The 128,773-nt window shown below is 42.8% G+C and overlaps 1 protein-coding gene across 1 annotated transcript; it reads right to left on the reverse strand.

The window, feature by feature from the left end:
• Nucleotides 1-56,541: 56,541 nt before the first annotated feature.
• WNT7A (Wnt family member 7A) lies at nt 56,542-117,961 on the reverse strand. Its single transcript, XM_075005075.1, has 4 exons — nt 117,891-117,961; nt 116,319-116,545; nt 87,602-87,873; nt 56,542-57,021 (listed from the first exon to the last, which is right to left on the reverse strand). The coding sequence occupies exons 1-4, from the start codon at nt 117,959-117,961 to the stop codon at nt 56,542-56,544; spliced, it is 1,050 nt and encodes a 349-aa protein (XP_074861176.1).
• Nucleotides 117,962-128,773: the final 10,812 nt, after the last annotated feature.

Consider the following 128,773-nt stretch of genomic DNA (forward strand, 5'->3'; position numbering starts at 1 on the left):
ATAAACTGAGTATTTACAGAAAACTTCATATACAAAAAATTGCATGTAATTTAGAGAAATGTGTTCCTGTGTATGTCTTTATTTCAGTTGTGTTGCTTTTTCTCTGAAAATGGACTGTTTTCTCCTTGTGGCTTTAGATATTTTAACTTTCTTTAAATGAAAGAAAACAAGGTACTGCTTAGATTTAATACCTAAATCTTGTACATGGCTTCGCTTTAACATACAAATATATATATATATATATATATATATATATATATAGGTATATAGATACACATGCTGTTTTTCAAAGATAGTGATACTTTATTCTAAACTGTGTATAAGAAACAATGGGCTTGTCTACACTTGCCACCAGCTTCGTAGAGGACATGCTAATCAGGGTGGTGGAAGATTACTAATGAAGTGCTGTGGTAAATATGCAGCACTTCATTAGGCTAATTCTCCCCGGCGGCATCTTCGAAGTGTCAAACTTCAAAGTGCCGGTATGCGTGTAGCCATGGGCACTTGGAAGTGCCCGCGCTACTTTGAAGTGCCTGCAGCAACAAGCATGCTGGCACTTTGAAGTTTGACACTTCGAAGTTGCTGCTGGGGAGAATTAGCCTAACAAAGTGCTGTGTATTCACCGCAGCACTTCATTAATAATCTCCCGTCACCCTGATTAACATGCCCCCTACAAAACTGGGGGCAAATGTAGACCCAGCCAATGTAAAGTAGTGAAAGAGATGCTGTATAACAGGGACTGAAAAACCCACTCACCTGTCAGTGGGATTTAGGAAGTTTTCTCACACATGTGGGAGACTCATATATTTAGTCCTCAGATTAGTGGTTGAAATCCTCCTTTGGTCTTGTGAACCGTGGGCTCTAGAACAGAGCCCCAGAAATGTCAGCAGGGAAAATGGGAAGAGAACTTCTTTTAATTCCTGATGGCAATGGGGAAGGCAGTGCACACAGGCGGGCAGTTCATTTCTGAAATATGTTGGCTTTGCTGAGGTTATGGACAAGTAACAGCTACTACTTGGCTAAGACACAGAGCAATGTTAATATTAGAAACCAGAAATGGGGGGATATAGCAGTAGTGGATCTTGAGTTACTTATGCAAAGTGACCATTGGCCTAGGTGTTGTGGCATTAGAATTGTGCATTGGCTGATGCTTTGAGGCTTTCTGGGAATTTCTTGGGCATACTGGCCAGTACTGGAAATTCAGGTACAACCATTCTGTGTTCCTTATGAATGGTAATTGAGCTGAGGAGGTGAGAGAGATGCTTTGGGTATGAACTGGGCTTTCATTCAAAGTAATTATCTTCCAATCACCACACATCTGGGGACTCTAAAGCCTCTGCACTCGCTAGGATCATTATACTTTAACCTGAATTTCGATCTTGAATATTCATATTGGAACCAAAGAGAAGTTCTGTCATCTTAGGAAACTTTCTTTCTGTAACTCTCCTTTCTTCCCATTATCTCTTTCCCTCATGCACTTTTACTTCCATGAAGTAGGGCTTTAAATAAATAACCCTGCTACTGGCCTGAAGTCACCAGGGTAATGTGAGCCCAGAGTTTGAACTCAGGCTCAGGTATAATCCTCTGTCCCTCCCACCTATACACAAATCGTGCTAACCCTAGGCTTTGACCCAGGGGCCCACCTCCCCCTGTGGCAGGAGGGTCAGGATAAAGGGTTCAAGCATTATTGCTTTGAAGTATAGATACAAGGTCCAGCAACACTGGACTTGTGCTCTTGGGCTGTGTCTACACTTGCATTCCTTTTTTGAAAGAGGTATGCAAATGAGGGAAATAAAAATGCAAATGAGGTGCAGATTTGGATATCTGGCACCTCATTTGCATATTCTTATTTCTAAAGGATTCGTTCGAAGATGGGGTTTGCTTTTGAAAGAGCAGTGTCTACGCTGGTTTTGTTCTTTTGAAAGAAGCTCATTCGGAATAAGAATATGCAAATGAGGTGTCAGATATGCAAATCCACACCTAATTTCCATTTTCTATTCCCTTCATTTGCATGCCTCTTTCAAAAGAGGAATGCATGTGTAGACACAGCCTTGGAGTCCACAAAAAGCCTTCCAGAATCTCCAGGGATGACTTCCATTGTCCTCTGAATAGTCAGATTTGATGGACAGTCAAATTTTCTCACACTGCACTGGAAAGAAAGGACTGAAATGGCCACATTTTTGGGAAGGAGCTAGGAAGTCTGAGATATGGGTGATTAAATTTGTTTCTGTGTGGAGACACTGGGCCCGAGTTCAACAATGCTTAACAAAGGATTACCAATTAATCTAGATATCAGCCTTTATGTTAACAAACTGAGAGTCTGCAGACTCTTATTTCTTTCAGACATCTCTGTACTGCAATGTAAGCCCTTGCAGGGCCCCAGAGCTTGTACTCTACCCAAGCCCAAATGCCCACACTGCACTTCTACAGCACTGAAACTTGAGCCTGCTGACGTGGGCTAGTCACAGAAGTTTAACTGAAGTTTAGACATCTTAAAAGATGGACAAACCCTGAAGGCCTCACTTTCAAATCTTGTATTAAAGGAAAGAGTCCATTATGGTGTCCTCCCTTTGTTGTATTGCAATGACTTGCAAGTGAAATTTGCTTACTCAGCAATAAAACTATTGTCTGGAAGTTATTTAGCCCTGCAAGCTCATCCTGAGATCAGAGAGGTAAATTGTTTCTGATTGCTCCTTTCTTGTAAACTACTACCTAAAAGATTCTTCAGTGAAGGTTCAGACCTCAGTTACACAAATCCATTTTCTTCTGTGATCCAAAATAGATGTTGGCATAGACAGTACGCTTATTCAGTTTGCAGATGATACAAAGCTCGGAGGGTTGCAACGACTTTGGAGATAGGGTCAAAATTCAAAACAAGCTGGGCAAATTGGAGAAATCCTCTGAAGTAAACAGGATGAAGTTTAATAAAGACAAATGCAAAGTGCTCCACTTAGGAAGGAGCAATCAGTTTCACACATACAGAATGGGAAGCAACTGTCTAGGAAGGAGTATGGCAGAAAGGGACTGAGGGGTTATAGTGGACCACAAGTTAAATATGAGTCAACAGTGTGATGCTGTTTCAAAAAAAGCAAACATGATTCTGGGATGCATTAACAGGTGTGTTGTGAACAAGACACGAGAAGTCATTGTTCTGCTCTACTCTGCACTGTTTAGGCCTCAGTGGGAGTATTGTGTCCAGTTCTGGGCGCTGCATTTCAAGAAAGATGTGGAGAAATTGGAAAGGGTCCAGAAAAGAGCAACAAGAATGATCAAAGGTCTAGAGAACATGACCTATGAAGAAAGGCTGAAAGAATTGGGCTTGTTTAGTTTGGAAAAACGAAGATTAAAGGGGGACATGACAGCTGTTTTCAAGTATCTAAAAGGGTTTCATAAGGAGGAGGGAGAAAACTTGTTCTTCTTGGCCTCCGAGGATAGAACAAGAAGCAATGGGCTTAAACTGCAGCAAGGGAGGTTTAGGTTGGACACTAGGAAAAAGTTCCTAATTGTCAGGGTGGTCAAACACTGGAATAAATTGCCTAGAGAGGTTGTGGAATCTCCATCTCTGGAGATATTTAAGAACAGGCTAGATAAATGTCTATCAGGGATGGTCTAGACAGTACTTGGTCCTGCCATGAGGGCAGGGGGCTGGACTCGATGACCTCTCAAGGTCCCTTCCAGTCCTAGCATTCTATGATTCTATGATTCTAAAACAGGGACAGCCAAAGTTAGAATCGTAGAATCCTAAGGCCGGAAGAGACCTCAGGGGGTCATCAAATCCAGCCCTCTGCCCAAACCCCAACTAAATCATCCCAACCAGGACTTTGTAAAGCTGGGACTTAAAATTCTAGGGATGGAGATTCCAACACCTCTCTAGGTAATGCATTCCAGTGCTTCACCACCCTCGTGGTGAAATAGTTTTTCCTAATAACCAACTTCCCCCTGTAACGTGAGACCATTGCTCTTTGTTCTGTCATATGTCACCACTGAGAACAGCCCCTCTCCCCTCCTCTTTAGAACCCCCCTTCAGGAAGTTGAAGGCTGCTATCAAACCACCACTCACTCTTCTCTTTGGCGAACTAAATAAGCCCAAATCCCTCAGTCTCTCCTCATAGCTCATGTGCTCCAGCCACCTAATCATTTTCATTGCCCTCCCCTGCACCCTCTCCAATGCTTCCACATCCTTTCTATGCTGGGGGTGGGGGCCACAACTGGACACAATACTCCAGATGTGGCCTCACCAGTGCAAATAAAGAAAATAATAACTTCTCTAGATCTGCCAGAACTGCTCCTCCTAATTCACCCCAATATGCCATTAGCCTTCTTGGCTACAAGGGCACACGGTTGACTCATATCCAGCCTCTCATCCACTGTAATCCCCTGATCCTTTTCTTCTGCATTGCTACTTAGCTAGTCAGTCCCCAGCCTGTAATAATTTAACTAGTAATTACCTAGTTAGTTGATCCTATGTGAACTAGAATAAAATCCAGGTCTTGTTCTCATAGCTCTGCTAGCTTTAAGGAGCAAAATGCTTTATTTATTTACTTACTTACTTCTTTATTTTCCAGTAAAACAAGCTGATACAACTTGTTGAGTCATACTGATCAGTTGAGTCATACTGATTTATTCTCTAAGGGCATTTCTACACATGCCACTTTCTCCAAAAATTTTTGGGAAGAAGGGGCCTCCGGAAGGAGGACCTCCTTCCTGAAGACCTCCTGGGGGCCTCACTTGTACACGTTGATTTGGAGTCAGGAATAGTGTCTTCCAGACTCCAAATCATGTGACCTTATGCTAATGAGCCACAGGGAATTTGCATCCATGCCTCATTAACATATTTCGCGCCATTTATTGGCATGTGTAGAAACAGCTTAAGGCTGCATCTATATTATGGCGATCTTTTAAAAGAAGTTCTTCTGGAAGATCTCTTCCAAGAAAAATTTATTTTGAAAGAGTGCATCCACACACAAAAAAGCACATCAAAAGAGTGATCAGCTCTTTCAATAGAGGGTATCCACACAGCCCTTTCAAAAGAATGTGCTGGAAAATGTGGCACCATGAGGACCACTCTTTCGAAAAAAGGGCCTGTGGAGCATCTACACATGCTTTCATTGAAAGAAGCTTTCAAAAGGAGGTGCTCTTCCTGATCTGGGAGCAGGAGAAGACTTCTGGAAGAAGAGCCATGTTCTTTCGATTTTGATTTTGAATCGAAATAGCATATTTTGTTTGTGCACGCACCATGCATTCTTTAAAAAAATGGCCTGATTTTCTGAAAGAATTTGCTAGTGTGGTCTAAGAGGCATCTAAGAACCTGTCGGGTGTGAGAGTTATTGAGTGAAGCCCTGTAGCAGAGGAAAAGGGGGCAAGAGAGGAAAAGCAGAGAAATGTAGAGGACGTAATGATTATTAAAAATATAAGTGTAGCAACTCTAAAAGTTTTCTGTACATTAGTTAATTGCACATCTTAGAACGTGTTATTGGTTACTATTTTCTATTGCTGAAACTATCAGGCTGACTATAAATTGAACCCCGCAATGACTTTTGAAAAAATTATTTCTCTCTTGAGGATACATGTGGCAAATAAAAGGGGATCAGAATATCTTTCTGCAAACACATTTGATTACTCTTTTTTTAAAGGTGTAAGGGTGGAAATGAGGAGATGAAGCACAGGTAAATTTAATCATGTATGTGACTTTGGCCTTGGTATGTGTTTTACAGCAATGTATCTACCAGTGCCCATAAAGGAGGATTTGAATGCATATGTCAGTGGATGTAACAGGTTTTATTTTCATAAACTTCCTATCATTATTCTGATATACTGTATGAAAGAGAACCACTTTTCTGGTCATAGTCATAAGTGAAATCTATGGTTCCAGGAGAAAAGCTGACACCACTGAATTAGAAACTGTCAAATTTAGAATATGGACACTGGGAAGGGGAGGGAGGTGGCTGTTCTAGTGGTTTCAACTTCCACAACAGCCTTTGCTAAAACCGTGGGGGTGAATCTGGTTATGGAGTTCAGTCACTATTGCATCTTACATGTCGTTCAAAAATTTTCTCATGCCTTAGCTTGCTCTCACTTGCCACTTCACTTGATCCTCGGTGCAGCATCATGCTCTCACAAACAGTCACTGACCAAATCTTGTCTGAACTAAGCACTGCTCCATCTCTGGTCTCTGCATAACTGAATTCTAGCTCATTGGCTACCCATTTGTCTCCTTCAACTCTGCTATCTTCCCAGCATCCCACCACCTAGTCTTCCTGTGGCCTCCAGTTAATGTTCACAACTTCTTCTCCCTGCACCTTCTCTCTTCCCTTTCTTCTGTTGGCTTTCTCCACCCTTCACTGCTCTGTCCCTCTCTCCCACTGCAGTCTCAACTCACCAACAGCCGGGCTGGCAGGCTCCCTCCTTTCCATGCTGCCTCTGGCTGGGCTGGCACCCTGGGAAAGCTCAAGACCATAAAGCCTAGAGTCCAGAGCACTGACCATAAAGCCTAGAGTCCAGAGCACTGACCAGGAAAGGACAAGCCCTGGGGTGGCAGGAGTGGGAGAGTGATTTCCAGCCTGTTCACACCCTGACCCTGCAAGGTCCACAGCAGTCCCTTGGACAGAGATTAACACTCTCTCCTGCACCGAAGCTGGGTCCTGCCCCAGGGAGCACAGAGCTGCTCCATCCCCTATGTGCCTTCCTTTGCTGAGCCACCTCTCTGCCAGGTTCCCTGAACCCCCTGCAGTCAGGTTCCTTGGGCCCTGAGCTTCACCCCTGACAGCTTAACCCCTTCCAGTCTGTGCTATAGCCAGGGAGGGGGCAAGCTGCTTCCATCCACAGGAGAGTGGAGAGGGGGGCAAGTTCTGCAAAGACACAAACCAGATCAGTCTCCCCTGTCCCCTGCAGCTGGAAGTAGTTCCTATCCCTTCTCTCCTGCACAGCACCGAGGGGCTGCTGCTAACCACCGTCCGGTGTGAGCCCTGGCTGAAATCTGGGGAGGGGGACATGTGACCCTCCATGCTCTCCCCACATGCCTTCCCTGTATATTGCCTTTGGAAGAATCTGCACCAAGTACTGGGAGAGGCAGGTCCATACCAGGGGCCAGCTAGGCATGGAGGACAGAGAGCACCGCACAGTAAGGGTAGGGCCAGGTCAGTAGGTCATCCACCCTGTATGGGACAGGCGTAGAGGACTATTTGTGTGCGCACCAGCTCCCCTAGGCAAACATTAAAGATAAAAACGTAAATTAAAAGACTCCAACTACGCAGTGTTCTTTTTTAACAGAGGCACAAGCAACTTGATGTTACTTGAACATTCCTACTGCATAGTTCTCATTGACTGTCATTGCATTTACTTGAATATGGTTAATTTTACTGTGTCCCATATTCAGCATAGAGAAATGTGGTCACCCTACTCATGCTTAGCCACTCAAGTACGAACTCATCCAGCCCATGGGTGTGTACTCAGGTGGCTAGCTCAAGCGTCCGCCATGGCCACGCTGCTAGCACACATACATCTCCCCAAGCTGGGAAATATGTCTCTCAGCAGCTATGTCTATGTATCATTAGTCACAAGAAATGCAGATCAGCCTGGGCTGGGCTATTTCAACCCCACACAGAGCCAGCCACTGTTAACAAGCTGCTCTGAATTTGCTACTCTCACACTCACTGTCAGGTAAGGAAAGAACAATTAAAAGGGGACGTAGCTGACTTCTACAGAGGAGAATGGACCAGCGCAGAAATTCTGCAAAGAGTGCTGATTGCCAGGGCCCCCAGAGGGGAATGAAGGCCTGGCACAGGGCTATTCCAGTTTTTTTCAGGAGACTTTATCTTTGCCTACTATAAAGAGACTAGGGAGTAGTCTTGCTGCCTAGGAGAGGCCTGAGGGATCTAACTAGGTTGTTGCAAGGAACCCTGTCCCAGATTTATGAGGGAATAGCACCTTCATAAACTCAGTGGACCTTTACACCCTATTTCATCTGCCCTGTAGTTTGTCTTGGACCCTGAAGGGTCATGCAGCACTGTATTGTCTATATATGAAGTTTTACCACAGTTTTGAAAATGATTCTATCTGCTTACTATTTAATAATGTATTACTGATTAGTGTACTAGTAAAATCAGTCAGGAAAACCTTTCACTACACAGTCCAAGTGACGTACTTATGTCATATGCTAAATGCAGGTTTTTTCAGTTCTGTAGTTCATTTCGTGTGATTGTTATTAAATACCTTAACAAACCTAGCACAGTTCAGGTTTAGGAATGTGTTGGTCTCTGAAGTTCTATAATGTTTTCTCTGAAACTGTTAACAAATAAATGCAACAAACATGCAACGTGAGCCTTCATTTGTCTTTACTCATTCTCCAAAAGTAGTCCTTTTGAAGTAAATTCAAGTAATCTGGTAAGAGACTTTCAGTGTATAACTGTTCATGTATATTTGAGAAGTAGTTTAATGGTTTCAAAAACCCAATTGTACTTGTGTGACTTTGTGATTTGGTGTGTTTTTCAAAGATATGAAAGTGTTAATTTCAGTCATGTGATGCAATAGAGATCAAATATCTTTGTTTGTGTGCTTGTATTGAATTTCATGGTAGCAGTTCAAGTCAATTGAGTATTAAGAGGATTTGGATTGATCGGTGTTGGTTCTAAACATGTAAAGTAGTTTTCCATTTGAAGGTCATGTCCTGTGGTAGATGGGTTCTTTTGTTTGATAACAGTACAATGAGAATTAGTTGATGAAAAGTGTTTGTCTGTGATTAGTTTTCCCAGCAAAATTTAAGGATAGTTTTCAGAGATGGATATTTATTTTCCAATATGCAACTTATAAATGAATGGCAATTGGTTCTTATGAGCAACTTCATATCAGCATTTCTCCTTAATAGAGCACCAGGATTTGAGAAACTTGGGTTTGATTATTTATTCTGCTACTTCCTTACTGTGTGACTTTGCACAAGTCATTTCAATCTTTTCTTGCCTCATTGTCCACACCTGTATAATGTGTATTTGCAAAATACTTAGAGATGTGAGAAGTGTTGTGTATGTGCTATGTAGCAATAATATTTTGGCAAGGGCAAGAAGCAAAGTGCCATTGTATCCTTAATTTTCATTCTGAGCAGACAGGACTCTGAGTTTTTAAATCTTATCTAAAATGCAATGTAGACTGCTTAAACCACCTTCTAATATATAAGCCAGATCCTGAGTCCTTACTCAATTTTTAATCTGTCCTTATTTAAGAAATCTCTTGTTGATATCAGTGGAAACTTAACCAATTTAAGGACTTTAGCATTTGGCCTAATGGGATATAAGCATTAAATTTATATTGTCCCCTGACAAGTGAAACTAGTACTGTATTAAGCTGTCACAGCTCTGATTTACATTTAAAAAAAAAAGCCACCTTCTGAAATCTCAAAGTAAAGCAGTAAATTACAGCAATTTTACCCAGGGAACGGCTTTTATACCTTCACTACATGTTTGTGTGGTAGCTGCATGGTGTAACCAGAGATTAATATTCTGGAAAACCACAATTTATGATAGCTGCGATCGCACAAGTATCAGCTGACGATACTGTGTCACACTTTATTTCAAAGAAGTAGCGGTAACAATGGCTTATAGTAATAACAGTAATGCTCCTTCCCCTCAGGGAAAAGTAGAGAATGTTATCTTGCCACATGATCTCATTTCTTTTAAGCTTTGCACTAACTGCTGACATATCACATAAATGCCTCCTTTATTACCTGCCAGTGATTGTCTTCTGTATTGAGAATAGCCTCCGGAACCTACGTCCACATGCCAGCAAAGCGCTTCACTTACTCCATGTGAATTTCTCTCTGTCTAGTGTTCCATGAGGCCCCTTTATACACCTGACCATTCTGACTAAGTCAGGTAGCCTAAATTACATTGCCTGTGAAAGGCCTTTGTTCAGTTGCCTTAGTAGGCTTGGGACTGGGAGTTGGCACGGGTTTGGGTTATGTTTCTATATTTGCCAAGTAAGTAATTTGCCATTTTAGTTAGTTTTTCCTTGTGTCCAACTAGTAATGTAGCTTGGCTGCATATCTCTGAAAGGATTTTGGTTCTTATCTGCAAATGCTTTTAAACAAAAGCCACATTCAATTCCCACATTGAACTTATCAGCCCACTGGCAGACAAAATGATGCACAGTTATTTCAGATTATTCCCCAGTCCCAATTCAACTGCAGTCATGTTGGTATTTTTATTAGTTTCAGACCAGTTGGTGATGATTATTATTTATTCTGGTCCAGAGCTATACATTCTGTTTCACACAGCTGTCGTATTCACACGATAAAGCAAATAAAAGTTCAGCTTTTGCTCAGCTGTGCTGTGGTGTTACGCTTTAGCACATGCTTAACTTTATGCCTGAGTCGTACCATTGTTTGTAGGATCAGGGCCGTCTTTTAAATTCTGCTATTTTCCATTTGTCATGAAAAGGTATGGCTCAGCCTAATGCTAAATCAGTCAGATTTAAATATGCCTTTGATTTTTACCACATAATCTACATATATAATCATACATGGGAGATTACATGACCACACTAGCACATATACATTTGATGTTAACATCTTTATTTATAGACTGCATATTATTTAGCCTATGAATTATGTGTGCAAAGACTTATTATCTCTTTTTTTTTTAAATGTCCAAATAGACACTTTCACTCAGAAGTCTATGCTGTCAGGAAATCTTTTAAACTGAAACAGAAATGATAGCATTAGAAAAGAAAACTATAAAAGAAATACATCATTTCTCTGCATGTGCTTTTCAAGTTTGACATCTGATTTAGCCAATCTTACATGTACTAGAATTGCAGAATTAATCATACTGGATCATCCCATTGATCCATCAATCTGGTGTCACAGAATCACTGAAATGTAGGGCGGGAAGGCTGTGTCTACCCGGGAGCCCACCGTCAAAAGGGCAAGACCAAAATCCAGGAATCAACATCCCGGCGTTTGAAAGCATATGACCAAACGGCAAAGACAGATCACAGGTCTGACCCCCTCTTTCAACAATCCATCTCATTTCTTCAAAAGGCAGTGTCCACACGTGCATGAGTGCTCTTTCGAAAGAAGGGAGGTGGAGATGCCACGGACAGGGTCACATGGCTTCCAGGGCCTGCAGCCAGCTGCCTCCTTAAAGGGCCACCCTCCAAATCCCCCATCCTGCACGAGCCAAGGCCTGCTGAGCTGCCAGCACCATAGCTGACAACACTCTCCTCACTCCAGCTTGGGCACCACCATGGAGGACTCCCCTTTTGAAAGAGTGGGCTGTGGAGCATCTACACATGCCTTCTTCCGACGTAGTTTGTTGATGGGGGCCATTCTTCCTGCTACAGGATCGGGGTCCGGCTTTCGATGTCTGAGCCACATTCCTCTGATTTCCAATCGAAAGAGCACATGGCACGTGTAGACTCCCTCATTCTTTCGAAAGAGAGCCTGTCTTTTCAAAATAAAGCGCACATGTAGACACACCCAAAGCATCCTCAGTAAGTCCTCTAGAATTGGGTGTTACAGACTACACCTGATAACTGGCTTTCTTACCAGTCCTTAAAAACCCCTAATGACAGATTCCACAACCTTCCTGCGTAAGTTGTTCCAGTGCTTAACAACACTGAGTCAGGTAGTTTTTACTAATGTATAACTGACATCCGCCTTGTTGCAATTCAAGCTGGTAACTTCTTATCCTGCCCTCAGTGGTTAAAGAAAAGAAAGTAAAACAATCTCTTACCCTTCTGTTGTCTTGTCCCCCGCTCCCCCCACCTCTCTTCTCATCTCCAGAATAAACAAACCATACTTTTTTGGTCTTTCCTCAGAGATCATGTTTCTCGACCTTTAGTCATTTTTGTTGATCTCCTCTGGCCTTTCCTCAGTTAGTGCACATCTTTGCCAAAGTGTGGTGCCCAAAACTGAACACGGTACTCCAACTGAGGCCTTATCAGTACTAAGCAGCGTACATTCCAGCAGCAGTGCTGACAGCCTCCGTGGGCCCCCGGGCAAAGTGGCATGGGGGCTCGCTCCCTGAAGGGGCAGGGCCTGAGGCAGAAGGGACAGGGCTGAAGTAGCTGCACTCAGTGCCAACTGGAGCATGTACTGCCCCCGCTCCCCTCCTGCCCCCCGCCCCCACACACACACCATTCAGAGATGTGAGGAGCATAGGGACTTAAAAGGCCTGGGGCTGCCACCACGGCCATAGTAGCAGGAGCAGTAGCCAGGAGCCCCAGGAAACTTTAAATCACTGGGCCCCAGGGCAATTGCCTCCTTTTCCCTCCCACCCCACCATTGGTGGGCCTGCATCCCAGAAGGCTATTCACTTTTTTGCATAAGTATTACATTGTTGACGCATATTTAGCCTGTGATGCACTATAACACCCAGATCTTTTCTTGCATTACATCCTAAGCAGCCATTTCCCGTTTTGTATTTGTGCAGTTGGCTATTCCTTACTTTGCATTTTTCGTCATGAATTGCATTCTGTTTATTTCAGACCATTTCTCCAGTTTGTCAATATTATTTTGAATTTGAATCCTTTCCCCCGCAGAGCTTGCAACATTGCCCAGCTTGATATTGTCTGCAAATGTAGTAAATGTATTCTCTATGGCAAAATATATCGTTTATGAAGATAGTGAATAGAACCAGATGCAGTACGGGGCCTGACTCAATGTGCCTTTCCAGCTTGACTGGAAACTACTCTCTGAGTATGTTTTTCCAACCAGCTGAGCAGCTCCCTTATAGTTGGTTCATCTAGGCCAGGGGTCTGCTGCATGCAGCTCCAGAGCCACCTGCAGCTCTATAAGGACTTCTGTGTGGATCCTGATACTATAATTGCAAAGTTAAAAAAAACCCCTTCTGATTATTTTTGATAAATGGTGAATGTCTAAAAGTCTAAAAATTATCTCAAACCATTGGATAACCCCCCTAGCGTCCTCCGGAGAGTGAGAAGGTTCAGGTGTGAAAGTCAGGAAGACAGTGGTACAAACACACACGGAAAGTGTGAGGAAATAGAATATTTGAAAAGTTTGTGAACATCCTGCATCTCATTACAAATCATTGTGTGTGCACTGATCTTAAAATAGGGATTACAAAGAGTATAGTTTGACATTATTTATTAAGGACTGTGTCATATTGAAATACTTTGCAGCTCTTGAATTATTGAGTTTTTTTACTGAATTGGAGAAAATGGCTCTTCTTGGTATTTTGGTGGCTGACACCTGATCAAAGCTATATTTCCCTAGTTTGTTTAGGAGGATTTAGTGTCACACAATGTCAAAAGTCTTATTAAAACTGATATACTTCATCTACTGCTTTCCCCCAACCACAAAGTGGTTACCCTGTCAAAGAAAGATATTGTTTGTGGCAAATCCATGTTAACTATTACTCATAATCTTATTATCATCTAAGTGCTTATAAATTGATTATTTATTTGCTCCATGGTATTTCTATGTATTGACGTTAAGATGATTAGTCTATAATTTTCTGTGTTTTTCTTATTCCCTTTTCACTCATGCAAATGCCTACTGTTTCAGCTCTGCATAAGTGTAGAAATACAAGGAGATAATGGCCCTCGATAGACTATGTTACTGACAGCTCATTATACATTACCTCACCTGCTCCTGATTCTGCCTGGCCTCCTTGGAATTCTCCCTGTACTGTGGAGAGGGGACCGTAGGAGTGGGATATTCTACTTCTATGCTATCTGATAATGGCAATTTGAAGTCCCATTCTTACTTGAGTATTTGACTGAAAGATTCTTTCTTGAAGATTCCTACTTTGGGAACAACCCACAGTCCTTTTCCTGGGCAAAATTCCCAACTGAAAACAATGGCAATTTAGTCACCAGCCCAAGTTTTCTCAGGATTGTCCCTTTTCTTTGAGTAGCAGTCACAGGAAATTGGTAACAGTTTTCAGTACATGCTGAAAGTGGTCCAGTTTCATGGGCTCAGGATCATCTGGGGTGTCCGCCTCCGCCTCTCCAGGAATTTGAGAAACAAGCAAAGGGTTTGTTTGAGTTGAGCTGAAAACTGATTATCCTTTCCAAGGCCTATTGATGATTGTCCACAATCCTCCTTGGCATCGGTAGATCAGGTCTTTCAAGCCAACCCTGCTGTTTGTAATTGTGTGTGTTTGCATATGTAAATGTCTTGGCACCCTTCTAAAGATTTGCTGATGTCAGTGAGCCTTGAAAGCATTTAATTGGGTATATGAACTGTGCTTGCATTAGACTTTTTTCATGGAACATCCAGCCATAACTTTTGCCTTAGATGCAATCATCAGTGTAGCACGGTGGGCACGCTAGTGTAGATCCAACCATCATTTTTTGATCACTGGGGCTATGTCTTGACTAGATTTTGTTGACAAAACCTGCAGAGCATCCAGATTCCCAAGGGCATTTATCAACAGTAAGTCCACAGAATGTAACATTTTTGTCAACAGTTGTACCCCACTCACCATGACAAAGAACGCCTCTGTCGACAGAGGTCTGTCACAAAAAAAAAGAAAATCTGGTCTGGATGTTCCAGGGGCCCCTCTGTCAACAGAAAGAATCTCTGGGACACCAGGCAGCCCTGTCTGCTGTGCTTCTGACTGGCTGTTTTGCCAATAGAGTGACTGGACAGGACAGCTGCTCTCTGTCGACAGAGCAGATCGCTTTTCAATTTCCTTTGCTGCCTGGACGCTGTCTATCGACAGAAGTTTTGTTGCAAAATATCTTCTGACAAAAACTACTCTCAACAAATCACTTGAATCTAGATATAGTCTGTGTCATCAAGGCTTGCTCGGACCAAGGCTAATCACAATTATTATTTTATAGTCGGGAGGTCGTCCAGTGTACACAAGGCTTACAGGTTCTTGAGTAGCACTGCCGCTGCTGAAAAGCAGCCTGCGTACCAAAGAGCAAGTAAGGATTGACTGGTTCCTTTGAGGACATGTGCATGAAAAACTAGGACATCCAGGTGAGTTCCTCCTTGCAGCTAGGTAGAATCTGTGCTGTGGGGACCCAGACCCCAGTTTCTGCTTCCTACTCACTGCATCCTCTTGCCTGAAGGCAGGATATTGTAGCTCAGTATTAGAGTCAATTTGTTCTCTTCCATGCATGGGATGGGAATACATGCACCAAACTTTGACCAGAGGTTTTGTTCCTTTAATGCTCTGGCTGGCACTGCAGCTATGTGGTACCATGAAAATACATCTAAATGAATACTTTACTCTGACTACAGCAGGATTAAAATAAACAATAAATGAAGCTATGTATTTTCTCCCTGACTCCTCTGTCCTCTAAGAACCCTAGAGATGGTCTGATGCCCTTCCAGTTCTGTCTGTCACTCCCTCCACCATACTTCAGCTGTGCCAGATGCAACTTCTTCCAGAGATCTTCAATATAGCTCTTGGCATGGCTGGAAGGGAAGATATGGGGTGGCATGTTGGATCCCTGGAAATCCATGAAAGTATTGCCATTGGCTTTCATGACAGTTGAGACAGGCCTTATCAGTTCCCCCTAAGGAACTAAGTATGACATCTGTCATACCCATGTGATCCAAGAGTAATGCACCAGATCCCACACTCTGGCCTGGTAGAGCTTTGCATCACTAGCAGAACAGCACAAACATTTTTTGACTCCCGAAAAGTCCCTTCTTTGCATTCTGATTTAGAATTGACCCATTTACAAGGTGTATATGGAACAAGTCTGCTTGTGAAGCTTGAGCACATTAGCCGTTGGTTACCCTTCAGTTATGGAACCGTAAAGTGTTTGCTATTGGAACTCACTGTAACGAACCATGCAACTAAGCCACACGAGTTAACAACCCAATAGTGTGTGGCTATAGTACAAGTTCTGCAATGTTAGGGCAGTAAATATGGTGACCTTAGAACGGGGTATTACTTTTAGGAAATTAAATTCACTTCACAGTGCACTCTTTTATAGTAACAGCTTTTTGCTTTCAAAATTGGGACCCAGGATGCACTTCTGTGCTGCAGTCCTGACTCCATAAATATCTTCTTTAGTTCCATTGCCACTGCTCAAGCTGTCTAAACAATGGCTGTGAAGAATGGTAACGGCTTACATGGAATAGCCCTGGGAAAGTATAATAATGTGAACTTTGAATGGGAATAAGGGAAATTACCTTATTTTCTTTTCTTCAGAAATATGAACTTATTTCTCTCATGTGTTTGCTTTAGTTTGCTGATTTGCCAGGTGCAAAGAACTGCTAGGCCAGGATGCACCCAAGACATTTGTCTGGATGCTTTTCTTTCTCTTTACATTGCTCTTCAAATCCTGTTGCATAAATTAGCGCGTCATCTTCCCACGCCTGGCACTGTATGATTAGTGTTTAAACTTTTTTTTTTATTTTCTTAAAAAACATTTGTATTGACTCAATAGTGTTCGCTTTTGGGAAAGGAAAGGAGCAAAAGCATGGTGAAATTTATCAATGAATATACAAGCTGACACAAATATTGCACCTAAAGAATACTTTTGGTTACCTCATAAGCACAATGGTTAAGATGAGATGGGTCAGGTGCTTACATTCCTATGTATTGGATTCCCACAGCTTGAAGTTTTACACTGATCAGGTGTGAAAAAATTCAGTAAGATAATTTACTTTCATTTGAATGTGAACGGAATCAGATCATCTGCCTGGTGAAAGCAAGGAACCAAGTCAGGATTCCTGATTTCTGTTCCTGATTCTGACTTCTTAGAACGTGATGTGACCTTGGGCAAGATATTGAACTGCTCTGTGCTCAGTTTTTGTGTCTGTAGAACATTTTTAATAGCTACCTTGAGGTTCAATTATTTTTTACAAACATTTTATGCAGTTCTCTGACATGGTTCCCTGCACCATGTCAAAATGGTGACATAATCATTGTCAAATGCACGCCTTAAATCACTCTTGCTTTCACACAAAGTTCAGAGCCTCTATTCCTGGGCACCCCAATGGTATGTTTGTCTGCAGTGGTGGATGAAGAGCTAGACGATTAGAATGTCTGCCTTTTTTGCTTTGAGAAAGAATTTTTATTCAGCTATTCGCTAAAGCTGGTGGACAGATGGCTTCAAAAATGCCTTTAACTAATACTTCTTGCAAGCCCTATGTTCCCTTTGCTGTTAAGCCTTTCAGTCACTATGCAGTCTTGAGAAATGGTGGAACTCATGTCTTTTTACCACTCCTTCTCCCCCACTTCGTATTTTCAGTTCCTGCTAAGTTTGAGCTAAATCCATTCATCCATTTCTGAGTTATTGACAGCTGGTCGGAGGGCTCTTTTCTCCATTTTAAGTAAATTTTAAGACCCTTTTTATCCCAGATACAACTTAGAACCCACATTAATTGCTCAGAGTGGCTAGTTCCCAGTGAGAATTAGGCCCTTTAATTGTTCTAAAAATATTAAAAATAATCAATACCTTAGTGATTAGCATTTTTAAGAAAACTAGGGTTTGTCAATGCAGGGCAGTAACATTTGCTAACACTGGGAGCTATGAAACCATGGAATATCACTGCTTGTTAGCATTGTGAAAACGTCTACCATGGACCGATTTGTAAATGCACTATCAGAAAAAATTAAAGCACACAATGAAATCTTTGGCTTAAGTGATGAGCCCAAAGTGGGAGGGGAACTGCATATTCAACTGGAAATGAACTTGGGTGTTCTGACTACTCAGTCTGTGGTTTAGACACAAGACCTCCCTGCTCCTTTTGCTGTGACTTAAGTACGCAGTGAATGAATTCTCATCTCAGACACTTTCCTCAAGAGTAGTAGTTGTAGTAGAAGCTCTGGTAAATCTTAGAATGATTAAACAAAACAGCAGTCCAGTAGCACTTGAAAAACTAAAAAAAAATAAAAAATAATAAAAACATTATTTTGTTAGTCTTTCAAGTGCTGCTGGACTGCTTTTTTTGTTTTGATAGAACAGAGACTAACATGGCTATCTTTCTGTTACTATTTAAAATGACTAAGTCTGCCTTATTTATACACATGTGGTATAAAATGTAAGACCATTGTCATTCTCCATGGAAGATATTCACGTATGCTGACAGGTGACTATAAAAGTAGCTGGAATGAAAATGAAAGGTGAAGTTCATTAAAGCTGAATTAAGGTAATATTTTGCAGATCATAAAATTAAAGGGAAAGGAAACAGAGCATTTATGTTATGAGGGATTATAAAATAATGACATACTAAGCTCAGGAAAATTAACAAAAACTACCCATGTGTATAAACTAAGCAGCTGGGTATTTTCATTATAGTATCCAAGTAATGCGCTAGATATGATAAACTGAGAGAAACTTAATATAATCCAGGGACTGGGGAGGGGAAGCATGCAGGGGAAGAGGCAGGGTGGCTGGGGAATCCCACACCCAGGCTACATCTACACATGCACGCTACATCGAAATAGCCTATTTCGATGAATAACGTCTACACGTCCTCCAGGGCTGGCAATGTCGACGTTGAACGTCGACGTTGGGCAGCACCACATCGAAATAGGCGCAGCGAGGGAACGTCTACATGCCAAAGTAGCACACATCGAAATAAGGGTGCCAGGAACAGCTGCAGACAGGGTCACAGGGCGGACTAGCGCTTCCGGGGCAACAGCTAGCCGCTCCCTTAAAGGGCCACTCCCAGATACACGCAGCCTGTACAGTACGCGGTCTGCAGAGCCATAGGCACACAGACCCCGGGCAACGCAGTCATGGACCCCAAGCAGCAGCAGCAGCAGCAGCAGCAGCAGCAGCCATAGGTCCACCCAGCCGCCCCTGTAGGAGCAGTGCCCGCCCTGCTCCATGCCATGCAGGAGGCAGCTGAGCACCTCCTTGCCACAGAGGAGGAGCTGCCCACAGGGGAGGAGGACGCAACCCCCAACCCTGCAGCACCCCGTCCCCCCCGCCTCACACGCCACCGGCTGTGGAGCTACCCCACCAGCACCGACTGGTGGGAGCGGCTGGTGCTCGGAGCGTGGGACTACAACTGCTGGCTCCAGAACTTTTTGATGAGCCAGCAGACATTTCTGGAGCTATGCCAGTGGCTCACCCCCGCACTGAGGCACCAGGACACCGCCATGCGGCGTGCCCTCAGCGTCGAGAAATGGGTCGGCATCGCTGTCTGGAAGCTGGCCACTCCAGACACCTACCGATCCGTGGGCCAGCAGTTTGGCGTCGGCAAGGCCACGGTCGGGGCTGTCCTCATGGAGGTAAGAGGACCCACGGCGGGAGAGGGAGGCAGCCCTGGCAGGGGAGGGGGGCCCTGGCAGGGGAGGGGATGGGAGGGGACAGGAGGGGAGTGGAGGGGAGGGGAGGGGGGCCCAGGCAGGGGAGGGACACACACACCCTGCACACCCCTCATTAGTGCTCTCCCATGTGCTTCCCCTGCAGGTCGTCCGCGCCATCAACACCCTGCTCCTCCACAAGCTCATGTGGCTTTGGGACCCGGATGCCGCCATCGTGGGCTTTGCCACCCTGGGTTTCCCCAATTGCTTCGGGGCTCTGGATGGGACCCACATCCCCATCCCCGCCCCGGAGCACACTGGAGGACGCTATTTAAACAGGAAGGGCTACCACTCAGTGGTCCTCCAGGCCTTGGTGGACAGCCGGGGCCATTTCTTGGACATTTATGTGGGCTGGCCTGGCAGCACCCACTACGCCCAGGTATTCCGGAACTTGGGCCTGTGCCGCCAGCTGGAGGCGGGGACCTACATCCCCCAGCGGGAGATCCCTGGGGGGGGACACCACCATGCCCCTCTGCGTCATCGCAGATGCGGCATACCCCCTCCGGCCCTGGCTCATACACCCTTACACGGGCCATCTGTCAGCCAGCCAGGAGCGCTTCAACCTGCGCCTGAACCATGCGCGCCAGGTGGTAGAACACACATTTGGGCGCCTCAAAGGGCGCTGGAGGTGTCTCCTCACCCGCCTTGATGCGGGCCCCACCAACATCCCCCAGCTCGTGGGCGTGTGCAGCGCCCTACACAACCTCGTGGAGAGCAAGGGGGGAGGCCTTCTTTCAGGGCTGGGCTGTGGAGGCTGGCAGGGCTGATGTGCAGCCACCCGCTGCCCCCAGTCGCCAGGTGGACCCCAAAGGGACCCGGGTCCAGGAGGTACCCTGCGGGCCCAGTTCGACGAGGCCGTGGGGTGAACGCTGGCAGGCCCCCCCACTGCACCCCACCATCCTCCACAACACTCCCTACCCCTACGCCCACACCACAGAGCACCCAAGAGCACACCCCCCCACTTTCCTTGTAAATAAAAGCAGACATTTGTTCATCAAATCAAATATCTGTAGAACTCTTATTATTATTATCAAGACTAACTATTTACAGGCAAAATCAAACTTATATATATATATGTATTATAAATTAGGGTAAGATGAAAGGGGAAGACAAGGAAGGGGAGAACTATGTACATGGGGGGGCAAGGATCAGCATAGCAACAGGGGTCTAATATGAAAACTATTTACAAAATAACATTAAACTGGGGGGAATATATAGAAAGGGGGAGGGGGGGGCACGTCCTGGGCCCCACACCCCCTAATGTCCAGCGCTGGGGGTGGGCGGCCGCGACACACGCCTCGGCCTCAGCCCTGGCCGGGGCTGGCTGGGGGCTGGGCAGACCGGGAGATATGGCCGGCGGGTGTCAGCTGGCCCCAGGTCCCCCTTGGCGGAAGGGCCCTCGGTGGCGGGTGGCAGTGCGACGGCGGACGGTGCAGCGAGTGGCACAGTGGGTGGAGCAGGCAGGGCGGGCGCAGCAGCGGCTGGCGCGGCATGGGGGGCCAGGTAGTCGGCGATACGGTCGAAGTTCCGCATGAAGGCCCCCCATGCCTCCTGGCGCCAGGCCAGCACCCGCTTCTGCAGCTGGAGGCAGCGCTCCTCCACCCGCAGCTGCTGCTCGGTGACCTCCAGCTGCCGACGGTGGATGGCCAGCAGCTGGGGGTCCGTCGCCGTCGGGTGGTGGTGCTGGCTCTGCCATCTTCCCCTCCGTGGGGCTGGTCGGTCCTCCGCCAAGGGGCTGGCCTGGAGTGATGGCCCCGGTGGGCTGTCCGGGACCACCGACGCCTCGCCGGTGCTCTCCAGTCCTTCCGATGGTGCAGCTGCGGAACACAGGAGGAGGGGAAGAAGAGTGGAGACAGCTGTTAGTGTGGGCCCCGAGCCGTGGCCCTTGTCCCCCCACCCCTCTGCTGCTGGTTCCCCATCCCCGTCCCCGGGAGATGCTGCTGCTGCTGATGATGGGTGTCCCACCCCCTCCCCCCAGGGGACCCTAGAGGTTCCGCTCCCCCCAGCCCCAGGGATGGGGCATGGCACTGTCGTGCTGGGGGGCAGGGGCTGATGCACTCTTCTGAGGGACATGCCACTGCTGTCCTTGGGGCCATGGTCATCTGGGCATGTGGAGGGCCCTGGTCATATCTATTACCCCGCCCCTCAACCCCAGGGGTGTGCAACGGCAGGGGGTACATACCTGATGGTCCGCTCCCATGGTTGGGGGACACCTGGTGGGCGGACGCCCGGCTGGAGCTCTGCAATGGGATGGCGATCCGCAGGCCGGCGTCGCTGGAGGAGGACTCCCCCTCCTCCTCCTCCTCCTCCGGTGCCCCGGGGGTGGGCTCCTGGGGGGGCCCCCGGAGTGCGGGGCTTGCCTCCGGGGTGGACTCCACCTCCGGGGCCTGCTGGGGCTCGTCGGCCGAGGTATCAAGCGTGGCTGGAGGGGAGGAGGTGTGCCGGGGGCCCAGGATGTCCCTGAGCTCCCTGTAAAAGGGGCAAGTGACGGGGGGCAGCCCCAGATCGGCTGGCTGTGTCCCGGGCCTGGGCGTAAGCCTGCCGCAGCTCCTTCACTTTACTCCGGACATGATCCCGAGTGTGGGCAGGGTGACCCCGGGCGGCCAGGCCCTCGGCCAGCCGAGCGAACACATCCACGTTCCACCTCTTGCTCCCCATTACCTGGAGCACCTCCTCCTCACTCCAGAGCCCCAGCAGGTCCCGAAGCTCGGCCTCCATCCAGGAGGGGTCCCGCTGCTGCTTCCCCGCCTGGCTGCTGGGCTGGGAGCCCTGGCTCCCCTTGGTGGGGGTTCCCCTGGGAGTGCTTGGGGGGCTGGGGAGCGGCCATCGTGGCGGGTGGGGATGTGTGGGCGCGGAGGAGCGTGCAGGCTAGCCACGTGGCAATGCTGCTGCCTGCACGCTCTCTCAGCTTCCTGCACAGGAAGGCAGGGGGAGGGGAGCTTTAAGGGGCCGCTGCACGCGGCCACCATCGAGCTCAGGGGCTGGGCAGAGCCTCTCTCAGCCCCTCAGCTGATGGCCGCCATGGAGGACCCCGCTATTTCGATGTTGTGGGACGCGCAATGACTACACGTTCCCTACTTCGACGTTGAAGTATTCCCATCCCCTCATGGGGTTAGCGACTTCGACGTCTTGCCACCTAATGTCGATGTTAACTTCGAAATAGTGCCCAACACGTGTAGCCGTGACGGGCGCTATTTCGAAGTTGGCGCCGCTACTTCGAAGTAGCCGGCACGTGTAGACGTGGCCCCAGAGTGCAGCCCCACAGCTGGCAGCAGGGTCCAGGAGCACAGCCTGGCTGCTGCGGTGCTCAGTACACTCCCATCGGGCTGCACTCCTACCCCCCAGCTGCACAGCTCCTCAGCCACCCTGCCTCTTCCCCAAGCACCCCCTCCTCCATCCCCACTCGGCCAATGCCAGCCCCTCCACTGCTGCTGAAGCAGAGCCCAACAGCCAGTGGCAGGGAAGGGGCTGGCATTGACCTACCCTGGTCCAGCAAATTTCCAGTTTCTGGACCAGTCAGGTGCAGGGTGCCAGACCAGGGAAGTACAACTTGTCCTAAAAATCTCAGAGGCAACTCCAGGATCTCGCCCTTTGCTGTAAGACTCTCTGCAAACAAACTAAGGGCCAATTTGGAGGCAGCAGCTCCAGATGTAGTGGAACTCCCAAGAATGTACAGGTAGAATGATTTACTCTTCCCTGGTGGGGAAGAGAGGGGGAGGAGGGTCAGGAAGCCCCACAGGGATGATAAGTTTTAAGACACTTAAGCAGTTCCACTAGCAGTATTACTACCCCATCCAACATTGCAGCAGCAACTGCTGGAGATCCAGGCCCCTTTAAACCACCAAGCCCCAGTACAACTGCCCTCTTTGCTCCCCTCTGTCCTCCACCCTGCCACCAGTGGGCCTGTCTTAGACCTATTAGTCTTCTCTTTATAGCCCTATTGATTTCAGTGAGGTTCTGTGTGGATATAGGGTGTATCTGGAAAGATCAGTTTGTAGTAGTGGAGCCTCAGATTTTACATTCTTTGGGCCAGGGACCATGTCTTTGCAGCATTCTGTAATTTGCCTAGCATACTTTAGCTGCTATATAAGAGTCCAAGGAGGAAGGTAGAGTTGCATACCATCTCACTGCTGTTCAGCACTGGTCAAGTTGTTTGTTTTTCTTAATATATAGAACTGGCACTACTTAGGTGAGTTTAGTTTAGCTTTTGTTTCTCTTTCATTTCAAGCCTAGATTTGCATTTAAAATGGAAATTTTCCCTCTTTCTATCAAAGGTATTTTGGTCTCTTCTGTCTTCTTTTCGACAGTTGTTGTCACTGACGTAAACTGTTGTATCCAGAACTGCAGACAGGACCATCATTAGCCTGAGGCTTTCAGGAAGTTTGAATCTGAATCTGAACTTTGCTTCTCAACTCTGTTTATACATTGAGGTTGATATATAGCATCATCATTTCAACTGATCCTCTAAATTTGTGTTTGCAGTTTTAAATGGTTAACATTTATGTGAGTAAATAGGGCTTTTTTAATGCATGTGCAAATGATAGGTAGGAAGTACATGGTTGCTTTTGAAGGTTGGCCCAAAAGATACAACTATGATATTTGTCATGTTTGAAATGTAATGTTTAAATACTAACTAAACTACATATGTGTCTCAGAAAACAAGCCAACATTGCTGCCAAATGAAAAGGCATCACATGGTACATAATGAAAACAAATGAAACAGATAATTAACCACTGTAATTTGGATTTACTGTTTCTGTGGCAAATGTTTTATTTTGTACAAGTTGAATCTCTCTCATCTGGCACCTTGGGACCTGATTGATGGCAGACAAGAGAATTTACTAAACCACAGAAGGTCACAGCATTGTCAATACTTCCAGTGCTTACTGGCCTCTTAGGAGATATTTAGGGGTAGATCACAGCTAAACGATAGCACCGAACACTGAGAGCCAGGACTGGTAGCTGGAAACAAATTTTGTGGGACTGTAAGAAACATGGCCACACCCACAATACATGGTTGTCCAGCTAACTAAAATCATGTCAGTTACGTAGTTAGCTGAAGAGAGAGTGCTCGATTAGAACGCTTTAACCTGTACATATTTTGCTTTGAAATAACTAGCTGCTGCAATCACCCTGCAATGTCTGCAAGCTTGGAATTTACCATTTCCATCAATGGCAAATATTGCTGCTTCTGCAATCCTTACAGAGTTGGGGCAAACTTCCACTTCATTGTATATAAGAAAAAAGCAATGTTTTAATGGTTTTGGAGCACCTGCATGTTTTGTAATTCATCTGCTATAACCTGTTCTTGAGTCAAGGGGAAAGGAGACCATAAAGGGTTTGGGTTTTTGGGTTTTTTTTTTAAAGGTGATCCATACACAACTCACATCTGAAAATAGCTGAACAGGGAATGAAGTGCTCTTCATGCCTTCACTTAAAAAGGAAACAGTCACACGGCCTTAAAAGGTTAAGAACAGCTCATTTAATTGCAATGTATTTATCTTCCTGCTCAGATCACCTCTGAAGCATTTAATATTCACAGCGATTACTTTCAAAAGCAACCTTTCCAAAACTGACTTCACTCCTATTTTTCGGGTAAATTTGCAGCTCTTCTCACTGATCACCATCAGCACCCACGGGGTTGGTATGTATGAATCAATCTGCAGAGTGTCTCTCTTCCAGCAAAAGAAGACAATAATGCTCTTTTCATGTTTTAGTAATTAAATCTTTAAGGCATGATAGTCCGGATCTTGAGGTTTTGGTGATTATCAGTCTCTCTAACCCTGCTACTCTTATTTCAGACCGATTCATTTAGCGTGTGCGTACTTGTCTAGCCAAGAACTCATCATATCTTTCACATTTCCAAATTAATTTTTCTTATCAAGAAGAATTCTTGCAGGAGAATTCTTGCTGTTGTAAAACTTGCAAAAGAGTTGCCATTATAACTCTACTGTAATATTTGAAGGATTTGCCTTTGGGATTGAAAATATCCTTAAATGCTAATTTTATCCATTTGTCCTTTCAGGTGTTCTGGAGTTGTCAATTGTTTTATTTTACAGAATCCATGAGGAAGGGGACTCTGTTGTGCTGGGCGCGCTACTCACTACCCAGATACAATGTCAGCTGAGGAAAGATTAAAAATTCACGGTCCTCAGTCCTACCATATGTAGTGTGCAAGCAAACTGTCACACCTATGCAGCACTTCTTGGGCTTTATGGAGATTTGTAATTAATAGAAGGTACCAGAGGAACTATTGGCTATTAACTTCAGTGGAAGCAGAGTGAAGCCCCATGTAGGGAAAAACTATGAGGAATGTTCTTCCCTGTTTTTTTTAAAATGGCAATTTAAAAAAAAAATGCAGCTCCATGCAAAGTGGCAACAAATGAGTTTCCTGTGGCCTTTGTGTTAAAATAGAGTTTGCCACAATCATCTAGTGCTGTGTAGTATGTAATAGTCATTATTTATAGAATTATCTGATTCTAAAAGATACATACAGGGTTTAAAACCTTTGTTACACAATTGGCCAAAAATATAGCATCTGAACTAAACTGCAAAATGGACAGATTATATTACTTGACTCATCATCATCTATTTCTGGGATTTTTTCCAATTTAGATTATAATCTTTCACTCACCATTCATAACTACACATGTGAGTGCTACCATGACAACCATGATTTGGTGATTCTGACTGTAGTGATACAGGGTTGAATATGAACCAGACTATCAGAAACTGGAGGTCATGTAGTTATGGTAAATTATGATTATGCCACATTGTCAGAGGAGAGGTAACTTTGCACAGATTCAGCATCCTGGATTGGACCCATGCCCTTCATGTCATGCAGTTATGGCAAGTCTTAACAGGTTTTTCCAACATCAAAGTTGAGTCAGAACTTATGACAAGAGCTGATATTAAAAAAGCATGTCCCACTGATTTCTAGGAACAAATTAATGCCAGAAGAATTGAGTTAAGGAAATTTGTGCTCAATACCTCCACTCAGAAAACTGTAGAGCCCTTCCATATAAAAGTGACTTTCTAGTATATCTTTAAAGAGATCCCTTCCACCCAACAAGTACTAGAAAGTATTGTTTTGTGATGACACAAATCCAGTTGTAGCATACATTTCACTACGCTTCTAGGAGACATATTCATGATGTCACATTATAAGATATGGTCAGCCTACAATGAGCTCCCAAGATGACTGTAGATAGTAAAAAATATTTGTGGTAGGCTATTGGATGCTTTGTTTGTAGACTAACTGCCCTCCAGTTTGGTAAGTGGAGAAATCTGTTTGGATCTATATTATTTTGTTCTCTCCAGGTCAGTGTGACTCTTCCCAGCATGGTAGGCAAAATGCCAAGCAAACATAAGCAAGCTATGATCACGCATTTTTTTATGATATCAACAATTTATCCATCTTTGACATTTTCAAGACTTCTTTTCTTAGGGAAAGTGATTGAAACAGTGATGTTGGAGCAACAGATTTCTTAGATCATTGTATATTTGTTTTCAGCTCTGGGTATGAAACAAATACTATATTACCTACAGTGATTTAATTCCTTTTAGCAATGGATAAGGATAATGTTCCTGCACTAACTTTATTAGATCTTTGTTTCATTAAGTACTTTATTGGAATGGGATATCATTGCTAAAAAATTGCTCATTCCAGGGTTTTTATATGTGGGGACTGCAGAATTTTGTTTCATCATCCATCCGGTCCAATGTCTAGTTAAAAGTGAGATGTTCAGGGCTGCAGAGCAATTAATATGCTGGTGATACTGGGCTTTTATCCATCAAACCCAGGTTCTGCTGTCTCATTATGTCCTCAATTTCTGACCAACAAAGGAATTGGGATATTGTTTGCCTTAACCCAATAAGGTGGAAGGTGAGACTAAATTGTGGGGGGAAGCAGTTGTTTTAAAGAGGAAACGCCATGTAATGCTTGTCCAAGTTTTGCTGAAAAGTTTTGAAATCTCAGGTTCTTGATGGATCTGTCACTGTTCCTAGGGTCTCAGGTAGCAATGATACCCTTTAATGCCGTTTTCGTCTGCAAGTAATCCAAACGCTACAATGTTTCCTTCCTAATGCACACCTTGGTGACAGTGTCCTCATATCTCTGTTACTTCCAGAAGAGAGGATTGGAATGTATTCTGTTTAGAGCTACCCCTGAAGCCAACTCAGAAGCCGTGAATATGTAACTTTTCTAAAAATTATTTCCTAGCTTTCCATGGCTGGTTTCAGTCTCTATTGGTGTTCCCTTAGAGACCGCCTCACTGCATACTCCAACATGGCAGTCAAGGTCAGCTGGGATGCTTTCTGTATTGTTCCCAGGACTAGAGTTTCCAGGGGTGACATCATAGGTTTCTCAGTGTGAGGTGCTGAACTTTGAAACCTGAATGCGTGTAAACTGGGTTTGGCAATCTCCAAAGTGTAATGTAGGGACTTTGGTATAGTTAGATTTTTTTGTCTAATTTCCCCCTTCATACTGACAATAAAAGGGCAATCGAGCTGCAGTGGTTGCTTAGTTGCAGGATTCTGACTGTCTTTCATTTGTAAAGATCAGAATCTTGGCCCCAGTCCTACAAACCCTGAAGTCAAATTGCCTTTACTCACTCTGCTGGTCCCACTGAAGTCAATGCGTGAGGAATGGTTTGCCACATTAGACCTTTGCAGCTACTCAGTCTGTTTCTTTTCCACCACATCTACCTTTAAACATCCATTTCTGGACAGGACATAATACACGTATAAGGCAGCTTCTTTCATACAGCTTCTCTCTTCCATTCAGCTCACTCTTTCCTCCTTGTTCCCCTAAGACATATAGCCTCCCAGTTACTGAGCTGCTTGGCTAATTAGCCCAGCAGTCACTACCCATGGGCCAATTCCCCTGCAGAAACAGGTTAGTTTACTTCACTCAAGCTTGTTGTCCTCAGTTTCGCAGTCATTTCAGCAACCAGGGTACTCCAGCTATAAGAGACCTATATGTTTTCTATTCTGTGCACAGCATCAGACGATTCATAAGGCACAGAAAATATTAGTTGCTCTACAGAGGGAGCCTAACAATAATCTGAAAACATGCCAACATGTGCATAGCCCCTGGAAATGTCTGTGCCTCAGGGTGCTGAAGGTGGTCTCTGAGTATCTGCAATGAGTCAAATTGCTAAAGCTGAACAAATACATGAAGCTCAGTGCTTGAAAACTCAGCTCAGGAAAAGAGAGATTACTGGCTAGATTTAATGGAAGAAACTCTGAGGTGCTTTTGTAACATAATCCTTTATCAATGATAGAACCTGAGTAAAAGAAAACTACTGCAAGCCACCAAAGGTAACCAATATGCCACTTCCATATAAATGTAGTTTGTGTCATTTTGTAACTGAATAATGTCATGGAATCTGTGACTTGCATTGTGAGTCTCCAGTGCCAGCAAATTAGCATCAGAAACCCTGGCTTGGCATACAGAGTAGAGCTATAACTAGAATCCTGGAAAACAGCTCAACAGAGCTGCAGATTTAAGCAAACAAACCCTTTCAAGCTTGTGATCTTACTGTCCTTTATTACAGCAGCCTAGTTCCTTGTCACAAGCCTTAATGTTATTAGAAGCAGACACCTCAATCCTAAAAACTACCACCAAAACAGGTGATGCCCAACCAGCTGATAGGAAACTGCACCTACACAAAACTCCAGATAGCAACAGAGCTGCTGAAAAGGATTCATGATGGTGTCCTTGTGTAACACCAGCAGAGCCCAATCTGCAGGAAGAATCCAGCCTGGCCACCTCTGGAGCTTAGAACATGAATCTCTACTGCCTGAAGTAAACATCAGGTGGCTGTTGACTAAGGCTGTAGCGCAGATTCATTTTTCCCTCTGTAACGGCTCTTAGTGCTACTAGGTGGGACAGCACCATGCCCAGAAACCATGTGAGTTACAATTGCATTTTGACTGTCACTTGCGTTTAGGGGAAGGGCGAGGTTTCTCGTCCTTGTTATGGAGACTGAAGGACAAACAGAGAAGCAGCACATGGACAGCAGCAGCTGTGAGTCCTTTTCCCACTAGTCTTGGAGAGAGCAACCGAGGGGGCTGGGCAGGACTAAACAAAAAGTGTTTGCCTGAGAGAGAGAGAGAGAGAGAGAGAGAAACTGAATGAAATAGGAAGGAGAAAAAAAATGGAGTTTGAGCTCCAAAATATTGAGCCAGCCACCCACCATCCTCAAGTAACTGGTTCGTATAATAAAGTACGGTTGGTGAACCTAAAGCATGCTCCTATAGGAGGGTTTTTCCACCTTTTTGGAGAAATAAATTTGCCCTAATTAATTGATTCTAACCCGTAAAATCTTTTTCACCTTGTCAAATGCCCTTCCCAGGTGGTCCAGTCTTGATAACTCATGTATGGAGCTCTGGAAGCAGAGGTTTGCATGCTGGTTACTTACAATTCTTCTGTGCATCAGTTTACCGCCCCCTGCACCATCTAGGTGGAGCCTATGGGATGAAGCCATTGTCCCATTTTCTGTCTACCCCTTTTTGGTGCAGGGAAGGAGTTGTCATCAGAGCGCAATGCACTGGGGTTTTGCTTAGCCCTGATTTGGAGGAAGAAGGGCCTCCTTTTATATTTCTATGCATACACAAATCGTACCCCTGAGGAGGTGAAGTCTGGCCCTCTGGTAACTTGTTTTTTCATTTGAATAACTTAAAAAAAACTATTTCTATTTTCCTGCCTATTTTCCCCAAGATCAACTAACTCTTTAAAAAAATAAAAATAAAACAAGCAAACGCTCAAGGTGTTTGATCTTCAGATCTGACTCAGAAGAGAAAAAAAATTTAAAAAAGGATCAGATCTCGGTGTCATAATTAAATGAACCACTGTATACTTAACAGGAAACAAGTTCGAGCTACCTTAACACAAAATTCTATTGAGTATTGACGTGCAGAGCAGTTTCCTTTGGTGACAGTGGAACTGATACAAGCAGGACCTGTCAGAGTAATGCAAATAAAAAGTGGATTTCCATAATCTCATGTTGAAATAAAAAGGATTGCTCTAAATGAGATTCAGCACAGTTTCATGAAACTTGTGAACCCAGCCAAAAAAATATCTATTATATTTATACAAAAGTAGGATAACATGAAGTGGAGAAAATTTTTAACTTAAGATCATAGAATTAAGTCAGATGACCCAATGACTTATGACCTATTTAACTTGTGTATTCAACATGCAGATTCAGAATTATTTTTAGTTGTGGGAAAGGGGTAAATTTTGTGTTTTGTTAGTAATCCCAAATGGTCACTTTGCCCATTTTGCAGTTACTTTTGGACTCTCGGGAAATGTTTCTTTTATTCAGCTAAGAATCGGGAGCACTGAAGCTCACAGCACAAGTTTGTTTTCTTTACATTTCCATTACTACTATGTAGTGTGTTCTAGGGGTGAAATTCATCCTTATGCTGGGGGGTGCTACCGCAAGTTCTATATTCTTGAACACCTCATGCTGGAGTACTATGGCATCGAGAGGTGAGTCCACAGGGTGTTGGATTGAGGAAGCCCTCCATGGAATTATCTCAATGGGTTGTGCCAAATAATATGGAATAAGATGCCGTGGACCAACAGCATCTAGGAGAAGGGAAACTCTGATTCAAAACCAGGTTGGACAGAACTCACTAAGCCTTTTTAGGCACATCGTTCTAGGGGAGAAAAACTCTGATCTTAAACCTGCACTTTCTCTCCCTCCAGTTCTTGTGCCTGTGCACAATGGTCGGTGTGAGAAGAGAGAGAGGGGTTGGAACTCCCAAGCCAGCCTCACTGAAATCCATTCGTATCTGAAAGTACCTTTCTTGATGCTAAAGATTTACCTCTTGATTAAAGTCCTACAGGGATGGGCACGTGACATCAGATGCAGGTGGAACATACCGTTCGAAGCATTTAGCTACAAACCTGCATTTAGGCAGCTCCCATATCCTGCCTAGATGACAAAGCAGCCCTGTTTAGGGACAGCGCTGCCTTCTTCAAGAGGGGGAAAGAAAATAATCTCTAAACACAGCTCGTTACAATTGGTTCCTGTCAGTTAACTGTGACCAACTGGATACCCAATTTTGAGATCGCAAGTGAAAATCAATGACTAAACACACTCCTTGACATTGATGATCACCATGAATGTAGGACAGCAATCATTGGTAGAGAACTTGCACATTACAACAGGGATTTTGCAGCCTTAAGTGAAACACATATTTCTGGTACCAGCCAGTTCACAGGGGTTGGAGCAGGCTATTCATATTGTTGTGTGGGCTAACCTGAGGGTCAGCCAAGGCATGTGGGAGTTGGCTTCACCATCAGGACACCACTAGTCCCCCAGGTTAAATCCCAACCACATGCCATCTGTTTTTGCCCCATGACCACAAAGCTTAGACCAAGAGAGAGATAATGCCTTGTACTTGTTAGTGCATCACCCACTTTGCCTTCTGCAGATGATGAAAAGGAAACTTTCTATGTTAGCCTGAATTCAGTGATCTCTTCAGTACTTTTTAAATCCATAAGAGCATAAGAATGGCCATACTGGGTCAGACCAAAGGTCCATCCAGCCCAGTATCCCGTCTGCCGACAGTGGCCAATGCCAGGTGCCCCAGAGAAGGAGAACAGAAGACAATGATCAAGTGATTTATCTCCTGCCATCCATCTCCTGCCCTTGTACTGAAGGCTAGGGCACCATACTTTACCCCTGGCTAATAGCCATTTATGGACCTAACCTGCAAAAATTTATCGAGCTCTTTTTTAAACCCTAATAGAGTCCTGGCCTTCACAGCCTCCTCCGGCAAGGAGTTCCACAGGTTGACTGTGTGCTGTGTGAAGAAAAATTTCCTTTTATTAGTTTTGAACCTACTACCCATCAATTTCATTTGGTGTCCCCTAGTTCTTGTATTATGGGAAAAGGTAAATAATTTTTCTATGTTCACTTTCTCCACACCATTCATGATTTTATATACCTCTATCATATCGCCCCTCAATCGCCTCTTTTCCAGACTGAAAAGTCCCAGTCTCTCTAGCCTCTCCCCATATGGGACCCGTTCCAAACCCCTAATCATCTTAGTCGCCCTTTTCTGAACCTTTTCTAATGCCAATATATCTTTTTTGAGGTGAGGAGACCACATCTGCACGCAGTACTCAAGATGTGGGCGTACCATAGTTTTATATAGGGGAAGTATGATATCTTTTGTCTTATTATCTATCCCTTTTTTAATAATTCCTAACATCCTATTTGCTTTACTAACTACCGCTGCACACTGCGTGGATGTCTTCAGAGAACTATCCACTATAACTCCAAGATCCCTTTCCTGATCTGTCGTAGCTAAATTTGACCCATCATGTTGTACGTGTAATTTGGGTTATTTTTTCCAATGTGCATTACCTTACACTTATCCACATTAAATTTCATTTGCCATTTTGCTGCCCAATCACTCAGTTTGCTGAGATCTTTTTGTAGTTCTTCACAATCCCTTTTGGTTTTGACTGTCCTGAACAACTTGGTGTCATCTGCAAACTTTGCCACCTCACTGCTTACCTCATTTTCTAGATCATTGATGAACAAGTTGAACAGGATCGGTCCCAGGACTGACCCCTGGGGAACACCACTAGTTACCCCCCTCCATTGTGAAAATTTACCATTTATTCCCACCCTTTGTTTTCTGTCTTTTAACCAATTCCCGATCCATGAAAGGATCTTTCCTCCTATCCCATGACCGCCTAATGTACATAAAAGCCTTTGGTGTGGGACAGTGTCAAAGGCTTTCTGGAAATCTAGGTATATTATGTCCACTGGGTGCCCCTTGTCCGCATGTTTATTAACCCCTTCAAAGAATTCTAATAGATTAGTTAGACACGACTTCCCTCTGCAGAAACCATGCTGACTTTTGCCCAACAATTTGTGCTCTTCTACGTGCCTTGCAATTTTATTCTTTACTATTGTTTCTACTAATTTGCCTGGTACTGATGTTAGACTTATCGGTCTATAATTGCCAGGGTCTCCTCTAGAGCCTTTTTTAAATATTGGCGTTATATTGGCCGTTTTCCAATCATTGGGTACCGAAGCAGATTTAAAGGATAGGTTACAAACCACTGTTAAAAGCTCCGCAATTTCACATTTGAGTTCTTTCAGAACCCTTGGGTGAATACCGTCTGGTCCTGGAGACTTGTTACTATTCAGCTTATCAATTAACTCCAAAACCTCCTCTAATGTCACTTCAATCTGGGAGAGTTCCTCAGATTTGTCACCTAAAAAGGCTGGCTCAGATTTAGGAACCTCTGTAACATCCTCAGCCGTGAAGACTGAAGCAAAGAAATCATTTAATCGCTCCACAATGGCACTGTCTTCCTTGATCGCTCCTTTTATATCTTTATCATCCAAGGGCCCCACTGCTTTTTTAGCGGGCTTCCTGCTTCTAATGTATTTAAAAAACATTTTACTGTCATTTTTTTAATTTTTGGCTAGCTGTTCCTCAAAATCTTTTTTGGCTTTTCTTACTACATTATGACACTTAGTTTGGGAGTGTTTGTGTTCCTTTCTATTTTCCTCACTAGGATTAGACTTCCACTTTTTAAAAGCTGCCCTTTTCTCTCTCACTGCCTTTTTAACATGGCTGTTAAGCCATGGTGGTTCTTTGTTAGGTCTCTTACTGTGTTTTTTTATTTGGGGTATACATTTAAGTTGGGCCTCTATTATGGTGTCTTTAAACAGTTTCCATGCAGCTTCCAGGGATTTTAGTTTAGTTACTCTACCTTTTAGTTTCTGTTTAACTAGCTTCCTCATTTTAGTGTAATTCCCCTTTTTGAAATTAAATGCCAGAGCGTTTGACCGCTGCGGTGTTCTTCCCAACACAGGAATATTAGAAGTTATTATATTGTGGTCACTATTTCCAAGCGGTCCAGTAACAGTTACCTCTTGGTCCAGATCCTGCGTTCCAGTCAGGACTAGATCGAGAATTGACTCTCCCCTTGTGGGTTCCTGTACTAGCTGCTCCAAGAAGCAGTCATTTAAGGCTTCAACAAATTTAATCTCTGAATCCCGTCCTGAGGTGACATGTACCCAATCAATATGGGGATAATTGAAATCTCCTATTATTACTGTGTTTTTTATTTTGATAGCCTCTCTAATCTCCCTTAACATTTCAGCATCACTATCACTGTCCTGGTTAGGTGGTCGGTAATATATTCCTAATGCCATATTCATATTAGAGGAATGAATTGTTATCCATAATGATTCTATGGAACATTTTGATTCCTTTAGGATTTTTGCTTCATTTGATTCTATATTATCCTTCAAATATAGTACCACTCCGCCACCCGCACGACCTGTTCTGTCTTTCCGATATAATTTATATCCCGGTATGATAGTGTCCCACTGATTGTCCTCATTCCGCCATGTTTCTGTGATATCTATTATGTCAACTTCCTCCTTTGATATGAGGTACTCCAGTTCACCCATCTTATTAGACAGACTCCTAGCATTTGTGTAAAAGCACTTTAAAAAACTACCACTATTTATATGTCCGTCTTTCACAGACGCCTTGGATTTTTTTATATGCGATTGTTTCACATCTGATCTTGCCCATATATTATTTCCCACGTTCCCTATCTGACTAACTTCTAGGGAATCCCTATCTATGGAGCCTCGTGTAAGAGAAGTCTCCCTCCAATCCAGGTGCTCCCCCGCACCAATCGGCTTTCCCCCACCTCTTAGTTTAAAAACTGCTCTATGACCTTTTTAATGTTTAATGCCAGCAGTCTGGATCCACCTTGATTTAGGTGGAGCCCATCATTCCTGTATAGGCGCCCCCTACCCCAAAAGTGTCCCCAGTTCCTAATAAATCTAAACCCCTCTTCCCTACACCATCGTCTCATCCATGCATTGAGACTCTGAAGTTCTGCCTGTCTATCTGGCCCTGCGCATGGAACTGGAAGCATTTCAGAGAATGCCACCATAGACGTTCTGGATGTCAGTCTTTTTCCTAGTAACCTAAATTTGGCCTCCAGAACATCTCTTCTACCCTTCCCTATGTCATTGGTACCGACATGTACCACGACCACCGGCTCCTCCCCAGCACTGCCCATAAGTCTGTCTAGATGCCTCGAGAGACCCGCAACCTTCGCACCAGGCAGGCAAGTCACCATACGGTTCTCCTGGTCATCACAAACCCAACTATCTATATTTCTAATGATCGAATCCCCCACTGCTAAAACCTGCTTCTTCCTAATAGCTGGCGCTCCCTCCCCCGGAGAAGTATCCTCGGCACGAGAGGATACCATAGCACCCTCTGGAAGGAGGGTCCCAACTATGGGATGGTTTCCCTCTGCTCCCATTGACTGCTCTCCTTCCCTGAGACTTTCATCCTCCGTAACAGCATCAGGACTGTCAGATTGGAGGTGAGACAGCCCTACTATGTCCCAGAAAGTCTCATCAACAAACACCTCTGCCTTCCTTAGCTCCTCCAGTTCAGCCACCCTGGCCTCCAAAGCACGCACTCGGTCTCTGAGGGCCAGGAGCTCCTTGCATCGAGCGCACACATACGCCACCCACCCACAGGGTAGGTAGTCATACATATTGCACTCGACACAATAAACAGGATAGCCCCCACTCTGCCGCTGGGCTTCTGCCTCCATTTCCTACTCTAATTATATATGAGGGTTTAATTAAATGTTTCAGATAGAGGTTGTTATGAATTATTTAAGTTTAAAGGCAATAGAAGTCACTGGCTCCCTCCAGGCTCCCCCTCTAAACTCCCCTCTCAAAACTCCCTCCTGTTAGCACTCACCCTGTTCGCAAGCACCCGGTTGCAAAGCTCCCGGGTCGCTTACTAGAGGGGTTTAAGTGCTCGGCCTCCCTGATAGCTCCTCCCTCTGCCTACAGCTCAGCCAATCAGCACACGGTGTTTTGATTCAAACCTAATCAAGACTCACAGCTTCCAACTGCCTGCCTGAGCACACGGCCTTTCAAACAAACACTCAGCTCAGCACTCCAAACTCCAAACAAACAAACAAACACAAGCCCAGAACCCCCAAACACAAGCAGCCACTTACCCCAAGGTGCTTTAGTTTGCTCCTTCCTTCTTCTCCTCCAGGAGAGCCTCTCAAAACTCCCTCCTGTTCGCAAGCACCCGGTCGCAAAGCTACCAAGCTATATATACTCGGCAATCTTAAAACTAAGGTTGGTCAGGACTGTGCCCCATGGCCAAAGGTGCTTGAACCTCGCAGTGTTGGAAGTGAGAACTCAAATGCCAACCTTCTTCTTCAAACTTGTGTACACCATGAGCTTGCTATTGCACGCACATTCTTCCAACAGGGGAACAAATGCAAAACAACTTGGATGCACCCTCAGTCTAAGCACTGGCATATGATAGACTATTCATCTCAAGTTAAGTTGACTCATGCAACACAAGGCACTGGCTCCTGCTCTGACCACTACATGGTACGCAATGTTGTCTCCTTGAACCTTTGTCCACCAAAGTATCATCATTCTGCTGTATGCCCAAAAGAGCTCGGTGTAAGTAAACTTGAAATACCTGAGACAAAAGCATTGTTTCAACATAGTCCTTGGTCACCAGCAATGAAGGTACAGAGTGGCCCTCCACTATTGAAGATAATTGGATTAACATAAGAAAACACAACCTACAGAACTGCTGTTGAATCCTTGGGTTCCAAAAACATAAGTGCAAGGACTAGTTTGATGACAAGAACAAAGAGGCCCAAGCTCTTCTTGATAAGATGCGTATGACTCACCTGGCCTGGATCAATGGCAATATCAAATGGTACAAAGTATGTGTCCTTGCTCCTCTCCTGTTCAGCATCTACTTTCCAACTATGCTGCTAGTTTTTTTCAAGAACTGCATGTCAGGCATACCGATTCAGTTCCAAACAGATGGTAGTATTTTCAATTTCTGGAGACTTCAGGCTCACACCAGAGTGTTTACTACAACTATCCGTGACCTGCTGTTTGCTGATAACTGTGCATTGTTGGCTCATTCAGTCAAGGATCTTCAGGAGCTTTTTGATTGCTTTGTTACTTCTGCTTACCGTTTTGGACTCACAGTGAGCCTCAACAAGATAGAGGATATACTGCAGCCTGTTTGGAAAGAGCCCAGCACTCCAGTGCTGCTGGCACTGTCCTAAAAGCTGTTGACAAGTTCTGCTGCCCTGGAAGTGTACTGTCCTCTAGCATAAATGTGGATGAGGATGTTTTCAGATGATGTGCTGCCTTCAGAAGATTGATCAAATGCCTAAGGAATGGCCATGGTGTTAAACGCTGTACTAATGTAGCAGTTTACCAGACAGTTGTCCTGAATATCCTGCTATATGGCTCAGAGTCATAGAGAATATATTGCCACCATGTTTTGAAACTTGATCAGTTCCATATGCATTGCCTGAGGAAGATTGCCCATGTGAATTGGTGGGACAGAATTTCTAACACAGAGGTTCTTAAGTTGTGTGGTGTCATGGGCACAGAAGTAATGCTAATGAACAAACAGTTTCATTTTATGAGTATGAATGATACATGATACCAAAGATGGTCTTCTGTGGCCAGCTTGCTCATGGAAAGTGCTCTATTGGTGGTCAGTATAAGTGCTATAAAGACATCCTAAAGGCCAATGTGAAGTGAAGCGGCACATTCACATGGAGGTGGCAAGGGATTAATCCCCTCTCCCATACTGCAGGAGCAGGCAGAGCCTGGGCTGCTCCACATGTCTGGGGCTGGGCTTCATAGTCCCAGGCTGCTGCTGCCTCTATGTAAAGTGGGAACCAGGGCTCAGGCAACATTTTCAAACAACTCACTCAGATGCTCTGTATTTATTTACCACTCTCATCATCAAAATATGGCTTCAGTGTGAGTAGATTGTCACATTTGTCTTGTGCTCATATGACTCAAAAAGGTGGTTTTTACCCTAAGCAAACTACAACTCGAATGTAGTGATCCTACTCTCATAAAAGACAAATGTGACTTGTGTCATTGATTTTAATTAGAGCAGGGTCTGCTCCCCTAGATTATCTTCTATATGCTGCACAGCTAATGTCTCTGGTGTGCCAAGGACATGTTATTTTGAAATCAGTTAAAACGTGTGCCATTGTAATCCATTCATCTTCTGGATGTAGTGTCCTGTCCTAGCTAGTGGCACTGAGATCTCTTGTGGAGAGAACAATGACCCTTTTCTACAGCCTTAGCTAACAGGCAACTGGCTTTTAGCACCTGCTGTCAAAGCTCCTGTATTTAGCATCAGTGGTCCCAGGTTTGATTTCACCGGTCGCCGTTACACCGCACTGCATGGTTTGTGAATAGATGGATTTAAAATTTACACTGGACATACTACTTTGTGTTTTGTCAATCTGTTGGATCAACCACTGAATGGCCTTTTGACTTTACACTATCTATTTGAAAACATGTATCTTCGTTGTGTACTTCCTCTACATTGTAAATAATGTGATTCATGAAGTCCCGCTTGCTCATGGCAATTTATTGGGGTTATCAATATCACTAATCTTATCAAATATCTTATCAAACAGTACAACATGAAGATTCATCTTGGGGGAGATTTGCAGCCTAGAGTCATTTTACATGAATACAGTGATATCTTTAATGTGAGTTTCATTCCATGATGTTTCATTTTATGTTTATGTTTACTGTGTGTGTTGCATGTTCTCCCCATAACTTTAGATGGAACAATGTGTGTGGGGGCGGGGGGTGAGGGCGATTTGATAGAACACAAGTTGTGGTTCTGGAAGGTGATTTTCGCCTTCTTTTGACAGACAAAGGGTAACACTCATGAATATGCTTATTAGATTCATCTGGTCAAGATGTGGTGCACAGGACTACCTTTATGAACTTTACAATCATATTCTAGAGGTTATTAACAGCTGAAATAGAAACATCAGAAGGACAGATGGGGTAATGATGGCCACGGTAAGGTTCCTTGGGGGCTTTGGTGATCCTAAGGAAAGTTCTCTGGGAGGTACAGATGAGCTTTAAAAAGGTCACCAGGCTGCTGATTCAACTTTTCTGTCCCAAAAGATCCATCAAGCTAAACAGTCACATCTGCAGAGACCCTGTGCAACACTGATAGTTTCCCAGGTACTGGACACACCAACCATGTCTCTAAGGTGCTGCATACTTTGCCCTTTCCTGTATCCTCCAAGCCGTAATAACCTCCTTTGCAAGGGTGGACCCCAAATTGATAGAGAACTAATGGATGCATCAAGGTGTTTGTTGGTGCATTTGGGCTAGGTAGACACCCCCAAAGCAGTGTAGAAGACTCACAATATGCAGATAAGATGAGCTGTATGATAAACACACTAGAATAGCCCAGCATGCAACCTGCATCATTTGAGATGTGCATGAGACAAATTTGTACTGGGAGGTCCAGGCAACCTCCTCTACGACACTTTTGGAGAAATTGCTCCAATGTCCCTCTCCTCAGTGGCCCGAATTTAACAAGGACCTCTGAGTAGCACTCAATATTTTGTCTCTAGCGCACAATTTTGCCCTTTGCCACAAGCCAAATTCCTATTAGTTTAGCATCCTATTACTTCTATACATTGGACTCAGTTTGGGGGAGAGGGAGGTGCATAAATAATATTTTACCCGAGGCAAAAAAATACCTGCTTAAATTACTCTTGGCTCTGGCATTATGCCTGTTCAAGTGAACTGTGTTGGAGTGTGAACCTCACCTTCTGTTTTTGTATGAAGTGTGATGAGCTAATATTTTGTCTGAGTTACTAATAAAAGTGTCAAGTGTCTAGTTTCTGATACAACCCTCATGGGGTTCTGCTTCTCACCAAACTCCATGAAGAGCTCTTACTTATCAATTCCAACTTTCTGCCTCAATTTTCTCTTATGGAAACATCATACTATTCCACCCCTTCAAAACTGGCATGTAGACTAAATTCATAATATTTGAGATCTCATTTTTTCACATTGCCATAAGTTGTATCAAGCTCCACTGTCTCCAGTCCTTAGAGAGATTTAATTTTCACAGTGGCTAAGCAGTGGCTAAGCAGTTCATTTTATATTATGAACCTCATGGGCAAACCACAGCTTCTAGGCTCACAGTGATGAAGGATTTTAATGGGTCAATGGCAGGGAACTGTGAGCCAAAGCTAAAGAAATTGGTGGAGTTTGTTCACTAGAACCAGAAGTTTGGGAATATGTACATTGAAGCTGCAATTTAAACTCAGAAAAAGGATTGCGGACAGGTGATGCAAGGGTGACGTTGGCTCAGGGAAGTAATTACATAGGCAGAAAAAGTACATGTAAGTGCTCCATAATTTACTGAAGTGGTTCACTTGACTGATGTATTTTCTTGACCCAGTAGGGTATAGTAATAGTCACTGAGTTACAGCATAGTTCCAGTATAAAGAGCCATCATCACTGTCCACCATAAATTATTAACTACTGTCTCATTCCAGGTGTACACAGGTGCTGTATTAAAAAAGGTGATAAAATTTATGTTTGTAAACACAACTCTGTCAAACTAATCCCATTTCTGGCAAATTAAGATGTTATGCATGTCTCTTCAGTAAGGGCATACGCATATTTACAGGAAATAATACCCCAAGTATATAATTAGGTTTAAAAAGGCAAACTCTAAGATCACAGAGTCGTGTTTTGTTTTTTTTAAAATCAGTAGCCATGAAACAAATCGCTTTGCTGGCTGAAATCTTTACCCTTAGCTCACACAGATCAGAGACGACACAGGGGAACTTAGGTTGGAGGAGAGTGGGCAGATACTGATAGAGCATGGTGCCCATTGACACAAATCCATCATGCAAAAAGGCTCAGCGCCCGAGCAAGCTCTGCCACTTTCTCCTCTTTCCTTTAACTCTGGGGCACTGTCAGAGGTTATTGGCTTCATACAGATGTTCTTTTGACTACCAGATTACATATTATGTACATTTGGAAGACAGAGATTTCGCTTTGTAGCCACAATGACAAGGAGCACCACCTTTCTCCTGCTTACTGTACTGGTGATACACAAAGCCCTTTTGACTTAGCCTCACAGTTTAATAAGGTGCATAGAGCAAAAGCCTCTGTCTACATGAATGTTTTTTTTCTGGCAAAACAGGGGTTTTGTTGGAAAAACGTGCAGAGCATCTACACACCAAATATACTTTGTCAACAGTTTGTCAACAAAATCCGGCGCATCCCCCCACAGCATTTGACCTCTGCCCATCCACACGTCATGCCTCTCTCAACAGTGTTCTGTTGACAGCTCTTTTGCCAACAGACAGGGCTTCCAGTTCACGGGGCAGCCCTGTTGACAGAACTTCTGGTCAGCTATTCTGTCGAGAGAGGGCCAGGCGGTCTGGCTGCCCTCTGTTGACAGAGTGGAGCACTCTTTCAATCTGCTTTTATGTGTAGGCGCAATCTGTCCACAGAAGTTTTGCCAGGAAATCCCTTCCAATGGCTATGTATGTCAACAGATGCTTTTTGTGTAGACGTAGGCTGAGGGATCTGCAACTCAGGAAAATGAAGCACTGATAGGATGTTGGGCCAAATTGTGTTCCCACTTATTCTGGATTTCCACCTATGCAATTTAATTAAATAAATGCTTATCCCAGATTCACACTAGTGTAATTGAGATCAGCATTTAGCACACTGCTTAATTACCTAAAATATCTTTCAATATTCCTGAATTTTGACTAGCATTATTGTTTCATTACCAAGCCTTGACTGAGCTGAAACTGTCCATGGTGGTTTTTTTAATTGCCCAAATGAAAACTACATTGACAGCAAAGTAATCTGTTGAACCCAGAAATCTTTAGGTAGTAGTTTAAGGGTGTAACTTGGTAAGTTGCCCATTCTGCTTGTCTTACACTTACACATTCACTTGTATTTGCGATCTGACAGGGTGGTATGGTGTTCTGTACACCAAACTTCAAAAAAGAATTCACATGGAATCAAAATGGGAAATATTTTGAGTTTTCTTGCAATCATATAGAGCAGAAGAAAAAAAATTCCACCAGTACTTCTGAAACTTGAGCAAGCTTCAGGAAGGAAAAATATTTTCCAAATGTTTCTTCCTTCCATTAAATTTTAAGGAACAGAATGTATACTGTACAGTTACATGGCTAACACTGATACTGGAAAGCATCCAAAAAGCCAAGAAGGCCCTTCCTTCCCTTTATGATGCAGTTGAGCAGCCTAAAGCTTTGTGGGCTACAACCTGATTTTCCACCCAAGCAAGGGGGAGAGTCAATCCTCTAACCACCCAGTATGTGATTCATTTTATCGCACAGAGCTTCCTGATTGCTTCTATTCAGACAGTGGTCAAGAACTGGCATAATTTCCTTTGACCCCACAAAACATTTCTTAGTTATCTTTTTACAAATATACGCAATGGGTCAGTGACAAGGATAATAGTCACATACTTTGTCTATTTCTACCTCAGAGATGGTGGCCTGAAGCTCTGGATTGAAATACCTCAGCAAGATGGGTATCCCAATACTGGGGAAGATGGGCATATATGGAGAGACATCCAAAAGAGGCCAGGGACAGGTATAAAAAACAACAGCAAAAGCCAGGTAAAAGGGATTCATGACAAAAGGAGGTTTAGTCAACAGAGGCACAGCCACGTGGCCTCTGCAGCACCGGCACCCCCTTCTGCCGGGGCTGAACATTCGTGTGGCTATGCTAATGAGCTTCATGAGTATGCAAATAGGCAGTCATTTGCAATCTCGAGAAGTTCACTTTGCATAGCTCTGCCGACAGCAGGGCTCAGCAGAGCTCCGTGTAGACCCCGCTTAGATGTACGGGTATGTTTGCTCATTGTCCAGACGGTGAATGATCTTGTTTCCTATTGGATCATTCTCCCACCCCTCTAGCATCACTACTGCCACATTGGACATATCAGTCTAGTATAAATACCACTATGCCTCTTGAAGCACCATAGCAGCATTCTCTGTCTGGGACAAGTAGGCACAGATGCCTATGAATACTTATCTGTAATTGGTCCTTTGTGGGAACTGGTGTACAGGAGGACAAGGTCCCCTTACCTCCCAGGAGAGCTGGTAACAAGAAACTTTATTTGGCATCTAAATCAGACTTCCTACATAGTTCAGCATCCCCTGAAAAAAAGAAAGAAAGAAAGAAAGAAAGAAAGAAAGAAAGAAAGAAAGAAAGGCCTTCTTAGCAAAGGGTTAGTGATACAATTTAAACAGGAAAATGGAGGGCAATGTACACACCTAAATGCTGCAGCCATGAAGCTGTTCAGTGGAAAAATGCATTCTGTTTAAATCTCATTATTTATTTTCTCTATTCTTCTGACCTAATGGCTTACTAATGAATTCTGGGACTGGGGTGTGGAATCATGGTGATATCCGGGGTTAAACCCCCGCTCTACTTTTTGAATGTAAATTCTTTTTGACATTCTTACTCATTGCAGAGCGTTGACTTTTTTCCAACAACAAAACCGAGTGCTGTTTGGTTTTGCATAGTTAACATTTTGCTAATGGGTAGCCAAGATTCTCTCAGCAGCTCAACAACATTTTCTAAAGCACACTGGCGTTGTTGTAGCAACTGGTGGCTGATCTGTGAATAAAGCAGATGTCATTGTAGCAGGATAAAGAGAGAATAATCTATTACCCAGCTACTACCACTCTTTCTGCCCAAACAAGTCATCAAAATGACAACTTTGGTGCCGTAGTCATCAATTAAAGTCATTGTATCACCTTTACTCATCTAGTTATTAAATAAACTGATGTTATAAGTGCTTAGCCCTCTGCCACTGGCTTTCTCCTGGAGGAAGTGAAGATCTGCTAAGGCACTGACTGTTTGCCAGCTTCCTTTTAGGCTGTGATTGATTTTGTACTTTCATACAAACTGGTCTGGCCTAAATAAACACAATATATGTTCTGAGAAGCTTTTCCTCTTTAGTGTTTAATTTGAATTGAGTTCATTAGAGATGCAATTAGAGATGGGCAAGTGTTGAAATAATCTGACGGTTGCCCAAACAATACAAAGAGAGAGAGGGGGCCAGATAAATTGCCTTTGCAACTTTTCAGAAAGACGCCAACCCATTTTTGTACTTATTCTCCAAGTCTCCTCATGCATATTTAGTGTGAGCACAGCTCGTCATCTAGATTGAATCACCACTCATCTCCCTCTTCAGGTGCAGGCCAGCCAGACTGTGCAGACGTTAAGTACAGAAGTGATAGAATTTATCACTTCCATTTCCAAATTCTTTCTGACTGTTCTTCATAAAGCATCATGCTACTTCTTATGAGGTCGATAAGTAGTAATGTTCTCTTTCTATATATGGAGAACTTGAGCCACTCTCTGTTTTGGTTTGACTCGTACAAGGTCATTTACCACCAATACTGGGAGTAAAACCCAGGTCTTCTGGCTTCTAGGCCTATTCATTATCATCTTCTTTTTTCTAAAGTGAATATTAAACTTTAATTTAGAGGTGAAATTGTTAGACAAAACCTGAGCCCAGAATTCTGTAAGTTCAACTTCAACATCACTAGTAATTAAGCAATGTAAAGGGTGAGTTTGTTAATTATTTGTTGTGATTCAAGAACTGGTGACTTCTTTGTTGCAGACAAAAGACGCAATTGCTACCCTCAGGCTAAGTCTCCACTGCAACTTTCCTGAGCTGCAACTTTCTGGCTCGGAGTGCAAAACACCAGACATTCTGAGCACAGCAATTCACAGCACTCTAAAGCACCAATGTAAATGGGCCTCAGCACTGTTAGCTAGTCCCCTTGCAGAGGTAGTTTTCACAGAACACTGAACCAACTCTCCCAGCACTCTATCCATGGCAGTACTGTTAACAGCACAGACATTGCCCAGTGTGGAACCTGTTCAATGGGGTCCACTGATGACGAAGCAGGTCAAAACCGGGCGAGCAGATTGTGGAGTCAATGGTGAAGCACTGATTAGGTATTATAATAGGGATCCATTGTTCTTGTCTCTGGCATGGGGGAATAAGACTATAAAGGGTGACATGCTGGCAAATCTGCAGCTGGTGGTTTAAAAAGGTCTTCATGCAACTTGGGTTGCAACTTACTTTCTCCAGTAACTTGCCAGTGGCAGCCGCTCATTAGATTGAACAAGGTGGATAGAGAGCTGGGTAGAAGGTCGAACCTAACAGGTAGTGATCAATGGTTCAAGGTCTGATTGACGGTCAGTTTCAAGTAGAGTGCCCTAAGGATTGATTCTAGGGCTGCTGTTGTTCAACATCTTAATTAATGACCTGGATGAGGGGATGGATGATACCCTCAGAAAATTGGCAGATGACACTAAATGAGGGGGCCAGGTAGATACATTTGGAGGTTAGGGATAGGGTCCAGGGTGACCTAAAATTGGAGGGACAGGGCAGAGTCCTGCACTTGGGACAAAAGAATCCCAAGCATTGTTACAGGCTGAGGACCGACTGGCTAAGTAGCAGTGCAACATAAAAGAACCTGTGGATTACAGTGGATGAGAGGCTGGATATGAGTCAATAGTGTACCCTTGTAGCCAAGAAGGCCAATGGCTTACTGGGGTGTATTAGGAGGAGCACTTCCAGCAGATCTAGAGAAGTTATTATTCCCCACTACTTGGCACTGGTAAGGTCACAGCTCGAGTATTGTGTCCAGTTCTGGGCACCCCCCGTCCCAGTATAGAAAGGATGTGGGTGCATTGGAGAGGGTCCAATGAGAGGCAATGAAAATTATTAGGGGGCTGGAGCACATGACGTATGGGGGAGAGGCTGAGGGATTTGGGCTTATTTAGTTTGCAGAAGAGAATAATGAAGGGGGATTTAATAGCAGCCTTCAGCTTCCTGAAGCGGAGCTCTAAAGAGGGTGGAGAGAGCCTGTTCTCAGTGCTGACAGATGGCAGTACAAGGAACAGTGGTCTAAAGTTACTGGGGAAGAGTTGTAGATTGGCTATTAGGAAAAACTCTTTCACCAGGAGGGTGGTGAAGCACTGGAATGCGTTACCTAAAGAGGTGAAGGAATCTCATCCATAGAGGTTTTTAAGTTCCACTTTGACAAAGTCCTATCTGGATGATTTAGTTGGGGTTGATCCTGCTTTAGGCAGAGGGCTAGACTTGATGACCTCCTGAGGTCCCTTCCAGCCCTAGAATTCTAGGATTCTAGATATGCAATTATATTGCTCCTCCTCCTGTCATATTTAATTAAACATGTTCGTTCAGTCAATTAATGGATGCTACAATATATCTGGAAAAAATCAAAAATCCCTGGCCAAATGTGCTTTCCAATAGCTTAATCCAGCACTTCAACTTCCCTGGCTTTTCTGCTGACCTGCTTCCCAAACCTCATCAACCCCAAACAGGTCTGGCTGCTTTTCTGCAAAGTCTTGATACCATTATTTTAAAAACAGAGGCAACATGTGGGGGCATACAGTGGAGTCATGCACACCCCAGCGTTGACCCCCCCCCCATACTCACCATCAGCAGTGTACCACTTCTGGTGAGAGCAGGGACAATTCTGCCTCTCCACTGGAGCAGGCAGCCCATGAGCTTCCTGGCTCTTGTGGTTTTCAGGCTCTGGATAGAGAGAAAACTGTTGCCGCAATCCCTGGAAATGGTGCAGCACTTCCAGAGGAAGATGCGGGTGGGAGCAGAGGAGGGGTGGGGAGCATGTGGGGTGTAGGTGGAGCAGTGCCTGGAAGGGCAGGGGCATGGGTGGGGAATGGACAGGGTGGGGAGAGGCATAGTCAGAGCAGGGGCAGGGAGAAAGCAAGTCAGGAGCACGTGGCTGGTGTGCCACCCCTCTCCCCCCACTGTTGCCCTCTGCCCCAGAATTCCTATGCCAGTTGCCTGTGTTTAAAAACCTCCATGTGCTAACATTGAAACTAAACTAAAGGACTTGAAAATTTAAAGTTACATCACTGGCAAACTCCAGAAAATGCCCCAGGAGATTTTGAGGCTACAAGGAGCAATGGCCATTTACAAAATCTAAGTCCAGCGTAATCAGTTTTCACTGCAACACTTTAGACTGTGTGTGGTTGTGGTGAACTCAAAAGTAGCCGAATGAGAATAAGGAAGCATGCATGAAGAAAGAAGTGCAACCAGTATGAATAAATATTTTCAACAGCTCTTCTTAGGCGCCATCCACTGCCTTTTGTTCTTTGTCATTCCTATGTACGTGCCCACCAACGGGGGAAGACAGTGCATGTGCAAAGGGGGCGGTTGCCTCTGGGCCCTGCATTTCAAAGGGGCCCAGAGCTCTGGCCACCACTGCTGCTGCTATTTTGGCATCTAGCTGCTACAATAATTGGCAAACCATCCGTGATTAAAGGCAGCTAATTTCCCTCCCATTGCATGAGGAAAATAAATACTAGCAAACCTGTGGAGCAGGCAGCATCTCCATTCTGCAAACTGGCACATTGGCTCAAAGTAAAAATGAAAATGTGACAATGAAGGATTTTCATAAGAGGCTTTTGTACATAACGCATTGATCCCAAATCACACTTGTACGTATCTCTTTTTAGAACATAAGTCCCGTAACTAGGGCTACGTCTAGACTCCAGGCTTCTGTCAGCAAAACAGAGTGCCCAGACTGCAGATCTCTCAGAAGTGATCTGCCAGTTGGGAGTGTTATGTCAACATGCCTGTACACCTCATTCCACAAGGAAGAATGGATGTCTCGGCAGAGGGTGGGGTTTCCTGTCATTTGGCCCCCTGTGCACAATTTGCATATCTTTTGCCGACAGTTCTCAGCAATCTAGACACAGCCTTAGAGTACCATGCTGCACAGAAAAAGTGTGACCTCTCTTATAAGATACTCATGAGTATTTTGCAGATCCCACGTCCAGTATGGTTATTTTTAAATGTTTAACTTGTATGGATAGTTAGGGAGCTCACGCTCTTACATACACCCCTGCATTCAATATTTTGTCCAAGATCACATCCAGGAATATGTAGGAAACACCTGTTGTGTTCATGTAGCTCCAAAGACATGATCAGAAGTAGCCTAAATGGTTTAAAAATAACTCTGGAGTGGTAAAAGAATTGCAAAGTTGAGTGGTTCTGGCATCTTTATTGCAAAGTAACACAAGGAAATCCATTTGGACCTCTTTGTTGCTTAACTTGCAATATATAATTAACATTTGTTCCCTGGGTTAGAATTCTCTGAATTTTTGTTCAGTGTTAGAAAATATGCCTTTAAGGAGAACCCTCACATGCTCTGAAGTAATGTTTTCCTGGAGGAAAATATCCCTTGTTAACCAGTTGGGAAGCATTATACAATTAAAGATAATTGGCAGTTTTTCAAAGAAACATTATTAAGGGTGCAAGAGCAAACTATTCCACTGTATAGAAAAGATAGAAAGTGTGGCAAGGAAGCACCCTGACTTAGCCACAATCTTGAAAAACTGAAAAATCAAACAAGAGTCCTACAAAAAGTGATAAAGAGGTAGGGGGAGAGATAGCTTCGTTTTTAGAGCATTGGCCTAGTAAACCCACAATTACAAGCTCAATCCTTGAAGGGGCCCTTCAAATGTCTAGGGCAGGTTAGCTTAAAAAAATCTCTCAGGGATGACAGTAGGTCCTGCTGTGAATACAGGGGACTGGACTCAGTGACCTCTTAAGGTCCCTTCTGGCTCTATGAGATATGTGTGTATAAAATACAAAGGCTGAATATTAACTAATAACAGTATGTAGGGGCAAAATTAGCAAGGTGAAGGCACAAAACAAGCTCAAACTAGCTAGGGACATAAAAGGTAACAAGAAAACATTCTACAAATATATTCAAAACAAGAGGAAAACCAAGGACAGGGTACAACTGTTACTGAATTAAGAGGGAAAAATAATAACAGAAAATGTGGAAATGGCAGAGGTTCTTAATGACTTCTTTATTTTGGTTTCAGCAAAAAAGTTGGTGGTGACTGGATGTCTAGCATAGTAAATTCTGGAGAAAATGAGGTGGGTTCAGTAGTTAAAATAGGAAAATAGCAAGTTAAAAATTACTGTCTCCAAATCTGGATGTCTCCAGACTATCTGAGCCTGATGAAATGCATTGCAGAATACTGAAGAAGCTGACTGGGGAGATATCTGAGCCATTAGCTAACATCTTTGAAAAGTCATGGAAGACAGGAGAGATTCCAGAAACCTGGAAAAGGGCAAATGTATTGCCCATTTATAAAAAGGAAAATAAGAACAACCCAGGAAACTACAGACCAGTCAGCTTATCTTCTGTGCCAGGAAAGATAATGAAGCAAATAAAAAAAGAGTCCATTTACAAACATCTGGAAGATAATAAGGTGATAAGTAAGAGTCTGCATGGATTTGTAAAAAGCAAATCATCTGAACCCAACTTGATACCTTTCTTTGATAGGATAATAAGCCTTGTGGAAAGAGGGGAGACATATATGTGATATAACTAGACTTTAGTAAACCATCTGATACAGTCTCACCTGACTTTCTTATAAATAAACTAGGGAAATGCAACCTAGATGGGGCTACCATATGGTGGCTGCATACCTGGTTGGAATATAATTCCCAGACAGTAATTATCAGTGGTTCATAGTCATACTGGAAGGGCATAACAAGTGGGCCTCTACAGAGATCAGTTTTGGGATCAGTTCTGTTCAATATCATCATCAATGATTGAGGTCAGCAACCTTTCCAAGACTGAGTGCCAAAATTTGACCTTTGGACCTCTATGTACAGTGCAAGTGCTGGTGATACTTTTTAAACTCACTAACAGTCCTACTTGCAACAGCTTCATTAATAAATAAAGATGCAGAGCTTTACCATTTTGGTGACGGATGGTGATATTAGCCAGTCTTTGGTTAATCCGCAGATGGCATGGTTTTGGGCAAGCTCCTGGCTGCAATGGGGAGGAGGGGCAAGGCTGAGCTCACACCTCATGCAATGATGAAAGTCAGCTCATGTGCCACTCTTGGCACTCATGCCAGGTGTTATTGGCTCCTGATTTAGATAATGGCATAGAAAGAACACATATAAAGTTTGAAGGTGATACCAAGATGGGAGGGATAGCAAGTACTTTTGAGCATAGGATTATAATGTAAAATTATCTGGACAAACTGGAGAAATGGTCTGAGGTAAATAGGGTGAATTTCATTACAGACAAATGCAAAGTACTCCGCTTGGGAAGCAACAATCAGTTTCACCATGCAAAATGGAATAATGATTGTCTAGGAAGGAGTACTGCAGCAAAGGATTGAATCAACAGTGTGACATTGTTGCAAAAAGAGCAAATATCAATCTGGGATGTATGAATAGGAATATTGCAAGGAAGACACAAAAAGTAATTCTTCCACTCTACTCAGCACTGATCAGGCCTCAGCTGGAGTATCATGTCCAGTTATGGGCACCACATTTCAGGGAAAATGTGGACTAATTGGAAAAGATCCAAAGAAGAGCAGCAAAAATGATTAAAGATGTAGAAAACATGACCTACAAAGGAAGAGTTGAAAGAACTGAATTTGTTTAGTCTGGTGAGGAAAAGACTAAGAGGGGACATGATAACATCTTTCAAGTACCTGAAAGGTTTTTACAAGGAAGATGGAGAAAAAAATCTTCTCTTTAATCATCGATGATAGGACAAGTAGCAATGGGCTTGAATTGTAGCAAGGGAGGTTTAGGTTGGACATTAGGAGAAAACTATTACATAATTGAGTGATTAAGCACTGGGATAAATTGCCTAGAGATGTTGTGGAATCTCCGTCACTGGATATTTTTAAGAGCAGTTTAGACAAGCATCTGTCAGGGATGGTCTAGATCAGTAGGCGGTCCACAAGGGTATTGCAGGAGGTCTATGAAAAAAATAAAAGATAAATAAAAATGATCCTAGACATTAAGTTTTAACTAAATTGCAAAGTTAAAAACAATTATTATTTTTAAATTAAATATATTCCAATAATGTTATTAAGTGCTGTCTGAAAATCTATGTTGTGGTTTCCTTTTTCATTTAATCAGGTGTATATAGAGGCTAGAATTGGCTTTGATGGGGTCCATGAATAGTTTGGGGATGGTGATTGGTGGTCTGCAGAAGTGAAAAGGTTGGGAACCACTGGTCTAGATGGTGATTGGTCCTGCCATGAGTGCAGGGGTCTACACCGGGTGACCTCTAAAGGTTCCTTCCAGTTCTAATATTCTGTAATTCTATGATATTCTGAATGTTGCACAAAACATTAGTTTACGTTGTGTGGTTAAGAATTTAGGAGAATTCTATAGGCCATTGGTGAGATGTCATGATGTGTAATAAAACCCACTGTGTTAAATACTGCAAGCTACATTGTAGTTCTGCACTACATGTAATTTCATGTGCTGGAAAATTTGTGCCTGGCAGCAGGAGCACCTGGCTAAACTTGCTTTCCAAATTCCGCCAGATTCACAGGCATACATTCTGCCAATTAAAACAAAAAGCAGTCAAGTATCACTTTAAAAACTAACAAAATAATTTATTAGGTGAGCTTTCATGGGACAGACCCATTTATTCAGACCATAGCCAGACCAGAACAGACTCAATATTTAAGGCACAGAGGACCAAAAACAGTAATCAAGGTGGAAAAATCAGAAAAAAATGATCAAGGTGAGCAAATCAGAGAGTAAAGGGGTAGAAAGGGGGGGAGGTCAAGAATTAGATTAAGCAAAGTATATAAACAAGCCCCTATAGTGACTCAGAAAATTCCTGAGTTCCTGAAATTTTCTGAGTTACTATAGGGACTCATTTGCATACTTGTCTTAATCTAATTCTTGACCTCCCCACCCCACCCCTCTACTCTGATTTGCTCACCTTGATCATTTTTTTCTGATTTATCCACCTTGATTACTGTTTTTGGATCTCTGTGCCTTAAATATTGAGTCTGTTCTGGTATGGCTCTGATCTGAAGTGGGTCTGTCCCATGAAAGCTCACCGAATAAATTATTTTCTTAGTCTTTAAAGTGCTACTTGACTGCTTTTTTGTTTTGACAGTATATAGACTAGCACGGCTCCCTCTCTGTTACTATTCTGCCAATCAGTCCTAGCAACAATAGATTTTTGGGGACTTGTGTACTACTCATTGTATCTGGAACACAGTTGTAGTATGGTGACACAACAGCACACCACTTGGATGTCCATTGTGGTCTTTCCTAATGTATATTATTTAAATTTCCAAATGTTATCTAGCGTTTTCATACTGAATTTTCATTCGGGTATATATAACACAGCTGAAGCCTGCCTCATTTCTAAATTCAGCCATACAATTTGGCTTTTAAAACTGAGGCGTTTTTTAGTAGTTTTATAGTCTCTGAAATACACTATTAAATCCTATACTCGTGAGATGGTTTATACATTTTTTTTTCCTTTTCTCAACTAACTGTGCAACCTCAGAGTAACCTTGCCATTTACGAAATGAGCCAATTAACTTTACATTTTCAGGGGGGTTTCAGTTTAATTATCACTGTTGAAAGATACGTCTCCATTAGTTTTGTGCAAACATAGCAAAGAAAACTTTAGGTCATTGATGGATTCTTTTTTTATGCAAGTACTTTTCCAAGTATGAAAGCTAACTGTGATCAAGATAGTTGTCGACTTAAGAAAAAAAAAAGGCCATGAAGTGAAATAGATTAATGGAAATCCTTTTTAATTTTCTTTAGGATCTCACTTGGAATTTATTTTCAGTTTTACAGAATGGGATTTCAAAGTGAAAAGAAGAATATGAGTCAAATAATGTTTTTTAAAATGTCCAAACTCATAATGATGTTTGTTCAAATGTTTTTTTTTAACTTTCCTCCTATTTTTACACTATTGAATTGTTTGCTTTCTAAACATTAATCAGGTTATTTACATGAACATCAACCCAGCACTCCACTCATTTAGTGGAAATGGAAAAATGAATTTTCTATTGAAGGCTCTAGTCCTCTGCAGTTGTATGCATTTCCTTCCCATTGTATGGTTCTTTACCAAGTACAAACAGAGCTCTTCTATTCCTGGAGGACAAAGAACAAACTGTTTGGGGGAAAAATATCTACAAAATCGTAAATCTTTCTCCTATTTATTCTTCATGCCATTCAGTCACATTTAGAGAATGGCTAATTAACTCTAGACTCATGGCTGACTCAGATGGGCCAACTTTCTCTTATCTGGTAAGACGTAGCCAAACTTGCAGACACTGTCTAGCAGGCTGTAGTTCTACATTCTCTCGTTCCTGTATGTGTGGAGCTATTTGTCAAATGTATTACTCCTAACTTGATATTCAATTTCAAAACAGATGAAAAACACCCTTCCTAATATTTGGACCAACAGAAACACTACAAATATAGGGCAGTATTATTATTATGTTATTTTTGTTTGTAAGTGTTCAACTAATTTCCCAGCTGAGATTGTTTCCTCTGCAAAACATTTATGAATTGGTAAGCTCATCAGTCTGCAATAAAAATAAACAGATTTTCTTTGTATATCCAGTTCTTTATTTTTCTGATCCAAACTATTTAAAGAAATGCCTTTTTAAGAGTTAATGTGCTAGTTGTACACTGTGTCACCAATGTATTGAAATACAGAGAAAGCAGCAGTTTTACAGGATATTTCCCTGTGTTTAAAAACTTACTGCAAAAATAACTTTGTTAAATTACTATAATCAGTGAAGTGCAGCAAACCATTGACTGTGTTGACTTTGTAAGTACTAGCGAAAGCTAATATATAAATTGCCCCATGATTAACTATATCGGAGATCTGCATTATTAAACCTTATTGTGTAATTGTAATTAATCTCCACATTTTATGTGTATTCCTGAGTTTCATGTTGCATTTTTAACATTTAATACACAAAATTTAGAATCCTGATAAAATGTAGCCTCCATTATAAAAAATACTGTGTTAATCTTATCCAGCTTCTACTTTGATATCTCATACATTGAGGTCTGAGTTGCTGTAAGATGAAAGGTGGCAAAACTACAAGGAAACACTATGTCCTTAATTTTGAGTGTAAATTGTAAGGAGCAGGTATTGAGTGTTTTAATGGAATGTGTAAATGTAAACAATATGCTACATACAGGGCAATTATGAAATTACATTATTTTACCAAAATGGCAAAAAATTATCTTGTATTATTTCCATTATTTTTTTTCTTAAGTGGTCATAACCTTGCAATTCTAGTATAGGCAGAACTACAAAAATGAATGGATCAACTCCATTACTAATTTGCATATTGTCTATTTGTTCTAATACCTACTAATATCAATGGGAGTAATTGGAGAGAACACCCTCCTAAACAACTTGTTTGTCAGTTGTCTTGACATTTTTGAGGGTGAGTGATCTCACATTTCTCGACTGTTCCAAAAACTGAAACATGTGATGTCAATAAGACCCCAGTCCTGTGTTCCTCACTCAGGCAAAACCACCCCTGAAAGTAGAACGGTGAGGTCAGGCTCTAAATGATTCAGGCAGGAAAAGCAAGCAAAAAGATTCCAGCCAGGAGGGGGAATATCTATTTACTCACCCACTTCACTTCTAGTTTCCCAGAAGAGACAGGAAATGTCTAAAAGCACAAGGAGGACTTCATGGGACTTTGGAGAAATAGATTGTTTAATGGTTGCCTAAATGTGGTTCAAGTTTTTCAACTCAGAACTTTTTGTTGGGAAAGGCAAATGCCAAAACCAGTCGCACAAAATCTGTAAGCTTTGTATCTTATCTAAGAGAATCAGGTGATGTGTGGCATGCTAGTTTCTACAGTCATAGTCTATACTCTTCCACTGATAAAATCAAATTTGACAGTAACACAATATAGAGGTTTAACTGACAGCACACACAGCACATTTGCTAGTCATAACACCACAGTTTTATTGACTGACCCATGTGGGAAGCTAATTCAGATTTTTTTCTGAATGGAAGAAATGAACATCCAGTTAATACCAATCATGAATTCAAGCCACGTGACAAAATTAATGCTACATACCCTGTTCTTGTTTTGTATATTCTGCAAATTGAACTGCAGGAAAAGAGCCAGTTTGTACACACATCCGGAAAGAAAGTTCATTCTGCATTTTGACACCAGTTGCAGCTAAATGTATCCTGCTTGCTGCCGTTGTGTCCACAAAATGATCAACTTTTATCTGTTAAATAGCCTAAGAGTTACAAATTGTATGTCTGTTTTGAGGAAAAAGTACAGGTTATAGAATTATACAAGCAGACATAGTATAAATAAAATATTCATATAAAAATAGTCTCTTACAAAATATACTCTTATCCTATGGTTCATTTTCCAAAATGTGGAAGTTTGTCTGGAGTTTCATATTTATTTTGATGTATTCCAAACTGGATTTTCATAATGCTCCTCTTTAACTGTAAAAAAAAAAGTGTATTGTAAAAAGATAATAATCACTACCAGTTTGATTTTCCAGACAACTAGCAGCAAACAGAAAAAATATAAAAGATGCCTGTTTTTGTACTTAAACATCTACTACTGCAGAAAATATCCTGCAAATCCAACTAGTAGAAATATTTGAGTAAAGAATAATATATACAGCTTCAGTTTCTTCCTGGCCATATCTACAAAATAATTATTCCACAAAGAAAGCAACCTATCTACTTTAATTGCAGAATAGTTCCAAAAATGTAGGTAGAGGGTTTTTTTCATTTAAATAAATTAATATTAGTTTTATCTGAATAAATTGTTAAATATTGCTATTATTATGCCCAGATGTCCCAAATCCCTGTGCTAAAATCTGCAGCACAAAATTAAAAAAAAAAAAAAAAAAAAAGCAGATAAACCAGTGTCTATGGAAAACTTCAACAGTTCTACTTGCTGTAGCAAATTGTATGAAATGGAAAGACAGGAAAGACCAGCAGAAGCTTTTCACAAGTGTAGAAACCTAAATCTGCATAATCCACACTTAAGTAGAAATTCACACTGGGGCATTGTCACCCTATCCTGTGCAAAGACCATTTTAAAGTTTTGTTTTGTTTCCCTCGCCCAGTCCACCCCTTTTGCACAGTAGCTTGTGTGTTTAACCATCTTTCCAAACCAAAGAGTCAGTTGCCAAGCTCTGAGATTTCTTCACTTGACTGGTGTTCTTTTCATAAGGCAGTCAATGCATTAAGCTTTGGGGACACAGATTAGTTTAGATGATTTTTGCTCTGTTTTGTGTGTCAGGCAGCTTGTTTGTTTTTGTTGTTGTTGTTTGCTTTTTGTTTTTTGGATAATGTATACAAGTCTCTCTAATGTGTATCCACATAAGTATGGAAACAGGACAGGAAAGGACAGATTTATTTGTTAGCTTTTCTTTCGGAAGAATGCAGGTCTTTGCTACAGTCTTTTGTAGGTATGTTGAGCTCATGTGCAAATGTATTCATTCCTCTGGCTTTACAGTCACCCTCCTCAGCACACTTTCATTTACAGGTGTACACTTCTGTTCTTTCACTGCACGTATTACACTTTACGTAGCAGCACCAGTGAAATTTACAGTTGCACTGCCACACACGTGAGTACTGGTGAGTATTGTAACCTCGTCCACAGCACATCAGGTCACAGCCATTGGACTGCTGGGCTGTTTTGTTGCACATCCTGCCCTGTGTTCCCACGCTGCCAGTGACAGGATCTTCTTCACAGTAGTTTGGCGATTTTTCTATGTACACTAAATCCGTATCCATGGGTTTGCGGTACGATAGTGGCTTCTTGATTTTAAGGAAGGTCGGACGCTTGTTGCGACTTGCCCTCACTGGTTCAACCTGAACTGCTTCATTGTATTTGTCCTTAAGGATGTAGCCCAGCTCCCGGAATTTAGGAAGGGTTGTCCAGCATGTCTTAGTCGTACAGGATCCTGAAACTCCATGGCACTTGCACTCTAATTTCATGTTTTCCTCAAGAATCTAGATTTAAAAGAACATAGAATGTGTTAAAACATTAAGACTCCATCAAAGGCCCAATGATCTGATGTAATGAAAAGCATTGTTCTCAGCTGTTCTCTTTATCGTAATGCCTATTACTAAGTCCAGGGCACAATTCCTGCTCACCCAGGCAGCAGATCTCACTTGCTAGCTATGTAATTGTCACAGGCATCAGACTCCTATTGATGTCAGCTGAGTTCTTCCTCAAGCACAGGCACAACCAACTCCTTCCCCATCCATGCTGCTCTGAGAGGAAAACTTTATCTGATGTCAAATAAAAACAAACATCATGTGTTTGCCAACCAACAGTGGGCTTCACACTGCTTACTTTTTATACCACGCCCGGTATGAGGTGTCTCTATTACAATTTTGGGACATGCCAGCAAGATGGAAGAGAAGCATATACACTGCTAACCTGTCACTTTGACATGAACTCTCATGTGTAACACAGTCTGAAAATGCAATGATTTTTGCTACAAATTCTGCAAGCCAAATTGGGAAAATAAATTCTATTCCAGGAGTTAGATCTGAAAATGCCATGAGAAAAAGCTACAGAAAAGCACCGTAGGAAAACTTTCACCTGTTTTGCCTATAGTGATGTATACGTGAACACACACACACATAAATACAGCAAATTAATGCTGCAGCTAAGAAATCTGTTACGTTACTTTCCTGTTTGAGTTTTATTATGTGGCTGGTGCTCAGACGTCTGCTCTCCATGCAGTGAAGACCAGACCTCTTACTCTGTAAAATTAACAACCTTCATTGTAGTACAGCCATAGATTTCTCTAGAAATTTAAACCAGGGTATGAAAGAGAACGTAAAATTCTTTCATATTTTAATTTTTTATCATCAATTACCAACTTCTTTCCATTATCTCTTCTGGTAACATATTGTTTCTCTAAGGTACCACCATTAAAGCAGTTCTTGTTCAACCTGGTCTGTATCTCTTCTTCCCAGGCCACTCCCGTCTCTCTTCTCCTTTTCTTTCTTTCTTTTTTTTTTTCTGTAAAATCTCTTTTCTGTATCTTGTCATCTTCCTTTTTCTTTCAGAGACAGGAAGCCCCATAGATTCCTCATCCCACTGTTACATCTTTACAGCAAAAGATCTGGGGGATGCATTACTCCAGTACCAGTCTTCTGGTTTCCAACTGCTGGCCAAAGACAAACTGACTTCTTTACTACTAGCTCGGGTGACTGTCCACCCTGTTTTTGCTTGGGACAGTCCCATATTTCAGGCACCAGGAAGACCTGACTTATTTTGACAAAAGGGCTAATTGTGCCATATTCACACACCCTGCTGAGCTGCCCTTCCCCCAAGTCAGCACAGCCAGAGCTGCAGGTACCAGGTGCTGGCTGGAGAGCACGTGCAGCACATACTGACTGGCCAGGTGTGCAGGCAGCTGCAGGAGTGGGAACCTGGGGCTCTGTTATATGGTAAGGCATTTATGTTGGGGCGAGGGAGGTCGTGTGTGTCCCCTACTCACTCCTTGTTTAAAATTTTAAGGAGACCTGGTGCTCCTCTTTGAGGCAGCTGCCTCTGCAACCAGGGAAACCCCTTTGGAGAGATAGCCCCATCCCCGCTGCTCTGCAGGGCAACCGCCCATGGAGCTGGGGAACCCCCGTGAGGCAGACGCTTTCTGAAGCCAGGGAGCCCTCCCCCAGGGCAGGGCAGGGCAGCAGCCCCATTCCCAGATTCCCACAGCACGTAAATGGTTACAGTTGGTAAATGTTGACTTTGTAATGTCATATACGCCTCATCGAAAGACAAGAAGAAAACTCTTGCACTAGAAGCTACGAGCACAAAGAATTCTCCATTATAAACTTCTGGCTGACTTCCATTCAGTTAAAATATATATTTCTAATTTTTTTACGTATTAGTTATAAAAATGTAGTATGCCTTTTCAATAAGTGCTCACTAAACAACGTTATTCTGAAAGTTTGTATTGCATAAGTCTGCCTGATTTCCATTGAACTCGCTGTAGTCTAAGCAATTTTACAAGGTGTGCTGTATTTGGCATAGGGAAATAGGGTCACCCTACTGCTAGCTGCAAGAGCCCTGTAGTTGAGTTTACATACCACATAGAGAAAACTCGTGAGTTTCACATATTTCATTCTGCACTGCTACATCAGATTATGATTTGTGAGACAACAAAATAATGCTATAGGCTAGATTTGCCTGTGTCTGAAACTGGCAATGTCTTTAGGAGTGGAGGCTCTAGCCACAGAGGGATTGCCAATGGTGCAAGAGGCCTATATCATTCTCTCTCAAGGGTTTGCAACAGGTCAGCATGACCCCAAAAGTGAGCAGCCTGCCAGGAATGGGCATTGCCAAAGCGAACTGGAAACTTGAAACATTTCTCAAGCTGCCTTTGGCCAATGCACCTCTCATGGATTCCCAAAATCATAGAATCATAGAACAAGAGAGCTGGAAGAGACCTAAAAAAGCCATCGAGTCCAGCCCCCTGCTCTAAGCAGAACCAAACCCATCAGATCAGCCCTGCCCGGGCTTTGTTGAGGTGAGACTTAAACACCTGCAGGGATGGAGACCCTACTACTTCCCTGGGCAGACCATTCCACTGCTTTGCCGCCCTCCTAGTGAAAAAGTTTTTCCTAATGTTCAACCTGGGCCTTTCCAACCGCAACTTGAGACCATTGTTCAGTGTTCTGCCATCCGTGACCACTGTGAACAGCCTCTCTCCAGCCTCTTTGCAACCTCCCTTCAGTAAGCTGAAGGCTGTTATCAAGTCCCCCCTTAGTCTTCTCTTCTGCAAACTAAACAGTCCCAATTCCCTCAACCTTTCTTCATAGATCATATGCTCCAGCCCGCTAATTATTTTGGTCAGCCTCCGCTGGACCCTCTCCAGTGTATCCACATCCTTCCAATAATTGGGGGCCCAGAACTGGACACAGTACTCCAGATGCGGCCTCACCAAAGCCGAATAAAGAGGAATAATCACTTCTCTGGATCTACTGGCAACGCTCCTCTTGAGGCAACCTAATATGCCAATATCTTTCTTGTTTACAACGGCACACTGTTGACTCATGTCCAGCTTCTCATCCATTACAACTCCCAGGTCCTTTTCTGCAAAACTACTACCAAGCCAGTCGGACCCCAGCCTGTAACAATGCTTGGGATTCTTCTGGCCCAAGTGCAGGACTCTGCACTTGTCCTTATTGAACCTCATCAGATTTCTTGCAACCCAGTCTTCCAATTTGTCTAAGTCAGCCTGGACCCTGTCCTTACCCTCCAGAGTATCTACCTCTCCCCCTAGCTTAGTGTCATCCTAGCTTAGTGTCATCAGTTTAAAGTTCCCCTCCCCTGTGGAACCTTCACAGAAGGATAACAGTGCAAACACTCTATTTTCTTAGGGGTACAGTGACCAGTTTGTCACAAGAAGTTGCAGACTGCACAGATGGGGACAAATCCAACTCTATATATTCAAAGAAATGGAGAGCTGCATACTTAAGACAGTTTTAAATTGCAACACAAAGTTGGGCTTCTTAACTTGTGTTCTATGTGCTAACTAAACTGTGGTGGGGATTAGCTGGTGCTGACAGATCAATAGTTGTGCAAATTGGTGTTACTGAAGATGAAAACAGTAAGCACTGCAATTATAGGTGTTACACATATTATTCCTATATTCTGTAGCTTAATAGGCCATACTGTAACTGCTATTGCTTAGCCTTCTGAGGAAAGTTGGAACACTATTGTATTGTGTGTCTGTCAAAAAATAAAAAGTTACTAGGGTTTTCGGGTTTTGTTTGAATTTTCAAAACAATGAAGAGCTGGAATTAGAAAATATTAGCTATGGTGATCTCACTTTTGTTCCAGGTGTAGAACTGTCTTGGAAGTTACTGAGTGTGTAGTAGTGCCAGGACTGAAGTGTCTAAAGAGTATAAATATGAACAGAAAATACCAATAGTTTTCGGGTATAATAGGTTGCATCTTGAAAATGTGTGTATTTAGCAGTATGTTGTATGGATGTGAAACATGGGTGATAATGAAAGATTCGAAAAGAAGAATATTGGTGTTCAAAAGGAGTTGTTACAGAAAGATTCTGAGAATAGGATGGATGCAGAAGGTTACCAATGAGGAATTATATAGAACGATACAGCCGAAAGAGAACCTGCTGCAGAAGGTTATAAAACAGAAACTACAACTATTTGGGCATATTTGCAGAATGAACGATGAACGAAAAATCACGACCCTGGTATCTGGCATAATGGATTGTTCGAATAGGTGAGGCAGACCCCAGGAAGAATGGATAGATGATATAGTAGATTGGTTCGGAGCTAGTCTACATAACCTAAGCCACTTCGTACTGGACAGAGAATGATGGAAAGGAATAGTGAGAAAGGCATCAGACACCAACGGGCGCTGAGCCCACAGTTATTCATGATGATGATGATGATGCATCTGGGAGTTCCCATCCAGATCTACATCTAATGGCTTGCTATGATCTATCTAATGTATGGACCAAAATCCAGATCTGGTAATGTTTAAATTCAGATCCACATCTGAACAGCTTTGCAACTCCACTTCAATTTAGATTTACATGATGGATTATTTTGGTTATTTGAGATACTTCCTCACTCATTCATAATAGTGGCACAACAAGGAGAGAGACAGAGACATAAAAGGAAACACAGTTCAGCAACTTGAAAGTAACATTGATTCTGTCAACCTCGTGTTTTGAGCTGATTTGCGAAATCTTTCTGATATTAACAACTTCTCTTGTTCAAGGGGCTGGTTTTGTAATCTGGTGTAAAGTAGCAAGAAAAATAATAAAACCCAACAGCCATGTACTAATTCTCACATCAAGATAGTGCAGATTGTCTTGAAATGTTAATAATAAATATGTATTCCCAAGGTTCTTTCTTCTCTAAATGTAACTTTCATTTCAGATAGCCTAGGTTCACTTTCAGTATATTTCATTAACATCCTGTTTGCAGACAGTGATCACTGAGGGAATAAACAGTTCAGCTGGAAAGAGCTGAGTAAGCTGATGCAATGGATCAACAATTGAAAGACTCCATGCCATGTGTTGACCTTGTTCTGTGTGAAGTATCTTGATGCCAACTGGAACTAGCTTAGGAAGTTTTCTGGTCTCAGGACTAGATTCCAATAGTTGGGACACCTTCATCTAAACATGATACTTTTGAATAATAGCAAATGAATAATAGCAAATGAACCTGATCATGGGTTCTTTGTTAGAAGAACAAAGAATTATTTTATATTGTGCCATGCTTGATGGTGCCCCTTTAGTTTTTAATGTAATAACTAACTGAACTGCTAACTGGCTTTTTTGTTTGTTTGTTTGTTTGTTTATGTATCACCCATCTGGGACAAGTTTAGGTTGGGGTAAATTTGGCGCAGTGACTTGAAATGCAAGTGTACCTTCCATCCCACTCTGCCTTCCCTCCTAATTAGAAAAAAAACTAGGGATGTGAAAGTAAAGATCTGCTTGTTTGAAGGTTTAGCTAGTGAGTTGTATGTCACATTAGACTAGGTACCAGTAAAGATCACAGTTTGATTTGCTCTAAAAGACTGTAATCTGGAGGATACATAATTGCAACCTTGTGGCCTCTGTTTCTTCACCAACTTATCATACCCAACATTATGAGCCACAGAAGGCAAAGTTGTTGGGACTGTAATAATTGCTGACTTTCTCTGGAAGTGGCATGCTAGTAAATGGCCCAAAATATGCTAATGAGGCACAGATGTAAATTTCCAGTGCCTCATTAGCATAAGGTCACATGATTTGGAGTCCATAAGAAGCTCTTCTGGACTCCAAAACAGTTTGTAGAAGCTCGGCCCCTGGGGGGTTTTCCAGAAGGAAGTCGTCCGTCCAGAGGCCCCTTCTTCCTGAAAATTTTTGGGAAGAAGGGGCCTCTGGAAGGATGACTTTCTTCCGGGAGACCCCCCCAAGGGGCTGAGCTTCTACACACTGTTTTGGAGTCCAGAAGACCTTCTTCTGGACTCCAAACCATGTGACCCTATGCTAATGAGGCACCAGGAATTTATGTCCATGCCTCATTTGCATATTTTGAGCCATTTATTAGCATGCCGCTTTCGGGTTTTCCACTAACCCCACACACACAATTTCGTATAGTAAACTGTCAATACTTGTTGATCATTCTCATGCACCCTGTAAACCTCTCCCTTCCTGGGAAATACTTTACAATGAGAGTGTGGAAAGAAAAACCTGCACAAGTGTTCTGTGGTGATATTAGTGGCAGTTATCCCATGCTTTGAGAATCATATGAGGAGCTTAAACAATGGATAAAGAAAAAAGGAGAGAAATAAACAAGATGAGAACTAATTTTATGTTTAAATCTTATACCGTATTTTGACAAATCAGATATTGCAGCATTTTTGTTACCAAGGTAAGTCAGAATTCCATACTTGCATAGTTTACTTCTCACAATTTCACTTGCTTAAGCCATTGATACACTGTTCTGGAATAATTTTACTGGGTCAAACCCTATCTTTCATGGACAACACAAGATCCTGACTTCGAGGTGAAACCAATGCACGGAGACTCTGACATCACAAACTAGGACACAAGACACAAGTCACACCAAAACTAAGTGAAACAGTTTGTAGGATTCATGGTCATTACACCTTCTGAGAAGCCTTCACCAAAAGTGTTTCTGCAAAATGCGTTGCTCTGAGGGCTCCTAAATATAACCCTTCCTCTTTTCTCCTAAATGTAGCCTCTGAGATTGAGGGTACTTCTTCACTTTTCTAGGGAGATCGTGAAGGAGAAAAACAACCACAGCACAAAATCCTTAAAAAAAACATCAAGACACATACTTACAAGAATGTATCTTGGGAAAGACACATTTTCTTTACAGGAAGACACAGGCCCAGTGCACTGACCTTTAAGGCTATGTCTACACTTCAGCTGGAGTTATAATTCCCAGGTTGAGAAGGCATACCTGTACTAGCTCTGCTCAAGAATGCACTAAAAAAGAGTATAGCTATGGTATAATTATGGTATAATTCCCAGGTATGAGAAGGCATGAGTCATGGGAGGGTCAGCATATCATGCAGGTACATAGAGTAGATAGCCCTTCTTGCTCATGTGGGCTACGTCTACACGTGCCCCAAACTTCGAAATGGCCATGCAAATGGCCATTTCGAAGTTTACTAATGAAGCGCTGAAATGCATATTCAGCGCTTCATTAGCATGCGGGCGGCAGCGGCGCTTCGAAATTGACGCGCCTTGCCACCACGCGGCACGTCCAGACGGGGCTCCTTTTCGAAAGGACGCCACCTTCTTCGAAGTCCCCTTATTCCCATGAGCTCATGGGAATAAGGGGACTTCGAAGTAGGTGGGGCCCTTTCGAAAAGGAGCCCCGTCTGGACGCGACGCGCGGCGGCAAGGCGCGTCAATTTCGAAGCGCCGCTGCCGCCCGCATGCTAATGAAGCGCTGAATATGCATTTCAGCGCTTCATTAGTAAACTTCAAAATGGCCATTTGCATGGCCATTTCGAAGTTTGGGGCACGTGTAGACACAGCTGTGAAGACAGCTTTGACCACACTTAACTCAATCAGAGCAGATATGTCTTCACAAGTTTGGAATCAACTCCAAGCACAGACTCACCCTTTGTTATAGACTGATGCCCTAAAGCTAGGTCACAATTTGATCAATTACTGCATAAATTAAATAAAAATCAAATTATTTGTACTAAAACTGGCAACCAGCTCAAAGCAATTTTATTACAAGAAATAGACCTGACTTTGAAAACAGCACTGCATATCTGCAGAACTAGTGAAAACTGTACATCACTCATAAGTTAGCAAACAGCAAAAGAACTAAAATGCATCCAATTTAAAATGACTGCTACAGCTAGAGGTAAAGGTTAACAATGGCAGAGACCAGTGTTGTCTACCATAAATATGGAGGCAATCACCAGATGGTGGAAAAAGCACAAGAGGGCTACGTCTACACTAGCCCCAAACTTTGAAATGGCCACGCAAATGGCCATTTAGAAGTTTACTAATGAAGCGCTGAAATGCATATTCAGTGCCTCATTAGCATGCGGGCGGCCGCGGCGCTTTGAAATTGACGCGGCTTGTCCCGACGGGACTCCTTTTCGAAAGGACCCCGCCTACTTCGAAGTCCCCTTATTCCTATGAGCAGATGGGAATAAGGGGACTTCGAAGTAGGCAAGCTCCTTTCAAAAAGGAGCCCCATCGGGATGAGCCGCGTGGCGGCGAGCCGCATCAATTTTGAAGTGCGGCGGCCGCCCACATGCTAATGAGGAGCTGAATATGCATTTCAGCGCTTCATTAGTAAACTTTGAAATGGCCATTTGTGTGGTCATTTCGAAGTTTGGAGCTAGTGTAGACACGGCTGGGGTGTGTTGACTTCCATGGAATTGTAGGTGCTGGAAGGCACCTTACAAGGTCATCTTGTCCATTGTCTTATGCAATATAACAAGACATCCCTTACAGATGTTCTATAAAACCTATGATGTTGGTGATTCCATTAATTCTCTAGGTAACTTGTTCCACTGCTCAACTTCTCTTCCAGTTAAAAAGGTTTCTTTACATCTCGCTTGTTGCAGATTAAGCCAATTACTACCTGTCTTATGCTTCATGAACATGGAGAACTATTGATCACCATCTCCTTTATAACAGCCTGTTATAGATTTGAAGACAGTTAGGTCCCTGCCACTCATTCTTATCTCTTCAGAGTAAAAAATGCCAAGTTCTTTCAACCCCCCTGAAAGGTCAGATTTTGCTAAACCTCCAATCATTTTTATTACTCTCCTCTCGATTTTCTAATTTGTTTGCATCTCTCTTAAAGTGTGGTGCCCCAAACTAAGTACAATACCCCAGCTATAGCCTCACCAGGGCTAAGTAGAGTGCAACAATTCTCATCTCCTTCTTATATATGACAGTCCTGTTAATGTGCCCCAAATAATTTTTTCACAGTTGCATCGCGTTGTTGGTTCATATTCAACATGCAGAAGTCTACTGCTTAAACAGTAAGATGGAATCAATTTGAGGATAAAATAAGACAGAAACAGTTCTTTGAGTCTCTAAATAAATTTACAAATCTATTTGCTACAGAAGGCTGGGTTTGTGACATTGGAACCTGGTGCATTGTAACCACAGAATACATACACACAAAATTAGTGACCACCCAATGTTAAAATAAAGCTTGGTTCACATAGCTAGTATAAAATGAGCCCAGGGGGCAAAGATATGCTGGAATGTCTACATAAGGACAGATTTCACTCAGTGTGAAATAATGTAAGGGAAAGACAGGTGTGTTTGGGTTGAAGAGTGTACATGCCTATAATCAAACAGGAATATAACTTGCCTGAACAGGAGACAAAGCAGTATTCTGAGAGGTTGAACAGAGTGGGTTGCATTACAGATAAAATAATTACATCTATATAAATATATGGTGCACATATTTTGGTGTCACGAATGATAAAGTCCTGATAAACTGATAACTCATAAAGCAATGGAAGAGAGTGTTAAATCTGAGCTTAACCAGATGGCAAAATAAGATCATGTCTCTGCTTTAAAATGCAAGATTTTTATTCAGGTTGGGATGTATGCTAAGAATTTTGGCACGTCCAGCTTCAGCCCAAAAGTACAAAACTGTGTACCTTCAATTCTCCCTGTGGTAGATATGTCTGAGCATCATCTCTTTGGGATGGCTTTGAACAGGAAGTTTATCAAAATATTGCACCCCAGACTTTTGAGGAGCTGGAAGTAATACTTGAGGAGCCGTGAATCTGAGGTAAAAACAGTGGCAATACCATATGAGATTACATAATGTTTGATAACCTGCCAAAGATAATGTCCCTTAAATAAAATAGGAAGAATTACAAGATCATGCTGAATGAGATGAATTACGTAGGACATGTACTCAATGTCAGAGGAGTTTGACCATAACCAAGATGGTAGAGGCATTTGTATAAAATGAACCACAGACAGAGAAAGAATAACACACTTGGGAGGTGGGAGACTGAAGTCCAGTCCCTCTGCTCTGATGACATTTTCACTTAACTAAAGTGGAACCCCTTCAACAGAAAAGACTGAGGAAACCCTATAACTGAATATCCTGTCACTCAGTGGTTAAGGTACTCTCCTTAGAGGTGTGGGTATGCCTGCTCAAACCGTTTCTCTCCATCGGCCTGAGGGAGAAATTGGACCTACTCTTCTATATGCCAAGTGAGTGAAAGCTCTAACCAGTCGGTAAAAGTTACAAGGAGGGGCACCACCACCAGCTCCTCCAGCCACAGTCTGAATGGGGAATGAGCCACTGGGTGGCCTCTGAACATGCCAACAGAAGTGTGCAACAGACGTGTGATAGGCTCTCCTTCACCTAGCTTTTGTCAGTTGGAGGATTACACCGTGCTTAGGCATGAGATGGGCATCTGAGGCAGCAGTATACGTGCCCAGAGGCAGAAACTTAGTCACCTAGAGAACTCTGGCCCTGAAAATTTACGCACTGAATGAGTGAAGGGGGCTTACAGGATTAGCAGGCAGCCAAGTAGGTTTTGTGGATCACACTAGCAACTAACTCTGGGACTTACATTTCCAAATACTTTTGTGGCAATGAAACTATTGTGTATTCTGTATGAAGGCCATCCTGATAACAGTACTATACAGCATGAAGTCAGCAATGCTAAGATTAGTATACAAGACCCCTTCCATTGGGAAATGTTTTAAGAGAGCCTGAGATGTCTATTTCTGGCCAGGCGTGAATGCTGCTAACAAAGAAAAGTGTGAAATCTGCATGAAACAACTTGAAAGAGCACTGGAACTATACAATTACTTTGCTTCAAGGTGAGCAAATATCTAATCAAATTGACCAGGAAAAATTATCTCTGACCAGCGGACTGCTACTAAATCTCTTTTTTTTTAAGGGAGCTGTTGCAAAACAGAGGGTAGTAAAGCAATAACATTAGAAAGTGTCTGGCAAAGTGCCATCCATCTATAACAAGGCATGTAGCATCAGTTCTCCCTCCCCCAACCCCTCAGAGCCAATCTTATGCTAGGAACAGAAGACATCTAAATATTTAAAATATAGTTGCAAACAAAATATCACTTCATTTATAAGTAGGGTTTTTCATTTGATTTCTTGGTTCTTGAGGACACTCAGAATACTGTGGTAGAAGAAACATATACCTGGCACTGACCATGCAAGAGGTGCTTTCAAAGGTACAGTATTTTCTCCTTTGGGACATAACACAAGAATGATACCCGGTAAATAATCCTCCCTTGTTAATAAATTGTCTGTTTCTGAAAGGCAGATGGATTTCTTCCTGATTCTAGCTGATGACCACTATATAAGCCTGAACATGAATACTGATGGCCCTTGTAATTTTTTTATGGATTATATGGCTCATATGATGACTTTGATTCTTGGTCTCCATGCTGAGTTCCAGAATTTTCTTATGCATTGTTGACTTGGGCTTTAAAAAACAAAACCCACACCCCCATCTTACATTTGTTACCCTAGGATATCAACAAAAACAAGGAGAAGTCCTGTGGCACCTGATATACTAACAGATTTTTTGGCACTTAAGCTTTCATGGGCAAAGACCCGCTTTGTCAGAGCAAAGATGAGAGGAATGAGGTGAAACAGTTTATTTTTAAAGAAAATCCTACATATTATTTCCCCATGATGATGATAAATGCCACACAATTATTCTGTAAATGACTTTTTACCTCTGATGCCAAAAAAACATGTCTACACAGCAGCCTTATATCAAAATAAGCTATTCTGATGCAGCTATTCCGGAAAAGCTTATTTTGAAATAATGCTTCTACACACAGAAGCTGTGTCTACACTCACCCGCCCCCCTTCCAGAAGGGTCATGGCAATGAGCTGAGTAGAAGATGCTAATGAGGCATGAATTAAAATATCTCACATCTCATTAGCACACCCCTGTGAGATCTCGCTTCCAGAAGATCCTCTTCTGGAAGCAGAGATGCCATGTATACAGAGGTCCTCCCAAAGGAAATCCCCCTTCTGGATGACCCTCCTTCCACAAAGGAGATATTTTAATCTGGAGCTCATTAGCATCTTCCACTCCACTCATTACCATGCCCCTTCTGGCAGTGGGTGCCCAGTGTAGACATGGTCAAAATGCATTTCAAAATACCCATCAGCTATTTCGAAAAAGAGCATCTATACACAGTAGAGCCTATTTTGAAATGGAGCCATTGGACACACTGAGGCCCCATTTTTGACCTTTTAAAGATGGTCTTCGGGAAGATCTTTCAAAAAAGAACACATCCGCATATAAAAAAGTGGATGGAAAAAGCAATCTTCTCTTTTGATAGAGAGCATCCACACAGCACCTGCTTTTTCAAAAGAATGGGCCAAGGATAGAAAAATCCAGCACCATGAGGACAGCTCTTTTGAAAAAAGGTCCCATGGAGCATCTATGCATGCTCTCTTTCGAAAGGAGGCACACTTCCTGATCCAGGAGCAGAAGAGGGCTTCCAGAAGAAGAGCAGCAGTCTTTCAATTTTAGATTGAAAGAGCACATTTTGTATGTGGATGCTCCATGTGTTATTTTGAAAAAGGACTGGATTTTCTGAAATCTGGATTTTCTTGCTAGTGTAGGTACAGCCTATGGCTTATTTCAAAATCGGCTCTATTCCCTGTCTACACAGCCCCTGTTTCAAAATAGCTATTTTGAAATAGGTTCTATTCCTTGGCTGCACCTACACTAGTCCCCTTCTTCGAAGCGGGCAAAGTGGTCAACCAGAGTGGAGAGTACTAATGAAGTGCTGCGATGAATATGTAGAACATTATTCGGCTAATTCTCCCTGTGGCAGCTTTGAAGTTGCAAACTTTGAAGCTGCCAGCATGCCATGTAGCCGCTGGCACTTCAAAGTACCCATGCGACTTTGAAGTGCCCTTATTCATGGCAGCACTTCATTAGTATTTTCTGCTCTGGCTGATTACCATGCCCCCTTCTTTGAAGGGGGCTAGCATAGACACAGCCCTTATGGAATGAGGTTCACCTATTTCTAAATAAGTCAACCACTATTTCAAAATTATTTCAAAATAGCAGTTGCATTCTGTAGATGCTAGCAAAGTTATTTCAAAATACAGGCTGTTATTTTGAAATAACTTTGCTGTGTAAGCATATCCAAAGAGAAAAGGAGCATAGACTTTGGTGGACTCATTTATATGAGTTATTGTTTTAAAGAGTAGTTTTGAAAAAAAGAATAGAACTCTGAAGAAATAACATCATTTGGAGAATATGGACAGCAAGTGACACCAATTCTCCCATTCTTCTTGAATATGTGCATGGAATGCCCTCCCTGACTTACTCTGCAAGACACGACCTTCTACTCCTTCAAATCATAGGAACTATCCTACATGATCTGACAAGGTATCTATTTAGTTCAGTGTATTGCCAGTGATCATAGCTAACACCAGCAGCTTCAGAGGAAAAACCCCTGTACTAGCTAGTTGTATAATTATTCCCCTCAAAGGCATGTTTCCTTCTCGCTCTGCTCAGCTATGAAAAGTAATTATTAAAATGGCCTGACTGGATTCTGTGTGTATGTTTCAAAAAATCTGTACCAAACTGGCTCAGTCCTTTATTTTTGTTTTCCCTGACAACCTTACAAACATAATTTTGAGCCCAAAGGTCAAATTAAATGCCTAAACTCTCCAGTGTCTTCATCAAGATGCTGCTTGGCTTGTTATGCACACAGTTACTTATATCTCAGCAACCCTGGTGGTTGATAACTGAGCAAATATGATACAGGATATGAGGCACAATAAACATAGAATGCACCATATTTGAAGCCCTTTTCAGAGTAGAACTATCTATTAAAATCCTTACTTTCCCTTCCCTCCTTTCTCCCAGTTCTACCATGTTTTATAACACTGCAGTCTCCAGGATAGCTTCCTTTTATATTTCATCTGAACAGACATCCTCCCCACCCCACCCCTGGTTAAAGACTGAAATGTAACTTGAAAGTAGCAAATTCAGTTTGTTTAGGGCCTGTGATTTTGAATAATTTTAGTCAGCTAGCTCAAGGTTGTATTTCAAACATATTCCTGAGGTGTATGGTCAGTGACTAAGCTTAAACCATCCTGTCTTCTATCAGTTGGCACTGGATTCACAACAAAAGTATTTCATGAGTATGCACTCAAGATTTTTTTACCCACACAGCTTCATGAATTCCTGTATCAGGAAATGCATTATCTGCATTACTTTACTGGCAATAAAGAGTTTAAATATATAGTTGCACTTACAAGTAGTTTCAGAAAAGGAAATTTGAATTTTGTTTATATCACACCACTGGCTACTGTTGTTCTTGGTGAATATCAAAAATCAGCTACCCACAAGGCTGGCAATAGTTTAAATGGTGGAATCTGCAGACTGCAACTGCTAATCCAAATATTTTCGCAGAGAAAATGGATTTGTGGTTGAAAACATAACTGTCATTGCTGCTAAACTGCAGCCATTTGTTTTTTAAAAATTACCTTAGGGAGACCTGTTATCACCTAGATTAGGTTAGATCAGTACAGTATCAAATAAGTGTCATCATGTAGATAATATAAAAAAGTAACTAAAAAGTAATCTAATTTTTGGAAAAAACATCTAATTAATTATTTCATCTGATTTATGTTCTGTGTTGGAAAGAAACAATTTTTAATAGCCATGGGCTAAAAGTGCTGTTGACAAGCAGTCACTGGAAGGTAATCCAACCACAGAATGATTCAGCATAGAGTTATATGTACACGTTGACCCTCTCTCATCCAGCAGTCTCGGGACCTGACCAGTGCTGGAGGAGAGAATTTGCCAGACTACAGGAGGCCAATATTTTCTAGCACATTACCAACACTTCCACTGCTTATTGGGCTCTTAGAAGACATTTGGGGTAAATTACAGCTAAATAACACCACAGAACACTGAAAGCCAGAACTGGTGGTTGGAAAGAAACTTTATGGGACCACAGGAAACTTGGCCACACCCATGATAAATGGGCATCCTGCTAACTAAAATCATTCTGGATTACGGATGTTGCCAGACAAGAGAGTTCCAGATTAGAAAGGCTCAAACTGTGTCATGAGACATAATCAGAAGCATGATGTCCTGGGTAAAGTGGGACAATGATTCTAGGGAAGGTTTTTTGGGAATTGTTGCTTGCTCTCAGCTAAACAAAGTTATGATGCTTTGTGAAGATGACAGATTGAAATAGCTGAAGAAAAATGGCCCTGTTGCCCTAAAATACTGGTTTCTTCCTGAAGCAATATAGGAAAAAGACCTGTAATAATGAAATGGTGTGTGCTTGGGGCACTGAGTGAATATTATTTCATGCAGTCCATCTCCCGGTTGATATGATTGTCCCCTCCTGTGTATTACCCTCAACTCCAAAGAGATAATATGTCAAATATTTATGCTCAAAATGAAGGAAAAGATGATGATGATGTAAGGGTGTGGCAAAGAAAAGGGCAGATTAGGTGAACTCCAATAACTTGAAGGCAAGTTTTGTTAATTTGCAAGAAGGAAGATGGTAATGATTTTCTGGAATTAGAGCTGGTATCATCATAACCACTTAGTACCACTTGCTCTATCTTCCTTGGTACATGTTCACAGAGAGACCATCTATAAAATAACTGACTGGTGTTGTACTTTGCAATATGTTAGAAAAGCAAACACATGGTCATGATTAAATAAAGTCACTTTCTTAGCACACTTCAACCTCAACGCTGCAGTCCATGCACACACAGGCAACTATCCAATGCCCCAAAAAGAGAATTCTTTGTGAAAAACAAGTCAATCTAATTCCCCACATAGGTTTGATTTACTCTTTAGCCTACATTTTGTTTCCAAACTTTCTTTTTTCTATTAGTAGTGTGTGAAGTTTTCATTATGAGACAAGACTCATGACCCTGTACACTCACCAGCTTGAGATCTTGATACAAATTTGGCTTAAAAATAGTTCTCATGACCCCTTTAACATCTTTAAGTATTCTAGTGTGGTCTTCATGCAATTCTTCCAACAATGTGACTTGCAAGTATTTCATTATCATCACCAATAATACAGGTTCAATCTTTTTTGAGTTCACCTTTCCACACTGTTTGCTCACCATGCAAAACATTCACATGAAATAAGCAGTTTTAATTAATTTAATTTAAGAGCTGGCCCTTTGTCACTGCTACTTTCTTCTTGCCGAAATAGAAACTTCTTCCAAAAAATTCTAACCATTGGACTTGACTGTAAAGGATTGCTACCTCTAATTGCATCTGGGACAATACATCATCACTTCCATGTGTTCAGACAGATTACACTTATCAGAAATGAGATGCTACCATCACAGCCTATCTCAGCAGCTGCTAGGTTATAAAGATTAGCATACTCATCTTCAGTCCAAGAATTTTAACAAGGAGCTTCTGGCCTGCTGTCAATGAAAATTTCCTCCCATACAGAAGTACCTGGAATTTCCTGATTCCAAGTATAATACCCAGAGATTCTTTCTCTCAGCAAAAGTTTGTTTAACATTTTAGCTTTGCTTATAGAATCATGAATTAATTTGTCTTGGTCCCAATAGGCATTTTATGTAGTATGATGGCATCTTTGCCTAAAGTGGGGAGACCACTTGCAGCAAGTTCTAATTTGGAATTAAAATGTCCTGACACCTTGGTGCACATTTATAAATTGTTGGTGTGCTCAAATGCCCTATTAGCTTCTTCAGTCCAACCCCAGTTACTATTCTTTATTAACAATCACCTTTCTAGTTATTACTGTAGAGATGTTCGATACCGAAGTTCCCAAACAAAATGAATCGCCCTCTTCATATTGATATTCAATTTAGAAATTGCTTATAAGGTGTTAATAATTAAATAATATTTTAATAAAGGGTTAATCATGGTTTAACAGGATAATAGATTGCTTGCAATCATGGCTGTTGACTATCTATTACAAACCTTGCACGGGTGTGCTTATACCCATCTATAACACATATTACTCATGCCTGTAATATGTTTACAACATGTATTAATCATTTATTAATCTTGTATAAATCATCTTCAAAAAGAACCTTAATATAAAGCATAACCCAATCAAGGAAGGGTCTGACTACTGTGGCATGTCTAGGCATAGGTATTTTGGAAAGTGCTCTACTTTTTTTTCTGGAAGAGGTTCTAAGCTTTCTGCTTGCATCATGTATCTTAAGTTTCAGAACTAGAAAAAGAGATATTTCTCCTTTATAAAAAACAACCCTGTAAACCATAAACTTCCATATTGTCACCTTGATTAGTATATCATCCAAATGAATGATCACTTCATGTAAATCCTTTTTTACTGGATTATTTATATGCCAGAATATAGCCAGGGAAAAGCTTTTTGAAAATAGCCCCATAAGAATATTGATGGTCAGATATTTAAAGGACTGTAAAAAAGGAAATAGCAACTAGAACAGTGAAAGCAAGAGTGAGATTGAAGGTGATGGATAAGATCTGGAAAAGCAAAGCAATTAGCTTTGGAGTGTCTTGAACACGTGTGTATTCAGCAGCATGTTGTACAGATGTGACACATGGGTGATAATGAAAGATTTGAAGAGAAGGATATTGGCATTTGAGGGGAGTTGTTATAGAAAGATCCTGAAAATGGGATGGATGCAGAGGGTCAACAACAAGGAATTATATAGGAAGATACAGCCAAAAGAGAATCTACTGCAGAAGGTTATACAACAGAAGTTATAGCTATTTGGGCATATCTGCAGAATGAATGACAAATGAAAAATCAAGACCCTGGTATTCGGCATAACAGACAATTTGAATAGGAGAGGCAGACCCCACAGATAATGGGTAGATGATATACTAGATTGGTTCAGAGCTAGTCTACAGAAGCTAACCCACTCTGCACTGGACAGAGGAAGATGGAAGGGAACAGTGAGAGAGGCATCAGACACCAAGGGGCACTGAACCCATTGTTGTTGCTATAGATGATGGTGATGATGATCTTCCAGAGAGAAAAAATGGTGCAGGAATGAAAGTCAGGAAGATAGTGGTAAACAAACACATGTTAAAGTGTGAGGAAATAGAATATGCAAAAAGTTTGTGAACATCGTACAGTAAACATGTACTGCATTACAAATCATTGTGTATGCACTGTTCTTAAAACAGGGGTTACAAAAAGTGTGGTCTGATGTTTCTTATTAAGGACCATCAAGTATTCATATGCATTGTGGCTCTTGAATTAATGAGTTTTTTACTGAATTTGAAAAAAATGGCTCTTCTTGCTATTTTGGCTGCCAACCCGTGCCCAAAACTATATGCTGATTTTTTCTCTTCCTGAATGGGGTTTACACTGCTTGCTTCCAGATTTCTGTGCACTACTTTTCATCAAATAAAACCTCTCTAGCCCACCTGAATGGCCTAGGCTTGTGTCAAGGACTTTCTGTATGTGGATTCCAGCAAGCATTTTTATAGCTTATGGCTTTGTGGAGAGCAGAATTCTGGTGTCCATTGTGCCACAAATGTATTAAGCAGCCTTTAGAATATGTAGTATTGTTGTAGCTCTGCTGGTCCCAGGATATTGATGAGACGAGGTAGAAGAGATTGTTTCTTCAGATCATCTGTGTAAGCTTGAAAGCTTGTAACTCATACCAACGTAAGTTGGTCTAATAAAAGATAATACCCAACCCACTTTGTCACTACAGGCTATTTAGAAAAACCTAAATTCATTGGGCTAAACTGCTGGTTTAAGATGGTACAACTCCATTAAAGTTCAGTGCTTCTCACATGCATTGTTTCAAACAAATGGAGTTAAAGGCCGGCTGTAAAAGTGGACTGATAATGCTCACTCATCTTTGCAAGGCTCCTGGAGAACTACAGATGAAAGGACTACAAGTGCCCTAGCAAGTTCACGGAAAAAACAGGAGAGGTAGGTTTTTGTTTTGTCAGTTATTGAACGTCTTAGAACTTTCTAGCATTGTTTGCAATGTTTGGAGTAATAAGCATGAGTATGCAATACCTCAGCTATGGGTATTGTGTCTCACACACAGACCCTGATGTCGGTCCCACAGGTAGGGTAAGACTCAGGTACACCAACTGTTCTTTGGCTCAAGCTGTAGAGGCTTGTTCTGAAAGACCCACATTCCATTCCTGCTGATATCCCTTAATGGGAGGAGCAGTAATCCTGAATAACTCATGCAGATGCACAGTGAATGAACATACCTTCTCAGGAATTCACTGCATGAGGCAAGACTGCACAGGAGCCCTGGTCTAATTCACTGTAGCCGTGTCTACACGTGCACGCTACTTCGAAGTAGCGGCACTAACTTCGACATTAGGTGGCGAGACGTCGAAGCCGCTAACCCCACGAGGGGATAGGAATAGCGCCCTACTTCGACGTTGAACGTCGAAGTAGGGACCGTGTAGTCGTTGCGCGTCCCGCCACATCAAAATTGCGGGGTCCGCCATGGTGGCCATCAGCTGAGGGGTTGAGAGACGCTCTCTCTCCAGCCCCTGCAGGGCTCTATGGTCATCGTGTGCAGCAGCCCTTAGCCCAGGGCTTCTGGCTGCTGCTGCCGCAGCTGGGGATCCATGCTGCATGCACAGGGTCTGCAACCAGTTGTCGGCTCTGTGGATCTTGTGTTGTTTAGTGCAACTGTGTCTGGGAGGGGCCCTTTAAGGGAGCGGCTTGCTGTTGAGTCCGCCTTGTGACCCTGTCTGCAGCTGTGCCTGTCACCCTTATTTCGATGTGTGCTACTTTGGCGTGTAGACGTTCCCTCGCTGCGCCTATTTCGATGTGGTGCTGCGCAACGTCGAAGTTGAACATCGACGTTGCCAGCCCTGGAGGACGTGTAGACGTTATTCATCGAAATAGTCTATTTTGATGTCGCTACATCGAAATAAGCTACTTCGAAGTAGGCTTCACGTGTAGACGTAGCCTGTATGTGTTATAAGTTATGTGTGTCATAATTAACCATCTCTTAAGGAATGTAGAAAAGGATATGCCAGAAGGATCTAGCCAAACAGCTATTAGATCTATTAGATTGTCAATAACTTGCAAAAAAGTTGATAACTTGCCAAGCACCAAAACATTCTTTAAAATCTGAAGACTCCTCTCTTCTATGTATTTTATTTTTAATGGCCAAAATATCCGTATTGTCATGCCTAGGATAGATGCACGAGTCTGTCTTTAGATAACTAAATAAATAAGAGACCTGAATTGCAAAGGTGCTGGATACCTATAACTCCCACTGAAATTTAATGGAAGTCCGGTCATGTTAAACACCTGCCTCTGAAAGTCTTAGCATTTTTTCAAGATGCCTAACTTTAGGTGCTAAGTTTGAAAATGTTGGCCTATGATCTTTTTTCTTTATGTAGGCAAATGAACAATGTCAAAAAACAGTCAATGAGCCATCTGCACAGGGAAATTCCAAAAACAAGTAGAAACCAAAACTTATTTTAATATAACCAAGCTTATGATAACAGAAATTACACAGAAAAACCTCTACCATCCATCGGTCAGAGTGAAGGTTGTTGTGTTGTGATGTGATGTAATGTGCACTTCTTTATTTTGATCACAATAATATGTTTGTGGTTTTATGTGAGCAGGATAAAATTTATGATGCTCTTAACTATTCCATTTCCTTGCTTTCAGTGTTTAGGTTTTATATGTGATGTGATAAGTGCACTGTCTCTAAACATGCTTAACTGGTGTAAAACAAAATGTTTTGGATTTGGAATATAAGTGAGGCACTGACAGCTCCTACAGGACCTGACACAAAGTCAGATGGCATCTTTCCATTGACTTCAGTGGGGACTGGATCAGACCTATAAAGCAGTGGACTATATAACATCTAAAATCATCCTTCATTTCTCCTTGGGTACATGTGATGACGTGTGCATGCCACATTTTATTAGAAGGGGTTAAACTGGCCAGGTAGGTCAACTCATTTCTCAGACTGCACCTGGAGACAAAGCCAGGGAGTAAGGAACTGAAGGGGTGCATCTACACTAGCCAGCTACTTCGAAGTAGATGGCGCAACGTCGAAATAGCATGCGTTGCATCTACACGTGCCATGCGCTATTTCGATGTTGAAATCGACATTAGGTGGCAAGACGTCAAAATTGCTGTTCCTATCCAAAGATGGGAATAGTGCCCTACTTCGACATTGAACATCAAAGTAGGGTGTGTGTAGACGATCCGTGTCCTGCTACAACGAAATAGCGGGGTCCTCCATGGCGGCCATCAGCTGAGGGGTTGAGAGACACTCTGTCCAGCCCTTGCAGGGCTCTATGGTTGCCGCCTGCAGCAGCCCTTAGCCCAGGGCTTCTGGCTGCTGCTGCTGCTGCAGCTGGAGTTCCATGCTGTGTGCACGGGGTCTGCAAGGCCTCCTGGCTCCCTAACAGGCATTGAGTCAGTGGCATCATCAGGGCAGCACAGGAGAAGACAGCCTTGGACTGTTTCCATAGAAGGACTCTAGGTAACTCTGGAAGGAAACACAGATGGTGGCCTGACCAGAGGAGTGAGCCCTTAGTTGTGATTCCTGGAGTGAGCTGAGTCTGTAGGGTGAGAGGACAATGGGAGAGGTGCACCCTGAAGAGTGCACACCAACTGGCAGAGCGACTCCCCAGGAAGGCCAGCAGAAAATGCTGCTCTGGTGAGTGGACTCCGTGGCAATCCTGTACCTCATTGTTCACTCAATGACATGCTGCCAACTGTCCACAGAGCAAACATGAGTTAACTTTGGAAACATCTCCCAGATTCCATGAAAAGTTTGTGATCCCCCCAGTGATTTGTGTTAATAAAGCAAATTATACATTATTGTGACCCTCTGATTGTGTCTGTTGTGAAAAATGTATGAGACTAAATTTGGAACTTGAGAGGCTTTTTATTATTTATTCACAGGATTTGGCCCTTTCTTACCTATCTTTGTCTGTACTAATAATCACTCCATGAAATGACTGTTTTGCTCATAATGCCAGAACCCTCTAAAACTGTGATTGCAGGTAAGTGATAGCATTTATCATCCCCTAATCTTCAGTGTAAATCAGGAATTCAGGTTTCAACCACATAAGATAGAAGAGGGAGCTGAAAGCCAAAATACAAGTGGGACCATGTATCACTACTTCTGATGAGCTGAAAGTGGAGGACAAATGGAATGAAAATTCATGCTTGTGGATTACAGCTCTTGTGCAGTCTGATTCCTCCTCATAATTTAGAATAACATTAATGTTCCCTTTATCTTTACTTCAGTCTGTTGAGAAGATGCAGAGCTTGTCTGTCAAGTTTTGTCTTGTTTTAAGACTATTATCTAAAAGCAGTAGGAAAGCCATAAAATAGATCTTTGATCCCTTCAAATGCAAACAAAATACCGTGAGAGAGCCCAGAACCTGCATTTTTCTTCACACCTAGGAAATTGCCCTGCACAGGCCTGTCAGGTGTAATGCAATCATTTCCCCAGAGGTAGGGGGTGGGTTTAAGAGGGGAAAATGAAGTGCTGAGGTTCCAGGGTGCTCCGCATTTACTTTACTTTGCTCCCATATAAATGAATGGAAGTTCACCATTGACCTCAATGGGAGACTGTTCATTCAGTGCTGGGCCCTCTGGAAAATCCTGCCTTACTGCATATCAAAGGAGTTGTATGTGCTTGCCAGAAATGACATGCTGTGAATAATGCCACTTCAGAAGATTGCCTGGAACTATGACATCAGGGCATCATTTTAGTGACAGTTCGAAAAGCCCCATGTGGTGGTTGTCAAGAAGGTAAAGGCAATCTCCCTGAGCAGAATACCTACAACAATGTGGGGACTGCAGGGGCGCAATGTGTCCAGGCCTAGCTAGAATGAACTGCCTTGTCAAGAAAGGACTTTAAGGGTGCTCCTACACTTGCATTCCTCTTTTGAAAAAGGAATTCAAATGAGGTAAATCAAAAATGCAAATGAGGTGCAGATTTACATATTTGGTGCCTCATTTACATGTTCTAATTCCAAAAGAGCTTCTTTTGAAAGACGAATGCCAGTGTAGAATAAAGGGAAGAAGGATTCTTTCGAAGATGGGTTTACTTTCGAAAGAGCAGCGTCTACACTGGCTTTCTTCTTTCAAAAGACTCTCTTTTGAAATTAGAGTATTCAAATGAGATGTCAAATATGCAAATTCATACATCATTTGCATTTTCGATTTACCTCATTTGCCTGCCTCTTTCGAAAGAGGAACGCAAATGTAGACGCACCCCAAGGGCAGGTCTATACTTCAGGGGAAAGTCAATTTAAGGCAGGCAATTTCAGCTATATTAATTAAGTAGCTGAATTCGACATACATTAATTCAGGCTTCCATGCTGTCCACACTAGGCACGCTACATTGAATTCCAGTAGAATGATCACAGGATGGTTCAGCTTCCCCATAGTGCAGATGTACCCTAAATCATGTTCTTCCTCTGCATGACTAGACTGAGGAACCACACCTACTGTGGAGTTAGGAGCAGCTTGCTAGGAGCAGCCTTCTTATTTCCTTGTTTATGGGCTTCTGGCTGCAACAAAGTATTGGTCTAGGACATTTGGATGAGCCCTGTAAACCCTACATTTTGTTTGTTTGTTTGTTTGTTTCATCCTCCCCTGGCTTCAAACAAGCTGATTTGCCAACTATTGGATCAACAAGAAAACCAATATATAGGGTACTTGGATGCCTAGAGGAGCATTTTCAAAATAGTGCATGCAGTTTTAGTAATAGCGCTTCCACATATTCTGATCACAGGTTTGAGTGCATCACCTCACACTGCTCTGGACAATTTACCCTGTAAGATATTTTAATTTGTATTGTCAGTGAATTTCCTGTGAGATTCCCTTTCCTTAACTCTATGTACCTCCGCTCCCTCTCATCATTCATCCTGCCACACCCTTTTGGACTCCAATGGTGCGATAACATCCTGTGGCCAGAAGGGAGTAATGCAGCTATTGGAGCCTGTCAACATCTCTCCAGAAACCGTACAAAAGGGAAAAAATTGCCCATGTGAAAAGAATTCCCCACTCGTAAAGCAATGACCAAATACTAGACCTTATCCTGATCTCACACCACTGGAAGCTGGAAGGAAATATACTAAAGATGATGAATTTAAAGCACTGAAGCAGTGTGACAGGCTCCCATTCTCTGTCCCTCAGGGGCCTAGAATCCAAACTCCAGTTCTGGGTTTTATTGTACTCCCCAGGGTTAAGGCTGCAATACTCCCCAGGGTTAAGGATGATCCCGCTTCTTTTTAGTCAGTGGGAATTTGGCCATTGTTTTCAGTGGGACAGGATTTGGCATTTAATACTTCAGTGTTTTATATGACATATTTGCAATTTCATGTGGAAGCAAACAGGGAAACAAATGTTTGAACCCATTCAGTACAGGATACTTTCGCTTTTTGGAGTTCAGTGATGAAATGGCTTTGTATACTCAGAAGCCATATGCATTGACGTCTCTATGGATGTGTCTACACTTGCATTCCTCTTTCAAAAGAGGCATGGAAATGTGGGAAATCAAAAATACAAATGAGTTACAGATTTACAATCTGGCACCTCATGTGCATATTCTTATTTTGAAATAGCTTCTTTCGAAGGAAGAATATAAGTGTAGACACTGCTCTTTTGAAAGTAAACCCAATCTTTGAAAGAATCCTTATTCCCATAAAAAAGGAAAGGAGGATTCTTTTGAAGATGAGGGTCACTTTTGAAAGAGCAGTGTCTAGATTGGTTTTATTCTTTCAAAAGAAGATATTTCGAAATAAGAATATGCAAATGAGGTGCCCGATATGTAAATCTGCACCTCGTTTGCATTTTTGTTTCCTTCATTTGCATGTCTCTTTCAAAAGAAGAATTCAAGTGTAGACAGCCTATGTGTTACATCACTTTTTGAAATCAAATGGTCCAGGGCAAGTACTTCTGTATGAGCCTCTTCAAATTAAATAAGCAACCAGACAGAAGGCAAAGAACAAATTCCTGCAAGACTATTTGCAACTTTAACCTATTTTCATTCAAAAATCATGAACAGTTGTGTTTATTCCACTGGTATGTACTACCTAACGACAATGTGAAAAGCCAAACAATCAGGTGATTTTCACTGGTGCAGCCTCATATACTAAGCTTCTGACATCTTAGGTGCAATCTCTCTTATGATGGGCATCTCTGAGCATTACACAAGTGGCCAGAGTCCAAAAAGCAGTTTCCTTCTCACAAAAAACATCTGAATAGACAAAATATTGTAACCATGCAAGACAATCCAAAAAAAAAAGGGGTTATTTATGATGACTGGCTCCAGGCTCTCCTAAATCCACCATGTGGGGCTCCTACGGTACCCAGATTGTCCTCTAAAACAGCCTTCACCTGACTGGATCCCTTTGGAAGGACAGCAGTGGAGGTATCCTCCCTTAGGTGCCACTGTTCCCATTTGGTCAAGGTATTGCCAACTGAATTGCATCCCCATTCCACACCAGTAGGGGTGAATGAAGCCTCAAGCATGCCCAGAAAAGGTTGGGCTCCAGTAGCAGAATTGTTGGCAGTTTTTACAATGCCTGACTGCTTTTTGTCTGGCTCCAGGCAGTGTTGTTAGTTCCTTTAAGGTTCAGGCATCAGTCTGAAATTTTTAAATATTTGCATGGCCTTTCATTTCATAGCATTATTTCTTCAAGCTATTGCTTGCTGTTATCTATTGTCAATAGCACACTGGGCACTGTTCTAAAAAAAAACAATTCTCAGAAGATTACACTGTTATTTCATGTTCATGTTTCCATGTTCCACAACATACATACACTGGTGTAAAACATATTCAGATTGAATTGAAAATTGCTGTCAGCTGCAGATTGACAGTTAACTTCTTTGACTTCAGTATGAGGGTCTGGTGATCCCTGTACTGATACTAGCACCAAAAGAGGGTGGGGAAAGTTTCAAGGCAGTGAGTGTATCTGAGGAATCAAACCTATTCTGAGGCTAAACTCTGTACTAAGTAGTAAAAGAGACCCAGATAGGAAAGGGAATTAGAATGTCATGATGTTAGGCATTCAACAATAGTTTTGTGGCAGTTCCTGAAATTCTTCATTTCTAAACACAACTGTTTCATCTCAATCTCTTGCTCTAAGAATAGGACTGTAAATATTGCAGTAGATTAATTCTGAATGTTACTTGGTCCATTTGGGATGTATCCCTTATAATTTCTCACAGTTTTGCTTGGTAGTTACAATATCCATCCCTTCATCCTGAATCTCTATGACACATTTCTTCAAGAGCCAAAGAAGAATTGAATCACTACAAGTGCATGACAACATTACTAAGTTAGCACACCTATGTGGGTCTGCAAAGAGAAACATCAAATAAAAATCCACCTTGATGTGCCCTTGGATTGCAAAAGCTTCTAATGTAGCGGTGTCATGATTTATAACAATGACTCATAATGTGGCGTTATATTTAATATGATGTAACACTGATGCAAGATGTCATTCACAGAACTGCAATGTCAGAGCAAGAGAGAGAGAGTGATTTCATAATGTCCTTGCCTCTGACACACAAAGGAAAATCTTTCGGTCAAATCACCAAAATGTCTAAGCCCTCTCATACCTACTTTGTTATTTTAGCAGGTAAACTGGTAGAAATGTAATGTCCTCTGCACCCTCCTCCTGACCATGGCTACCTCTTATTAGTGGGAGTTAGGCTCCAACCCATAACTGTTCTATGTATGGGACTCCGGCGCAGTTAGGGTAAGTGTTCCCTGTAAGCTGCGTGTTTGGGTGGCTGCCCTGGAGAAATTCGGGTGCTGCCCTTTTGACGAACTGGGTGCCCACAGCCACCCACAGTGGGCGGAATGTATTTTTATGTATTTTTATGTATTTTTATTGGTGAACATCCACACATGCCTTGGTGCACATAAAATTTATTCTGTCCATATATGGAAAAAATTAGAGGGAACAATCGTTCTGAGAGCAGATCAATAGTAAGATCATGCCTACAAATTAAGAGGAACTTTATTTCCATTTTGTGACACAGCTGTTTTGAATTCTCCTACAGAACAATTGCACATAACAAATTTTTTTTCCACCTATAGATGGAAAAAATTGGAAGGAACTCTGACCTGGGGTGCTGGTGTTCTAGTTGCAACTAAATGTTAAGTTTCATTTTTTATGGAAAACACAAAGATCAAATGTAGTTAGGGGGACCTGGAAGATGCTGTGCCTAAGGACATGTAAGATCTAAATCTAGCCCAGTTGAGAGACCAGTAACACACTCTGCAAATTGATTGCACATGGAGGCACTCATATGGTCCTTAATCTGAATATTACCACTTCATGAGTTAGTTCATTAGCTATTACACTAATGCGACTCTGTCAGAAGGAGGCTGAGAAATTAAAATAAGAATAGATTAAAATGCATGGTAAAAATCCACAACACCTGAAGTACCTATCTGTGCAACTAAGGTTCTTCTCTCACTGCTCTGCTTACTTGATCATTCTCAGGCATACTTTCTGAAACCCAGCTGATAACTCTCTTATTCTGTCCGCACTAGTAGTTAAACTGCAGTCAATAGGCTGTTGCGGGGAACCAGTTGCTGACAACCACTGTCAGCGGTGGGTAAGTCTTCTAGTATTTTGGAATCTCTTGGGAAAAGAGCCCCAAAAATATACAGATCTCAGATATTCCTTGAGTGCTGCCTGTTGACACACAACATGCCAGTCTTTGCTGTGTCCATTTTTGGTATTCGCAATCAGCAATCTCTCCCACTTTGATGCAAGCCTTCAGTTAGTGTTTGCTGTGGAATGGAGCAGATGACAAAAGCACTGTGCAAAGTGTGAAGCTGACCTCTGAACTAAACACAGCCATTAGCTATCCATTTTCTACTGGTTTGTGGCCATGCAGTAACTCTCTTCCAGTCTAGTGCTGGTCTCCCATCCCATTAGAAAAAGCGTCACAAAAGATCAGTAAATCTGCCCTGTGAAGACTTCAGTAACAGGCATGTAAATACTTCCATGTCAGAATAGTTTCTGAGCCTGCTGGAGAATTGGCAGTTTGCCAGACATAGCACACACCACAGCTCTTCCAGATAATAACACAAACACAGTGAAACTTCCCAGGCTCTAGTTTTTAGGCTGTGTGTGTTGTGCACACAAATTAGACATAAAATCATTGTGATGGTGTGCACATCGGTGGTAAAGGCAAAGCACCAGTAAGAAGATTTTGTACTGTATGTCTAAGGCACAAAACAAAGCTCACAGCCTAGTGAGTTAGGAGGGAAAGGTGTGGCTGCCATGTTATGCTGTGCCTCTGCCTTGACTGGCCCTTGGACTTCTTCAGCCACAACACCATAAATGGGGTTGTGGTGGGACCAAACAATTGCACCTCATTACCCAGGTGCCTCATAAATTTTTGTCTTCATAATTCTGAAATTCTAGGCTCAATGACTAGAACGTGCAACATTCTGGATGCTTTGTCCCATCGCAAAGATGTGTATTAGGGATGCTTTTCTAAAGCCATTTTAAGTAGCAGGGGTTTTTTTTTTCTGCCACCCGAAGCTGCACCAGTTATTTGGAAATGGGCCTGTCCAGGAACCAGCTCTTGCAAAGTACAGCAAAAAAGGTAGAACTACACATATAGCGGACCAATTCCCTCTGTTTTCTTTGACTTCAGTGAAGTTACGCAGGGGTAGCAAAATAAACGTGACCCTACATGTTAAAAAACGGGGTGAAACACAAATGCTAACTCATCTGCAGTAAGAGACTGATTCTCAATCCACTGGAGCCTAGCACAGGGATTGTTAAAATCAAGCTCTTTGAACAGTTACTCAGTGATATGAGTTCAGGAGAGGTTAATATTTCTGCTGTAGTAACAACGTAGTAGCATTCTGAGAGATCATCTCTGCACTGGAGTGCCAAAACCAAGCCTTTAGAACACTGAAAAAGAAAAGGTTAACATAACCTCTCTAACTTTTGGTGGCAGTAAGTCTGAGGAAGACTATGCTGTTGCTTGTGACAGAAACAGTAGTTCTTTTGTAAGGCCTATATGCCTTGGGCCTTGATGTGATATCTCAGAGCTCTAAGTATTGTTACTGCAACAGAAATATTAGTGTCTTCAAGCCACTTTCCACTTCAAGTTACTCACATTCAGTGCTGAATCACAGCAAGACAAAGACAAAGCCACCACTTACAGGCTGGCTGAGAAATTCCATCGAAGTGCCAACAGTGGAGGAGGTGAAATAAAGTGCTAAGAAAGCCTGAGGAATTATTTTAACTCAGGGGCTGGAGCAGGGGCCAAGATCAGGCTGTAGAACAGTGAGAACTTCTACTCTGGAAAGCCACCATTTACATCAGTAGCAGCACCATGTGCTGAGCCTATTCAGTTGATCTGTGCAAATAAAGCAAAGGCCACAGGGCTGCACAGGTGTCCCTGAGGCCATTATTTGATGAACCTTTCTGTTGATGATGCACCCGAAGGAACAGAATCCAGCTCACTGTCTTTAGCTCTCCTGGCTCTGTTATACTTAACAGTCATTAAAAAAAAGCTAAAAAATTACTGGCCACTTAAGTCAGCAGACAGGGTTATAAATGCATGGGGAGAAGATCTGTTCAATAAGCAGATGTTGTTTTACACAATTGCTTTTCAGGGTAGGGACCACTCTCACACGTAGTAATTCAATGTCCTATAGGCCAAAGATCCTGGCCCCTTTGTACTTCTGGCCAGCGTAAATACCCTCTTCAGGCACTTCCTAGCTAGCACAAGTTAGAGTGCTCCAAAGGTGTTCTGTTCCCTGGGAAACAAACCAGCTCACAGGGATCTGGGGAACCCAGATGTAGCTCTCTTGACATGTCCTGTGCTGAGTGCCGTTCTACTGGACCAGAGTGCCAGGACCTCCATCTTTGCCCTGTGCCACATAACAATAGGAAATCTGACTATACCACCATCTATTGCAAAGGAAGCAAAACTAAGAGATGTCAAGTTTCCCAGAACTGCTGCATAGATTCCATATAAAATGTACATGTTTACAGCTGCCAGGAAAACATGAGTTCACAGACTTTTTCTGCATGAATGTGTTTTAAGCGGCCTGGTTCTAAGGAATGGTGAGGGAGCTCTCCATTTAAAATGACAAACCTGCTAATACGTGTGTATATATTATGTTGTGTTAGAAGGAGTCAGTTTGTTAGTTCCACTTCACTCAAGTTTTTTTCTTCTATCTATAGTCCCCACACAAAAAGCAAGGTTTAGATCGTTGGGTTGAAAGTGATCCCTTTTCAAATGCATGAGACATTCATGTCTGAGCCTGAAGGAAAACAGATTCAGCCACACAGTAGCAGGCAAGCTTTCTACCTCAAGCACCATCCGACTTCCCAGCTCAACTGTTTGTTTGCATTTTCTGTTTTATGACTGGAATGGGTAACATTTAGACAAATATTTGACAACTGGATCATCCAACAAGTTTGTGTAGCTGACAACAGTGCCTGTTCGACTACTGTAAAATTGCATTAGCCTTAAAGCGTATATAATTTTAAACATGGTGCTGTATGTGTTGTAATTAGACCCTCATTCTAGACAGGGAAGTGTCATATGATGACAGAGAGCAGAGAAACACCTACCTTCCGCCCCGCCTCATTGTTGTGCAAGTTCATGAGAGTTCTTGCATTCTGTTTAATCTCCCTGGCATCCACAAACACTTTGGCGAATCCTATTCCATATCTGATATCAGCAGAACAACCTCCCCATTTCCATCCTTCGTCTTTATGGTACTGTCCCTGTTTTTCTTTATCACAGCCGCAGTCGCTTAGGTTTCCTTGGGTGCAGGCAGCAGTGATCGCATGTGCTACTCCAGCGGCAATGATGGCATATGTGAATGCTGCTTCTCTGCTACCTGAAATTAAAGTAGTGCTGTAAATATATGGGACAACATTTGTATTGGAATTATTTAGAAAAACGTGTGCAAGTCAGTGCAGTGCAAATACCATAAGGTTATAATTAGAAGTGATATAAATATGTAGACAAAAGTACTACTCCACCATTTTAAGTATTGACTTTTGTTAATGTTCAGGCACTCTGAAAAAACAAAGCTCCATACTGCAGTATATTTAAATTTAGGTATTATCAAGATAACTGTATAAATATATTTCTCAGTTATCATTAGAGCTAGTTGGGAATTTTCCAGCTAAAGGTTTTTAGATGAAAAATGTCGGTTCATCAAAATTATTTGTGGGACATTGATAACACTCCCAATTTGGATAAAAATAGAAAAGTTTGAAAATGATCAAAATTTCCCATTTTCAAAGTAAATTTTCAATTTTTGTTTTGAAATATCTTTTTAATTAGAATTTTTAATTCATTTAGTTGTACAAAAAAGAGCTAAAAAGTCAAAATCAAAACAAAACATTTCAAAATTATTGAAACAAAAGATATTGAGCAACCCAATCCCATAAGCTTTTTCAGATGGTCGATTTGTGGATATTTTCAAAATTTGAACTTTTTATTCCAGTTCAAGATTAGAGCAATTATTTACATCTTAAAAATTCTTGTGAGGCTTCCTGTCCTGCTGTAATGATATCAAAGATGAGATAGTGACATTTTCAATGAGACTTTTGGTTATGAGATAGTGGAAAGGCTGGTGATCACACTGAACTGCAACAACGAAGTGAAGTATAAGGAATAAATGATGTTTGTATACATGTCTGTTAGTGGATTTTTCATGTGAATTTTGTTTTTTGGAAGGAAGGAAGGAAGGAAGCAAATATTACAGCACTTCATTCTCAGCTGCATCTCTGTCCTCATATATGATCTTCATTTTTATGCTTGTCTCTAAGAGTTCAATTCTTTTAATGAAAAATATCTTCCTTCTTACTTCATGCCAAGGAGGCATAAGGGAGTGGGAAAAGTCAACAAAATCTATTAATGCAGAAACTTCCTTGCCAGTTATCAGCATGAACACTCTTCACCCTGATGGTCCTGTGTGCTATGTTTACAAATGAACTATTAAGCAAAGACTTCACTAAACGATTTCTTGATTTGTCCTTTGTAAAAGAAACAATTTGTAAAATGTTTAATTGATAGGGTATATATGCCCCTGCAGGCTCCGTCAATCTACTTTTGTGAAGACTAGTGGCTTGTCATGAAAACTTAAAGAAGAATGAAAACTCTCTAGGAACCTCCAGTTCAAGATCCTGTCCTACAACTCCAAAACACTGAGGGCACATCTATTCTGCCATAAAAATCCCACAGCACCAAATGTCAGCACACTGGTAAATTGACTCCAGGCTGCAGGGCTAAAAATAGCAGCACAGGACATTCTGGCCACAATTGGAGCCCAAGTTTTTTGAAGAGCCTCACCCCCCAAAATGTGATGTCACAGCCAGGGCTGCATCCCGAGTCTGAATATGTGCGCTTCATTTTTAGCCCCAGGGCCTGAGTCCAGGTCAGCTGACCCAAGCCAGCTGAAGCCACCCCATGGGTCTTTTGTTGCAATATAGACATACCCGCAGTGTAGCACTGCCAACTCTCCCAGACTGGATGGAGCTGACGCCATTGCTGCAAATGACACCTGGTCCATCCAGTTGGGAAAAGTTGGCAACCTGACCTTGATGAACAGGATTTCCTAAGGGACTGTCTCCTTTTCTGTCATCTGGATCTACAACACCAACTGTCAGTAATAATGGACATGCCTGCAACAAGGGTGTGGCTTGTAGGATTAGAGGGCAGACCTTTCTTGGTGATCTCTACAAGAGATTAGGACAACCAAGATATTGATTGCCTTTGGGATGAAATGGAAGACTGCTGCTTTGCCAAGGTCTTCATGTGCAACCACTGCCACCCAAAAAGAGGAACTGAAGAACTGAGAAAGTAAAATAAGATAAAGATGCTATTTGTAAGAGAAATGCGGGATAGAAATAAACATCAGTATCAAGTGAAGTTAGAATGTTTGTTGACATGATGCAATTTTGTCAGGTACTCCTCTGACCTGACGAATAAATTATATGTACCAGCCAGAAGCTCACAGGCAGACAAGTAACCAAATGTCATGGAATTTTAGTTAAACTGAGACAAAATATCAGTTTCAAGAGAATCAGCTAGGACACCTTGACTATATTTCCAAGTTAAGAACATAAGAATGGCCATATTAGCCCACTATCCTGTCTTTCAACAGTTGCCAGTGCCAGGTGTTTCAAAAGGAATGAACAGACCAGGGCAGCTATCAAATGATCCCATCCCCTGTCCTCCAGTCCCAGCATCTGGCAGTCAAATGCTTAGGGAAACTGAGAACACGAGGCTGTATCCCTGACCATTCTGTCTAACAGCTACTTTATGAACTTATCTAACTCTTCTTTGAACCCAGTTATAGCTTTGGCCTTCACAACATCTCCCATCAAGAAGTTCCACAAATTAACAGTATGTTGTGCCTTTTGTTAGTTTTAATTCTGCTCCTATTAATTTAATTGGTTGACTCCAATTCTTGTGTTATGTGAAGGAATAAATAACAATTCCTTATTCACTTTCTCAGTATCATTCATGATTTTATACACCTCTTGTATATCTCTACAGCCTTAGAAGCACAAAACTTAGTGCTGGAAGAGACCTCAGGAAGTCATCAAGTTCAGCCCCCTGCCCAAAGCAGGACCACCGCTAACTAAATCATCCCATCCAGGACTTTGTCAAGCGAGGACTTAAAAATCTCTAGGGATGGAGATTCCACCACCTCTCTAGGTGATGCACTCCAGTGCTTCCCCACCCTCCTGGTGAAATCATTTTTTCCTAATATCCAAACTACACCTGTCCTTCTGTAACTTCGGATCATTGCTCCTTCTTCTCCCATCCTTCATTATTCAGAACAGTTTCTCCCCATCCTCTTTAGAGCCTCCCTCCAGGGAGTTGAAGGTTGCTATCAAATTGCCCCTCACTCACAAATCTGCCAGTCTGTGGGTATATGCTCTATATCCATCGGCTAGGCAATGTGTGGGGGCAACCAGGGACTCACAGGCACCCCCCAGCATTGGTCCTATATCATCCCTCCTCATTTTTTCAAACAGACAAGTCCTTTTTATTCTCTCCTCGTGTGGAAGTTGTTTCTACCCTTAATCATTTTTGTTGCCCTTCTTAATATCTTTTCCATTCCTAATGTAGCCTCTTTGAAATGGGGTAACTAGAACTGCAAGCAATATTCCAGGTGTGGGTATACCATGGATTTATATACTAGCATTATGATATTTACTGTCTTATTATCTGTTTCCTAAGGGATCTGGCCATTCTGTTAGCTTTTTTGCCTTCTTCTGCATATTGAGGACATGCTTCATGAGAACTAACCATGTGGCCTCCAAGTCCTCTTTCTTGAGTGACAAGATCAAATTTAGACAAATTTAGAATTTAGATTTTGTACATATTGCTGGTATTACATTTTACAATATGCATAATTTTGTATTTATCAACAGTGAATTTGATCTGGAATTTTGTTGCCCAGTCACCCACTTTTGAGAGATCCCTTTGTATTTTTCTCAGTCTGCTTTGCATTTAACCAGCTTGAGTAATTTTGTATCATCTGCAAACTTTTCCCCCTACTGTTTGCCCCTTTTTCCAGATCACTTATAAATATATTGAAAAGCACTTGTCGCAGAATGGATCTCTTGGGAACACCACCACTCTCCATTCTGAAAATTAACTATCTATTTCTACCTTTTGTTTCCTGTCCTTTAAACAACTACAGATTCTTCCTTTCAGAGGGGTAGCTGGGTTAGTCTGTTTCAGCAAAATAATGAGGAGTCCTGAAACGCCTTAAAAACTAACACATTTATTACGGCATAAGCTTTTGTGGGCTGGAACTCACTCAGATGCAACTGTTGAGGGACGTTGTCAAACGTTGTTTTAAAGTTTAAGTACACTATATCCATTGGCACTCCCTCGTCCTCATGTTTCTTTGACCCCCATCAGAGAATTCTGTTAGATCAGTGAAGCATGAGTTGACTTTACAAAAGCCATGTTGTTCAGCTAATTATGGTGAACTGGGACATCCTACCTAGTTAACTGAGGAGGCTACTAAAGATGTTATGCTGCCAGCAGAAAGCGTTAAAAGTTGGATGCACTCAGCTCTTAGGATTTCTGGTGGTTTATGGGGCATCTGTGTAGGAAAGGGGCTCTAAAACCCTTTGAGAGATGATGTGGCAACTTTGTGGGGTGCACCTTGCAGAAATATCAAACAAAATGATTTCTCACAAGATGATTCCGTGGAAGGATGCGTATGCTTAGGCCTACACTTACATCTCTTTTTATTTTTGCTGTAGATGCATTTCTCATCTAACACAGGTAGCTTTCAGGAATGGCTTTTCTTCACATACAAAAAAAGAGCCTGAATCTAATCCTACTTAAACACTGTAAATCAAAATTAATGCCAAATAATTTTTTAAATCTCCTTTTTGTGGATAAACTGTTGTTGGCTTTTCAGTGCTAAAGGATAGGAGAGTATACTGTACAGACAGCAAATATCCAAAGTAATTCACCACATGAGAGGACTCAAAGACCTCATACGGTATTCATAAGGTATCACACACTTGTCTCATCTACTTCAGGATGCTGTGTTTGCACGGATGACTCATATTCTGAAGCAGTTACACTTGTTTTGTCCTTCGGAATATAAATGGCATGATGAGACATTCTGGCATTAGTATAAGTACTTCTGTGTTGATCTAATTTTGCTGCTTTTGTTGCAGTTCCATGTTTGTGATTTAAGTACTCAAAAGGTGCAACAGGATTTTTACCTTTGTATGCAAGCAAGGAAGTTATCAAGTGCAAGATTTAACCTACTCTGTAAAATGTGTTTTGCTCAGAACACTGCATACATTTGGTTTTTAACTTTAAACAGAGAGTCAGGAATTAACTAAGGAGGGAGAGAGTAGGGGATAGTTCTCTTTTTTCTTTTACTTAATAAAGATTTTTTTAAACAGTTTCGTTTTTTGGCACACTCCACATTTGGTCAGAAAACAGGTGCACATTACCACATCAAAAGCTGTTTCAGTGAATTCAATTTCTGGCCAGCTTCTACCTGACACTCATCCTTATGTACAGGTATGTGTCACAGCAGGAGTAATCTACTTAGAAGGGGAAAGGGTGAGGCTGGGCACAGACATCTTAAAATACACTAATCACACCTGCTTACACAGTTACCGTTAGTCTTCATCTAGAAATATGACTACTATACCAGGTAGGGACAGTGTGGGGAACAACCCACTATGAGTTTTGAGAGAACTGGAAGTAAGGTAGAATAATTTTACTCTGTCTACTTCTTCCATCACTTAGAAGCGTAGATACATGCATCTCTCAGACAAATTAGCCTCCATACCTTAATTTTCGTGCAAAGATTTAGCAATGTAAAATTTGGGATCTTCTTGATGAGGCCTGATACCTCTGGAAAGTTTGCTACACTTGTACTAAAGCTGTAGCTCATACTGCTTGGTACTGTAGCTAGAGTATATCTCACTCTGATGTGCTCTCCTCAGGGTATGCAGCCCCCTCATTGAAAGGGCTCAAGCTTTACCCTCAATCCAGTGCCATTATTTTAGAAGTTGCTTTAAATCCAGAGCTATTTATAATTATAGTATCAAAAATATGCTATAGAGGGGACCAGAATTCTTGTACAGGGAGAAGAGATAAAGTGGCATAAAAAAGATGGTTGGAGTCAAAGAAAATAGAGGCCAAACAAGCAAGAAATTCCTGTAATGTTTTATTGTGAGGAGGTAACAGAGGGATGCTGTGACAAAGGAAGGGAAATATGAAAAGGGCTCAGCTCAGTGGTTTCCAGTAGACCATAGAGCCCTTTTGGGGGATACCCAGACCACACACCACACTTTTCCCCTGGGGAGGTGGGTGATTAGTAAGCTGGAGTCAGTGATTCTCCCTCCTCTGTACATAACCTGAAAGGTTGTGGAAACCCGAGCAGCAGGGCTCGGTGCTCTGTAAATGCCTAAGAAGGCCAGACCTGGGATGTAAAATTGAAAGAGCATGTCTTATGAGAAAACTCTGAAGAGACAGATGATATTGGAATGAGCTGCCAGACTGGAAGTATATCATGAATGATACTCCAACCCAACAGCTACAAATATAAGAAAGGGACCCAGAAATAAAAAATATCTTTGTGCGGTGGTGACATCCATGGCAAATTTTAATCTTTCCTGAAAACTCTTCTAGAAGCTGCAGTTCATCAAAGGGATGACTAGGATCCATGCAAACCATATTCAAGAAGGACGAGTCAGAGTAGGAAATGGTACATACATCCAAATGATGGTTTGTCCAGGAAATGGAGGGCTGAGGTGCAGAATGACAGGGGCATCTGAGTGCTAGGGTGTTGGTGGGGGGAATTGGCAGGAAGTGTGATCCCTCCTAGGACTGCTGCAGAAGAATACAGAGGTTGCTACACTTACAGGAAAATTGAAGTTTGTGTTGCATGGTGTGCTAACTAGAGTGTATCTCACTCTGAAGTGTTCCCCTGAGGGTATGCTGCACCCTATTATGGATCAGAGAGGTAACTGTGTTAGTCTGTGTCTTCAAAAACAACAAGAAGTCCTGTGTCATCTTATGGACGAACAGACTAATAGAATATTATGGATGTTAGGCTGCCTCCTGGTCTTCCCGTGCTCTCATATGCAGATGCATTATGTGTGCCTCTTGTCCCATGGGCTACATATACACTTAGAGAAAACTTCGAAATAGCCACACTAACTTCCATTTCGAAGAATACTAATGAGGTGCTGAAATGCATATTCAGCTCCTTATTAGCATGCCACCAGCCACGGCTCTTCGAAATTGCCACTTTTTGCTCCCACGTGCCTTGTCCAGATAGGGGTCTTTTTCGAAAGGACCCCTTCAACTTCAAAGTCCCATTATTCCTATCAACATGGCTATTTTGAAGTTTTCTCTAACTGTAGACACGGGATGATGTGCCTATGAAGGGAAAGCCATATTTTGGCTCGTATGGCATAAATACTGATAAACAACTGGGCAAAATCCACTTAGTCAATGGATGGAAAACTGCCCTACTCTTCACTCATTCAGTTTTACAGAAGTTGCTGCAAAGCTAAAAACAGAAATAAGGGAGAAATTCAAGCATGGAGACAAAGACACAGTGAGGAAATTGTCCTTACTAGACTAAAAGGAGGGAATAAGTTATTGTGGTGAGCAAGGCCTAAAAAACAAAAGCTCTCTCAAAGATGAGACCGAAGAAGTGCTAACGAACAAAGAGAAGATTGTGCAGCAATGGACGAGATATTGCACTGATCTACACAAAGCACAGTTGGACCCGAGTGTTTCAGAGAGACTGTTAGAAGAACTGAAAGAGATATCTCCTCCGAGCATTGAGAGCGAGACCGATATTTCGAAGTAGGGAGTAGAAAAAGCCGTGAGATGACTAAAGAACAACAAGAGCCCTGGAAATGATAAGATCACAGGACAGATGATCAAATATGGTGCAGAAAGCATGATTCAGGAAATACACTGACTATGTAATATAGCATGGGAAGAAGGGAAGGCACCTAAGGAATGGACAAGATCTGTGCTAGTGACAATGCACAGGAAAAGAGTACATTGAAGTGCAAGAACTACAGAACGATTGCCCTAATGAGTCATCTAGGCAAGGTGTTGATGATGATGCTGACTAAAAGATTAAGATTGCAGATAGAAGAACATATAGTAGATGAGCAAGGTTCAGAAAAGATAGAAGTACCATACAGCAGATATTGGCACTAAGACTGATAGCAGAGAAACCTCGACAAAAGAACAAGAATAAATCAGAAAGTGACTTGGGTGGTGTTGGAGTCATACAGAGTGGATAGCAGACTGATATGATTGTTGAAGGATATCAGTGACAATGCGGAGGCAGTGTTGAGAACATGAGGGGAGATGGGAAGTTGGTTTAAAACAAGCAGAGGTAAGAGACAAGGCGATCCAGTATCTCCAAGTATCTTCATCACGCATCTGGAGAGTGATGGACAAGATCGAGGAAGTGATGGAAAGTATATCTGTGCACAGGAAAAGAATTAACAACTTGAGGTTCATGGATGATATCGTTATCATTGAGAAAGATGAGAAGAAGCTAGTGAAAATGGTGCAGGTGCTAAATGAAGCAGGGAAGCAGTACAGACTGATTTTGAACATCAATAAACAAAAATAGTGGTATTTGGAGATAAAGAAATAGGAAGGAAGATCAGTGTCGATGGTATTGAACTAGAAAATGTAGAGAAGTTCACATATCTGTGGAGCAACATAACGTATGATCTAGACTGTAAGAAGGAAATAGAGACTAGAATAGCGAAAGCAAGAGCGAGTTTGAAGGCGATAGATAAGATCTGGAAAAGCAAAGCAATTAGCTTAGGAATGAAGCTGAGCATCTTGAAAACATATGTATTCAGCAGCATGTTGTATGGATGTGAGACATGGGTGATAATGAAAGATTCAAAAAGAAGAATATCGGCATTTGAAAGGAGCTGTTATAGAAAGATTCTGAGAATAGGATGGATGCAGAAGGTCACCAATGAGGAATTATATAGAAAGATACAGACAAAAGAGAACCTGCTGCAGATGGGTATAAAATGGAATCTACAACTATTTGGGTATATTTACAGAATGAACGATGAATGAAAAATCAAGACCCTGTTATTCAGCATAATGGATGGTTCACATAGGAGAAGCAGACCCCACAGAGAATGGATAGATGATATAGTAGATTGATGTGGAGCTAATCTACAGAAACAAAGCCACTCCACTCTGGACAGGGAAAGATGAAAGGAAATAGTGAAAGAGGCATCAGACACCAACGGGTACTGAGCCCATGGTTATTGATGATGATGATGAAGGCCTAAAATGAGTATCAATTTTAGAACACCAGATTTCAGAAACTTTAGAAAAAATATCTGTTTGTGGAAGCAAAGGCTGCTCCCGTAATTACATGGAAGATGATCAAACTCTTTTTGACCTTGGCTACATTACAGGTACGATCTTTACATTAAGCCTAACTTTGCTTCAATTCTCTAGCAACACGTTCTTCTTCAGTGTTAGACATGAATATCATCTATTTTTTCTACTTTCTTCTGGATTTAACCTATGCACTGTGGCTTTGGGAAAAAAATCTTGCTCTCTCGCATATCAGCATGTCATAGTGGTGTTTGCTTTGATGGTATTTGTGCATCTACATCACAGTGAGATGTCACTATCACCAGAGCTGGCAACAAACTTAGCCAGATCCTGGGCAATGTGAGAGGGGACTCCGCTCCAGATGCCCCTACACAAAGGGCAGGACCTTGAGTGGACAGGGTGGGCTACAGGCTAACCTCCCTCAGCCAGCTCTCAGCCCAGCCTGGACTGTGCCACATGAGGCTCCCAAAGAGATTCAGAGAGTTCCGGGTCTGGACATTGCTGCTACCACCCTTTTAAATCACTGGGTCCTGGGACAACAGGAGATGCTAGGGAAGCTCATTCCATGACATTCATGGAAACACTAGGATTTTAATAAATAAACTAACCAGTTCCATATAGTTCATACTTTTTTATGGAAACTGCCTTTATTGATGAATATTAGAACAAGTATTTAGTAAAATCATGAAATTCAAAGCATTCTTTTGTTTGGCAGTAGAAGTCCATAGATATCCAAGTACTGCCAAACTACCAGTACATGATCAAATATTAAGTGCTTTTTGGTGAAAATATAATTTATTCCAGTGATCATTAAATATAGAGGAATAAAGGATATGTCCTACACCATAAGGAATGGGTGTGAAAAAAGAAACGTAAGGTGTGGTGTAAAGCTTTTTAGCTGCCAAGACACAAATTCAAGCTTTTAGGTTTTTGGATGTTTCTTGCAACATATAAAGTAGGGTTACATCCCATGAGAAGAATAATATCCTGGCCATTGAGGAGATGGGCTTTGTGATCTAATGGGTAATGGGATCTAATGGGCCATCTATTGCTAACATCGGTGAATTTAGCATCAGTTACATCATCACCTGTTGCAAAGGAAATATTTGAATGCAGATTTAACAAATATGTGAATGTGGGAATAGTGTGGTGACAGGCAGCAGAACAAGGTGTAATGGTCTGAAGTTACAGAAGGAGAGGAGTAGGTTGTATATTAGGAAAAACTACTTCACCAGGAGGGTGGTGAAGCACGGGAATACATTGCCTAGGAAGGCGGTCAAATCTCCATCCCTAGAGGTTTTTAAGTCCTGGCTTGACATAGTCCTAGCTGGGATGATTTAGTTGGGGTTGATCTTGCTTGGGGCAGGGCGCTGGATACAATTACCTCTTGAGGTCCCTTCCAGCTCTGTGATTCTATGATTCTATGACCCTTTTAGTTTTTAAATGTATTTGTTTGTATTTAAAAGTGTATCTACCACAGTTGCTTTTTGCACTGAACAGCTGAAGTCAAGAACTGAGCACAGAATAACCTTAACACTTGTTAAGCTGGCCACCATGTGGCTCTTCTAACATTTAATGTAACTATGAGAAATTCATGCTGTACATTGCTTCTCTAATCCTACAAGCCTGCACATGCATAACTATACCTTCATGAACAACAAGAAGTCTTGTGGCACCTTGTAGACTAACATATTTTGGAGCATAAGCTTTCGTGGTCAAAGACCTGCTTCATCAGATGAAGCAGATCTTTGCCCATGAAAGCTTATGCTCCAAAATATCTGTTAGTCCACAAGGTGCCACAAGACTTCTTGTTGTTCTCGAAGTTACAGACTAACACAACTGCCTCTCTGATACTTATACCTTCATGAATAAAGTGTTGATGGGACTGGGGTCTGGCAAGTCAGTGGGTGATCTGTTTGTCTACCAAGGGCAAATATGAACCCCTATTCTGCTACTCATTTGGGATTCCTCCTCTATGCTCAACCACAACATTTCCGTTTTTCTTTAAAACAGAGTTCTTCATTTAATTAATGTAAATTAAATCTTTTCACAAAATGTATGTGAGTCAGTAATAATAATCAGCATGTGTTTGGCACTACATAGAAAATCAGAATCTAATCCTGAAAGATGCTGAGCACCCTCCACTCCCAGTGAAGTCAGTGAGACCTAATGTTGCTGATCAGCTCAAGTCAGCCTACGTCTACACTAGAGAGTTTTGTCACCAGAACTGGTGTTTTGTCAACAAAACCCATGGAGTGTCCACATTCCCAAGGTGTTCTGTTGACAGTAAATTGACAGAACAAGGCGCTTCTGTCAGCAGCATTCTGCTGCTCCCCCATGAAGCAGAACACCTCTGTCGACAGATTCTGCCGACAGAAAGCCGGTCTGGATGCTGGGGGCCCTCTGTTGACAGATAGGGCTTGTAGAACACGGGGCAGTGCTCTTTGCTGTGCTTCCAGCTGGCTGCTCTTTCAAGAGAGCAGTAGGGCAGTCCAGCCTCTCTCTGTTGACGCAGCAGATTACTCTTGCAATCCACTTGGCAGTCTGGCCACAATCTGTCATCAGAAGTTTTATCAGAAGATATCTTCTGACAGAAAACTTCTGTTGACAGATTGCTCTAGTGTAGACATCACCTAAGATTCTAAGCATGTTTTTTAAAAAGCTTTGTCCTCCTATATCAGCCCAACCACGAATTGACTAATCTGGGAAATAAAAAAGACAAATTTGTATTTTTCTCACTGGAAAACATACGTTGTATTTTCTGCTATTTAAAGCCAAGGGTCAAGGAGGGAGTTATCTGCAGTGATATGAACTGACATATACGTTGATTGTGAAAACAGAAAGATGGAAAATATAGTGCACTTTGCCAATTATGTCCCATGACTAATGTTACTTCACATCTCTATAGAGATCATAATTCATAGCTAGTAAAATGGAGAGCAGAATTCTTCCTTTGACTACTTATGTGGGTCTGCCTCTTTTGGAGAGAGAGAGCGTGTACATGTAGAGGCTTGATTCTTAAAACAGCATGTGTAATTAATTTTAAAAAACAGTTTTAAAAATTAAAGTACCATCGTTTTTCCAGTTAAGGACCCAAATATGGGAGCTGAGAGCTCCCAGCCCTTCTACTAACTTAAAATAAAGTTGAGGATAACTTAAAAATTCTTATATCATCAGTTTACAGAAATGGGGTGAATTGTATTTTAAAAGATAAGCAGGACATATTTCCCATCTTCAGAAGCTTTAATCAGTCTAGATGCTATTATGTTTCATCAACACAGATTGATAATGTGCAGTTCTGAAATGGGATACAAACAGATGTATTCCATTTCAAAAGAGAATTCTAATTTAAGCTTATAAAATAGTTTCTCGAGGCACTAACATTGTCAAATCAGACCCATCCTTCTGGATTTCAGAAGATACGAGTCCTCCCTTTAACATAGTTTTGCTTCTTACACAGCACTGTGTCAGAAGGTGGTGTATGTAGTCACATTTTCATTTAGAAAACCCTATACCATGACCCTGCAGTAAGCATTTAGTTACTCTACATTCTAATGTAATGTAATCTTTTTGTTTCTCTGAAACATGTACTCACAAGATACATTTGAAGGCAGGTATGGGCGCCTTCTGATGTGAATTCCAACTAATGTGACCTTGGGCAATGTTTTTATCTTACTGTGACAGTCACAGCCTAGAAAGATTGACTCTTTGGCATAAAGCAACATGCTGGGTGTTATCTATATTGTGCCAGATTTTCAGCCTCACCTGTTTTTGCAGGAGAGTTTTTGCTTTTGAATAACTAAGCCTGCTTTACTGCATATGCAAATACTATACCTATGTTTTAATATAGGGGCAGGAGATGAAAAGCCAGCACATAAAAGCAAACCCCAAGCCTATGAAGGCAAATAGTAAAATTCCCATCAATTTCACTGGGACCTATATTTGGCCTTTTCAGTATTTCTTGTAGGCTCACAAGCTCCAATAGTTCCAAATATATTTCTATTTGTCAATCTTTCACTGCTGGTTACATTTTGGAAAAATCTGGTATTGTATTAACAGCCTAATACCAAAGGGAAATCTTTTGCTAAGATGTTAGCCTTGCCTGTTTGCTTCCATTGGAGAATATCTTCTCTCTGACTATATAAACTAGTTTAATTTTAACCTACTTTCCTTCTGCAAATTATTTTAGGGTGATTTAGGCCTTATAGTCACTCTTTGTAATTCAAAAAATCAAAAATTTTAAAACCTATCCCACGAAACTACATTGCAATTGAATACTAAAAAAACTTTAGACCAAAGACATGATAAGAAAAAAATTTTTTCTTAAATTATATAATTTAAAATGCATTTGTAATCTGAAAAGTGACTAAAGATGGTAACATTTTGCCAAATACATGTGCTTACTGCAAGTCAGATCTGTATGCATTAGTGACAAAATAAGCATTACTACATTTTTCTCCTGCTATGTCACATATGAGAAGATGAGCTGGATTCTTTTTCTCTTTTGTGAATGCACAAAATAATTGTTTTCTAACTTCCAATTACAGGGCCAGCTAGTTAGACTGCAAACCCACGGAAGATAAGAGGGATACATTGTGATCACAGAGGATGTAATTTGTCCTTCAAAATATTTGTTATTCATGGGGATGTGTGAGAATGGAAGACTCCACCTTTACTGAGACAACTACAAGAAGTTTTTTCTCCCATTACTATCATGAGACCATGTATAAGGTAAGTCATTCAGGCTACATCTACACTAGCACACTACATCGAAGTAGCCTGTTTCAAAGTAAGAATATTGAAATAGGCTACTTCGACGCGTATCATCTACACGTCCTCCAGGGCTGGTGCTGTCGATGTTCAGCGTCAAAGTAGCAACAGGGAACATCAAAAGGAGCTGCCCTGGAAGGAAATGCAGAGCATTCACATACACAAGCACTGTCCGTCGAAATAAGGGGCCAGCAAAGCCTGCGGATGGGGTCACAGGCTGGACTAGTCCTTCTGGGGCAAGAGCAAGCCACTCCCTTAGAAGGCCCCTCCCAATCACACTCGGCCTGTACAGCACAAGGTCCACACAGCCGACAACTGGTTGCAGACCCCATGCACACAGCATGGACCCCCAGCTGCAGCAGCAGCAACAGCCAGAAGCCCTGGGCTAAGGGCTGCTGCAGGCAGTGACCATAGACCCCGGAAGGGGCTGGACAGAGCATCTCTCAACCCCTCAGCTGATGGCCACCATGGAGGACCCCGCTATTTCAATGTAGCAGGACGCGGATCGTCTACACACGCCCTACTTCGATGTTCAGCGTTGAAGTAGGGCACTGTTCCCGTCTTCGGATAGGAATAGCAATTTTGACGTCTCATCGCCTAACGTCAATTTCAACGTCGAAATAGCGCATGGCGCATGTAGACATGATGTGCTATTTCGACGTTGAGTAGCTGGCTAGTGTAGATGCACCCTCAGTGAACAAGAGTTAAGGATATTGCTTGAAGATCTGCATGTCTATTGGTCTGCGTACGTAAACAAGCAGGAGCTAATAACTCCTAATCCCTTGGCTCACTTATGAACTTGCATAAATCCCTAAACTTCTCTGACTGAGATTCTCCCTCTCATAGCACAAAATGAAAATCAGTGCTGAATATGGCCTATTGTAATGCACATGGGCCAGAGTCCATTCACATTAATCACACAAGTAGTCTTTTTGACTTCACTTTCACTACTCAGATGAGTAGTATGAGCAGGATAAAGGTTTGCACACCCTAATTTTCTACATTATGGTGAGCCAGCCTCTCCCACCCCCACCCCTTTTTCCCATGCTCAGGGTATGTCTACACTTGGGAATAAAGTCAAATTTATTGGAGTAAACTTTTTAACATTTGATTTTATGAAGTCAAAATTTAGTACCCAAAACTGCTCACAAAGTCAATTTAGCATGTCCCACCAGATGGCCTAAGTTCAACTGTGGCAGCAGTGTATTGTGGGTGCCTATCCCACAGTTCCTGCAGACCCATTCCATTTTGAGATTCTATGCCACTGTCTTGTGGGAAAAAAAGTTCCTGCAAGTGGATCTGGGCTTCTGATGTCCTCATCCCAGAGTGCATTTCCCTCACTTTCCACTTCCCACTGAAAAAAAACAGACAAAGGAATTTTTGCACCACTTTTACGTAGGTTGTCACCTGCCATTACAAAGAATAACATGGATCCCAACAAATGCTGATATTTGGTGCAGTGTTTTGTGACAACTTCCCAAACTGCTGTCTCCCACCCTGAAGCGCAGTGATACCAGAATGAGACCTGCTTTGACAGTTGAGAAGTGTGTGAAAGTTTGCAGTGCCAGACAGCTAAAGGTTAGTGGGAAATCAATTTGGAGTGGGCAAATCTACAGTAGGCGCTGATGTCATCCAGGTAGCCAAGGCGATTACTAAGTTTCTCCCGTGATAGACAGTGACTGTGGGGAATGTGCAGGACATAGTGGATGGATTTGCTGCCATGGGGTTCCCTAACTGCTGCGTGGCCATAAATGGAATGCACATCCCCATCCTGGCACTGGGTCACCAAGCCTCAGAGTACATTAACCACAAGAGGTACTTTGCTATGGTGTTGCAGGCTTTGGTGGATCACAAAGGTTGTTTCACCAACATCAACAGGGAGTGTGCTTGGGAAGGGTACATGATGCATGAATCTTTAGGAATCTGGGGCTACGTCTACACGTGCACCCAACTTCGAAATAGCTTATTTCGATGTTGCGACATCGAAATAGGCTATTTCGATGAATAACGTCTACACGTCCTCCAGGGCTGGCAACGTCGATGTTCAACTTCGACGTTGCTCAGCCCAACATCGAAATAGGCACAGCGAGGGAACGTCTACACGGCAAAGTAGCACACATCGAAATAAGGGAGCCAGGCACAGCTGCAGACAGGGTCACGGGGCGGACTCAACAGCAAGTCGCTCCCTTAAAGGGCCCCTCCCAGACACACTTTCATTAAACAGTGCAAGATACACAGAGCCAACAACTAGTTGCAGACCCTGTATATGCAGCACGGACCCCCAGCTGCAGCAGCAGCAGCCAGAAGCCCTGGGCTAAGGGCTGCTGCCCACGGTGACCACAGAGCCCCGCAAGGGCTGGAGAGAGAGTATCTCTCAACCCCCCAGCTGATGGCCACCATGGAGGACCCCGCTATTTCGATGTTGCGGGACGCGGATCGTCTACACGTCCCTACTTCGATGTTGAACGTCGAAGTAGGGCGCTATTCCCATCCCCTCATGGGGTTAGCGACTTCGACGTCTCGCCGCCTAACGTCAATTTCAACTTCGAAATAGCGCCCAACACGTGTAGACGTGACGGGCGCTATTTCGAAGTTACTGCCGCTACTTCGAAGTAGCGTGCACGTGTAGACGCAGCTTGGGTCTGTTTAGAAGGCTCCAGAGTGATATTTTCTTCACAGACCAGAAAATGAACTTTGGGGGTATGGAAATGCCCATAGTGATTCTTAGTGATCCTGCTTACCCCTTGTTCCCTTGGCTCATGAAGCCATACATAGGCACCCTGGACCCTAGCAAGGGGTTCTTCAACTGCACGCTGATCAGGTGCAGAAAGGTGGTAGAATGTGCCTTTGTCCATTTAAAAGTCTAGTTCAGGTGCCTTCTGATCCACTTAGACCTCAGTGAAGAAAACTTTACTCTTGTCATTGGGGCCTGCTGTATTCTTCATAACATTTGTGAGGCGAAGAGGAAGAAGTTCATGCCAGCATGGGGAGCAGAGACAGATTTCCTGGACAGAAATTATCAGCAACTGAACACAAGGGCAAATAGGAAAGCACAGAAAGAGGCAAAGAAAATCAGGGACGCCTTGAAAATCAAGTTTCTGAATGACTGTAAAAGGTGTTAACTAGCATCCCACACACACGCATGCACATACCCATGCTGTTTCCTTGCCCTCCATGAAACCACCGCCAACAGTGTGACAACCATCACCACTACATCCAACCCCAAAGCACAGACCTCAAAACATGTTAACTAATAAACAGAGCTTTCTTTTTCCAACCTACAATGTTCTTTTTATTTAGGAGGCCCTAATGGCAGAGTGGTGTGTATAGGGAAAACAAAAGATAATAAGCTCATTGTTAGTATGTTAGCCTTCTGCTGGAGGGTGACTCCCTGAGGGTAGAGTGCAGGGGTCTCTGTGACTTTTCCTCCTTCATTCTGGTGCCCCAATGACAGGACGGGGTGGAATTTGTGGAGGAAGCAGGTATGGAAATAGGGGTATAGATTGTATGGGGGATGTATAGCCCCAAGCAGGGGAGGGAACTGCTCGTGTGGAGAGAGGTCTGAAATAGGGGTGCCTGGAGTGGCCGGAAGATACAGGGCCCCGACCTGAAGAGGAGAATGAATGTGGAAAAGGTGGCATGTATTGGGGGTGCCTGAAGTGGCCAGGGGATACGGAACCCCCACCAGGTGAAAGCAATAAATATGGATGGGAGGCAAGTAATGGGGCATGTAGTGGACAGAAGGTGTAGAGTTTGATTTTTGAAGTATTGCTTCCATGATCTCCATCTGCCTGTTCATTACTGACAGAACTGAAGCATGCATTTTAGCTTGATTGTCCAATTTCTCAGCTCCTCTTTTTCCTTTCCTGCCACTGCAAAATAATCTGCCATCATTTCTTGATGTGACATCTTCTTCCTCTCCATCTGGGGCAACCTCATTTTAGGGGGACTGGGGCCTCTACTCCTGTTTTTGAGACTGCTTCCTGCATTAAAAAATTTTTGAAACATTAAGGGCATTGTGGATAGAAACATTTTTATCTTTACTTGGAACAAGGAGCATACTGCCAGAATGAATGGCTGGCTGTCTCTAAGGAAGAACATATTGCAACAGCAAGGTCACTCTGTGGACTCTTAAAGCTGAAGAATGCATGATTCCAAACAAAACAATTTAAGCTCTTCTGCAGCTGGCATTTACCTTGAATGCAATGGTAATCTGTCTTTGGTTCACAGGAAAAATAATGTGGAAGTGCTCCTTCCACTGTTTGGATGGGGCATAACACTGACTGGTAGGGGTTTAAAGCAGAATGTGCCAGGATTTAAAAAAAATCATTGAAAGTCACTGCCAGCACATACACAAAACAGAGTAGGGTCTGATCATCCACCAACCTGTGGGGGAGGTGGCTGCCAGGTGCCAGATCACCCACCGGCCCAGGGGGCAGAGAAGGGAAACTGCCATGTGGCTTTATAAAACAGTGCCTTGATTTAAAAGCAGGCTGCTCCTAGAGTTAAAAAAAATCATTAAAAGTCACTACAGGCTGACCCAGGGCGGGGTCTGACCACCCACCAGTCCATGGGGAAGGAGGGCTGCCATGTGGGCTTCTTACAGCAGCACTTGGATTTTAAAGTCATGCCGTGATTTAAAAGCTAGCAAGGTTTCATGAGTTTTGCTCTGCACTGGATGGGTCACAGGCAAAACACCATTAGTGGTTCAGAAAACTTCCCGTGCATTGTAGGTTTCCAAAAGAGACACCAGACTCCTCAGAATAAGAAAAAGGGATAAGGAAAGATTGCTCATTTTGTCTGAGTACAATGCTGGAAAATTTGCAAGAAAGCTCTGTGGGGCCTTGTTTCCAGATTAGTTATGAGTGGCTTGGCATGGCAAGGAAGGAGTCTTACATGGAAGCAGGAACCAGTCACGTCTCCCCAAAAATCTCATGCAGAGCATCCAATAGTGCCTGTCTAAGACATTCAGTAAGATGTCCAAACAAGATCAGCACTCCATCCCCAGAAATATTAACAAGCTGTTCTAAGGGAAATGGACTTAGACTCTCCCCCAATGATTGCACCATACTAGTATCAGTAGAAAAAAAACCACTCACCAGAAGTGCCCTCTCCAGCATCCTGGTATGCCTCCCAAGCCTCATCCTGAGATAAGAGGATGGGCTCCAAGTTGAGAAACATCTCCTGTCTTGCAGGATCTGCTTCTGCGCTTGACTGAATCACATTATTGTCCACCTCTTCCTTGTCTAACAAATCAAACCACACTTCCTGTGAAGGAACACTCTAATGAGGTGTCAATGCATCTGTCCCCAGAATAGCATGAAGCTCATCATAATGTCAACATTTCTGGAGAGATGCCCCACACGGATCATTAGCCTCTTTGCACAGCTGGTAGTTTTGCCTCAGCTCCTTGATTTTAACGCAGCCCTGCTGAGTGTCCCTGGCATACCCTTTCTGAATCATGCTTTGCAATATCTTTGTGTACATATTGGCATTTCTTTTGCTGGCTTTGAGCTGTATGAAGATAACTTCTTTCCCCCACACTGTGATGAGGTCCAGGATCTCCTGATGTCTCCATGCTGGGGCTGTTTTGCAACCCTGGAAACTCATGGCTACTAGGTGTGCTGCAGAAGTATGCTTCTGATGTCTGCTCACCGGACTGGCCAGAGAGGAAAGGAAATGGATTCAAAATTCTGAGCTGATAACCTCTGCTTCTTGTCACCTACTTCCTGCTCACATGAGCTACGTCTACACGTGAAGCCTACATCGAAGTAGCTTATTTCGATGTAGCGACATTGAAATAGGCTATTTCGATGAATAACGTCTACACGTCCTCCAGGGCTGGCAACGTCGACGTTCAACATCGACGTTGCGCAGCACCACATCGAAATAGGCGCTGCGAGGGAACGTCTACACGCCAAAGTAGCACACATTGAAATAAGGGTGCCAGGCACACCTGCAGACAGGGTCACAGGGCGGACTCAACAGCAAGCCACTCCCTTAAAGGGCCCCTCCCAGACACAGTTGCACTAAACAACACAAGATCCACAGAGCCGACAACTGGTTGCAGACCCTGTGCATGCAGCATGGATCCCCAGCTGCAGCAGCAGCAGCCAGAAGCCCTGGACTAAGGGGTGCTGCACACGGTGACCATAGAGCCCCGCAGGGGCTGGAGAGAGCGTCTCTCAACCCCTCAGCTGATGGCCGCCATGGCGGACCCCGCTATTTCAATGTTGCGGGACACGGATCATCTACACGTGCCCTACTTCGACGTTCAACTTCGAAGTAGGGCGCTATTCCCATCCCCTCATGGGGTTAGCGGCTTCGACGTCTCACCGCCTAATGTCGATGTTAACATCGAAATAGCGCCCAACATGTGTAGCCGTGACGGGCGCTATTTCGAAGTTAGTGCTGCTACTTCAAAGTAGCGTGCACATGTAGACATGGCTATGGAGAGCAGCTGAGGTAAGCCAATGATCAGAAAGGACACATTGAGGAGCATTGTGGGATAGTTTTAGAGGCTATTAAATTGATTTTGATAATGCTGCCATCTGCACTCGTACAGGTCGACATTGTAAAATCGACTTACAGGAGTTACTCCCAGTGAATTCGACATTCCAAAACCAACCTTAGGGCCCCTTAAAATTGACCTATTGAGCACTGTGGCATAGACTGATGGCTTATAAAATCAACACAGGACCCTTAAATATGACTTATTCTCCTAAGCTATGTCTACCCTAGCCCCCACCTTTTGACAGGGGGATGCCAATGAGACACTTTGGCAGATGCTAATGAGGCACTTCCATGAATATGCAGCACATCATTAGCATAATGCCAGCTGCAGTGATTTGAAAGTGCTGCTTTTGAATCATGCACCACCCGTGTAGACAGGGGCCTTTTGAAAGCACCCCCCAGACTTCGAAAGCCCTTTATTCCTATTTGGTTTTAGGAATAAGGGGCTTTCAAAGTTTGAGGGGTCCTTCTGAAAGTCCCCCGTCTACACGGGCGGTACTCAATTCAAAAGCGGCACTTTTGAATAAGAGTGGCCAGAATTATGTTAATGAGGCACTGCATATTCATGGAGTACCTCATTAGCATATGCCAAAGTGTCTCATTAGCATCCCCCTTTCGAAAGATGGGGACTAGTGTAGACGTATCCCTACTGTAGACCTGGTCTCTGAGACTGCACACACCTTCTTCAAAATGACCTCTCATTCATTTAGCTCTATCAGTGACAGCAATTTTGTCAACTGTAAGGTTGGCAGGATTCAGCTGTTTATCACTCTTTTCTAATCATCTTTGCCTACCAAAGTTGCACTATTGCTACCTTTGGTGGTCCCATGCCAGATCCCATTTTTTGTTGGCACAAGCAAGGCCAAAAGGATTGCCCATCATGGTAGAGGTTATGGACAAATTAGTTAATGATCTTGTTACAGATGTCTCATTCATGATAGTCCTCCTTTGGTGTACAATGTCAGTCATCTTCATTGTAAGATTTTTATATTCAAATCTGCATTGAGAATCTTTTGTTTAAAGTTAATGTTCTTTGTCCTGGTACATGAGCATGGCAACAGTGCGTTTTTTTGTTTTGTTTTTTTGTATAATAGGATCCTCATGTCCTGTCTCCAATGGTTGTATTCAATGTTTTTCATAAGCATTGTCTCAGTGAGGAGAGTCTCCAAAGATTTGCCTTAAAATTGTTTTTAGTTTTGCTGTGTCATGCTGTTATGAGAGAGTTACAGGGTCTTAATAGACTTGCATTGAAGTTCTTCTCATTTAATATCTGTCATTAGATTTTCAAAGACCTAAACTGAAAATGGTTTTAGTCTTGTCAGGTCCCCAGTGCTGAAACTGCTTTGGACTTTGCCTTGTCACAGTGTAAAGGCATAACTGGATCATAGCCTCAATACAGTCATCAAAACCAGAAACATCTTTTCCTTTTGTTCTTCCACCATCACATCAGCTTAGCTTTGTAAAATTCTGTGCACATTTAATCTCCACAGGAACTAGATTAGAAGTCAGGAGCCAGTTATTTGAAAGATTAACACTCTATTCATGTCCTGTCATAGCTAGGGCAATTAGCAGGTTCACGTTTGCTCAGTGCAAGGTGTTACACATTCTGAGTTGGACTGCTAAGTGCTCAGTGGAAACCTCTCATGGTTGAATTTGCTTTTTTCATGTTCCATTGGAACCCAGATTTGAGCTTTGTGTAGTTGCAAAGGACTCATCTGCATGATCAGGCCTTTGGATCTTTCCTGACAATTCATTTGAATAGATGTGAGCAGAATCCTTTGACTGTCTTACTCTGAAGTCTTTATAGATTTGATAATGAAACATCCCTCAATGCTGAAATACGGACACCATTATGCAGCATTTCTTAATTTAAAAAACAGTCATGATTGCATCACCACATCATTGACATTAAGTGTCATGACCAGATCGACAAATTCAAAGATTAGTGAAGCCTTGTTGTTGAAGGCCAAAATACATGACATTAGACATGAAGTATATGTGATTAATGAGGTAAAGACTCACTGTGAATATATCTGGGGACCCAGCACCTGAACAGACTTATGCTACATTGATATTGAAAAAAATTAAATGGTCACTAGCTATAATCCTCTGTCCAAAACGATCTTTTAAAAAGAGATTCACAAAGTTCTATTTGACTTTCCAAAAAAAAAATTACAAATAAAAAACCTAGCTCTTGTATGGTGCTTTTCATCCATAGATCTCAATGATTTTAACAAAGGTGGTCAAAATCTTTATCCTTATTTTATAGATGGGTAAAGTGAGTCAGAGAGAAGGGGATATGACTTGCCCAATAGATCAGTGGCAGAATTAGAATTAGAACCCAGAATTCAGGAGTCACAGTCCAGAATCAACAAAAGATAAAAAATTAAACTTGTAGGCTGTGTCTACACTAGAGAATTTTATCAACAGAAGGGGCCTTCTGTTGATACAACTCAGGGAGTGCCTACACACACAAAGCATTCTGTCGACAGTGTCTCAACAGAACTCTGCATTTGTCTTGACAATGTTATCCCTCAAAAATTTGAGGAGTAACACTCTGTCAGAGTACTGTCGAGATTTCTCTGTTGACAGTAACTTCTGCCAACAGATGCTTCTAGTGTAGACATAGCCATAGTGGTTTGGTTACACTTGCACAATATCAGAATTCAGACTATCAAGTAAAGACAGAAGTAATAAAACAATTATATCCCATGATTCAAAAACTGTACCTGAGGTCACAGAAAGGTAGGGCTGTACGAGATCCCAAAAGGTCATCTGCCTAAACCATGCCTGACTGGTGTTTGTTTATTCTGGTCTCAAAAACCTCCAATAACAGGGATTCCACAACTTCCCTTGGTAGCCCGTTCCAATACTTAGCTTAGTTAGAAAAAATGTCCTATTTCTAACCTAAATCTCCCCTGCTGTATCGTAAACCAATGATTTCTTGTCCCACCTACGTACATGGAGAGCAGATGATTACAACCCTTAAGACATTTAAGACCTAATTACACAGATCCAGGGTTTTTTGCCTTTCCTTATAGGACAGCTTTTCTAAACCTTTTATCAATTTTGTTGCTCAGATTTGAACTGCTTTCAGCTTGTCCACATCTTCCTTAAAGCATAGTACCCAAAACTGGACATTATAATCCATCAAAGCTTTACTGGTGGAGCGTAAAGTAGAACAATTACCTTCCAAATCTTACTCTTCTTAATACACCCCAGCATGATATTAGCTTTTTCTTTACTGCATCACATGGTTGACTCATTCAATTTCTGATCCACTCTAACCCCTAGATCCTTCTCAGTAGTACTACTTCCTTACCAGTCTTCCACATTTTGTATCTGTGCATTTAATTTTTCATTTCTAAGTACAGTACTTTGTACTTGTCTTTACTGAAATTCATTTGTGAAGGTCATTTTGAATTCTTATCATTTTCTCAAACTGCTTGCTATTACTCCCTGCATGGTGTCATTCACAAATTTTATGAGCACACTCTCCATCCCATTATTCACATATAAATTAAAATATTGAATAGTAACCACTGATGACTACTCTGGCTTTCAACCAGTTGTCAACCCACCTTATAAACCACATGTCCTAAATTTCTTAGGAAAATGTTGCATGATACTATGTCAAAGCTTTACTAAAAGCAAGATATATCACTGCTTCTTCCACCCCACCAGTTAGGCCAGTAACCCTGCCAAAGAAGGAGCTTAACTTGGTTTGTTATTATGTGTTCTTGACAAATCCATGTTGGCTATTATTTATCATCCTTTTATCTTCTAGATCAGGGGTCAGCAAGCTTTCCAGGGTGGAGTGCCAAAATTTCACTTTTTGACCTCTTGGTATGGTCTGAGGGCCAATGATACTTTTAAAGTCACTGATAGTCATATTTACTACAGCTTCATTAATAAATAAATTAAGATGCAGAGCTTTACCATTTAAGGTGGTAGTTGGTAGCATTAGCTGGTCTTTTATTAATGCACAGGTAGCATGGCTTTGAGCAAGCTCTCAAATGCATGGGGGAAAAGGGGCGTTGCTGAGCTTCTGCCTCACATTCCAATGAAAATTGGCCAAAGTGCCACTGTTAGCACCCATGACAGGGTTGCCAACCCCGATCTAGATACAGAGGTGCTGGAATAATTTGTGTAGTGCTGGTTCTGGGAGCCACTGAACCAAACTGTAAATCTTGTACATAAAGGAAACCTCTTCAAGCCAACGCTGTCAGAAGACAGGATAGTGGGCTAGATCGACCTTTAGTCTGACAAAAAAATTTCAAAAATATTTTAGGTATTGTCCTGCATTGAGCAGGGGGTTGGTTTTGATGACTTCCTGAGCTCTCTTCCAACCCTATAAGTCTATGACCCAGTATGGCTGTTCTTATGTTCACCCTTGCCGCCCTTCCCCCGCACCTCCAGTTCCAGCACCTATGTCTAGATGCATAGTAATTGATTATTCAATCATCTACCCCCATATCTTTCCAGATACTGGAGATGGGGTTACTAGGTCTATAGTTCCTGAGATCTTCTTAGTTTCCTTTTTAAAGATAGGTGTTATGTATCGAACAGCCAACATGAATGTGCAGTTGTCAAGGTAACCTATTATCATGGATTTACATACACACTGCTCCAGTTAGCATAGAAATATATGAGTGAATCTTCACAAACTGATAGCATTTCTTATTGGGGGTAATTAGTATAGTATTAGTATATATATGCACTCGTGCTCTAATCATTTCACGATGCAGTGGTATTTCAAAAAGTTACAGTCATTTTGAATTTGCATCCTAAGCTTAGTACAAGCACAACAGTGCCACTTTAAGGTCACATGGTAGTCATCTAAAAGAGAAAGCGGAATGATGTCATGCGGTCTAATGATTTTATTGCAAATTGCAGTTGTGGGACCAGTGGTATCCTGCCTACTTCCAAGGTAACAATTATAAAGAGTCAACCATACCAAGAAGCATCAGCCTTCACACACAAATAAGTCAGTACTTCTTACATTAATACCATTCTAATGGCAATTTGGAGTAAATACAGGAAAGGAATGAGAAAGTAGAGATCTACAGCTACTGCCCATACAGAAAAAACATAAAATATTTTGAAGTTTATATTAAATTGCTTTGTTACTGTCTATGAGAGATTTCATGTTTAAAATGTCATATTGTGTGTGACATTCCTGTCCCCATCCCCAGTATTTATAACAGATGTGAGGCTCTCCTTTTATCTCAGTTATGGGCATTAAATCTGGCTTTTGTCTTTACCAGGTACAGAATTTGCCCTTCTTAATATATGGAAATATTATCTTAGATTACTGTGAATTGTAGTTCATACTAGTGCTTTACAAGACTTAGGGAGACAGAAAGAAGAGTTGATGAAGGAGTATGGAAAAACAGTGAGCAGTTTATAGAAGCCTAGGAGCTGAACTTTTTTTCCCATCTTCTTATAAAATGATATGGTCTGAATTAAAATGTGCAAGGATTTCCACACGTGCTGATACAGACAGGAAACAAGATAAAGAGGACAACCTGGGGAACACAAATAATAATAGCAATATTTAGTGGCAGCCCATAGATCCACTATTTTTCAGTGAGTTAACTCAGCTGAAACAGTTTGCACTCAAGTCAAACTTGCCATTAAAGATCAAAGGCCCGGGGATGCACTCCTGAGCTCCAAAAAGAGCTGCTTTTTCACATGGGATTGATTTTCTGATACACTTTGCTAGCAAGCAGCATACAGTATAGTTTGAAATGCAAGTGTAAACATTGTTTAAATCTGAACAGTTTTGCTTATGAATTTTAAGTTTGTTCATTGTGATTTATATTCAATCCTGGCATAAGTTCTGAAGTCAATGGAGTTACTCCAAGGATCAGTTTGGTCTGATATGTTTGAATATACCTATCTAATAAGCATTCTAATTGGTTATTAGATATGAGGTAACACTTCAAAGCTGGATCAAATTCACTTCCTTTAATATTGACTTTCTCTAAAAGTACCTAAATATAACCTACCAGCTAAATCAATCTTGAAAAAAACAGGCAGAGTTTATACAGCACACCACAGTAACTCTGCATCATTGTTGCTCTTTAGCACACACTTTTTTCTTTTCACAAATATGTACGTAACCGTTAGATCAGAGCAGTCCAGTCCTAACAGCATTTCAAGCAGAACTGTCATTGAGGTCAGTCAGATGCATAAACCAGTGGCCAGAATGAACCAACTCTATAGAAGCAATTACAGTCTTCCAGTGTAACAGGCACATTTTAAGATGTGTCCACTGAAGTTGCACGCGTCAGTATTTGGATGACCAATATGAGACATAGTGCCTGATTTTCAGCAGTGTTGAGAAAGCCATTGGCCTTCAACAAATAATCTATACTTTTTATACCTATACTTTACCCTGTTTTTGTTTTTGCATACAAATATAAGCATTAGAAATCACACACATGCATTTGAGTAATACTAAGACATTTACTTATGCCTCCCCGAGCAAGGAAGATAGATGTCAATGCTACATTCTTAATGTACCCAAAAATCCCAGTGACCTTGGATGCACAAGGAATGCCATACTGGTATTATATTTAGGCCATATCCTGCCCTGGTCCAGCTGCCCTTGAGTGGATTAAGACCAAGTGGGGTCTGAAACCAATCCAACCAAAGGGCTTCCCAATAAACCAAAGGTCCTGTACAACATATCAAACACCCCAAAACTCCTGGTGTAAAAGTGATCGTGGCATTTTCAGCTCCTTGCCTTACCAATTCTATACAAGCCCTATATAATGGCATTCCCTCCTCCAGCAGACCCTTGAATCTAACCCTGGGGGATCCTTGAGCACTCTCACAGTTTAAGCCATAGAACCCCAGATCTGTGGGCTCAACTGACAGACTTGGAACTCATATTGATGTCAGTGACTTTTTAATTGCAAATTCAGATGTGACTATGGCCCTTAAGGCTGGAATGATATGGTCAACAAACACGAAGAGGCCCTCAAGTACCGTAAGTTTTGCAATACATAGGCACGAAGTCTGTGTTGCCACTTTTGTTCAAAATTTCCTCACATAAAATTTTTTATTTTTCTGGCTGCAATTTTAAAATGTCGCTTCAGCTCTTACTACAAAAAGAGAGAAGAGAAGAGGAGAGAAGAGACTGCATGTGTGATCAAGAGATGACCCCAAACTGGAAAATCAGATTAGAACCCCTTTGACTGTGGATGTGGTTCAGACTTGAATGGCCGGATCAGAACCCGCACCTAAGGTTTGGGCAAGGTTGAATTTTAAACAGGCAGGTCCCTGTTCTCTGACAGTTTCAAAGCTGCCAGTCTCTCACCAAGTAAATAGTTATCATTAGCTTCCTGTTCTGAATAGTGGGAATCTCACATAAGGTTTTGATCCTGCAATAGTTCTTCCCTTTGGGGCTCATATTACAGAGACTGGTTCATGAGTTTTCAGTCTGTAGAGTCCAAAGCCTAGCCTCTCTTCAGTGCCCTATCTCCCAATAAAACCCGCAACCAGGTCCCGGTCCCCATGTCCTGCTGTGTGTTGTACATACATGGGGGGAGAGGGACCTAGAGAAAAGCCACAAGCTTTACAAGCATAGGACAATAGAGTATTTGGAGGCAGACAGCACTTACAGGACAAATAAGTCATTCCAACAAAGAGTACTTGAGAGGGTTTCACTTGAACTCTTCTGAGGAAAACCCACAGATAACTAGAAAAAGGGGCAGGTGAAAATACACTGAAGGGACTATAACATGGTTCAAAGAAGACCAAGGTGAGTTCATGGAGGATAGGTCTATCAATGGCTGTTAGCCAGGGTGGGCTGGGATGGTTTGCCAGAAGCTGGGAGTGGCAATGCTGTATGGATTACTTGATGATAACCTATTCTGTTCATTTCTTGTGGGGCACCTGGCACTGGCCGCTGCAGAAGACAGGATACTGAACCAGACGGACCTTTGATCTGACCCAGCTGGGCCATTCTTATGTTTTTATGTTTAGCCCTGCACTGGCTGGAACAGACTGGATGCCTTGACAGGCCTCTCCCAGCAGTAGCATATAGGATTCCGTGCCACTTCCATGTCTTTGCTAACCTTTTGGGGGACTCCAGGACCACACCTTGCCGTAACTAGTAAAGAAGTAACATACCCACTTTCAGCTCTTTTCCAAAGACCGTCCTTTCCCCCAGGGCGGAGCAATTCCAGCGCCCATTCCGGAACTGAAATTGGCATTCGTTGATTCCCATTTGAGAGCCCTCTCCGATCACTATGATAGCATCCGGTCTGCTCTGACAGATGGCCCTCTGTCGGGGAGCTAACCCCGGGATCTTGTTGCAGATGATGCTGGCCCCCAGAGCCACCACCGAGGAAAAACCCCTGGAAGGAGAAAAGAAGGGGACAGACTCAGGACCATCACCATTGGCCCAGTCCGTGGATTCCCAGGGTCGGGTCTGGTGCTTACAGGCTCTGGCGGAGGGAGGCGTCTTCTCCCTTCAAAGCGCTTTTGGCTCTGAGCTGCACACTCGTTAACCTCCCCCAGCAGCGAGCGCCTTCCCGGCCGCTTCGTTAGGCCACCGACGGCGGTAAAGGGGCTCCGGGGAGCCGAGCCCGGCAGAGGCACAGCCGGTCTCCTGCTCTCGAGCAAGCCCGGACCTTTCACGCCCTCCCCCGGGTCTTTACTAGCGGCACTGGCAGGTGGTGGCGCACACTCCAGCGAAACGAGCCCAGCATTTTGCTCCGCCAGCGCCGGGGCAAGACGAGCCCAACCCTCTGCGGGGCCGGGTGCCCCCAAGAGGGTACCCCGCCGAGCCGCAGGGAGAGGGAGAGCGCAGGGACCCTGGGCCAATTTCACGGACACCGGAGCCCACCCCCGATCCCCGCTTTTTTCTCTCTAGTTAAAAGAGAGGCGAAGAGCGCGAGGGCTTTTGCCAGCTGCCTGATCCCTCCACCCCAGCCCCGGGGCGGGCGGGCGCGCGTTCCCCGGGCTGGGCTTTGTTCTTCTTATCCTCGTTAATTTTATTAAGCAAGTAAATTAGTGCAGTTAGGGGGGATAAAGCGGCCCCTCCCCTCTGCCGCCCGCGCCCTGCCCTGGCAGAACAACGCCTACGGGTTGGGTGAGGCGTGCGGCTAAGGATGATGCGCAGCGCCAGGTGAGCGCCCCGGGCTGGCGCTGGGGCGGGTTTTGTTGCTCTCTGGCAATCCCGCATTATTTGTAATGACTAACAGCCGCTCCTTGGACCGGCCAGCGCGGGGGCTGCTCTGGGAGGCTGCAGAGGACGGGCGCAGGTCTTTAGATCCCCGCAGCAACCGTCCATCAAGTGGTTTACACCTGGGCAGAGGCTTTCCCCAGCTCTCCCGGGGGAGGGAGCCGGCGGCCACTCTCTCGGGCCCGCTCTCACAGGTGTCTCCCCGCGGCCGCGCGTGGGAACGCGGAGTTTGGTTTGATCTCAGGGGACACGGTAGGTAGGGAGCGAGCCTGGAAACAACCCCAGCGCATTGCCATTCCAGTCATGCTTCCGGCACATCACCCATGGCTTTCACATTCCCCAGCTCTACACGGAGCTCCGCGGATTCATCTCAGGGCAATAGCGCTGCTGCCCTGCCCCTTTAAAAAAATAACAAGTCTTCCAAACTTTCCCAGTTAAATATTAGCAGGTCTGGACAGGTTGGGCAGCGCGAAATCATGTGGGAGGATTGTTGGTGTTTTTTTTAAGTTACTTACCCAATTTTGATATATACAATCCCTAGGCTCAGAAAGATATGGAAAATCCAGCGCCTTGTTTTCCTGTTCATATTCCTTGTTTGCTGGGCTTCAGACCACCCTGCAAAACGATGCCTCTGATGCTATTCGTGCTGGTTAATTTCTCGTTGCCTCAGACAGTGCAGCTCCGGGTCAAGGTAGCGCAGACAAAACAGACCGCCCCGCTTGTGATCTGAGCAGGCAGTGTGTTGGTAAATCCCAAGAGACAAACACCATATCCCTCGGCTGGGTCTGTCGCTCGCTCTCACTCACTCACTCGCCCGCCCTCCCTCTCTCTTTTCCTTTTTATTCCGGATTTGTATGCCTGTCACACGTACTACTTTAGTGCTGGGAATGGATCGGCTGCAGTGATCTCTGCGCGCAGCAGCTCTGAATCTCCCCTCAGGTTCAATGTTACTGTCTCTATCTCGCTCTCGCCTCCCTCGCCTCCCCCACCCCCTTCTCCAGCTACTTGGGCGTGTTCTCCAGAGGCGGGAGCTGCCCAGCCGAGGGGTGGGGGAGAAGGGAGTCAAACAGGCCACCTGCTTTTGGAGAAGGGACAGCGATTCTCCTCCGTGGAAGGTGGGTTTCTGCCGCGCTTCCTCCGGCCGAGGATCAGGGAGCGGAGCACAGACCCCACTGCGCGGCAGGTTGAGCTCCGTATCAGGCACAGCCTGGGCAGCTCGGAAGAGACCCCGACCAGGTGCAAACCTGCGGGCGCTTTATCCCGCCGGGCTGCGCCGCGCGGCCGGTTCCGCTCTCCCCTGGGCGCCGTCGGTTCTCCCTTTTCCCCTCCCCGGCACACGCGCTTAGGGGTTTCCACGCTCCCCGCCCCCGGCCGGCTGGTGGGTGGCCCTGTGCCCTGCCAGGGCGGGCAGGGGGCTGGCTGTCATGTGCGCCTCGCCTCCTTGCTTCGCTGGGGCGGGGGGGCACACACGGGTTGGTGCCCTGCGTTTGCCACCGCCCCAGACGCCCCCCGCCCCCCTGCTGCCTGGCCGCTTTTTATTTGTCCCCCCTCTCCCCGCCCTGCGCCCCCAGCCCCTCGCCCCGACTTCCCAGTCCGGGCCAGCCAGTTACCGCCGCAATCAACCCCCCACCCCCCGCGGCCGGCCGCGGCGGCAGCATCCCGCTCCGCCCGGGGCACGGCTTGGGGCGCACAGCGCCTGGCCGGTTCAGCACCACTGAGCGGCGGATTCCTCGGAGCGGGGCCATTTAGATCCTATCGGCTCGCACAGAGGCCGGCGGGGTCCCCGGCCGCAGCCCGGGGAGAATAGCCCCTTGTCGCCTCAGTCCGTTGCGGGCTGCCCTTCCCGCTCCTTCTGCGGTGGGTTTCTTGGAGGGCAGAGATGGGGGCGGTCAGGTGTCCCGCTAGGGGCTCCTCATGTCACAGCAGAGAGGAGGGCTTCGGATCAGGTGTCGCTGGGAAAACCCAACTGGTTGTGTCCCCCCCTCCCCCGCCGGGAGAACAGCCGCCCAAAGCTCTTCACAAGTTGTGCTGTGCAACCTGGCTGAGGCAGTTGCCACTTTCACCTAGGCTGGTTTCCCTTCCCTGTCTTAGCCTGCCAATTGCCTGCTTGGCGGGAAGACTATGTGCCCATTCCCACAGCGTGAGCCCCTACTCAGCCCTCGTTTGCTAGGGGTTTGGGGTTTTTTGGGAGGGGGGACGGGTGGGTAATGCAGCTGTTTAAAAGACTGAGAAGGAGCTTTCAACAATGCTCGCTAGTTGGTGTGGGGGAGCTTTGTGTGATCCTATTTGCGGGAATTAACGCGGATAGGGTGGCTTTTATTATCCACTTACATATACCAGGCAGGGAGGGTTACCTAAATGATAACAGGGGTGTGGTACTGGAATTGTTCAGCTCATAGCTCTTTGCCGAAAACAAAAAAACAATGATAGGGCTTCCGGGTTGTTACTAGAAAGATGAATTGAAATAACAACACAGTAAGTTTGAAAAGTTTGGAAAGGAGCAGAAAAGCGATTTACGAACGTCCTATTAATTCACTGATCTGGTGAATCCCAGTTTATGACTGGACACTGGTATTAGAGGGAATATCAGCTGTTTGCTACTGCAAAATACACACTTACCCCTCACGCGTTTGCTTACTGAACTGGGCAGCTGTACCCCACGACCACTATTGCTCACACAACTTTGAGGAGTGCACATGCGCACTGTGGGCGTGGTTGGCCTTTGTGTGTTGGATATAACTAAAGTTTCATTTTTATCTCAAGGTTTGGTTTGGTTTGTGGCTTTTTTGTGGGGGCTGGGACAACTAGTGCCTTAGGTATACATTTAGACTGGTTCAGATTGGATGATAGCTTTTCTGATAGGATAACAAGCTATGTGGATAAAGGGGAAGAGGTGGAGGTGGTATACCTAGACTTTAGTAAAGCCTTTGGTACAGTATCACGTGACCTTCTGATCAGTAAATTAGGAAGATGCAGCCTAGATGAGGCTACTGTCAAGCGGGTGCATAACTGGCTGGATAACCGTTCACAGAGAGTAGTAGTTCACAATCATGCTGGAAGGGAATAACAATGGGGTTCCCCCACGGTCAGTTTGGGGGCTAGTTCTGTTCAATATCTTCATCAATGATTTAGATGATGGCATAAAGAATATGCTTATCAAGTTTGCAGATGATACCAAGTTGGGAGGGATTGCAAGTGCTTTGGAGGACAGAACCAGAATTCAAAAAGATCTGGAGAAATGGTCTGAGGCAAATAGGATGAAGTTCAATAAGGACAAATGCAAAATACTGCACCTAGGAAGAAAAAATTAGTTTCACTCATACAAATGGGAAGGGGTTCCCTAGGAAGGAGTACTGCAGAAAGGGATCTAGGTGTCATAGTGGACCACAAGCTGAATATGAGGCAACAGCGTGATGATGTTGCAAAAAAAGCAGACATGATTCTGGGATGCATTAACAGGTGTGTTGTGAGCAAGACACATGAAGTCATTCGTCCTCTCTACCCTGCACTGATTAGGCCTCAACTGGAGTACTGAGTCCAGTTCTGGGCCCGGCCCCACATTTTAAGAAAGATATGGAGAATCTGGAGAAAGTCCAGGGAAGAGCAACTAAAATGATTAATGGTCTAGAAAATATGATCTATGAGAGAAGACTAAAAGAATTGGGTTTGCTTAGTTTGGGAAAGAGAAGGCTGAGAGGGTACATGATAGCACCTTTCAAATACCTGAAAGGGTGTTACATGGAGGAGGAAGAAAAACTATTCTCTTGAGCCTCTGAAAATAGAACTAGAAGTAATGGTCTTAAAGTTCAGCAAAGAAGGTTTAGAGTGCACATTAGGAAAAAAAAATCCTGTTAGGGTGGTTAATTACTGGAATAGGTTGCTTGGGGTGGTTGTAGAATCTACATAATTGGAGATATTTAAGAACAGGTTAGATAAATATGGAAGAGGGATGACACAGATGGTGCTCGGCCCTGCCATGAGGGCAGGGAACTGAACTTGATGATCTGTTGAGGTCCCTTCCAGTTCTAGAATTCTGTGATTCTATGACCATCTCTGCACCTTGTGATCAAAACAAAATAAATTATGGAAAAACCCACAAACTTTACACATGCATATGAGAGAGAGAGAGAGAGAGAGAGAGAGATGTATTTGAAGGGCAGGTGAATGAAAAGTTTGTTCTAACAATACCTAGAAAGAAGGTAAGTTTTCTTAGTAAATGCACCATCTAGTGGAAGAAAATGCGTCCTGCAGCTCTCCTTAAATGTCAACACCTGTATATGAGAGAAAATGATGAGTAAACCCCTTTGGGGATTTGATTAAGATGATCTGCGTTTAATAAAACTTGCAGACCTCAGAGTTCAGGTAAGACAGAAACATTTTGGTGGTGTTTTAAATCACTTACTGATGTGTTGGCAGTCTAGTGTGCACTACAAAAGATGCTGCTAAAGAGAGGCTTTTTTTTTTTTCAAAAATAGCAGTCAAAATTAGTACCTAAGATCAGCATCCAGCAGCTCCAATTGAAGTCATTGGGAGTTCAGCACATCTGAAAATCAGGCCACTTTTATTTATATGTCTAATGGACCAATTCACACTTAGTTAGGGGTACTTGGATTTGAATATTTTGGTCATGTTCCCAAGCTGGAAAACATTTTAAGGTCTGACCATAGCCTACACTAGGACAGAAAGTTACCCACCACCATGTCCACAGCAGTATTCCACACATTCTATATTGTACATGGAATTTTCCAAACACCTCAAAGAGCGTATTTTTTAGATGCAAGGCAGCAAATAAATACTCATGTTGAACATTAAGGATAATAACCATTGATTATCACGACTCCTCCTGTAGAGAAATGCACAGAAAAGGGTGAAGTCCCTGAAAAAGTATTCAGAAAAGTGTTGTTCTTTTGCACTGCATCACCCCCTCAGATCTGTTCTTTCTCACAGTGAACCCCACTTCTGGGTATCATGCTAGCAAATGCATGCAGCACCATCTACCACCACATGATCATCTCTGGGAGAGGAGGACAAGAGTATTCTGTAGGAGGGATGCTAAGCAGTTTGGACAGCATAGTGTCCTGGGCCTGCACACTCTCAGAATTGATCAAATTTGTGTTTAAATGGGCCACAGAAGAGTACATAATTGGCCTATTTGGACTGCGTAGGACAGCATTGCACAGAAGAGAGTTTTCATATCAACATGTTTTGCACCTAAGTTACGCGAATGCCTATACCTCCCTACTAAACTTTGTTTGTATCTCAGACCTCCATTTTCACACTGTGCAGAAATTCTTCAGATGTTGAAAACATGACATCTTCCTAACCTATTTGCCTGTCCAAAGTACCTATTTGCCAGTGTATCTTTACCTCTATCAATTTAGGACAAGGACCATATTTTGTATTTGCACAGCACCTAGCACAATAAGATTCTGATCCATAACTGTGCCTTCTAGTCACTACTACCATAAAAATACAGAAAGACCAATGGGATTTGAGGCGTAACTACTCACGGAACTTATTTGACCTTACATGGAGGAAGGGCAATAACCTGGCCCCTAAGGCTACGTCTACAAAGCCGGAGCTATTCGAGATACTGTGGTATCCCAAAATAGCTTACCCATGTCTATACAATGCACCTGTTATTTCAAAATATTTTTCAAAATAACAGGCATACTATTTCAACATCCCTGTAGGAAGAGTATGGGATGTTTTGAAATAGTGCTTTATTTTGGCATATGGCACTGTCTAAACAGCTCCACATGTCAAAATAAAGCACTATTTCAAAATTGACTTGAAATAAGCTATGCAATTTAGGCTGTCATGTAGACATAGCCTAAGCATCCTACAAAATTTTCTTCAAGGAGACCAGTCTGTGACAGACCTGTTAGAGGCTTGGACGTTCAGTTTATGAAAATAAGCCTTTCACTTCCATGCGGGTGGACTTTTTTTACAAGATTGTTGTTTAACTTTTGGGTTTTGTCTCTTATTGCTTTGCTGTCATGAAGTGTTGTTGGAGCCATATCAATCTCAGGATGTTAAAGAGACAAGGTGGGTAAGGTAATATCTTTGGACCAGTTTCAGTTGAGAAAAGAGACAAGCTTTTTTAAGCTTACAGAGAGCTCTTCTTCTGTCTTGCTATCAGGTGATCGATGGTTTCGTGTTCACTTCAGAGGCACACAATGTACTCCTATTTCTGTATCTTTTGGAATTCCAGACATTGCATGATTTTCTGTATATTGTTGCTCCTTAGCCCAGTGGCAGCAGACTTTGGAGCCTTGTACCTTTGTTTCCCATTGGCATGGAAACCTGTATTTTAAGTGTAACATGTTTTATTTACATTATATACAGCAGTCATTGAACAGATGTGACTGCAAACAGCAGGCGGGCAATTCCCTCTTTTAAGAATCTCAGCCAAACCACTAATACTTGGTTACCTGAGATCATTTCTGCCTTACCAAATTGACTAGTTAAAGATATTAACCAAGAAAACAACTCCCTTGCTGCTTACCACAGCCCCACAAAAAGAATGTGCATAAAAATTAGCAGTAATTCAGTACTTCTTCAACAATTCAAGAGAATTCTTAAGACTATGCAACAGTGGCATCTCATAACTAACTAGTTTATATTGTATGTGTACATATGACAGCATATCTTTCCTTTCAGTTGCCCAAGATAAGTTTTAAATGAAATATCAGATTAATTACATTGATGTTTCTAATCTACATTTATTAGAGAGTTTGTCTGTCTGTCTGTCTGCAAGTCCATTTGTTCAAGAGCTCCTTCTAAATGGAAAGAGCCAGGACTAACAAATTTGGTATGCAGGTTCCTCTTACCCTAAGTTAAAGCAAACAACAGGGTTTGGTTGTCCCTGGAAAATGGGAAATGCCTGGAATGGGAATGTTTTCCAGAACATGGAAATGGAGGGGGCACAGAGGAGGGACACTACACTGTAGTGTGACCACTGGGGGCAGCAAGTGCTGGGGACAGTTATATCACAGAGTGACCAACTGGGGGAAGCTGGGGATGTGGCATTGCATGTCACCAGCCACAGGAATTGATAAGTGGCTTCTCTGCCCTAAACAGTGTCAGATGGAGCAGGGTGCCCCCTAACCCACCCACTGCCCTATGCCCATCAGGACCACCCCAGGAGACCAGGAAATACAGCACAGACCCTCCCAGGAGGGGCAGTTGGAAGCTGGGGCCAGCCCCTGGAGCCTTGCTCCCCTCACACACACCATTCCTGGCTAACTCTGCTAGCGATGCTACAAAATAATAGTTCTCTTACCTGCACTGTTGCTTGAATTCCACATATAACTGGAACAGGCTATGGAAGTTTACATCTCCAGTGCTGAGATCTTGACTAGCCTTAATTGTTATAAATTTAGAAACGTAAATTGGTTACTGAGACTACATGAATCTCTGAACACCAAAGAAAAGAGAGTAATTTAAAATTCCCTCTCCACATTCAAGTCATGCTCCCTGCTCTCTTCTAATTTGAGATGCAAAATAAGATAAAATTCAGCAGCTCTTTGGAATTCAGTCCAGGTTTGTTTCTTTTTTCTCTCTTTGTTGATGCTGAAGCTGGAAACAATTGATTTTCCCAGCTGATCTGAGCAGCATGAACAATTCTATCAGTTGATGATCTGAAGATGATACAGTTTAGGTTGAGACTAAGCAAACTGGTATCTCTTTATGGTTCAACACCATAGTAACAGCATGAAGTAGAAAGCCTTCCTCAAAAAGTGTAGGCAAATCTCTTATACTGTGCTGTGGTCTCACAATCTCATCTTCTGTTGGTTCACATGATACAGTAAACCCTCATTTTAATGGAATAATGGGGGGAAGGGGTGTCTGTTATATCCAAATGGTTATACTGTATGTTGATGCACTGACCTTCTCAGCCCATCACACACTCCTGTCCTCTGCCCCCTCCTTCCCTTCCCTCTGCCTGCCCCATTCTTCCCGTCACATCTCCATATCCGTTCCCAATTACCGGGAGAGGAGCTGCACACCGGCCTGGCTCCTTCCACCTCCCATGGCTCTGAGTATGCTCTGCACTGTCGTTCCTCCAGCCCCGGCAGTCCCAGCTGCTTTGGTGTCGGATCTAGCTCCAGCAGCTCTGTTGAGTCACCAGCATTTATTTGCAGGCTGGAGAGGGCTGGTGGACAGCATCCATTATTTCCAAAGTCCATTAAATCAGGGTCCATTAAATCAAGGGCTTTTGGTATTTACTTTGTGCTAAAGCATACATAGACTGATCCTTTGCAGAGTGGAATATGTGAGCACAGGGTATCTGGTTTAGGGAGGTGTCTGATACTGTATTAGTCCTAACTTGCTCTATAGACCCTCCCAATGGTCTTCTGGACTTCTGGCTGCTTTGCCCAACATATACATGCCATTTTCCTTTATTAATGTTCCTTATTAGATGGCATTTAAGCACTATACAATAAAACCAATGCAGCTCATTAAAATAAAAATATGCACTCCTTGCAAATGCAACTCTGACCACAAGGGAAAATTGTGGTGCAAGAGAGAAACTGTGGACTTCGAGAAAATTAACACAAAAACAAGGCAAAAAAAAAAGTGTGGGGATTAGTGAATATACCACAGAAAAATGAGAATGAAGAAGGAGCCTAGAAAGCAGGAAAGCCTAACACCATCAAAATATATATTGGCAAAAAACAAACAAAAAAATCCCACAAGGACCCTCAGAATCCATAGCTCACTGGGAGAGCACTCTGAAATTCAAAACCATGTGCAGAAATCATTAATCTAACCAAGGTGTGACCCTGATAGACTCTAGAGCCACCTGGCTCTGATTGGTGACTTACAACCTGCTATTGTTGCAATAAGTACCTTTGTTGTTGTTGTTTTTAACCTACATCAGAGCTGCAAATATTGTAATTGGCTTTGCTGGAAACCAGTGGAAATCCGAGGATTGTCATGCTAGGCACTTGCTCCTGGCTTAAAGAGCCACCATCAAGGCTGCGTTCCACCAGATAGATAATTTGGAAACAAGCCTTCCCTATTCTTCACCCAATGGAGTACTGGTCCATGACTAGAGCTTGTAGGTACTATGATAGTATGAACAGTCATAAATAACCATTAATAGTACAGCCCTACCCAACTCTTCTGTGAGATAACACTCAGCTGGGGATTGAGCTACACGATGAGATAGGTAAGCACCGGTATTGCCATTATCAAAGCTTTTGTCTCTCATCTATAGAAGCTGAACCAATAAAATGATTCACTCACCTACCTTGTCTCTCCATTATTCCCACAGGGCAGATAAGGAGACCTGATGCTCAAAGAGATTAATGCTACATCTATGCTGCGGAGACCTTTCGAAAGAAGCTCTTCTGGAACAGCTCTTCTGAAAGAAACTATTTGTGATAGAGTGCATTCACACACAAAAAAGCAGATCAAAAGAGTGAGCTGCTCTTTTGAAAGAGAGCATCCACACAGCCCCCCACACACACCCCCGCCCCATTTTTTGAAAGAATGGACCGGGGATCGAAAATGAAGAGTGTTCTTTCAAAAGAAGGGCCCTGTGGAGTATCTACACACGTTTTCTTTGGAAAAAAGCTTTTGAAAGTGGGACCTCTTCCTGAAACAGGAAAGAAAGAGTGATTTCAAAAGGAGTGCCATATTCTTTCAATTTACTTTCAAAAGAATGCTTTTTGTGTGTTGGTGCTCCACTGACTCTTTCAAAAGATCTTTTGAAAGAACTTGCTAGTGTAGACGCAGCCTAAGTGTTTTGTCCAAGGCCATATGTTGAACTGATGTTTAGAACTAGGACTGGGACTTATGAGTAGAGCCCCACATATCCACGGATATCCTCTTGATATCTGTGCAGAGTGGAGCAGGTACCCATGCAGGGCTCTCCGTTGCCCTTGACCAGGAAGAAGTGGGGCACCAGGGCACTCCCTGTACTGCCAGCAGAGAAAGAACTCAAGAAGATGCATCCTAAATTTCCCTGCAGGAGGAGCTGAATGCCAGCCCTGCCTGGGCCCCTCTCCCTACTCACCCACCTGGTGAGCACTGACTTGGGGAGCCTGGCCCCGCACCCTGCTGCCCCTTACTGCCAGTCCCTGCCTTCCTGATACCTGCCTCTTCCCTGCATGGCACTGAGCACTTGTCTGGGCTCCCTCACCACTCCGGATTTGTTGTGAGGATGGAAATACAATCCGGATTGCAGATCAGATGAGGAGTTGAGCCAGGTGGATCTGGATCAGATATGGATCCGTATTTTTGTTTCTGTGCAGGGCTCTACTTGTGAGTTCCTGACTCCCAGCCTTTCCTTCAGACTAACAGCCCTCATCTTTCTCACAGGTTGTTCACAATTCTGAGAAAGCTTATGTTCTGGGCAAGTAGAAACAGTCTTTTCTAAATTTGATACATTCATTCTCATCATATGCTACTCAGAGAATGCATTTCCATCTCTTTATTTAGCTTCCTTCTGAACAAAGACTAGGCCCAAGTTAGACCCTTAGATCATTCATCACTTGTTGTCACAATTGTGTTTCTATTGTTAATTTTCTGTCCGGGTTGATTTAGGGTTTATGCGGTGCAGTGATTTAATGTCCTGACTGATGAGCTCAAACTGGAGGCTCAAATATAGATTATGTCAGAAGAAGAAAATATATCTCAACATAGTCATTTTGGATTTCATCATAAACCCAGAAAACGGGCAAGCCACAGTGCCACTCTGCTTTTGAGATTCACTGCCACGTTCTGTTTCAGGACTGAAATGCCTTGGCTAAGCTAAGTAATTAACTTTACACAATGCTTGGCTCAGGTCAGGGTTATTGATGTCTGACTTTTTATCAGCATAAAGCTCCAAAATTATCCCCAAACAAACAAACAAACAAACAAACAAACAAAAAAAGGAAAGCTTTAAAAAGATGGCCTCTTGCAACATGAATTCGTGGAAAGGTATGGGGTTAAAATCCCATTTTTGTAACTAGACCATAGAAACACAAACCATCAATACCCCAAACTCTGGCTCCCTTTTACCAGGTTAATGGTAGCTGCACTGTTCTGTTGTCAAACTATATAGGGTTTGTCTACACTAGCTCCCTCCTTCAAAGGGAGCATGGTAAGCAGGGTGTTGGGAGTTTATTAATGAAATGCTGCAGTGCATATGCAGCACTTCATTAAGCAAATTCCCTCCCACGGCAGCTTTGAAGTCTTAAACTTCAAAGTGCCAGCTCGTGTCTAGCTGTGGCTCACCCCCTGGTACTTTGAAGTGCCCAGGGTACTTCCAAGTCCCGTTACTCCTCAAAATGCAGTGCCATTCACATTTAGGGAGTGGCCAGGCAGATAATCTTATCAAAATTCTGATTGCAGCCCAGTTCCCAGCACAGGAGCCAGGGTGGGAGCTGGGCCTGTTTTCCAG

Source organism: Carettochelys insculpta, chromosome 11 (assembly GCF_033958435.1).
Source record: "Carettochelys insculpta isolate YL-2023 chromosome 11, ASM3395843v1, whole genome shotgun sequence".
NCBI lineage: Eukaryota > Metazoa > Chordata > Testudines > Carettochelyidae > Carettochelys > Carettochelys insculpta.

Bases quoted from the DNA above. Each gene is read 5' to 3' on its own strand.
- WNT7A (XM_075005075.1), bottom strand. From the start codon at position 117,961: ATGAACAGGAAAACAAGGCGCTGGATTTTCCATATCTTTCTGAGCCTA. The intron at 87,874-116,318 runs GTATGTTACTTC...CTTTAATTTCAG, and splicing joins TGGAAAAGAGCTGAAAGTGG to GTAGCAGAGAAGCAGCATTC. The intron at 57,022-87,601 runs GTAGGTGTTTCT...TTTTAAATCTAG, and splicing joins ACAATGAGGCGGGGCGGAAG to ATTCTTGAGGAAAACATGAA.